Source organism: Poecile atricapillus, chromosome Z, assembly GCF_030490865.1.
Source record: "Poecile atricapillus isolate bPoeAtr1 chromosome Z, bPoeAtr1.hap1, whole genome shotgun sequence".
Lineage (NCBI taxonomy): Eukaryota > Metazoa > Chordata > Aves > Passeriformes > Paridae > Poecile > Poecile atricapillus.
In genome coordinates this window covers 31077096-31204350 of record NC_081289.1, presented here as the reverse complement: position 1 = coordinate 31204350, position 127255 = coordinate 31077096, and the positions used below count along the sequence as shown (strand labels likewise).

General features: G+C 35.7%; 1 protein-coding gene across 1 annotated transcript; it reads left to right on the top strand.

Moving 5' to 3' along the window:
• Positions 1 to 21916: 21916 nt before the first annotated feature.
• LOC131572564 (cilia- and flagella-associated protein 54-like) lies at positions 21917 to 123454 on the top strand. The gene is given in 69 exon segments (XM_058825814.1): positions 21917 to 22113; positions 27380 to 27485; positions 30299 to 30445; positions 32461 to 32632; positions 34644 to 34702; positions 35981 to 36124; positions 36532 to 36645; positions 36747 to 36845; positions 37372 to 37601; positions 38627 to 38691; positions 39563 to 39675; positions 39790 to 39964; positions 40601 to 40686; positions 42624 to 42758; positions 43786 to 43939; positions 45675 to 45727; positions 46724 to 46852; positions 48114 to 48261; positions 49065 to 49142; positions 49224 to 49345; positions 52603 to 52776; positions 55019 to 55111; positions 57480 to 57665; positions 58641 to 58780; positions 60805 to 60952; positions 61936 to 62091; positions 63712 to 63834; positions 65851 to 65991; positions 66420 to 66516; positions 69319 to 69408; positions 70055 to 70181; positions 70963 to 71062; positions 72010 to 72149; positions 73631 to 73849; positions 74238 to 74374; positions 76046 to 76188; positions 76839 to 77066; positions 77269 to 77492; positions 77590 to 77725; positions 79348 to 79462; positions 80032 to 80187; positions 80691 to 80888; positions 81711 to 81798; positions 82239 to 82445; positions 84055 to 84121; positions 85962 to 86144; positions 88628 to 88714; positions 89684 to 89806; positions 90697 to 90750; positions 92087 to 92303; positions 92733 to 92827; positions 94392 to 94561; positions 99770 to 99872; positions 101297 to 101435; positions 102347 to 102504; positions 102700 to 102882; positions 104095 to 104218; positions 104445 to 104597; positions 105004 to 105112; positions 107616 to 107718; positions 108500 to 108589; positions 109076 to 109217; positions 111285 to 111482; positions 112691 to 112884; positions 116827 to 117009; positions 118227 to 118333; positions 119134 to 119320; positions 120690 to 120767; positions 123335 to 123454. Coding segments are annotated over 69 exon segments (9459 nt in total).
• The last annotated feature ends 3801 nt before the right edge of the window (positions 123455 to 127255 follow it).

The following is a 127255-nucleotide window of genomic DNA, read 5'->3' as shown; positions in this document are numbered from 1 at the left end:
AGGGGCGTTTGCTCGCTTCGTTTTTACCGGTTCCTTGGCAGCGTTTCCTCTTGGGTTTGCAGGGCGATTTAGCTCATCTCTGAGGCATCCTCCTGCTCCCCTTTCCTACGGCTGGCACATTAGTAGCCGAAATTAAGGGAAGCCGGGTGTCTCTTTAGATTAATTTCTAATTCATGTTTTCCGTATTTATTCTTGTGGTATTTTCTTTCCTTTGTCTCCTGCATTCACGATTCCCGTACCATCCCCCTTGTCCTTGTGATCGCTCTGACTGCTCCAACCGTGCTGCCTTTCTGCAGCTTAGAATCTTTTTCCCGTCAAAGTGATCTAGTCTGTGTTTCCTCATTTCTCAGCCGTTTCCAGCCCTAAATTTCTTAGGCTTTGTGTGTAACTGAACGAGACCTAGAAGGTGAAAGCTAGTCTTAAGAGCCAGCTGCTCTGTACTATCTTTTATTCACATTTCCATCTCACAAAGAACAAGATCTGTCAGGAAGGCCAAATCTGAACTGGTTTTAGTGACATGCTTTTGAACTTAAAGTACCAGGATACAGGTACACTTGGACCAGAATTTGGAAATTTTATTTTTTTTTTCCTTTTGGATATCTGCTAATTATTGCTGCCTACCTGCTCTCTTGCTTTTGTCACTTCAAATCCAGTTTCATGCAGCCTTTTCTCATCTTCATGCAGACCAGGATTATGAGTCTTAGCTTCTCCAGGCTCCTGTGGATGCTGAGTGAGGCCAAAACTGCTTCATTCTGCAGGCAGGTCTGTACTGTGCTGTGTCTAGGCGGAGACTGGAGTAGATTTTAATTTGCAGCAGCAAGCCCCTGATCTTGAGGAACTCCGTGTGCAGCTTATTTGAGCCAGGCCTTCTCCACAGTAGGGCCAAGTGGGAGCTGCCTTCACAGGAGCAGTGCCAGCTGAAAATTCCCCTGCTTCCAGCTCTGTTGACCCTTCCAGCAACGCAAGCAAACCAGAACACAGACAAGTATGTTTCCCAGTAAACACAGAAGTCAATTGCTCTTGCCTAAAAAAGGAGCACAAGTATGAAACCACATCTGAAATGCACAGAAATTAACTTTGCTCATGCTGATGTAAATTTCTAGTGAAATTGGTTTCCGATAAAGAGAAGTAAATATGACTCAGAAACAAACTTTCTGTTTATACAGACTAAACATGATTACCAAGGTGTTTTTGCATGTTTTCAAGATGTGGGATAGCTACCTTACATTTGCAAAACCTGTGGGATTTTTAATAACACAGAGAAAGCAGACACTCAAGCTTTGAACTTTCTGGTAATGCAAAGATACCCCTTAGAGATCTCCTTTAAAGCTCAGGACTTACCAGTTCTTGCTAGACCTACCAGTTCTCCTGATCTTTGAATGCTAACTAGATGATATATGTTTTGTTTTATCTTGTTCAATTTGAGGGCTATTTTGGGTATGTAGTAACATTAGAAATAATAGTGTACAAGTTTATTATGTGCATGATTTGTGAAACAAGTTTTTGAGACAGCACAGTAACGAGTGCAGCACGTCCATTTATTGCAGCACACCCAAGTAAATGCTGCTCCACCTAAGAAGTACTGAGAGAAGGTGGGTTGGAAGTTTATACAGCTGTGTTTTTATACATTAAAAATACCAGTAAAATATGCTTGTTTTACTTGATACATATTCATGTCTGCTGTTGATACTTCTGTTATTACAGGAAAAGTAATTATGGCAAATAAAGGCAGAAACTAAAAAAAATGAGCGGTTAGGATGAGTCACCCAAGAAATAAGGGGTCAACACTCATTGCAGTGTAATTAGGGGATTTAGGGTTTTCCACTTGTAATGGGGAGAATAATGCATTGTTAAGAGGGAAGATTTTTTGACAGTAGAACAGTTGATATGCATTTGGCCTTTGTATCTGCCACTACCTCATGACCTCGGATGAAGATTTTCACATCTGCAAAAGACAGTGCAGAAGGAAGACAGAGTGACAGTCTTAAGTTTGAAATGTAGGCACTGGTTTTGATTGATTTATCCCATGGGTCTGGTTTTATAACTATAGCTATTGATTTGTTTTATTATTTAGTGGATTATGTAGCAATCAATCATATTTCCATCTAGCTAACCATGATTATTAATATTTTAAACTAGTTTTAAGATGGATTGGCTGGTGAGTGCAATAGGTCTTCTCTCTAACCCAGCAAGAATGGAATACACCCAGGTTACATGGAATGAATTATTGCCACTGGACAATCTGATGAAATCTACATCAGCCATTAGAATATAAATCCAGCAGTAGGAATACAGTGCTGTCAGGGGACTGAGATTTCCTGCTTTGAAAATGAACATTTTGGCTTTACCTCTACGTTTCTTCAACAAAAGTATGTAGTTATTCTGTGACAGTAAAAGTATGGGAGTTAAATTAGTGGAGTTCACCTAACGGTAGATGGAAACCCTACAAACACATATGCATTTTTAACACAATTTATGTGGAAAGCAGTTACTTCCCTGCCAAGAGGCAAGCTCAGGATTCTGTGTCACTGCATCAGGAGTCAGCGGCCTTGCAGTCAGCCAGCAGTGTGGGAAAGCATTGTGCTAAACTACAAGGGATGTGTTCGTTTGCAGGGGAAAGACTGAAAACCTTGGCAGGTTATTAAAAGAGGAAATGGTTTCCAAATACAATATTCTGTTTTGAAATGCAATTGTTTTTTTCTATTGGATGCCAAAAATTTCTGAAGAATGCAATATCCTCTAACTAATTGTATCTGTGCTCTGAGAAAAGAAACAGGGCTATTGTTCTCCTCTCAGCACGAGCTATTTATGTATTAGTCTGTGTAGCACTCCTTTCTGTAATGATTGTCTTCCACCTACGCAAAACTCCAATCCATTTAAAATAATCAAATTAAGATAGTTTCTTGCTTTCTTACACCAAACTGATATTCATAAGACAGTGTTTTCCAGGTTACTTGGATTTAGTGCAAGGCCTCTAAGCTAAATACAGTAGAATTCTATTACCTCACTGGATGACCAAACCCCTTCCTTTCTGATGAATGGAAGCAGGAAGTAGTAACATGAAGGAGGTACCCCTTGAAAGAAACAAAAAGTGGTATACTTCTGCTAAGAAGAGCTGTAGCCATTTATGCCATGATTTCTGTAACTGGTACCTTGTCATTGTTTTAGTTGCACTTTGCTGTAGCTGTGTATATTTCACATAGGTACATTGCGGAAAGTTACTATTTGTTCTTGTAAATCTTGCTTTTGGCAAGCAGGAAAGTGAAAATAGTAGGGTGTTCATTATCTACACATAAGATTTTCATTTGCATAGCTATACATGTGTTTGGAGACTGATTAACTGCTGCAGAAATTACTAGAAGACTAAGCTCATTACCTGTGCTTAGCTTCTATCTCTGTATTCTCATTTTATAGCATATTAATGTTTGTAATATGTGATGCAACATATACATATTGTTTTCTTCCTTTATATTGCTAAACCTTTTAGTTCCTATATGTAATGTTACAATATCCTGTCGCAGTGCTACTTAAATGTTGTTTCTCATTTCCTCACACCTTGCATCTCTAAATTTTGAAGAATATTTATCAGACATGTAGATAATAATTTCAGTATCTTTACAATATCAGAATTGATGCTTTTATTTATATCTGGCATTTATGGTATTTGTACATACAAAGTATCTACCAAGTTGTATATATTTTTTGAATCTGGAACACAGTTTTAGTGGAAAATCTAGTTTCATTGCTTGTTTTTTCTTGACTTTTTTTTTTCATCCAGATGGACATTTCTCCAGCTAATGTAAATGAAATCTTTCCACTGACTTTAGCAAGAGTCAGCTTAGCCCTTGTAGAAGGAAGTTAATAGTATGGAGACAGACTCTTTTTGTACAGTTCTGCCTGGGTTTGCAAACAAACACTAGACACACCTTTATTTCTCTACTACTTCTCTGAAAGACAGGACATCCTGCTTTTCAAAACAAAAGATATTAAGCCTACTTCAGCTAGGGCAATTACCATACTCAGATAGAAAACATTATGGTATTTTCTGTAGATTATCTAAAAATGAGGTTTGTGCCTTGGAAGATAAATCACTATAAAACTCTAGCCTAATGAAAGACAGATTTTTTTATTCCCACCCCCGCCCCTTTTTTTTTGTTTGTTTTGTTTTGTTTTGTTTACATTTTGTGTTGGAGACTAAAGGTGGTGAAAAGATTTTGAGCAAGACAGTGAAGATCTGCTGGTAATGAAAACTGGTCACTTGTATATGCACACCTCTGCTGCTTGTCCCTTTCAGGTACCATTCAGGGATACACTTCTCCCTTCATGAAACAGAAATCTGAAATGGCAGGGGAAGAGGCTTCTATTCTTCTCTGTTTCTTTCATGTAGGTTCAGTGTCTCAGACAGAATAGCAAGCATCTCTTTCTCTTCATGGCAAGTAAATTGCTTCCTAGAAATTTGCAGTCATTATTCACTGAATTGATTAGAAATGCCATCAGTGAGTCTCAGAACATTTGTATCGTTGCCAATTTGAACTACTTAGTGGATTTGAAATTAAAGCACAAAATACACAGAGACTCCTGGAGTTAGAGGACTATAGGTGTCAAACATCTTGGTTATTCCTTATTGTAATGGTTGCTCTCTCCAGAGTGTTTCAGGACTTAAATGAAATTGCTTTCAGTCATGACAGCTGGTTACTTTCCTGTAATCCTGTTACATAAAACTTAAGTTTGTTCTAGCAAAGATGGTATCTGTTCCAGTGAAGATGAAACTAGATCATTCTCAAATTTCTCTTTTTAATGCTGGACATGAAGATATAGAGAGACACGGAAATAGAAGAAGTGGGAGCAGAACTAGAATCTGATGTAGAGAATATGATGAGAAAAGGCACATAAAAATGGAACCAGTGTGCATAGTGAATGCTGGAAGTAAAATGAGACACAGGAAATCTGGGGATAGAATGAAATGAGCTGAGAAAAACATAGGCTATCTCAGTGAGAACTGAGTACTTCACACATTGTTTTCTGCATGCCACAGGTCAAGGGTATATGATACATTTTTCACGTGCAGAGACTTTCTTATATATTCTAGGGATCCCTGTGCATACTCAGATCAACTACATTTTGGAGTTTTTTGTGCACTGGCTGCTGGTTGGCTGACTGCTTTGAAATGTATAATGGCAGCTTTAGAGATGTCAGTAGGAGGTAGCCTTTGCAAAACAAGCACTACAGATAGAGAAGGGGGACAGGAGGAGATCTGGGATGGATGAAAGAGAATGCAAGAAAGAAGATATGGAAAATAAATGCAGGAAATTAGGAAGTAAGTAGATGTAGGGCTTTATCTATCAGTCTTGGCCAAAGGCTTTTACCGTTTTGTAATCTTAACAACACTAACTATGCAGGGGAGATAGGTAGAATTAAGATTTTGCTTTTTAACTGCCCCAGCTAGTTGCCCTACCCTTCTGCAGAAAGTTATTACACCCTGAGGGAGAGGAGATGGAACCATACCTATTTCCCTGTATAGAGTGGCAATTAGCTTTAACCACCAGTGAGGACATAGAGGCAGGTGAGTCAGATGCCTGTAGTTTCTTCTGACACACCTCCTAGGGAGGGTACCCTCTGGCACATGGGAGGGACAAAGTGCTGAGGTCTGTAATAATTTTTTAAGTTGCCACAGCTAGATCAGTCAGTCTTTTCTTAACTAATTTTTGCTGTCCTATGAATCCTGCTTTGGGCAGTCATGTGTATATTTATATGTTGGTGCTAGATTTGGAAGACTCCATCCAAGTGAGGCAGAAAAATGGGTGGCATAAAACCAGAAGAATATAGATGGCAGCTCCTATCTGCTCATTGAAATAAATGCTTCCTCTTAGGTACCAGTGAGAAATTTTACATAGCTACATGTGCGTTTACAGTTGCATAAGACAATTGATTAAACCGATATGTAATCCATAGAATTTTTCTAACACTGAAAATACCAAAGTGCATCTTCAAATCAGATTAACAATTTCTACAGATGTAAAGGTAAAAAAAAGGAGAGGTCACTCATAAATTCCAATTGATTTAAGTGTGGAATTCCTCACCAATTTCTTTTTGTATAGCTGCTTGGTTTGCCAAATCGCTGATTGATCAACTAAACTATTCTCTAACTCAAGCACAGCATTTTTCAAGTTGTGTTTCAGCACAGTATAAAATAATTAGAGCTATAAACAAAAAAGAAGCAGGAATGCCACAGTCCCCCATGTATCTATTAGTTGTCATCTGTAGAGTCTAGCTGTTACTCAGAAGCATGTCAAAATTAAATGGTGAGCTTTATTTAACATATTTGTTCTCTCCTTCTTTACTTTACCATTCTTCATTTCAAAGCTCTTTTCTTGACTTCACAACATGGCATATTCCTGGTCATGTAGATACTTATACTCCACAGTAAATTGCTGCACAATTATACTTATCTTTTAAAAACAAACAAAAATTCAGTTGGAGCTTTTGTAGCCACTATATGCATGGCTTTAGAATTATTGAGGTATTTTGCAGGACAGATAGAAATTATATCAGCTTATAGACCATACAGAATTTAGGATGAATGTCTACTAGAAACTAAAAAAAAAATTTAAAAAGAGGAGGTAACTATGTACTTGAAAATCTGTATTGGTGTGATTTAATCTCATTAGCTTCATTCAGTATTTTATTTTGAAAAACTATTTTACCTCTTTTATAATTCATCAAAACAGTTTATTTTGCCCACCAATAAGCTCTCCATAGAAACAGTTGTATCTTAGTAACATACCAAGACTAGAGTTCAGGGAAGACACTGCATCTGTATATACTGCCCTTAAAGAGCCATTTGTAGTTGTAATAAGGGCAGGTGAGAGTTTCCGTTCTGCAATTGTAGCAAGCACAGCACTGCAATCCATCTTGGTGCTACCTAGGTTGATCTTACACATGAGATACAGGTAATTTCTGCCTCTTATTCCTTGCCCTTCATAGAGCATATCAGCAAAGCTGTCCCTTACAGCTGGGGGGTAATTTTTTGGTTTTGTTTTAATTGGATGCTAGTTGATGAACTACGGGAACACTTCTTGCTTTTGGCCCTTGTCTAAATTCAAAACTGTTTTTACTACTGCCCCTGGTTTTTTGTTTTTTGGGGGTTTTTTTGGTTGTTTTTTGTTTTTTTTTTTCCCATCCCAGGTCTTTCTACATGGAGAAATTGTGAAAATTGTTTTGCTGGTATCACCTTGCATGTATCTGTAGTTGCTCTGTAGGGCACTACTTTTCTACACTCCAGATGACTCTAGCTTTATCAGCTCTCTCGTTGTGTTCCCTCTTTCCTTTCTGCTCTTCCGTGCTTGCTGTAGGGCACCTGTTTGAAATCTGGCACCTTTGTTCTCTATGTCCCTCACAAAGCTGAAGTGATCCAAGGGAACGGTTACAATGACATTTGAGCTTCTCTGTGGCAATGTGTTGATATTTGCACTGAGCTGATTATTAGCAAGTTGAGCATATGACTACATTGTAAAATCTACTTAGTTTAACCAGTGCTTCAGGGGAAAAGAAGCAGGAAGTGGAGTGATGCAGGGGCTGTCTGTCGCTCCTTACACGGGTTGTAGGGGCTGTGCCATTAATTTGTCTGGATAGAAAGGGATGCAGCATGCTTTTCAGCTGATTCTTACACTGCTTTGTAGTTATTTGCTGCGTATTGTCTGGCTTGACTGGTATTCTTCTCTGCTTCAAAATAAACCATCTAACACTAGGGTGGAGTGGAGGGTGTCCTAACCCCAGCCCTCCACAAGAAGCTTTTAAGATGTCAATCAACACAACATCCCCTCGCAGGTTTTGATTAAGGAAAAGAGTAGTTATCAGCTTTGTCTCAGGCACAGACTAACTGGGGGAATGAAGGCAGAGGCAAGATACCTCTTGTCTCAGCACACAGTTAATAAAAGAACATGTCTGGAGGCAAAAAAGAGGCCCAGGAACCCGGAGAAAACAGACAAATTTAACAAGAATTTCTCTTACCCTCTGTGTGGGGAGAATGAGGCAGAGAGAAAGTATCTTGCTGAAACATGGTTTTAGAAATTTTGTATTTGTGTGGTTAATCTAAATTTGCAGCAGTAGCAAGCGAGCTATTTCAGAATAAGAAATGGGGACACTGGGAGGGGTGGTTTTTTTTTTTTTGTTTCAGGGAAATGTTAGGGTACTGTGAACTGCCAGTAATTTTTTAGGAGGCTGAGGTATAAAAAAACAAGCACCAGAGCTTTGGAAGTCATGAGGGCTTTGACACCCCTCTCTACCAACCTGTGTATGCCCACCTAACCCTACAGACACTATTTTCTCACTTCTCTTTGGCTATGGCATCTCCATGCTCATGTCTCAGGCAGCTGTTGGTCCTCATTCTACAGCCTGCATCATTTCTGCAGCCACAGATCACTTCCTGTACCTTCCATGTGGGTGGAAATGAGGCAGGCCAGGGACCTTTTCCAACATGGGAAAGGATGTAGGGAAAAAAATAACACAGAGGGCTGATAGAAGAGCAGGAAGGCCTGCAGTGATATTGAAAGGTGGTCTACGTGGTGGGAAGAGATTCAGCCTAAAGCAGCTGATCTCTCCTAGGGCCTGGCAGAACCTGCAGACTGCTCCCTCATCAGCTGTCAAAGAAGGCTGTGTCCGCAGTAGCAATTAGTTTCAAAGCAACAGTGTGGTTTGGAGGAAAATCGTGTCATTGTCTCCACTTACCATGCAGTGTTTCAGTTCTCAAAGTGGTTTTGGTGTATACAAACCAAATTCCTTCAGGAGGAAATAAAAACAGAAGCTCTGCTTCCAATCTGTTCCACATGCACCCTAATGCTAATGGGGACAAGAGGTTCCAAAATAGCGTGTGAGCTGCATCATCACAAGGTCCTCTAGCACATACCTAACACTTCTTCTCAGAAAGCTTTGAAACACATGTGTAGCGGAGGTGTTTGGCTCCAGTGACCAGGCTATATAATATAGAATAAACTCCCAAAACACATACCATTTAATTCTACCAATTCAGTCCTTATGTGCTGAATTACTTTCTCCTGAAAATACTGCTTAGTTTTTCCTGTACCTTGAGCTGGCTTTGGAAAATGCCAAATTTAACCTAAAAATGTACCTAGAATGTTTTCTTGTATCTGGTAAGGGGGATGACCACACAATTTAATTATATATGTTAGCTCTTTAATCACTAAAGACAGCCCTCTAATCACTATTAAAGAGCTAATGTTGCTCATCTTAACTTGAATGAAAGACATAAAGAAAAACCTGCCAGCAATCACAATAGTAAGTATGCTGATACTGTAGCCAAGGATACAGGGAGAGCTGTGGAATTGTACCCCAGGGTGGGTAAAGGCACATAGGCTGAAAACTGCACTCAGTAAGATGCCTACTCACCAAAACAAACAAAAGGCAGACATAGCTGGGTGAATAATGGTGACAATGTCATGCTCTCCTGAATGGAAGCTACTGTGTGCCTGCTATGAGAGTAGAAGAAACCAGTGTTTAAGCCAGAATGATGAAAGATGTAACAGTCTACATTTACCAATAGAATTACAAAATTATATAAATTCTTAACTGTTGTATTGTCTTTTTTTTTCCCCTCCCCATTTTTCCTATGATTTCCATTTATTCATGAGCTTTTTTATTTGCATAGCTCAGTGGCAGCACTGATGTAAGCGTCTGCAAGTACCCGATGCTCTGTGCTGCTATTGTCACTTACAGTCAAGATTTAGTTACAGCTGCTCCCAGGAGCCATAATGTGCCCTCATCCCTCACATATCCTACTGTGAAGTGAAAACATGTTCTAACAAAATGTTATGAAACGACATGCAAGATTACAAAGACATTTTTTCATATGGAAAATTTTAGTGTTCTTTAAGAATCTGTAATTTGTACAGTTTAATCTTTTCTTCTTGCCATGTCAGATAAACCTAGACATTCTGCTCTCAGATGATAGCACGTTTGGAGATATTAGGGAAACAGGGAGCTGCTGGAACATATTGCAGAAGCCTAAAGCACTTAGCAACAGAGAAAGTGTGGGCTGCAGCGACAGAAGCCGGAATGTGGAAACAAGTGACATTGAGGCGGCTGTTTGGGAAAGAAGAGCTTTTACTTTGTTTATAATTTCAGTAATTCTAAAGAACTTGGCAGTGTGGGAGGTCACTGCAGTCTCTGACTCTGCACATATCCTTTTCTGTGTGACCGTTTTTCAAATGCCTATGATAATTATTACCAAGAGTGCTGGATGTTCTAATTTCCTTTTGTATTTCCTGTTTCTCAAAAACTAGAGAAGTAAAATTAAGATATTTGTTTTGCTCCGGTTTATCCTGTTAAGACATACTGATGTGGCAGGCGCTGTGAATAGTTTTTTTTAATTATAGTGATAATGTCTTCTGGAGTGATACAATCATTTACCATGGTGTTTTTTTAGTGCTTTGCACTAGAACGTCGTGATAGTGTGCACTAATGATGGATGTCAAATAACTGCTAAAGAGAAGATGCCTGAAGTGCTGCACAGGATAAATTGAGTTGAGATAAAATAAAATTTTTTCTGACGTCACAGTGACTTTTACAAGGGCATTCAGAAATCAGTGCCTTTCTAAGTCCTGCAGGTCCTACTGAGGTAGAAATTATCTGGAGCACTTTACTTACCACTTGCTGGGGACTGTTTTCCCTAATGCATATGCACCTGCAAATGCAAAAATCTCCTTTCCTCTCAAAAGTTATTGTGCACATTAAATTCAGGGGCTGCACGGCTCTAGGGTTGAAAAAAAAGGCCTTAGGTGATACAGGACACTTAAGGAGCTTGGAAACCCTACCATAATTGTAACATTTTGTATTTAATGAAGGTTGAACTAACCATTAGCTTGTATTTTCTTTTTCCTCTCTATAAATGTCTCTTGTGGTTTCCATTATTCAGTAATCTAATTGTGTCTACTTTTGAGGTATTACCTCTTGAAAATAACAGTCAAAGTAAATGATAGAGATGTACCAAATTATTATAATAGAGGTGCTACAGAAATTCATAGAACAGAAAAGAACACAAGGATTAAATTTATATATAATAATAATGCTTGAGGAACTATTAGTATTGAAGTCTAACAAATTTATCTACTCACTGAATACTACAGTGTTGAATAGCTTCAGGCTACTGTTGATATTCTTTAACTCCACAGGTGACCTGTCACTGGGTAACTGACCTTTTAAAGGGAATTGAATTCAGCCTAACTGCTGATCAACTGTTTACTTCCAAAATGCTATAGTAATTTCAGTTATTAAAATGCAGTAATCACCTCCCATTAGATGGCAAAATTAAAAAAAAAAAATAGAAAAGTAAAATAAAATTTAAAAAAACAGCACAAAATGCAGTCACCAGGCCAAAGCTGGGTAACAAATGTATTACTGAGAAAGTTAAGAAAGTACAGAGACATTCCTAGGCTGTAAGAGAAGTGTAGTGTGGGCGTTATCAAATCATTCAGGCTCCAATAGGATGAACCTCAAAAGTCATCCCATGGCACTTACAAACAGCAACATCTTCAAGCCTTCCAAAACACACTGAGGGCTTTACTTATGGAGAGAAGATAGTTTTGATCTGAACCTCCCAAGGTCTCTTTGCTTAGGAACAACTCTGAAAATATGTTCCACCACTTGTAGCCTCAGGGCAAAACACTTCTCCTTGAGGAAGTTTCCCACAGCTGCCTGTCTGCAAACTTCTCAGGGACTACACGCCAGACTGTCTCTTTACATTTTAATGTCTCGCTTCCATATTAATAGCTACAGAGTCCCAGGCAGGAAGTATCACCTGTTGAAGGAGTTTAAAGACCTGAAATTCCAGCACCATTCCTAAAATATATGCCTTGACTTACTCCCACTTAATGTTTTTCCTTTCTTCTTGCGTTCTTCTATTGCTCTCAGCTGCTGCCTTTCTCTTATAATAAGCAGGACCATTATCTCTTTATCTCAGATCTCTGTTGTACCCAGCGTACATAATTGCCACCATCAACCCTGAATTCTCTGGTGCAGAAAATGTAAGTCAGAGGCTTGAGTGAGCTCCATCTGCTCTGCAGTGGTCTGCCAGGGCCCCTCACCTTCCCATTCAGCACTCCCACTCTACTTTCAGTTACTGCTCCAAAGAACAGCTCAGATATTGGAAACTGTAGGAGCAGTAGTTAGGCACCACACTTGCCTCTGCTAGAAGTCTTAATTTTTATTTTTTAAACAGTGTAAAAGCTTTTCCAAAGACAAGGAAAAAAAAAAGGCCCCAAATCAACCAAGCAGCCCTTTCCCAGCTCTCACTCCCCGCCAAAACACCAAAAAAACATCTTGAGAATTAAGGCTCTTTTCTCTAGAAAATGAGCCTGGAACTCCCCTTTCAATGTCTGAAGGCAGCCAGCATCACTATCAGGCATGAAGCTGGATCCAGATACTAGTCAGTGTTATCAAAGGTAAGTTTGTCCAACTTTTAGATCTGAGAAATAGAGGCTAGGGACTAAAGTTGCCACAGCTAACTTTATCCTTTTCTTTGCCCAGAGCCTCTGACCACAACAAACATATAGGAAAGTGAAAGTATCTCTTTTAGGAAGGATTCTGAAGAAGATATTATTTTTAATTTTTCATGTATTTTCATCTTCTGTCCAGACTGTCTCTCACTATCCTGAGCAACCTCTGGAGATGTACTTGATTTCAATCAGTGTTAAAGGCATGATATTTTTTCTCTTAAGGGGAAGACTGTCCTCCTGAGGACTCTACTCTTAAACATCACAGGCACTTAGGGTGCTGCAGACCATTTTCCTTTCCTCTCATGTCCCTTCACTTCTTTGTTCTGTCTTTGCCTTCTTGTCCAGTGCTTTCTGTGAGTATCTATATTCTGTCTGGGCTCCCCTCTCTTCTGCCCTGAAAAGAGAATGCCAGTCACATGCTCTTTTCCATCCTGTACAACTACAACAGAAGTTGCACTATCATCTACTATACTTCCTTCTCCCTGCATGCCAAATACCACATCTTACAGCCCTTGAGCTTTCCAAGGCAAATCACAGTTTCTGCATCCCATTAACAATAGTCTCTCCCCGCTTGTCATCTCCATGCCTGTAGATTCGCAGATCCTTCACTCTGTGCACCTGTGATACAGTGAATACTGGCCATTAAATGTGCACCCACACTACACAAAGCAGCACCCCATCAGAAAGACACAGCGTGATCCCGATACACTGAGTCTGGAGACAGACTGTTCTGGTACATCCTTCTGCTGTAATTACATTGTTTTGGTATTTCCACACTGAGCAGTGCTATGCCAAGTGGCTAAGCCTGATTAGAGCTGGCTCAGATGCTGCATCTGGCGTCAGATCAGAACTGGCAAGAGTCATCTGACCTCTCACTGAAATGGGAATTTGGCATTATGGCACTGATAAACTAATTTCCTTTTCTTCTTATGCTTTCCTGAAAACACAACCGCTTTCACTGTCTCTGAATGATCAGGCTCCTACAAACTATAGATCATATAAATGCTGAAAAGGGTTAGGTAGATATTGCTGGGACAACTGAACAAACAGGAGGAGCACTATTACAGTAGGATAAACATTACTCTCAGACATGTGTCATAGTATGTGTTTTAAGGAAATTATTATGGGTTCTCTGGAGGGACCATGCATATCTGCTGCATGGTAAGGACAGGCTCTCTATTCTTTCAGCCCCTGGAAATGGTTGTAATGAAGCAGCATGAAAAGAGCCATCACACTGAATCCTACAGTCAGTGACTGATCTTCTGCCTACCAGTCAAGCTGCACAGACACAGCAGTCCCTGGCTGAGGGGCAGCATATACATGTAGATGGCCTGTGGGGCGTAGCCTGAAAACATGGAGGCTCCTGGGAAAGCACATGATCCATTAAGTTTATCATTTTAAGGAAATAAACCAAAGATCTAAAGAAAAGGATGTTGTTATCCCAGAGCTGGAGAACACTTTGTAACAGAGCTTAATGAAGTGGTCATCTTTTCTTAAACAAATCACGAGACAAACTACAAACCAGGTGCACAGGCCCTATTTGTAAACTTTAACCTGATATGATACCATACACAATGCACTGGCATGTTTTGTTAGGTATTTGCAATCACTGCAGTTTTGTCCTCTATGTTAATGGTACCAAGGGGAGACTAAAGATATTCACCTCTTGAAGACAAACAGAAGATGTAGTTCTGCAACAAGTAAAAAATGTTTAACTTGTGGCTTAAAGTTTGTAAGCATTTCCCTCTCCTCTGTCTGCAAAGTGGAGATAGCAGTGGTGTCTTAGGCTGTGTCTTCAAGTATAGATATTTTAAAAAACAGCTTTCCAGAAATGGCAAATTTGTTTTCATCGTGCTTCAAAGGAATTTTTTTTCCCAATTAGCAAAGTAGTCTATGGCTATATTACCAAGAAAAACAGTGTAAACAGAGCAGATCTATACTGTGAAACAACTAGTCACAGGGACCAGATATTCACACAATGCACATTTTGGAGGTTTTACCTAGTCAGTTCCTGGAGACTGAATATCTGGTATCAGATGGAGGATGTTAGATGTGCTCTTGGAGTGCACCCTTCATCTTAGGCTCATACAGAGGGAGTCCAGCCCATGCACTCAAGATGTAACATACATCTGCAGACTGGGGATACTACAAAAGTGTGGTATTGATCACAACCAAATTGCTAGTGTAGATGCACCTCAGAATTATAATGGAATTTTTTTTATTCATGTTTCAAACCTAGTGATTATGTTTCTGACGAAAAAAATATGTCTAAGTTATTTTTTGTGCTAACCCAGATGGATGTATAATGCTTTACTTCAGAGAAGTTCTGTCTGCCTTCTTTAAGGAACCATCTGTCAGCCTTATAATGGAATTATACAGGTACAACATAACAACATTTTCTTCTTTAAGGATAATTTATGAAGCAAGTCCATTGCTAACAATGTAGAAGAAGGAATACAATCATTTACTTGGATTCTACAAAAGTAAATGCCATGGTTTTGTCTCTAAATGTAATAAATGTAATATGCCAGAGTATATGAAGTGGATCCACTGAGTAAAAAATGGTTATTTTAATATATCCATATCTAACAGATGAAGAGCCATATGTTCACCTGAAAGCATTTTAGTAAAATTTTCAAAACTTGCTAACAAGGTTTCATCTACATTTGAGGCCAAGATCTAACCACTTTTTGTTATTGTTATTAAACATGGTAAAGTGCTAATAGCAATTTCTGTTTTTCCTAAGGTATCATCATGTAGAGAAAAGACATTTGTTCACTTTTGCTGATCTGAAATTCTGAGGGAGAAAAGGGTAGATTACAATTTTGTTTTTCTTTTCACATGTATGTAATATGCAAAACAATTACTTGTTCTTGAACATAAATTTTCTAAAACTCTAAAGTATTAAGATAAACATTCACAATTACATAATTACATATATCATTACTAGAAATAATACGTATAAAAAGATCAGAATGGTTTATATTATTAAAAACGTTAGCTAGAAAATATAATTACATAGAATATTTTTCTTAGTTACTTAAAAATATGAAAAATCCAAATAACTATGTGAAAACAAAGATTTTTTTTTTTTCTACTTCCTTGAATAAGCAATGCTTAATAATAAAAAAATAACTACTCTTCCATGTTGTGTCATTTTCTACTGCTGACCTGCAGGCTGCTAAATGTCTTAGTCCAAGGTCAGGCTATTGTCCAAAACAATTTCTGTCAGCTGCTTGAAAAAACCTCAATCAGCACATACTTTGACCTTGGAGTGAAATATTCTTGCAAGCAAGTGCGAAACTAGTAAGAATGGAAAATGGAAGCAATGTTGTCAAAAAGTTTCCAAATTCATACTGTAATGCAGTAAGAAAAGGCCTGAACAGAAACGCATTTATCTAAAAATACTGGAGGGCATCACCAGGTTATTTTAGGTGTCTTTTTGTTGCCAATAGTTAATTCCTAGAAGAGTCTATTTTGATCCTGTGAGTACTCCCAGACCAAATGCACAACAGAGAAAGAGTCATGATAAGGATGCATTTGGCTACTCAGGAGTTATATATACAAACAATAGTGTAATTTCCCCAGGATCATTTCCATCTACAGCATTTGCAGCAGCTCAGAATTATAAACAGCAAATGTGCGTCAGGAGAATATGAATAAAAATGCATTGTCATACTTGGCTTCAGGAGAATCGGGGAAGATCTTCAGAACTAATTTATTTCTTGGACTAGGCTATACTCTCTCTCATTTAATGTTTGTCTTGAGAATATTTATGAAATGAAGAAAATGTATTTTAAACAAAACATGCCACCACTTTTTTTCCAAAATCAAATCTAACTACTAGATGTCTATCTAGCAATCAGCTTAAGCCGAATGTAGCTGAAATAGAAATAATTTCCACACTCCATCTCTGGTACTTCACAGTTCATGGCAAAAAACGACCTCAGTCATCTCTGCTCAATAAATTGGATATTGTCTTTAACTAAGGACTCTGTCTAGCTTTTTTATGCATACATCTAAGTGTTCCATGTTTTTAGAATGTTTCTAAGATGCAGATTCCATGCACATCACTAAAAATCTTGTGCATACTTTCACTTTTTCATGATAGGAAGGGATTTACAGGGCTTTTCTGCAAGACATCTTTACTGTTGCTCTAAACTAGCCTTAGGTGTAGCTTCTTCATTAGAAGAACCCCTACGTCTTCCTGAGATTTGAGACAAAATCTTTAAGTGCGACATGAACTTTCCTCCATAGTCTCTCTAGTGAACTGAAAATAGTACATTCTCAGATGAAATATCTGCAGGTCCCTAGAAGCCTTCGCAAAATAATCTCGTCATCAGTTGATGTCTACTTGAGTAGAATTTACTTGTAAGCTGGACTAAAGTATATCTTAAAAAAATAGAATAACATGAACTGTAAGCAAACTCTCTCCTTGAAGTAATATTTCCATTTTTGGAAAGTCACTCATGGACTTCCGTATTTCTGCCTGCTACCTTTGGCACTTAAGTCCATTATGAAGATCTCAGAATCTGTCATGTTTCAGTTTAAACCTCTTACAAACTCAAGCAGCTATATAAAACCCCTGCTGTATCTCCCTCCCCAAAGACTGCTTAACCCACTCAATGCATAATGATACAACTTGAGTGGGTGAGTCAAATCTCACAGATTGTTCACACAAATATTACACACTCCTACACTTTCTTTGCAATGGGGGGGGGGAAAATCAGCTGAACAAGATCACTTCTCCCAGATTTCTCCCATTTTCTGCAAGTCAACTGAGATTAATTTATATGCCTAAGAAAATTTTCAAAATTATAAAAAGAAATTGAGAAAACCTTTTTGTGAGCATCCACACTCAGATTTTAAAAGAAAAAAAAAACTTACATATACTATAACCTTGAAAGCTCTTACATAATCTTTAGAGTTTGGCACTGAAGCCTTTCATATAATACAATGAAAACACAGAGACAACTGTCACCCCAAGCTTGAACGCAGCTCTGTAAGAACCTGGCACTGGCATAGTTCTCAGTCATTGCAGTTCTTTCTTGTGTTGATCACTCTTTTTCCTTCCTCTTACAACACTGACGAACTAGATCAGAAAGGAAGCCAAAAACCATTTTCAAGTGAAAATTTAGCATTTTCCTTCTCTTAGCTTTCACTTGCATTTAAACTGTCCCAGATCTGCTTTCATTGTATCTTAAAAAATCATCAGTCGCTTATGAAAAGACACACATGCCTCAGTTATTGTTAGTCTATGTCTCAGAGTTCAGAGACCATGCCATTATCTGACAAATTTTGTATACTGATCACTGACAGGAAGAGTACCAAAATATTTTACAAATATGTGTCACTGTCTCAGTAAAGGACTTGAACTGCTGCTTTGTTTGAAAAACTGTATGGTGTCCTAAGTAAGCCATTCCCACCATCTTTTCACATTTCCCTACCTTTGCAATATGGCATGTAGCTTCCTAGTTCAGCATATGTTTCTTCATGGTACAGCAAAAAACCACAAATGCTATCAAAACAGGACATTGTATCTCCCATCTCCTTGATAACTTTCCTATGGAAAGGTAGTAAGTAGCCCTTAGATAAGGGTAGGAATCCACAAATTTTAGTTGAATGTAAAGGCAGATTTAAGTAAGGCATCTGAGTCTAATGACACTTTCAGTAAGCCTCAAGCAGCTTTACCAAAAACAGCCCAGAAGCAAGGAGGTGGGAAGGAAATGCTGAGTAGATATAATCTCTCAAAGCTGCTCATAAAGGTCCAGGATTTCCGTATGTGTCTCATTAGCTGTAGGTATAGACAAGTGCCACAGGAGGTGACAGCAAGAAGCTTGCAGGTCTGCTGCACCTCTCTGCTTCCTGTACAGTTAGTTATATTGGAAGGTCCATTAATTCCAGCATGTGTTTTGCCTCTTGTAAGCTCAGCACAAGTTCTTATTTTTTCCCACTGCCATCGGACAACTTCTTCATATTTATAAAGTGCCAGTGCTCCTGGGATTCAGCAGCTTCTGAAGTTCTTCCAGCTGTCTGATGGCTTTTCTATGGGGCTTTATCAGCTTTATTGGGTAACTTAGAGCCATTTCTTTGTATTAGACATGATTCCTCTATAGCATGTAAATAGTAAATGCTGTACTGTCATATAAGATGATGTGTTTCCTTGACCTTGTTTTGCTTGACTAATTCACAAACTTAATTTCTCCGTAAGAATCTCTACACACCTGCTATTACTTACTTCTCTAGATTTTCTTCTATTTTTTGAATTCAATGATTCACTCATACTCAAAGGAGAATACCCTACCCAAAGTGGATTCCCACTGGCTCTCAGGACCAGGTAGGCATACTGCAACTAGAGTAAATGCAGATCCCCATTCTGAATATGTAGTATAAGTGTATTAAGCATTACTTTAAATTCTCATGTCTTCATTAGCCTATCAGCCTGAGATACTAAGTGATGGCACAGAATAATTTCAGCTCAGACTATTTTTCCTGAAAGCATCAAGGAAGAGATGACATAAATGTAGCTCTTTCAAATCCCTGGGGACTGTCAAGTTACCTTGCAGAATTCTGGCGATACAGCATCCATGACTGCTTCGTGTCTCTGAAGATCAAACAGCAAAGTCTATTGGCACCATAATTCAGGTGTATATTTGCTACAAGCATCCTAGAAAGAGATCTGAACATGCATCTGAGAATTATCCATAGGAAGCAAACTTTGATTGATGTACTAGATGGGGCTCAGCAGACATTACCTCAGCCCCTGAACCCAGATATCACTGCACACTCTTCCTGCCCAGCTCTGCTGTGATCATGCAGTGTTTCCCCCTTTTGTCTGCTCTTAGGAACCACTGCTGTTCACACAAGTGGAACAGACACAAGAAGTAAGCAGGCAGCTTGATGAGTTAGCAACAAGGTTTTCCTTCTTTACAGTTCAAGCATACTCTTAGCCCCAAAGCAGACACTTCCTTATATGGGTTTTTACTACGTTAACTCTTTGTGGGTGCTTCTATTTATGAGGCAGCTTCCTTCTATCTGATCTGGTGGTATTAAAGCACAGGTTGCTAAATCCTCTCTCTTTGGGTCAAAGGATTTACCTAAGTTCCATTTCTTGGGATCCTGTCCATGCCAATGCTCCATAATCTATCCTACTTTCTCCCTAATGTTACTGTAGTTCAAATTATTATCTAAATGTTCACCTACCAATGAATGAATCATTAGCCTTTCAATCAACAGACTACATATTTTTAGGGTGTAGGGACCCTAATGTAAGGTAATTTAAAAAAATTGCTATAAACTTTCCAAGTCATACAGGTATGCTCTATCTTTTGAGGAAATTTTCCTATCATGGTTAAAACTTCAATAGCCATCACTCTTACTGTTTTGTATACATCAAACTTTTCTCTGTAAAGATCAGGTTATATGAGATGAATGCTTCTGAAGAATCTGCACTCCTTCTGCAGTTAAAAAGTTCTAATCACTTATCTATAAGCCTTTTTGACTTTTGGACCCAATTAAATGTTCAACACACTAAATGTTAGATGGAAACTACATGAAGTTTAAACTCCAGTCTTCCCCAGAACAGTATAATAGGAATCAATATTGTAAGCATTCAAAACTGAAATAATGTACACACCGTAGTGTTTGTGGTGGTAGTTCCTTGCTATGGTCCACCCTTGGTGCTGAGAGGGTCAGAATTGCCCTCCATACATTAAACCTCCACCTAACAGGGAATGCGTGCTTTGATCCTGTTGAACTCTGACCCAGGAGTTTTAGACTATGCACTCCTCATGAGCTGGCTGACCAACTACACCCTGGTTAACCTCCCAGTGGTTAAAGCTTTATCTTTACATAGTTCTGCAATCCTGCCCTCTGGGGAATGGCTATACTCCCTCTCCTTTATTGTTTTCCTTGACTCAGTTTGTTTTCTATGGCTGAAAAGCTAATCCAGATAACAAATGTTATATTCATTCCACCATCTCCTACCCAAATATTAGAGATACATAAAGTTTTACTCAGCAGTCTCGTTTCCAGTCTCTCAAGTTCCCCTTGGAGCTTCTAGGCACTGCTGGTTTGAGAACAGCACTCTCTGCATTCCATGAATGTGAATATCAGCCCTTTGGGATGCAGCACCATCTAGTGAGGCAAACTAGCTCTGAACTTCATAGGGACTTGAAACGGATGCCACCAGCAATATGTACAGTGGCACAGGCCACTTTTCCCAGGAGGCCAGTGTTTTATTAGTCATCTGGTACTCATCACAGGGAGTTCTTTCGTTAGCATGGCAAAGCACAGGCAAAAATCTTTAAATGTTGCAGCAGCTGCTCTCCAACCCAAGTTCTCATATTTCATTTGTATTGTAAAATTTGTCTCTGAACACAGTGATTTCTAAATCTCTGCATCAGAATCTTTTTGCCATGTCTTTTTATTGCAGACTTCATTTTCTACCTCCTTCACACATATCTGAGGAACCCACTCCCTCTTGTGCTTTGTCTAAATTTGCCATCACCTAAATGCATAGCCATTGTCACTGGATCTTCCCATAGTCCCACAATACCTGTTGGACAATGGATTCACACAACTGCCAGCAGGTATTGTATTCACAATACAAAATCAATGTGTAAAGTGAATCAGACATGTTAGTCATAAATTAATCACATTTTTGCATCTTCCCAATTTTCCAAGGATGAATAGTAGCTAGATGATTCCCATGTCATTTCTTTGACCTTGCTAATGCAGTATTTTCTGATTCCAATAATTCAGCATGCTGATGCTGTGTGTCTCCAGCTGTTGGAAGTGTAGTTATTTTGTAGTCATCTATTAATTATCTGAATGCCGTTTTCAAGTGTTTCTTTGCTTTTCCTATTTCTATTGATCCTTTTCCATTCACTGTCAAGAAACTGCCTCCAAAGGCCCTGGTTGTCAGGACACCCTGCCCACTTACCACATTTCTTTCATGTTTTCAGTTCAGCTGTCCCTTACACTCATCGTGATGACGAACATGGCAACAGAGTCAGTTTCCTTCACATCCCTCCCAAACCTCTTTACCATGGTGTCTGTAAAGAACTTCAAAACACATAGATTGCTATAGGCACCTCCTATAACATAAATACGGGCTGGTAATTACCTAGCTTCAAAAGTTCACTTTTTTACTGTTCTTTTTTCCTTTTCTTTTCCCAATAGACAAACATAAGCATTTAGCGGGTAAGCACACTTTTTTCTTTTATGCATAGCCGTGCAGTGGGCACAGCGACACAATCAGTAAGTGCAAAGTGTCATCCTCGGTGAAACAGGCTGTAGAAAAGCCGCGCCGTGCGGCGCCTCCGGGCTCGTCCAGGCTGGTCCCGCGGGGCCGCTGCCCGCGGCAGTTGCCCGGAGACAGCGTCCGCGCCCGGGCCGGCCCGAGCATGGCGGAGCCCGCCGGGCCGCCGCCCCCCGCCGCCGGCCCGCAGGCCCCGCACGCCGCTTTCTTCGGGCCCGTGGCGCGGGGCAACCCGGTGGTGGACAGCTTCGAGGCCGAGCTGCGGCGCGTCCTGAGCTCCCTGCGGCGGCTGCGAGGCGTGAGGGAGGCCAAGCCGTCGCAGCACGACCTGCACCGCCACGGGTAGGGCTGCGCCGCCGCCCCGATTCGCGCGTAGCCGCCCGCCCCGGCAGCCGCTGGCCCTGGTTCCCTCTGCCCCTGCCTCAGCTCTCTTTCTCGGCTGCACCCCTCCTGCTTCGCTCTGTTCCTACAGCCGCCCCGCGGGCTCTTCCCGCCGGGCTGCGCTTTCCGGGCCGCCGGGCAGCGCCACGGCTCCCGGGCTGCGCTTCCCCGCCCGCCGCTGCTCGGCTCCCCCTCACGCTGCAGCCACGGGCTGCCGTGCGAGTACCGCGCCCGCTGCACTGGGAGATAGCCAGGAGTTTGCTCTCTGAACGAACTTCCCCAGCAGTCTGCCAAAGCACCCGCAATCCGGTTTTTTTTGTGTGTGGGTTTTTTTTTTTTAAATAGTACTTTTTCATTGTAACGAAAATTCCTCAGAATCTGAGCACCGCGGTTTTTTTATATTTTATTTTATTTTATTTTATTTTATTTTATTTTATTTTATTTTATTTTATTTTATTTTATTTTATTTTATTTTATTTTATTTTATTTATTTTCTCTCTTCTCAGTACTTCCTAGAAGTCAGCGCTTTAGGTAAAAAGCACGAGGGGCTGTGGAAGTTGGCAGCACCGTTGTTGGTTCTGCCAGAGCTGCCTGAGCTTCCTGGTGGGAAAATCCCTTGACAGTGCTGCAGGGACTGGCAGCCCCCCAGCGTGTGCTGCTGCGTGCGAGGGTGAACACTTGTGGGCACGTACGTGCCTTCAAAAGTAGGGCTACACGAGGATAACACCACACAGCTCTTTCTGTGCATATGTCTCTGTCTACGTTGGTGTATTTTTATACACATAGATGCAGGCAGAGCATATGGCAGGTATAATAGTGCATATTTGTTTGCTCGCGTACATGCATATCTGTGGGTATGCATAAGTCGAGATTTTGTAATGCCGTTAAGATAGAGCAACTGGAATCGGTCTGTGATTCATAGTGCATACATATGTCTTTTACAGACTGTGCATTTCTCATGTAGCTCTCCCTGCTGCATTAGGCATTGTGATACGAGAGCTCAACTCTTTTAAGGTGAATAGTTGATTTTCTGTTGTTACCTGAATACTACTCTGTTCAAAATGTACAGGCCTTTAACATAAACCCCACAAGTTTCCCAGGGTATCAAAAGTTCCTTCAAAAACAGCATAGGAGTTAGGTTACCGTATTGCTTAGGTGCAGCCTTTACCCTTGCATATTTCACTCAGTAGTTTCCTAGAAATAGTCCACAAATTACCCTGCTCTGAAGTAGGTGTATACATTTTCAGAAGGTGTTCAGATTCTGCAGCCTGGCCTTTGAGCTGGAGATCTTTCCTGTTCTAAGCTATCTGGCTTCCTAATTTGTTTATGGGGCATGTTCATCATCAGGTCTAGGCCTCGATATATCATGTAGGTAGGTATCAGTCTCCAGGTTTTTGCCTCTAGTGCTTTGAATCTCACCATGTTGGTTTTTTTATATTGTTTATATTGTTTCAGCAGCTGATTTTGAAGCCTTTTTATAGTTATAAACCTTTTCAGCTTTAGCTGATAGGTGTTATTATATTAAAAATTATTCTCTCCAGGCCAACTTAGAAGAAGTAACACTACTTAGCTGCTTCAGACACTACCAAAATTGCCAACAGTGATTCTTCTATGTGTTCTTTGTATCTTCTAGTTGGGAGGTGGCCGTGCTGAATCTAATCTGTTCGCAATATTGTGCTAAGTTACCAGTTTTTGTGAAGTGTCTCCAAGCTTTTTTTTGCTTTACCTCTCAAACCTAAGTAAGTTCTGCCTTATTCAAACTGGTATTTTGTGGATGTGACACATGACCATGCATACCTTGGCTGGCATGAGAGCATTTTCACATCTGAAGAAATGTGCAGTGTTCGTCATGGAGATGAGAACTCACTCTATCAAGGCCTTGATCCCAGAAGTCTCTGGTGGTAATGATCCCTACCAAAATTCCAGGGCATTAGGAATACTGAGTAACATGAAGCTCCAAGCAGCTCTGCATCCTCAGGCATTCTTCATTTCTATATGGACAGTAAAAAGGTAGAAGACTGGAATTCTGATTATAAGCATATGTTCAGGCAGTTAGCAAAGTCAAGACTATTTATTTGTGACTGTGAAATTTTAGGGATTTCTCTCCCTACTGCTTCATTGTTTGATAACTCAAAATTGGTGCATATGCTGCTTGCAGAACCAGCTGTAGTCTGGTCCTAAGAATTTCTGAAGGTAATGGCTATTACAGATGCCTTCCTAAATGCTCTAAAGACTTCTTGCTATGTCATTTTTCAAGCTGTCTTTTGTGGCATGGATTGAGATCAAAGTGTTCTTGTTTGCAGCAAGAAAACCAGCTTCCACGTGGCACGTATGTTTCATTTAGAAAAATAAAATTATCAGCTATATTCCTCCAACTCTTTCAACCTTTGGATTTTATAGGTCAACAGAAAGGCCATAATTCAGGCACTTAAATGTTCTAAGGTAGGAAACAAAAATTACTGAGGGCTTGCCCTGGTATCACAAATCCTTTCAGTCGGAAATAGTAACAAAAGTAATTTTTCCTCAACTAAACAAGAAATTGTTTTGCCCCATTTCTCTTGGCAGCAGAACCATCAAAAACTTTACCTTGAGCTATTGGTTTTATCTCATGTTGTGTGGCTTAGCTACCCTTATTTAATAAGATGGCTTTTGATAAGTATCAGAGAATTCTTTATACTTGTCATAAAGATTTTAACCACGTGGGCCTTATCCTGTGCACACTATTATGGGTTGACCTTAGGGAAATTTCTTCTATTATGGGTGGAAATAAACAAATTTCACCTCTGAGCTCCAACAGTCCCCTAATTTTTTTTAAGAATTCACTTGTTTAACTCGTTACTCTTGTGTCCTACAGGCTGCTTATAGGAAAGGCTGAGGAGCTGTTTGAGAACTGTCTCACGCTCCTCTTGTCTGTGTCAAAGAAACATTCTTGTGTCATGAACTCACTTGAAGTTAGTCATGGCATTATAGCAGAATCATTTTACCTTAATCTTCCCACTGAAGCTGAAAGTCTGGTCAGTTCCGTCAGTACTTTGCTAAACTAGTTTTTAACAGATTTGTTACTTGTTTATTAGAGCTGAGAATCTCACGTGTTAACATGAACATTCAAAGCAAAAAATGAAGATGACCATTTCTGGGGACTTAGAGCTGATCAGTCTTAAAGAAATGTACTAGTCTTACCTTACCAGAGCTTTATCTAGGGTCATTCTTTCTATCTCTTTTCCCTCTTCTTCCCCTCTTCCCCTTTCCCCCTAATATCCATCAAATCTCCTGGTCTCTGAAGGTGTTTTCCTAAATTCTTCCTTTAATAGTCCAAGGGAACTTTGCTCAGCTGCCTGACAGATTCCTTTACTCTGGAGCCTCTTTGCAGATACTAAGTAGTGTGGAATATTTTTCTCAGTATAAGAACTCAGTACCCACCCAGACTGTTAATTGTTAAGGATGGATCAGGAGGGACTCATTCCCGTCCATTTGGAGAGTGACCTTCATTTCACTGAGCTATGGTTTCCTTAAAAAAATTCTCCTTAAAAATGCCTTAGAACATTTTATTCTGATTGTTGCTTTTGGCCTAGTTTGTGCTGTTACTGCATTTTTCCTTTAGGATACACCTCTAGGATGTCCTACTTATTTCCTTACTGCTTTCTTTCAAGAAATGAGAATTGTGATTAGATGATACTTTTAGAAAAATAAAAGGATTATGATTGCATTTCTTTGTTGTAAAGATAATTTTGACAGATTTCTCATAAAGCCATCTGTTTCACCTTGAAATGTGAAGGTGGCTCACAGCTTTCTGTGTGGAAAAAATGTTATTTATTGTGCTTTTTTTAAAATTGGGAGTGTTCTTATAAGCTGAAACGAAGAGTTATATGAGAGACTGAGAATGCATTCCAAGTGCTTGAATGTCAAGAGAAGAGTTTAAGAAAGTGTCTTGAGTTCTGATCTACTCAGTCTTGAGAGAAGTTGAAAAGTTCCAGCTACCTCACACCAGTACACATATGGTTTATGCATGACAATTCGGCTGGAACGATATTTTTTTCAGATGGTAATGTCTTTAAATGTTAATTTATGTTTCTTCAGTTGTTTTCTTTCCTCATAAATTGCTACCTATAAATAATTTGGCTGTAGCAGTATCACAACTCTGCTGATGTTTCTGGACAAGTGATTTCTTATGAGAATAAATGTAAAAGATGCCTGGGATGGTGAACACTGTCAATACTGGTAATGATTTGTTAACGGGAATCTTTCATGAAAAAGTCCCAGCGCTAATTTGCAGTCTGTCTGATCAGTTATTGTATTCCAGCTAGAATGTAGCTTTCTTAAAGAAGCATAGTGTGGGGAAGTTGTACACATGGGGGCATGAGGCCATCAAGCCATGGTTGGTAGGGACTGTAGTACTGGCACGATGTAGTCAGTGTCTCTGTAGCAGAGGGAAACTGCTTAGAATCTGTTACCATTTGTGGGAGGCTTGCTGGTTCAGCAAAATAGGCAATTTGTTAAACAAAGAATCCTTGATGACAACTGTGGCTAGAATCAGACAGAGGCAGCAGAAGAGCATCACAACTATTGCCATAAAATCCTCTCTGTTTTAGCAAGTGTGTAATTTGGTTCTCTTTGAATCCTACTTACAATTTAAATCTTGTTTCCTGACTCATGGTGTAGCTCTGTATACCATGAGCTCTGTATTCTATAGCTCTGTATACTCTGTATCTTTATGGTTTATTCCATGGCTACCAGTTCCCAAGGTTGCAACTACCTGACCATACACTGTTATTTTGAGATTTTTTTCCTGCTCTTAACATTTGTAGTTTCTGGTCCAATAATTGCTGTGAACTGTAATTCATTGAGTCTAAGATACCAATTTTTTTCTCAAACAGAGCTTCTCAAATACTAGCTGAAAGGTGGGACAGATTTTGTGCTTGTGATTGTGCTTGAACAACACAAGGGAATTATTACTAGGACATTTTAATGAGAATTTACATGGGAGAAAATTCATCCTATTTAAAATGTATGGTAAAAACTGGTGACAGAAATGAAACCCAGAAATATCCTTGTCTGCCTGTTAAATCTGATTTTAATGATCACTTGTTTTGAAATATGTAGAAGTTCAAATAGATTTGGAAGAAAAGAGTTTTCACAATTTGAAGTCTTCTTGATTTGTTTACTTGTTATGACAGGTCTACTGCCAGTTTAATCTGAAACTTTTTTCCTTATACCTTTTTTTTTTTAGAGCAAATACTTTGTTTGACATATGGATCAAATATAAGCCACGGCTACCAGAGTGGTATTACAATGAAAGACTTGTGAAAGTTGGTGATACCCTTGCTCAGATCAAAGTAAGTCATTTCAATGAGAAAAGGTTCAATCATAGCCTTTGTTTCATTATGTTTCTATGCTACTTTAATTTTTAATCATATTTTACTGAAAGCTATTTAGAAAGTAGCAAAAACTTCTACAAAATAATTCCAGTGACAGTTGATTGTGAGTATTTCTTGTTTTTTTATTGTAAAATTGTCCTGATTTTTGAATATATTTTCTATATCTGTATTTTCTATGCACCCATTGCCTTTTCAAACACCCCAAAATCTTTCTTTAATATTTGTTTGATGTTTCAGCGTGGTAGAGTACAATATCTGACTGTGACTTTAATGCTGTTAAAGTACAAACTGACGATGATAGAGAAGTTCCACTGACTCAACTCCATGCTCAGTTAACCAACCATGGGTAAAAAGAATTGTCAGGAGAGGATCAGAGAACAAAAACCAGACTGCAATTGCACATTATACAACTATATGTATCAGTGGTGCTTCTGCATCTTGAATTATGTGTGCATTTCTGGTCTCCTCAAACAGGGTAGATCACAACTAAAAGGGATTCAGGCGCTAAATTGTTGAAATCAGAGTATTATTTGACGGATGTTTCATTATATGATAACTCTATTTTTATGCTTTTACTTAGTTGTGTGTTACTGACTACAGTTGGAGATGGGACGCCAGGCTAGTAACTGTTGATCTGACTCAATAAGGCAAATATATTTTTATATACTATTTGTCCTTTTTCCCATAAAAAATATTCCTGAAGTTTTCATAGCTTCTGGGCCCTAGGAATTGCTTGAAACATTACATGAAGCCTTTAGTGCTTGCTAACTGCTGCTCTCACAGGTTATTTCAAAAGTATCAAATGCTGCTCCCTGTACTCTGCATTGGCTTCCCAAAGCAGCGCTCCAATATAGTTTGGTCTTTATGTTCGAGGTGCTTAATGACCTGACCCTAGATTGCCTGAAGATAATCCATGTTTCTGCTTAAAGACTTCTGCTTGCAGCTTCAGTTTTCTAGTGTCATATATTTTTCTACAGTAATTGGTGTTGCTGAAGAAGTTGTTTTGCTGGCCAGCCCAATACTTTCAACTTCTTTTTCGAAATTCTTCTTTTTTAAATTGCACTTTTTAAACTTAATTTTAGAATGAAAACCTAGTTTTCATTCAATTTTTTTCCTTGAAAAGAAATATATAGAAACAACAAGGGGTGGATGTTGCAAATTTCAAATGCATTACAGGAAGGATGGATATGATATAAAACCAAGGTCTGTGATAGGTGGGGTAAAGTCTATTCCATAAGTACCCCTTTTGACTCCTAGTTGAAAACTAGTGTTGAATCTTTTATATTTTAACCTTCACATTATATAATAATGATGTGTAGTCCTGAAAAAATAATCAGTGGGTAGGCACCTGCTTAGCTTTCTGTCCTCCTGCTGTATTTTTTTAATGCCTTTAGATTCCTTCCTATAATACATCTGCTATGTTTTTTTTAGGACACACCTAAATTCATTAAGTCATATATCTGGAAATTACTTAGTCCATTAGTCATCATATGATCAGCACTGACCCGTTTTCTCCCTGCCTCCACTCTGCCTGTATCTGCCTGTTATCCTGGGTCATGTGTTTTTATCCTGGGTCACACGTGTTTTAAACAGTTTAGGAGAGAATTTACTTTTTTGTTATGTGTCAGTAGCTATCCTAATGGTGTTCTGATTGATGGCTTTGGATTCTAAGTGTTAGCACAGCCTGAATGTACATATTAGATTACACAAGTGACTGACTGCCCATAGCTGTCCATGGAAAGTCAAAGTTTCTAGGTATGGCTGCTGCTTTCACACAGCAAATAGGATAATAGGGCCATGTGAGTTGGACTCCTCAGATGATTAAAAATTTAAGGTGTCACTGTGCTGGAAGGAATTTGTATTGAGAAAAAGAAGGAAGTGCAAGGAAATAAGAATTTTGTGTGATTAAATGTTAAAGGATCATTTTTAGTGGCAGAAATTAGTTACTGTTTCCTACAAAATTTATTTGGTGTGTGTGCTAGAATTAGTGAAATTGGTAGAGAAACCTAAATGTAATCCTTGCTGAAGGAAGTGGTGGTGATGATTCAGTAAATGTCACTTCCAGATCTGAGTCAGAGCTGAACCATAGAGTCAGCATGATTCTGGAGTGGTTCGACAAGCTGCTGGGGAGCTCTATTTGGAATGAGACATAAAGCTCAACATCTTCCTTGCCAACAGTTCTTAAAGACCCAGTGGCAATTTCTGGTCTATTAATGCTGATTTCTTGGCCATATGTAAATTCCAGTTTTCACTTGTTTCAATCTTTCTTTAAGGCATCTTACTCTCTCTCTCTGTTTTATATTACACAAAAGAAAGAAAAAAAAAAAAGCTTTGACAACATGGAAACAAGGAAGAGAGAAGTTATTACATCTATATATTGCTTATAAAGTTCTACATTATGAAGTACTTTTTTCTGAAGTTTAATGTCATTGTCATTACTGTTATGAAGTTGTAGAGTATTCCAGCAACTCTTAATTACATTAGCCCAGCACCCTGCTTTATAATTGTTATCTGATATGTCGTATTTATGATTAGAATAAAAAAACTCACTAAAACTTGCAAAGCACAAGCCATTCTTTTAAGTATTTCAACCTTTCATATGTTGAGTGTTCACACTACATTGCTAGATATTTGTATGAACCTGTAGTGCTTTACTTCCTGTTGCTCTTTCATGTTGTTACTTTTTTCATAGAGATAATAAAAAACTATGTTTTATAGAAATAGAAATTAAATATACAAACCATAAAAAGAACTTAACATTTTTTTTTCAGGAATATAAGTTGGCACTTGTACAGTGTTATGAAAGATACCTTCAGCAGTTTGTTTCTGTAAACCTTGATGATGTCATGAGTGATGTGCACTGCTTTAAATCCACTTTTTTTCCAAATGGTGTCAAAGACAAAAAAGCAGCACTTATGGTAGGTTGTGGGTTTTTAAAATTTTTTCTGGTCAAAGACATTCACAGATTCAAAGTAAGCAGTCCATTTTATCCTCCACGAACGTACTTCATATTAATTATATATTAACATTAACTAATATTTAATAGTTTGTTGATATCAATTGCATTGAGATTTAATGATCATATGTATGATATGAACATGTGGAATTGGTGTATATTTTTAAGAGGATGTTAAGTGCCTTATGCTTTTATGGCAGAAGCCAACCACCATCAACTTAGTGTTAAAACAGCAGTTTTCTCTGAATGTGGTGTTCTGTAACTGCTTACAGCAGTTTTTGCTCTAAAATAGTTGCTATTATCCACTGTCAGAATCAGGATGTAGGCAAAATTTGATAAATGTCCTGCAATTTTGGAAATTTCTGTATTGCATTATCTAAGAACCAGGCAGAATGCAAGACAATTAAAACATTCTTCTGTATTTTGTACCGTAAGTGTACAAAATACCACTTGTTATAAAAGGTCACGACAGTTAGAAAAGCAGTGTTTTTTTTTTTTTTAGCTTATTTTCTCACTGTGAAAAAAAAGGGAAGAATGCTGAATAATTTTCTAAGTGCTTTAAGCTCTAGGAAGCCAAGTGATCTTACGAATGTTTTGGAACACTTTTGTGTTAACTGCATATCAGAGTTGGGACTTGCAGTATACCTTTAGTTATTCGTGGAAGAAAGTGTTTCAGTTGATATAGGTAGAATGCTAAAAACATGTTATATTTTACTTTAAGCAGTTCTTTGCTGAGAAGCTCTACTTTTGTAAATGATGGGTATTTCGAATTAACTAATGCAAGTTACTCTGTGATCAAGAACAATGAACAGAAATGGTAGGCAGCTCCTGTGTATTGAGCTAATCAAATTCATATCCTCAAGTCAGAGTGTAAATAGGTGTTTAGTGAAGAGAAGAAAGCAGATGGTTTGCTTAAAAGCTAGAAGCAGAATCATAATAGAAAAGATACTTGGTTTGTGTTATTTTTTTTGTTTTTAAAATGTGGTTCAGCTTCCTAGAAAGAATATGATCAAAGACTGTTAATACATTTTTTAAAAATGTTTTGTAAATATATTTTAAGTTCAAGAGATGCTTTCCTCTGTTTTCTGTATGTTTGAACCAGTCCTACTGGCAAATGTTATTGCAGCCCATACTAAAATGCTTGTTCTGTAACTTAGCCTTTACAGACTAAGATATCCCTAAATTTTCAGACATGGAATCTAGTTTGGCAATGATCCCTACAATTTGAAATGGAAAATGATAATGTGTCAAATGATCACATCTAAAGGCTCTAGGTGTAACTTTTTTTGCCATGTTCCCACTGCGCTTTTTTTTTTAATTAAGAAATGGCATTTCAGGGCTAGAAACTTCCAGCTTTGGTGAATTAACTGCAACAAAATAATATAATTTCAAAAGTAACCAGTTTAGGAAGCTTTGAGAGATTGATAGGTACTGACTGGTCATGTCCCATTTAGCCCAATTTTTAATGTTGTTTGTTCAGTTGATGCTGTAGTTCAGGCATGACTGAGGTCACATTGTGTTAGGTATTACAAGGAAGAGAAGAATAAATCCATCTGTGTAAGAGAAAAGTAACAGATGAAAGCGAGAAATAAGATATTGGTGATATAGATGGAGAAGTATAGGTAAGTTAAAATTTGCCTTAGTTTGTGGAAGACTTCTACAGAGAAGCCAAGTGTCAAAGCTAGATTATTTGAATAGCATTTCACAATGCCACATTCTCCCTACACCACTTCCAGCACTCCTAGTGCACTAGGTGTTTTTTCATCCTGTGACACAGTGGAAATTGACTCAGGTTAGTGGTACAGCAACCCTGAAGCTTTAGCATTTTCTCAGTATTCCAATGCTCAGTTCAATGTTATACTGATTTTTTTTGCTGTTATACCTAATCTTTCCTTACCATTTTTTTGTACTTTGCTGATGTGAACTGAAATATGCTTGTATTTTAATTAACTTTATATATATTTCTATGTGTTTTAGTTCCATGCTTTGCAAGCGAGAAATGTTTGTATTTATGAGATGGTTTGCAGCAGAGACAGAAATCTTCAGAATCAAGAGTCCCTGCAGACTTGTCTCAGTGTCTTGACCTCATTACGACTCACTATGCAAGTGGCTCTACCTCAGGAGAATTTGTGTTGGCTTATCTACAATGGTACCTCAGGCTTTCCATTTACATTTCTTTGCTAAGCAAAGCTGTGAAGGGAAACTTTTATACTCTTTATGCTCTTCAAGGTCAACCCAAGGGTCATGAATAAATCTCTAGTTAGTCTTCAATCATAGTAGGGTTTTCTTTGTAATTTTTGTTTTTCTAATAGAAGGGATTTTAAAATTAGGATTTCCACAGTGTCCATTTTCAGGTGGACTGTTGTAAAAACATCAACTTTTTCATCATCATGTGCTTAAGAATACTAATAAAATCATAAGTAAGGACATTTTTGGAGTAAATCCTGATTAACAAAAAAAGCTCAAGATTTTTCTATCAATAAAATGTTTGTTTTGATGAGTTAATTTTGTCTTGGTTTTTTGGTTGGTGGGGTTTTTCTGGTTTTGGTTTTGTTTTTTTTCTGCTTGTTTGCTGTTGGGTTTTGGGGTTTTTTTGAAAAGAGGATTTCAGATCTAAGAGCAAAAAATTGTCTGCCATTACATCTTTGTGTACATTTTTGAAAGTACTTTGAAGGGAAGAGCTGGTAATAAATCTATTCTAAAAAATACCATATGGTACTTAAGAATTTTGATCTGTGTATAAGATTTCAGGGTGCTGATTGTAAATGCTTGTATTAGGGAAAAATTGAGAAAAGAATGGAACTTCTGCAAACTAGATACAAAGAGAATGATTTCTCTATTTTAATTAAAGATTTTAATTTCAGGAACAACAACAGCATACTTTTGCTTTGAAAGGCAATGTTATTTATTTTATGGATTGGAAGGGCCGTACAAGGATCATCAATTCCAACCCTTGAGTGAATGGATGGGTTGAGCCCACAACCTTGGCATTGTTAGCACCATGCTTTGACCAACTGAACTACTATTCAATTGTTGCAATATAATCTGCAGAAATAATATGTTTGTAATTTCATTTTGAAAAATGCACTTTCTCTGAGCTATGATTGGTCAAAATTCTTATCCTTTTGTTTTGCTGGGACTGCTGTTGCCATCAGTCCCTACTTTTGAGGTGTGTTTTTTGCTTGTATATTTCTGTGGGAGAAGAATTAAAACTAAAATATACTCACCTGCCATTGTGACATCCCACTGCCTGTGAGTGGGACAGGTCTCTCTACCAATCCTAGCCAATAATCTACTCTAATTAGAAGGAGACAGTAACTCAGTTTTTCCCTAGTTCCTGAGCATTTTTCTGCAATTTCAGACAATAGATTTTGTGCCTCATTACACATTTGACTGATAAAAAGAAATCTTCCTAATACTTGCTCCATTTAAGCTTATTGGCATAATAACACCCTTCTAGCTGTGACAGGTGACATTGTGATGCCTCCTGCTGCCACAGGTGTCCCCTTCTGAAGGTTCATACAGAAAGAAGAATAGGCTTTTTTTTGTCTCCCAGAACTGCACTGTCTTTTATACTTCTAAGACTGATTTTTGAAAATTTTATGACATTTCTTAAATCAAGTACATTTTTGACAGGTTTTTATTTCTAAGTCATTTTGATGCTTTTGGAAACTCTACTCGCTTTCAAATTTCTTCATGTCACTTATCATACTTAATATCATGTAATTGTGGTAGTGTCTGCCAGGTCAGTGCTGTGATGGGCTAAAAGAATCATGTAAGGTAAGGTCTGTGAGGAGAGGTAGTGTTTTGCTTTAAAGAGCCTGGCATTTGGGGATGAAAGTAAGATTTGTCTCTCTAGCAGTTACTGAGTGAAAATTTGATTTGGTAAATTTTTAATATTTCATTCTCATGAAATCTCATGATTATACAGCTTCACTAGTAAAACTAATATGGAAGAAGAATTTAATGGTTTCATCTTCTCTAAATTAGAAGTTGCTTCGGAAAAATCATTAGTTTTTAATTTGTTTAATGAAAAGTCATTAGATTGTTCTTCTCTGGAAGTAATAACCCAGATAATAAGAAAAATATTGAGTTGCTTAGCATAACAAATTTCATGTAGGATTATAGAACTTACCTGTTTGTTTAATTTATTTTTGCAGGTACTATCCATATTTACACCATATGCAGACAATTGATGGTGATGGGTCAGTCTGCTAAGGTACGGCAAAATAAATAGAGCTGTAAAATTGGCAGGAGTTTAGAAAATGCACCTGTGTTTTGAATAACACCGTACCCTGACTTTTCCATTTCACTGGTATTGCCAATAGTAGTATTTTGTCACAAGGAAATAAAATGTCTGTGTTTCAAAGTGGTTGATTTCTAAGCCCTCATGCCTTCCTGAGTCTGCTCCTTCCTCAGCTGTGGAATGGAGCCCAGTGTAATGTCTTGCTGGACATTGAAATGCCATATGTTAGGCTGTTTCAGAGGATTCCAGGTCCTTTGTTTTTGACAGCTATATATGTTCAAGAATTGGTCTTTTGTTTCTTAAAATGTGGAAATGTGCTGACACCTGGTGGCTAGGGTTTTAGTTGTGAATACTTGATAAAAATAACCTGGCCTTTCCCCCCGCCTTGTTTTTTTTCTGAATGTAGTTTTTATTTGTCTTAGCTTTACTATTTTCTCCTAAATCTTGAACAGAATTTGAATCAGCCTTAATACAATATATTTTCTCATTTGTTGTTTTATTAATCTTTCACTGAGCAGGAAAGATTTTTTATCTTTGAACATCTATTAAAAACAGAAATGGCTTAGAACCTCCTTTAGCATACTCAGGTTTGTGCTATACAGGAAACAGAGGAATTGGTCATGGGTATTTTCGATTCTTGAAATTTAGACTAAAAGAAAATCTGTATATTGGCTTAATTTAGGACAAAGGTGGTGAACATTTTATGTACCTCAGGGAAAAGCTGACTCAAAGAAAATAGTAAGAGGAAGATAAAGATACTGTTCATTCAGTCAAGGGCAAATTATTAAAATTAAACTGCTGCAATGACTATGTTGCCCTGCAAATTAGGAGCCAAGAGTTCCATGGGTATAAATTAATCTAAGTGCAGGTTTTCACCACAAAAGACAGACTTCAACTCTAGATCACTAGAGCTGCCAGAAAAGGGAGGGAAAGCTCTCAAGAGCAGATGAGAGAGAAGGGCAGGATCTTTGGTGGCAAGACTATGGTGAACTGGAGTGGTTAAGGTAGCTTGGAGGCTAAAATAGTGCTTGACTGCTATTTAAGATGGAAAAAAACAATAACATGCAGGTGGAAGGCTTTTCAGTCAATAAAACAGGTTAAAAACTATTACAATTTCTGTGATTTTTTCCCCCCTCTTTCAGTTTGTCCCACCAGGTGAAGATAAGTCTTTTTATCTGTCCTTTAGTAATAGGAAGCATATTTATGTATGTTAAAATGCATTCATTTTGAAATTAGATTTCTTCAATACAGGTCCTGGAATACTTACTGTGGGCCAGTATATGTATGGAATCATCCATTCCACTCTTATCTGTGCATTATTTGACGTGGAGAGCCACCCTATATACGGCAGTTTCTCAGTGTTATTTTGATTGTCAAGCTGGCATTCATGGAGAGGTATCCTGATTTACCTTATGTAGCATTTCAGATGCAATCAAATAGGAAATATTTATTTAAATATTCCTGCTTATTAGCAGATCATATGTATTTAGAGTTCTGTCCATATTCCAAAATTTTACTCCAAAGGGGAGATGTGTTTCCACGTGTAAATGTATAATCAACTGAAATGCAGTAGCACTTTGTAATATACTCACAGTCACAGACTTCTAGCATTAAACACTGGCCAGGTCCCATGCATATATACAAAAGGTATTTTACAAAGGTTTTATTTTCCTTTTCAGTTGTTCAGGACCTGGCTTTCATTGTGGCTCTTTGCAGTTGTATAAATTCAGGAACTATATTATTCTAAAATTAGATATCAACACAGAGTATATATATATATGTATTTTTAATTCTTTGGACAGATATTTGCTCGCCGTGGTTTGATTAAAATTGATGAACTGAAGCAATTAGAAGATACCAGTTCTTCTCTGGAACATACAGAGACAGAAAAGATTTTTAGAGAGGCCACTCTAAAGGTATCATCATGCAAGTCATTATAAAAAGGTAGAGGAGTTATGATCTTTATGAACAGAACACATAAGATATATATTGACTTAATTTTTAATTTGTGCCCCAGATGTCAGTAATGATTTTCAAGAGAGCAGTATATGAATCCAGAAGAAAGTCGAACAGCTCTCGACGTGAGTCAAAAGTTAACCCAAGAAAAGCAGTAAATGTAAGTCTGATATTTCATATAATCCTTCTCTTCCTTTACTATTGTCATGTGATGAAACTGTGATATAATTTTTCCAAATACGGATGGTGCCATACACAAGCAGTAAGTTTTATATTTGCAGTTTCATAATTAACAGAATTTATTAAGAAAACTCAGAACAAGCTTCAAAGTAGGGAAGATGTACTAATTATTAGTTTAGAAGATTATCAGGAGACATCTGCATGGTTTTAAACTACATGGCCTTAATAGTCTTCTTCATAATTTCTATTGTACTATTTTTGAAGAAAAATAACATGCCAGAGTGTGTCTGGTATTGAATTGATTAGTCTAAGTACTGTACCTGCTTAGCATGAGGCTTTGCTATGCCTTTGAAGCATGACATTAATAACAGTGATATATATTTTACAGTATGTTATTTTCTGTTTTGAACATGTACTTACTTTCTGATGGAGAAATGTTTTGAAAAAAATCTTGCTTTATTGCAAGTTTAGATGTCACAAGGCTTAAATTACCTCTTCTTACTTAGCTGTCATGGCCTCGCACAACTACTGAGCGGCTGCTGGTGGAAATGTTTGATGGTGCTGCAGCTCAGTTCCTTGCCATCCTGGAAGCACTGTCTGATAGCAGCAGGAATCTATTGCCCCCTCATCCTCCTGTTCCTGATGAAATTCAAATCCATGTTGTCACTTCTGAGCTTTTTTCCGCAGGCCTAGAAATCCTCTCAGGTAACAGCTTAAAGAAGCAAAGCCAGTGTAGGTGGGGAGTCTGGAACTCCATTTTATTTTATTTTTTCTATTAAAAAAAAGAGAATGAGCCTGAAGGTATATATTTAATTGATAACAACAGCACCTATGAAAACAGGTAGTCTTTCTTATCTTCACGTAATAGAAGGTAAAAATCTGGTTTGATCTCCATGGTCTATTATATTCAGTAAAAATCTGCAGCAGTTTATGCATCTATTTTCTAAGTAAACTGGAGTTCATTATCTTTGTAGTGGTCTTTACAGGCTTTACTGTGCCATATATTTGTCTAAAATTGTTGTTAACACATAGTGTTTTCACTACTGCTGAGCAGTTATTGCACAGCCTCAAGGCTGTCTCTCCAACCCTCCCGTCCCCAAAGGCCGCTATACTGGGGGTGGGCAGGAGGCTGGGAGAGAACATAGCTCAACTCACCAAACAGCTGATCCACACCAAAAGCTATCCAGTTCAGCAGCAGCATCTGTGACTAAGGGAAAGGATGGGGGGATTTCCCAAGCAACTGCTGCACATCCTGAAGCCTTGCTTACCAGAAGGTGGCTGGGTGTCTGCCCACGTATGGGAAATAGTGAATAAATTACCTTTTCTTCTTCATTTGCAGTCACAGCTTTATTTTCTTTATTTATTTGGGAGTGTCTAAACCATGAGCTTTCCATCATATTTTTTCCCACTGTCCTGTTGTGAAGCATGAGTGAGAGAGCAGCAGGATGGGGGTTGAGAAGCCAGGCAAGGTCAGAGTACCATGGTATTTGATGTATTCTATTTTCTTAAAAAATCTATTTGAAGTTAGATGTGAAAACTTGAGAAAAACACTGGACCTGATGGTTCCTTCCACACTTTTTTTTTTGCTGGTCTGAATATAGTCCTGGGTATAGAGGTATTTTGTCAGTAAAAGGATATATAGAGACTAAGTACACTTCAAAAGGATATTTTTCTTGGCATGATTACTGGCTAATTAAAATTTAACAAGTCAAATAAATTATAAATTGATTTAATAATTTTATATGTTGAAGGTGGAGAGAGCAATGACACCAGTAATTTTGGTATAATTAATCCATCATCTACCCTTCTGCAGTTGATGCTAACAGGTAAGCTAGCTTTGAATTTCAAAGGATTTCTTTAACCCAGTGATGTAAATGCTTAGTGGACAGAATTAATTTTCATGTTAGTTCTATACATAAAGAGTGTGCAAAATGGTGTCCTCTTGGAGTGGTTGTGTACAGGGCTGGGAGCTGGACTTTGTTGATCAAGCTTGTGGGTACCTTCCAACTCATGACAGTGAGTGTGGCATATTATTAGGACTACAGAAGACTGCTGAATATATTAGCTAAAAAATTGCTGAGAGTTCCAAGGACCAGGAGGTCTATTTTCTGCCTTACTGTGGTCTGGGTAAACTTGAAAAGTGAGAAAATAGGCTCCTTATGTGTATACGAGCATTTTCTGACACAGTAAGGAGAAATGTTTACCTGTCTTGAAATAAATTGTATGTGTTTACATGCAATTTTTAACCCAAATTTTGGATAGCAAGGGTCTTTACAGGGTGATAAGCTCTTCCTGCAACAGCAAGGACTAAATCCTTGGTGTTCTTTACACAGGTATGTTAATATCAATAATTGTAGAGCCTTTTTTGAATGTTACACGACAATGTAATATAGTCAAGTGGGCATGCTGGTATTTGTTCAAATTTTGGATTTGATTATCTTGGAGGTCTTTTCCTATATGATTCTATGGTTGCAGATTCATCATTAAAGCAGTCTGTAAGCCTAGACATTACAGTGAAAAGATAAAACTATTGTTTCTTGTAAAGTTATTAAAACATCCTTCAAGATTATGCTGACTGCTGAAAAATGTTTTGTATTTATCAATGCCCAAATCATGAAAATAAATTAAATTAAACTTTCAATAAACTTCTGAATACATATATGTAAAACAAAGAAAATATTTTTGTCATCACTGCAGGACAAAAAGGGGTGTCTGGAGATGCTGCTGTGAAATTTGTAAAATTAGCTTTCAGCTATGAAGAGTGGGACGTGTTTTATTCTGCGCTTGAATTTGTTAATAATTTTCTTCAGGTAATCTGGATATGATTGAGATATTCTTTAGTTGGTCTTTTCCTATGAGGGTAAGGAGTATGCAAAATACATATTTTAATGACCAGTTTCTATGTTTTTTTCCCTCTCAATTAGACTCAAGATGACCCAACATGGAAGAAAGCTGAAATAGAACTCAAACTCCTTGCACTGATGCAACCTTTAGTATTCCCAGGAAAATTTGAACGTAGTTTTTCTGTTACTGATGATAATAGCGAAGAAGACAGCACACTTCAAGGTTCTGAAAAGACACAGACAATTAGAAGTGAGTGTTGTTCAGTTATAATTGCGTTTGAATTTCAAATATTTTTACAGCAAGAGGTTTTGTTTATTATTTATAACAATGTAATATGTTTCATGCAGTAGTCTATGACAAAAAGTAGCAATGGAGAAAATGCTACCTATTTTTTCCAGTTTTCATTTGTCAAAATATGACTTTATATGATTTCCCTTAAAAATGCATGATATATGTTAAACATGTGTCTGGTTATAACCAAAGATGCAAAATGATTGAATGTTTTCAGGCAAGTTTTCAGGGAAAAAGTGAAACACATCTTTGAGGGGCTTTTTTTTGTCTGTTCTTACGCTTAATTTATGCAAAATTTCTTTACACAGAAGCAAGAAAAACTTGTTAGACCAACTGCAATTTCATTCTATGACAATCAAAAACCTGAATATATCTTGAAAACTTTCTGTTTCCTAAAAATAGAAATGCTCATTTTCACAGAAGTGAATAAACTTGGAATTATCTGTCCCCCTCTGAATTTACTGTTTCTTAGACCATGTTATCTGCTGGTTTATATTAGTAAATTAGTTGACTCATATATTTTCAAACTTAGTTTTTAAATTAGATATGATGTCTTGCCTTTCCTTTTTCTCCATTTTTTATTATACATGTTGAGTGTAGAGAAATCCTTAAAGCCTGAAGATCCTTTTCATGATATTACAATTCTGGCAACAACAGCGTTTTCCTGTATCTCCACATCTGAGCAGGTAATAACAGAATTTGAGACATTTCTTCTCAATGTATCACTTAGTCTGTAATGAATGCATATAATTGAAGATCAAAGGAATCAATTGCATGACTAACAAACTGCAAGAATACAAAAAGTGAAAAATGTATTCATGAATATTTTTAGTTTGTGATTTAAAAAAATGGTATATTTGTTCTAAAATTCTCTGTAATCAGTTACTTTAAAAATATTTATTAGGTATTAAATTTATTTGGAAGACCAAAGGGCTGATTGCATGTTTCAGCTAATAAAGGAGAGATCAAATTTCTTTACATACGTTAGATTTAGGTGGGCAAATATGCTCAGCTGTGGAAAACCGTTCTGCAATATTTATAGAAATGGGGGCAGTTACCCTACGGAATGATAATACCTTTTTAACAGCACTATGTCTGCAATTTAAGGTCAATTCTCACTGCAAAGAACTGAAACAAGCAGCAGCAACAAGAAAACCAGTGAGAGTGGGACTCTGTGCTGAAGTCTCCACTGTGGAATTAAGCCCATTATGTATCTGATGATTTATTCCCAGAGTAACCACTTTTACTTGCTCAAACTGAGATTTCCCTTATTGTGCTACTGGGAGGGGAAGAAATTACAGTGCAATGTCTCCACTACTAGCACTTATATTAAAATAGTTTGTGATCCAAACAACTAATGAATTTTTTTCCTTAGAAAAAACCTATTCTGATAACATGGCATATATCTTAACTGCAAAAATTTTTTTAGATGTAATTTGAATACTGCCACAATTTGGGTGTAACTGGAGCACACACTTTTTTAGCTTTGGTGTATTTTATATTTAGTCAAAGTACCTTGCCTGTGAGGTACCCCACAGATACCTTTAGATACCATGATTTGTCAGTTTTAAATGTGACCTCTGTATGGAGGCAGTTATCTGGATTTAAACTCTACTTGTTCCTCTACACTTTCCTGCAAATCTTCTTGATCTTTTGTCCAGAGAGGAAAGACAAATTCGCCCCTGATTAACAGAGCATTCACTGGTGGTGAAGTTACATGATATGTAGCTGAGGCAATCTAGCAGCTTGCTGCCACCAAAACAGTGCAAAAATAATTTTGATTTACATTTTTCCCCTTTTCTTCTCCCCTCAGTTTCATTATCAATATCCCATAAATCTTGTGCTCAAACATAGATGAGAGTATAAATAGTGTGGATATATCAGGTTTCACTGCATCTGAGATGCTGATTCAGCTCTGCTGTAACTAGTGATAAAGATGTGTACTGATCCTTACTCACTGTTGAGAATGTCTTTAACACATAGATGGATTCTATTGCCTTTTAAAAAGTGTTAATTAGGAGGTTAACTGACTAGAGTTTTGAATTTGTTAATTATTCTCTTTGCAAGATGCAGGTAGGGTTTAACATTTCTTTCACTTGTTAGATATTTCAGTCCAAATTTTTTTCTAGTTGTTTGTTTTTCACTGCTTCATAGTCTCAGATGCACCAACAGCCTATGGAAGTACTCTGTCAAGCAAAATGAAACTATTAATTTAGATTTTCTTCTGAAAATATTTAAATACTTCAACAAAAATAAAGTTTTTTCCAGACTCTACTGATTTCAGCGTTATAGTTAATTTGCTCTCTCATGTAATTTTCACCTCACTGATTTTCTTGTCTGTGTTACTTTTAAGAGCTTGCCAATGGAAAAAAACAAAAAAAAACTCCAACTCCCCAGACCTCTAAACCCACTTATTTTGTTGAGAGAAGAAAAGCTAGGGTGGTCTACCAGAACTTATTTTTAAAACAAATTTCTAAAGCTTTCAAAATGTTGTCATCCCTTATAGGAAAGTGACATATTTTATTTACTTGTGTTGGAAAATGTTGGGACTGTTCATGTACTGGGCTATTTGTGTGTTTATATGCCTACCTGTTTCCACAATTATATTGTTTTTTCTTTCCAGAGTGTCCATCCTGACAAAGAAATACTTGTTGATGTAGTAATGTGTTTGTGGCAGAAGTGTAAAACAGACCTTCAGCAAATCCAAATGAGTGGAAGTGACTGCTTAGAATATATCCACAAACACCAAGCTTACCAAGTACTCCTTCATTATAATGTATTTCTCTTAATGTGAATGCAGTCTGTAATAGTAAAGGCAGTGAAATACTGGTATCCAGTCTAAGTACCTTTTCTTATGGTAAAATGCAGATAAATCTTCTTAAAAAATATCAATTTATACACACTTTGAACACACTGTGCTCACATAAGCCAGTACCAAAATATTCTCCAAGTATAAAGTAAAGTAAAGTAACCCACTGTCTGCCAGTGGGCCATGGTGGTAAGAAGCTAAGTTAGTGAAAACATTTGGGCAGGATGTAAGAAGAAGAATTTAAGATGTTGCGGCAGAAAATACCAATGTATTTCAGGAAACTTCCCTAGGTCAGTTGAAGAAAGTGCCAAAAACCATACAACTTAAGGGAGATGGGAGTCAATAGTAGAATAGTATTCAGCCCACTGGATGGAGGCACAGCCTTACCTTGAATTTGTTCTGTGGGTGAGAGGCTCTTGGTGAAACGGGCTCGCTGGGCTGCCAGTTGGTGCTAACCAGCCAGTTTCTGGAGGAGTTATTTTTGTGACTCTATACAGCAAAATTGTTTGGAACTTCCCCAGAAGGTAGTGTATGGTTATTTTCCTCTGTATGTACAACCGTAGCGTTTGGGTCTCTTTTATTCTGATTTTAAGTGGGAAGATATGGAGATAAATGAGAAACATGTAATCAAATCTACTGGAAGGCTTACTGCACTAGAGGAAGGTATTAAATTTATGGCTGTAGAACATTCATAAAACTTTCCAAAAAGATTGGCAGGAATAATAATGTTCTAAAATAAAAAAAGTCTGCTGTCTGAAGGAACAGGGTCTATGGAGCAGCATAATTCAGCATCTTAGTCTGGTGACATTTAAAAAAAGAAGGCAGATCCAGGAAACAAGTTGTGTGCATGCTTGTGAATATTTTTAAACAATTTTGAGTGCAAAACCCTGTCTACCTCTGTAATACATAAATGTCTTCCAAAATTTTGATTTATCTCCATCTTGATTCTTTTTCTACCCCTTTCCATCATTTTTAGTGGGTTCACATACTCTGGATAGTGAATGAAATAATTAAGAAGAGCAACATAGCAGACACTAATGTAATGTTTGCAGAGATAACCTTATGTCTAGCTGCAATACTGGAAAATGTAGCTGATTCTACAATTGTATCTAAGGAAAAAGAAGGTAAGAAAAATTGAGTTTTCTTTCAAAAATGGCTTTTAAGATTGGAACTTTTCTGAGCTGAAAACTGACTAACATGCAAATTAAAAAAATACTGTAAAGACATTGTTGAGAGTGGAAGGACAGTATTTTTCACACAAAATTTCACCCATTATTTGAGCTAATGAAACCTATTTTCCCAAGGATTTATGATTCCTTTCCTTACGTTTCCAGTTCTACTGAAATAACCCCATTTTGAATTACATCTCTTATTACTGACTCTCCTCACAGGTCTTCTACATGTCTCTTAGCCCCTTCAGAGTAGCCTCAGATCACTGCTGTTTTCTCTGAATATGGGCTACGCAAAAGGCAGTACGTGCTGTTGCTAATTTGGAGCCTTCAAATGCTGGTTGACTAGTTGCAGGCTAAAGGGGAAAATATTGAGGTCATACTGAAGCTTTTGCATTTATTGAGTAATCAGTTTGGTTTTCTTCTCTATGTATTCTTGATTTTTGTATAGTAATTCAATTGTTTTTGAAGTTGAACTTGGCTGACATTACTGGGATATGTTAATCAATCACAGTAAACAAATTTCCTTTCAAAACCTGACTAATGTTGTAAAACATGAATATTTAGACATAATTTGAAAGCCCTCTGTTGTGTATTTTGGAATATGAATCATAATTCTTATAAATGTCTTACAGTAACTAGAGAGTAAATGTTAAGGATCTTATTAGACCATATCTAGAAACAGAAAAAAATTATAATAGTTTTGCACTTTTGGAAATAAAAAAATCTTGGGAAACTACTACTTATTAAGGTCGAGTAGGTATTGGTTTTGGTGGTGTTACTTAGATCATAAGGTTCTCAGGCAGGCTAAATGAGTCTTCATTGTAGCACTCTTACTTTTTCATTCAGTTTAAATATGTCTTTTTGGAGGAAAAAAAAGCTGAATAGGTAGGAGCCATTGGTCAAAATAGGCTGACAGTCAAGCATGTGCCGGTGCTGAAAAGAACCTATTTACTGAGTGAATGCTGAGTGAATACAAATTTTCTTTTTTATGAGGAAGAGACAGTGAACAAACAAAAACAAGCATGCAAAAGTGGCACAAGGAGTGACTAGAAGGTTGTTCCTCTGAAAGGCGAAAAAAATAATTTATTTCATCAAAAAAATGAAATTAGATGGTTTAACCAAGAACTAAATAAATGGTTTTTCTTGTTTTGAAGAGGGAAACATAAGTTTGGATGCTTTCTTCATAAATTAATGTAATTTAAACAATCAAAGCAAACTTTAAAAGAATGATAATACTGTTTCAAGAAATATTAAAATGAAATAATATCTGTCATAATAATATGACCTCCTATTCCTAAAAATCCTTCTATAAGTGAAATTAACTATGAATTAGATAATAGGTTTGAGTTGATTTCAAAATGGAGAATTGCTATATGAATGCTACAAAAATATGAGGAACTACAAAATGAGTCCTAGTTTCAGTAGCTTGGTTATGACATGGCTATGGTGCCTTTAAAATACAACAGTATTAGCTAATAATATCCTGTATTACTATAACTGTACATATACATCGCTGTGTGTCTAAGCCCTTGAAAGCTCTTCAAGAAACAATATTGTTACCTCTCATAGTCAAACACTGAAGAACAGAATTATTGCCAGACTCTGAAATTATTAATAGAGCTGATCAAATGGTACTAAAATTTTCTGGATTTATTTGATTTTTCACTTCTGTTTTTCTCCCTATAAGAAGGAGGAAGTGCTTCTCTTTCTCAAGATGAAACCTGTGATATGCCTGAAATACTGATGGTAACGTCCAATTTATCTTAATTGATACATTGATTTTGAATAGAATAAGAATACTTCTGCTTGAAGCTTTTCATAGAATTTTGTATTTAGTTTTACAAAGATGAAATGTTTAATGAAATCCTTCTAGTGCAGAGGAAAAAAGCAAAGATACTTTTTTAGCTGAAATAAAATTTGAAAATTTTCTCTGAGTCTTTTTTATCAATCCTTTTTCTGGAAGAGATTATATTTGAAAGCTTTGTTACAGCATGAGCATAGTAATTTCCACTGTATACCTTTTTATTATGCCAGTCTGTAGTACCAGCCTTGAATGGTTTAATAGCACATTTTATTAGGATGGTAGGAATTTTAGTTCTTGCTTAATTTAGGAAAATACTTTGGGTTGTGTTTTTGTTTCCTTCTTTTTGGAAGGATTATGGGGAATACATGAAATTCAGAATTTCCTTGCTTTGTTCAGCACTTTTTAGAATTGTCCAATCAAATGGCTTACTAAAGCATGTTAAGGACAAATGATACGTGTTAGTCTGAGGATTTGGGGGGTTTGTCAGTCACGTGTCTTAATACTTACACACATGGACAAGGTTTAGTTCAGTGACAGTCTACTTAAAGGTGGTGTTTCCTGAAAACACTGTGTTTTCTTAGTAGTGTTTAATGGGTTATTGAAAAATTGCAAGTACTATGGTTTCGATTTAATTCTTTAAGTTTGGTTTCATTCTGCTATAGGCTAACTCTAATGGGTTTTTGTTTGCTTTTGATTTGTGGTTTTGTTTTGTTGGGGTTTTTTTTCTGGTTTTTTTTTTTGAGCTGATTTTATTTCAGTCCTACTTGAAATTTAAAACATTGATATTAGTATATCGAAGTATGAGGAGCTGTACCTATGTAAAGATAATCTGACAGTTTTAAACTTCAACAGCTAAGAAGAAAAGCACATTACTTTTGATAGTCTATATTATAGGTTTTTATGTTATCTAAGGAAATGTGTTTACATTTTCATTTCAGAAAACACCTACAGAACAATTAAAAATTGCTTATGAAATTCTTGAAAAAGCAATTAATGACATGAACACATCTCGGTTAATGACCCTTTTACCAGATGGAAAGTCGATATTTGACAACTGCTGTACAAAGGTAAAATTTACAAAAAGCTACGCTGCAACAAAATCTATCAGTAATATATTTTGATGACACAAATTTAATTTATTTAGAAATTAATTTTATTTAGAAATGTTAGCACAATCAAATGTACCTCATCTTCCTTGCCCACGTAAGAAGAGAATAGAAAAAAAAATATATCTCTGTGTATTAGTGTTGTGGTTTAACCCCAGCTGGCAACTGAGCCCTACAGAGCTGCTCAGCCAGTCCCTCAGTGTCCTGGAGAAAAGGTAAAAGCCAGAAAACTCATGGGTTGAGATAAGGATGGTTTCATGGGGAAAGCAAAAGCAAAACAAGGAATTAATTCACCACTTCCCACATCAGGCAGGTGTTCAGCCAACTCCAGGAGCCCCCATCACATGTAGCGTGGGTGGCTTGGGAAGACAAATGCTGTCACTCGAACATCTGTCCCTTCCTCCTTCCCTGAGGTTATGTACTGGCTGTGATGTTGTATGGGCTGGAATATCCCTTTGGTCAGTGGGATCACCTGCCTCGGTTGTGCCTCCTCCCAACTTCTTGTGCTTCCTCTCTGGTGAGGTGGTGTGAGAAGCAGTGCTGTCACAGCCTTGAGGCTGTGTGAGCACTGCTCATTAGTAATGAAGACATCTCTGACATTATTAACACTGTTTCCAGCACAAATCCAAACCACTGCTCCATACCAGCTACTACGAAGAAAACTAACTCTGCCTAAGCCAAAGCCAGCATGAGTTGAAAGAGCATTTTTCTCTTTCAGTAATAGACTGTGAATTCCTTTAGGCTTTCTTTAACATTTTATTTTGAAATAATTATAATATATATAATATATTATATATCATATATTGTATAAAATAAGAGCAGAAATCCTGTTCATATTTATTGCTTGCAACTGTTTATTATTAAAATAAATGTTTGTTCTTGATGTGAGTTCAAATTTTCTAAATATTTTCATTCTATATCAATATGATACTTGTTTTGTGGATTGGTAACACAGTAAAAGATAGTTTTTGCGGTTTTGTCTTTATTATTGATCCAGTTTTCTATTGAATCTCAGATTCTGTCTAGTTCTCTTTGTCAATTATCTGTGCTCTCTCTGGCTGGTCACTCTCCTTTCCATGCTTTCTTGGTTGACTGCCTATTACACGAATATGACAAATTTCAGTTTTGTCAGTTTACTGAAATAATATCAATATCCAGAAAAATGCAGTAAGCTAAATAATGGAATTTTGTATTTACTTAATTGTCACTTCCTATTCATTAGGTGGACTCAAATGATCAGAATTTGAATTCTGTTCTGGGATGTGGTGATGGTAAAACAGGAACAGATAATGGTTTTGTAGCAGATTTACACTTGGAGCTCATTCAGGCCCAACATCGAGTAGCTGTGAAACTTCTTAAAATTACACAAGGTAGATTTCAGTAGTTAAAAAATCTTCATGACTTGATTAGAGCCTTTTTGCTAAGATATTCTGTAGTACTAAGAAGTAAAGGAGTATCTGCTTTCTGGAGAGGAGCTGATGTTTTGGCAGTTTATATATAATTTATGTACCAGAAATATTGTACTGAATTTGCAGAATTTAGATTTACATGATACTGGTCTCCAACCTTTACTCAGCCAATGGCAGTTAAACTTCACTGCAATTAATGGATTTCATTCCTAGACAGTTGTTGTATTTTAGTTATAATATTAAGTTTTATAATGCCAGTAAAGAAAAATCGGGGGATGTTCTGCAGATTTTTTTTTCTGTAATGCTAATTTTCTCTCTAGAGAATGACTTAAATATTTTATTCAGTGCTCTTGGTAATTTGAACTTCTACTCCTGTGAAGTTGTCTCTTTATCTTTCCAGTCAACGGATACTCCACTTTTGCTAAATGGCTTCTGAAAAAAACTCAGCTTTTTCTCTCATTATTAGTGTTGTTTTGGTTTTTTAAAATTAAAACCTAGTATTAATTTGACACTGCAGAGCTACATTGTGCCCTGCTCCCTATGATCAAACCTCTCTTTTTCTGTGGTGTTAATATAACTACTAAAAATGTAGACAGGAGGATGGAGTATTTTTAGTGGCATGATCTGTACAAGAAGTTCTACTTGAACCAAAGAAAAGAATGTGAAACAGAGCAGAGCTTTACTATAAAACTACGTATTAACCTATCACTCAATTTTTTTGCAATAGCACTATCAAAATAACTCAATATTCCCATCCTACACAGGTACTCAAGTTGTTGACAGACGTCTTAAGTCTAGTAAGTCTCGTGAAAAGAATATTGAAGATTTCCAGTATTTATCAGGTAAGACATTACTTAAGATTTTAGAAGTATAATAAATTATTGCCACTGTTTCATAAATATCTTAAAATATCTGTTTTTTAGAGGAACTTATAATGAAAAAAATTAAAAGGAATAAGCTATCCAGAGCAATCTTTTTGATGCAAAAGGCTGCACAGAAGTTCCCTGAAGAGTTAACTACTGCTTCCCAAAGGCAGCTACTGGAGGTAATAAGAACTTTATGATAGAAATACTTTACCATTAGCACAGTTTTTCATGTTCTATGTAATTAAGACACGTAATACTACTTTTTATAAAAACAAAAATGGAAGGAACTTGAGGGTCATTGTGTGTTTTTAACTTGTATTGTCAATTTTTTCTGGAGAAGTTTCAAAGAGTAAAGTGACCTTAAAACAAAGAAAGGGCACATCCCCAAATTTTGTGCATACATGCAAATTTCAGGAAACCTGAGAGAAGATTAGATCTTTCCTTCCTTCCTATTTTATCTCCTGCGCTTTGCAGTTATGAACCTATACGTTGCCAAAATGTCATTCAGGTTTCCTTACTGTAATCTTCGACACTGCTCTTTTTCCAAGATCTTCAAGTCTTAGAATGCTTTAGCTGGTGATGATGACATGGACTTTATTTTATTCATTCTAAAAAAACAGTTTATATATTGGGATTTTGGAATCTATTGGAGCTAAAAGCAGAGTCTTCCTGGATTTGTTTCAGTCTTTTGAAGTCAATGACAGTATTTCCATTGACCTTTGTGCCAGCATCTGCCCATGAAAATTGCCATGAAAAAGCTCATCAACAGGGCTTGAAGTTTCTTTATAGCCTTTATAACAGATAACAGTATCTGCAATTTTCAATATGTCATATATAAAAGAGTATTTTAAACAAGAAGTTACTAGAAATTGTTTTTCTTTTAAGTGCCACAAATTTGGAAGCATGATAAGTAATACATATATTTGTTACATCAGAAGAATGCAAAAACTGGATCAGAAAATGCATACATTAAAAATATCTCATATATTTGTAAAATATGTGTTATTTATGAATATCATATCAGATGCTGTGATACAGTATGAAAGTTGTAACTGTATTCACCAGTAAAGACTTACAAGCAATTCCCAAGAAATATGTGGTTATCCCAAGCAAACATTTACCTGTCAAAAATGTTCTTCACTACATTTTGCTTCTGTGCACTTTTCACCAAGAAAGATGTAGATAAAAAAATATATCTGCAGGTAGTTTCCAGAAAATACTGGAATTAATTTTGTCTGGACAAACTTAGCATGATCTCTTTGACATTTATTTTATGATGAAATATTTAATTATAAGCTCAATTAATTTTACTGCTTGAGGTGGATGGTACTCACTTAATAAACAGCAAATCCGTACTTTTATTTTCTTGCTTTTTTTTTTTTTTTTTTTTTTTTTGGTAGAGTTTTATATTGAATTACTTGCATCTTCTGGTCTTTTCTCCTGTAATCAGCACAATATCCTACAAATCTGTTTTTATTATTTAGCAAAATAGGAAGCAGTTTATTTTATTTTGAGAAGCATACAAATAACCATTTCTCATGCAGTAAACAACTGAGTAGAATATGGAAGCTTCTGAGTCATATGTGTTTACTCAATTACATCAAACTGCTTAACTGCTGTGCATTTTTATTATTTCTTTCACAGTTGTTTAATTCGTTCTTCCTGTCCTATATGTCTGGTTGGTTATCCAAGTTTTTACAGAATTGGATACACTGGTAGTTGTCATGGGCCAGTTGTAAAATTGAAATAATGTGATTAAGTTAATACCATGGTGCAAGTCCGTGACAGAGGCAAGGATAAAATGTGTTTTATCACAGTTCAAGCATTTGGGGTTTTCATGATGACATTTGGCTTCCTCAGCTGCAAGATTAGTCTTGCTCATCTTGCAACACTGCCACGTTTATTATCTTCCAAGTTCTACAATTACTGAAGTACAGGTCATGCAGTGACACCACTCTCAGTCACAACGCCATCTTTATTCAACCTGGGAGCATTGCCACCCTTGTGGTTACCAGATATATGTCCTCAGACAAGTATGAGTCCATGATACTTTCAGTTAAAAATTGTATCATAGGACTGCTTGCCATGGAGAAGTGTAGTTTTGAAGGAAGCAGTGAAGCTTCAAACTACTGCTTGCAAAAGTTGAATGGCTGAATGATGGAGTCACTCCATATCTTGTTCTTTATCTTGTATCCTTCCTGTAATATGTCCCATTACGGTGGATGCTAAATGGTGCTAAAGGGGGAGGGGATGGGGTGGAGTGGTAGGGCTGTGAAAGTGATTAGCTATGCAAGTGGTTCTATTAAATCTTAGCTCCCTGTTTCACTCATTTCACCATAAACCTGTAATCCTTTCATAATTTTTGGATATGAGATTCCAGGCTTACTCAGTCTGTGATCTGACACACTATTGTGTAGTCTTCTAAACACATGAGGACAAAGACCTGTTAAGGTATAAGATTAAAGGATTGTCACTGAATTACCAATAACTTGGAATTTTTTTTTCATTTTATCTTTCAGACTCAGCTCAGCCTAAATCCTTGGTCTAGTACTAAATCCTTCATCTAGGGTACTAAAATTCTTCAAATAATAAAGTTTCTAGTTGTAGGAATGCATAATTTCTTGTCTCTACACAAAATGTAATCCTTGTTCATCTCTGTGAGTTGGCCTTTTTAGCTTTATTATGGGCTGAACAGCTGCCGCAAGTAAAGATATAGAAGTACTAAGTTCTTAATATTAGATTTCCATGTTAAGTTTCTCTTGAACTGGCAGTGAAATCAAGGTGAAGAAACCTACCAAGTTGCTATTCAGTCAAGTACGAAAAAAGTATAGCCTCCAACCAAATGGCCACATAATCATTGTATGCAAGGTTCCCCCACATCTTTGACAGCTGTCAGCTTTCAGCTGTCTACAGATAACCAGGGGGAAAATGGCTTAGCCCTACCTTTTCTGGACCCAAATTCTCCTCCTTTTTCTTTATTTGTAGACTTAATTTTTTTTCCCCTCTGTTTCTGAAGTACAAAAAAATTCAGTCTAACTGCTTCTACAGCTCCTCTAGAAATTCCACAGGTTAGGTTTCTAGCTCCTAATTAGGAGTTGATATCTTTTTTGTTTCTTGGAGATAATCCCTGGGTGGCACTAATTGCTTATCAGCATTATATGTGATCACTCTATTTTTTCCTATGGGTTCTTCCAAAATTGGATATGCTTCTTTCATAGGTAACCCTGCATTCTCCAATTCTGAAAGTAATCTGCATATATGAGTTTACACAAAGTACCATTCATCCTCATTTAGGATGTAGGGTAATATGAAAAGCTACTGAAAGTTTTGTATGTAGCAGTGAAATTTTCTATGAGAATTTGAAAATAATGTATAAAATTTAAATCTGATTGTTATATTTTAATAGTTTTCTCTTTTGTTTTAATTTCAATCATAGGAAGCACTAAGTTTAATTGAGCAGGTTGAAGCTGAACAAAGTGCATTGTATCGCAGTCTCAAAGAAGCTATGAGAAGCAAGAAAAACATCAGGACTCCTCCTCCTCCTCTGTTGCTTTCCAGATCACATTGCTCCATGACATTTAAACCAGCCCCATTTGATTCAGATATTCAGGTAATGTTTTTCATGATGACTGCATAAGAAATAACTAAACCATACACAAGAGAAAAAGTTGCTATACAGTGCTATACCAAAACATTTTTCTTTGTTCCTGAGAGGATTATGTTATTCTGACTTAATTAAGTATCCCTTTTTTTGTCCTCTGTGAGTCAATTTTCCTCTGTGACTCACTGTTTTGATCTTCACATTTGCATGAGACTTTCTTAATCTCATGCATCATGTCCCTTGGTGCTTCTGTTGTCTAATACTTATTTATTCTAAAAGCTAATTTTCTTGTTGGGGGTTGCAACTATCTTCCTAGTTACCCTCTGCAGAGAGGCAAGACTGTTGCATCATGCGATGCAAAAAAAGTTCCACACTGAAGTCTCTGTTAATGAAATGTTGAAGTGGCATAGTTCAGGTGGAAATAATCCACTTTCTGTTGAGCATGTAGAGTCACAGGACGTAGGGGGCATTAGAAGTCTCTTGTCCAACCTGCTCCAAGTGGAGTTGCCTGTGAGGCTAAGCGAGTTTGCTCAGAGCTTTATGCATTCAGTTCTGAAAACTTCCAAGAATGGAGAGAGCTTCTCTGGAAAGTGTGTTCCAACAGGGCAACATGAAAGAAAACTTTTTTCCATGTACAGTTGAAGTCTCCCTTGCTTCAATTTAGATCTTCTTTTTCCTTCTCCTACCATGCACTACCGTGAAAAGTAAATGGCATCTCCTCCTTCTCCTTCTTCTGCCAATCAAGTAATTTTGTCACAGAGGCCAGTCATGGGGGTCAGCCCTAATTTGCCCTTGGTAAATACCTTCTGACTTTTCTAAATCACCTTATTCTCCTTCCCTTGTCCAGAAAGGATTCAAACAGGCTGAAGTATGAAAAACACACTATGCAGGTTATTTTTGAGAGAAATCATAGTGGTTTTGCTAGCTTCTTCCAAATAACCATGTGTATAGACCCAGTAGAAACTCAAATCTTATTAATAGTGGCAAGAATGTTTCTGTGAACAGTTGTTTCATAACCTGCAGTTTTATTGCAGTTTTATTAGTAAATTTAAAATATTTTAGTTAGGGAAAAGTTTATAATTTTTATCCTTACTGATTCTAAAATGGGAAAAAAACCCCAACCCTTTAAAATTTAGTTGTTAATTTATTTTCGTATGTGTTCAAACTTTTGTTTGACAGGAGAGTGAATGCAGCATCTTGGGCCACTAGATGGCGAAGTGTGATTATTGTTCTTAAAATTTGAACCCAGTCTAAAAGAAATTTTTTTTCTGAAGTTAGCACATAGCTGTTGAGCAGACAGGAAAGCTAGTTTTTTAATGTAGACGTTATTAACTGAGCACTTAGGATTTTAGTATTTATTCTTAGGATAAATGTGTGCCTAGGATTTAATTAGACAAATATAGTGTTTGTACTAGGAGTCAAAATACCTGTGAAATTTTCAGATCTTAAGGCTCATTTGCTGAAAATAATCTTCTCAATTTCAATAACATCTTGTGAAAAACAGTCAACAGGGGAACACCAACAAATGTCACATTTAGACTTCTGTAAGGCCTTTGATATGGTCTCACATGACATGCTGATCTCCAGATTGAAAAGACACAGATTTGATGGATGAACAGCCATTCGATAGATAAGGAATTGGCTGGATGGACACAGCCAGAGAGGGCTCTATGTCCAGGTAGTGGATGGTGATGAGTGGGGTCCCTTAGAGCTCACTTTTGGGACTGATGCTCTTCAGTACCTTCAGTGATGACAGTGAGATGGAGTGCAGCCTCAGTAGCTTTGATGACGGGAAGCTGAGCTCTGCAGTTGGCACATCAGAAGGAAAGGATGTCATACCTGCACTTCTTTTGCCTGATTTTAAGGATCTGTCTTCAAGTAGTTTTCTAGATTGGAACTCAGTCCCAGCTTTAGAAGAGTACCATTGAACGGATCAAATAATGGATCTAGGTGATTTTAAATCTATGACCTGTAGAGTTTGTGCTTTGAGATAGCTTTGAGGAATAGGGTAACTCAAGATGGGGTTAGCATAATGGAGAATCATCTGCTTTTATTGCCACTAGTAGTATATCTAGTTTTATAGCAGCTCAATAAAATAATTGATGTTTTAATGCAGTGAGACTATACTTTTTTATAACTAAGCTGAGGTTTTTTGTAGAGATTGTTTTCACAAAATTTGTGCATTCTACATGAGGCAAAAAATGGAAATAATACTGTGCATCAACTAATTTTGTTCTCATTTTCTATAAAGGTTTCATGGTACTGTATTTTTGGCTGTGTAGCAGGAGGAAGTCATACAAAAGTAAGGTTAAATAGCAATAAACTTCAAAATTCAGGAGAACAGGTAAGACAGAGGTAAAACTTGCTTAGGTAATTCTCTCTTCCTCTAAAAATACCCCAACTCTGAATCTTTCTATCTGACACGTTTTTTAAAATGTAACTGGCTAAGCCTTTGACAAACTCTTGTATCTTTATACCAAAAAAAACTTCCAGGAATCTTTTTTGAATAAGAAATTAAATTACTCAAAAGCTTGTAGTTAAACAAATCTCTACCTTGTTATAACTATGGGTTTTTGAGTGATATCTAAGAAATGCAAAAGTAAAATAAAGTATATGACATATTTCTAGAGTGTATTACAGACACTACTCTTTCCAGGAATTAAAAAAAGAGAAAAGTTCTAAACAGATAAAAATTCATTATTCTTCTTAATTGTGTAACACCTATCAGCTATTTCTTCTAAACAAGACATTGCCTTACTTAATTCTGGCAGCATGATAATACAACTTTTTCAATAACCTTCACATTCAGACACAGTTTATTTCTAGGTTCATGCTCTTTCCCTTTCATTCTGTGAATATGTGGTATGGTGAATCATCCCTTACATCTTTAATTACTTATGACTGATCATGTTGACTGTGTTAGTACTCCTACGTTACTTGTTCATTACAATTTAAACATCTTGGATTTTTTTTTTCTGCTTTGTTGGTTTGGTTTTGCATTTTTAGGTAGGTTTTTTTGTTCCCTTTGGATCATATTCTGGTGTTTCTGCACAGACTGAGAAAGTTCTGGTTTTCATTCACTCATGCCTGCTATTGCATTGTCCTCCAGTATGACAACAATGAACCATCCAAATACTATGCATTTTATGATTTAGGAAAGGAGGAAGAAAGCTTCAGGATATCCTCTTCAGCAGATTTTTCTGTAGTCTAACACCTCATTGATCACCTCAGTGATAATTTCTATGTCTGCAAATCTTTATGAAGAGTTCTGTTCTTTGCAGGGCAGGTCTCTTGTGCTTTCTGACAGAAGAATGATTTCAACTTCTTTTGCCTGATGTTTCAGGCTTTCCTGGCTCTGCAAGCAATAACTCTGTATGTGCATTGATAGACACTGATGTGAACACTGACAGTGTTTGGTGATGGAGAGGGAATCTTCCCCTTTGCACCTATTCCCATGGTGCCTCTCCTTAAAAGAAAGTGTATGGAAAGAGGTGTGTGTAGGTACTGGCAATAGAGGCTATGATGTAATTCCTAATACTCTGATCATCAAATCCACAAAACCAAGCTTCATGTGGTGTTTCGCAAGTTAGTTTCAATATTCCATTCTGTAGCAGGTGAATTAACTGCTTGACAAGTGACTTTCAGCCCACTGCCAGCTGTTTTTTCTGTGAATTTGCTGTAGTCCATCTAAGCCACTGACCTTCTTAGCTCTGACAGGCGCTGGATGCACACAGACCTGAGGTTAACCATACGCCTCTGCATTGGAACTTCTGTTTGCTTTAGGATATGCTTTGCAAAATGCTGATCTGCAGACAAAATCTCTATCTGCTGACTCCAAGAAAAATGTTTAGAATTCTTGGGATCAAATGATCTATCAGCTAAGCATAAGGGGATGTTTCAGACTGTTGTACAGATATTTCTGGTCTGCTGGTTCAGGATTCAGCCCCAGCATCTGAAGGGATTTCAGTTGTTCAGAGGCCTTCTTATGAAGGACAGACTGTTTGAGTAAGACCATTCTGTTGATGCTGATTCTCATGTTATCCTTCCATCTCTGGCACTTGTTTCTGGTTTCAAGACCCTTGAAGTCCTCAGATCTTCCTTGTGTAAGTCACCTTGGTCACAGAGAGGAAGGTGGAAAATCTTGTTAGGAGTGAGCCATGATATTGAGGTGCAGGTATACAATTACTTGAAAGAAAAATGAAGATGTTGTTTGCTTTGCAATCTTCAAAGTACTTTTACTGGTGCTGAAAGGAGCAGATATATCTCTGCCTATATCTGATGCAAGAAGGTCGCATGTATGAAGGAGAGCAGTATGGTCTTTGTCTGGAAGCGCAGTTCAGGGACAGAATGTTTCAGCTCAGTGACTGCAAGCATGGACAATCACTGTGTGAATGTTCAAATGGACAGAAGTATCATAGAAAAACATCAGGTCCTTTTACTTAACTGTTCCCTTAAGTTATGTGGTCTGCATATGTGTTGGCATTCTAGAGAAAACTGATGCTTCACCTATCATTTCACTGTTTTCTCATAGTTTCTCATTGTTTTCAAGAATTTAATACAAGAATCTAGTATACGACATGCTATTAATCTGGATTGTACTTTGATTGTATCCAAGACCATTAAATAGTTTGTTTAATAATAAAAGTTTAGAATTTGTGACTTGTTTTTGATACGTACAGTGAGTGTAACTAGAAAAATATTTTTATTGTTAGATACCAGCGAATGGGAAAATTCTCTTTGAAGTACAAGGGTTAGATGCCAATGAGAAATACATATTTGCTGTCGCAGCATATTCTTCAGATGGAAAACTTATTGGGGATGCCATTGGCCAAATGACTAAGCCAATCCTTGCCTATCCACCCCTTTCTGCTACTACTGTTCGAGCATATTTAACTCAGGTAGGGTTAGAATATGATAATGGACCCCTACTTCCATTTGGTTGTAGTTACTTGTTTTCAGTCGTTCTAAAACTGCATCTGGTAACAACTTGAGACCTTCTTGCCTTGATAAGCACAAATCACAATTTTAACATAAAAATAGTATATCTAAGTAAGTTGATTCTTAATTCAAAATTACCAGAAATGTCAGGTTAAGTGGAGAGGACTTGGTTTTCTTACCCATCTCTGTTTTAAAGTCTGCATTTTACTTCTTGCTTCTCTCTTTTTTTTTTTTTTTTTTTTTTTTTCATTTTTGTGGTTGAGACCAAGTGCTAGAAATAATTTTGTTAGTCATTATGGAACAAAAAATGTTATTGAACTTAGCAGGTGTCAAGCCATTTTCATATTGAAATTAGTTTTGTAGTATCTTGTGAGAGACCACAATGGTTGTCAGATTACTATAATTTTCTGTGTTCTTACTGAAGGATATTTAAAACAGATTGTGACACAGAGGAAAGTGAAATTGTCTAGCCCTACAGAGAGATCATTTGGAACAGTTAGAAGCTTTCCTAAAATAGTCCAGTGTAAGATATATCCACGTGAATTTATGCCTACTTATTTGGCTTAGTTTACATGCTGTTATTCAGAACTGAAGGGCATTCTGCCTTCAGTATTAGCAAAAGAAAAATGAACCTAGATTAATTTATATGCCTTCAAAAACTTCAGCACAATGCCTGTAAGGTTTTCCACACAGGGCTGTTAGAGCATTGGTCAGCAATCAAGGAACTCCTTTGCTTTCTCTGATACTGAATCTGAGCTGCTCTAATATTAGTAGGATCCAATTGTTGCTACATGTATTTTCTTCAACTATGGCAGAATATTCTTAGAGAAATTGTAAATTTACATGTGGGGAGTTTGAAACATTATTTATCCTATAATTTTATTTGGCTTGGTTATTTCATGAGCATGTCAACTCATTGTTTGTTTGTTTTGTAGGTAGCCTATCAGACGGGCAACTTTAGATTAGCCAGAGCAGCATTTTCACCAATGTGGGATTACTTTGTTTTGGATTCTTCGCTGCCTCCCAATGCAGCTGTTATTTCTGCAAGGAGTAATTTGACTATATCTGAAAAAAGGTAACTGGTGAAACAAAATTATAGTTAATTCGTTATTTATAATTATTTTCTCATTATAGATGTGCAAATTTTATTTAGAAGAATTTCAAGTTGTGGAATTTTGTTCAGGCTTGTGATATGAAAAACGTTCTGAAAAAAAATTATAATTAGCTGAGGATTTTTATTATTTATGGAACTGCTAACATTTGCACACCTAATTCTTTAGAATGGCTGCTGTTTTCTTAAGATAATTGTGAAATATTTCTAAAGTGGGTACTAATTTTGTGTGATGGATTTTCATGAGCAAAGTGTATCATATGCACTGGGTTCCTGACTTTCCAATTAAGGGAGCAATAGATCTCAGAAACTCTGAACATTTTGCCAAGAACACCAACCAAAATAGGTAAATGTTTGCTAATTTTATTTTGGGGTGGCTATATAATGTGCCAATAATCTTTGCACATGCTAAAGGGCTTTAGAGATATTTAAAATTAATTCTTTTATGAAAAAATATCAAATGCTCAGCCATAATTATGTAAGTTTTTCATAGCCCAGCTAAAAATTTTGTGGTTGCATTTACTGAAATTCAGTAGATTCAGGTTTGGAAATACATCAAAACTCAATTTAATCCCAGATAAAAGAATTTTTAGGAGATAATAGACATGAAATATTTTTTAAAATAGTTTTATATGTAAGTCAGCTATTTATGATTTGATAATGAATTAATATCCAATATAACTGAATACAAATGATCAACTTCACCATCTGCCTTTTAAGTGCCACCACGTGTCTGATAGCTGACAAAGAGATGCACCAAGGGGCTTGATGTTACATGCCATAGCAGCACTTGGGATTTGCACCCAGCCTGTGGACTCCATAGATGCTGGCAGATAATTACTACACATCCTATTTAATGATTGTGTGGGGTTTTTTAATCTATCCCTGGCCTGGGAAACAAAAGCAGCAATAGTCACTGTGCTGTTTTCTGCATTTGTTTTGTCATTATATTTTTTTCATAGGCATTTTTTTTTAACATATCCACCCCTAGAGATAACATTGTAATGAGTCTATTTTCAGATAAATCAGATAAAGACAGAAAATTTTAAGCAGCTGTGCAAACCAATTTCAGGGATTTTGCTTTTCTAACAGTTATGGCCAAGCCTCTTTTTTATTTTTTATTTTTATTTTTTTTCCAATTAACATGGAAGATTCTCACGGCTGCGGTATCGGGCAGTTTCACTTTTACTGAGCAGTAGGTAAGAAATTGGACTTGCTAAAGGGACAGCAGAGGGAGCCTAAAGGAAAGAAACCTGTGTTTCCAGCCAGAAGCCCTGGTGGTGGTATCTTGGTAATGTCAAGTATGTGAATGCATCTGTTTGATCTTCCTTCTCGAGTTTCAGTCTTTTTCAGGAAACACAATCGAGGAGAGGAAGGAATTCTTATACTTCAAAACCATAGGATTTTTCCTGTAACAAAAATATTAAAAAAATACAGCAAGTACAAATGCCTCTCTGTGCCCAGTGAAGGAAAAAAACAACCAAAATTATCTTGACAGAAAAGCAAGCAAAGGAAAAGAGATTCTTTTGAGACTTGTAATACAAGACAAAAGTGTTGAAAAGGAGTCTGTTAGTAATACTTAGTAATGGACTTCAGAACTGCTTGTATCATTATCAGAATACAGAAGAACAATGTGTAAAAGGAGACTGAAAATAAATGAGCTGTAGCATCTGAAGTTTTCAAAGACAGTTCAAAATTGCTTTCACTGTATTAGATGATGTGAATAAGGAAAAGTCATAGATTCGTAGAAAGTGGATAGCAATTTCAAAAGAAGTCATATTTTTATTTATTTCATTTATAATTTAGAAATTTCAAGCAATTTTTCAGTTTTATATGTAACTCTTATTTCCAGAAAAAGTTATACTAATCCTTTTTGTCCATAATTTTAAAACTGAAGACTTCATTTTATTATAATGCAGTGTCAGGCATGCAAGATTTCAATCATAATTAACATGCTTTTACCGTTCTTTTGCTTTTGTATTTTGTAGGTTATGTTTTAAAGCTGTATCTCAGGCTTCTCCTATTACCTTGCACCTCTTTTTGAGGAATATATTTGCTGTTTCTGACATCAGTGTCATGGAAGGAGCACTCTTCTGTGATTCCATCTGTTCCAATGAGATATTTTATAAGGAGCAAGTATGTGTGGTTTAAAACAATATACTGGATTTGATTTTACTTTTTCATCATTGCAAGATATTGCAAGATAGATGTGGCAATCAACTAATCCTGTTTACAGAATACTCCATTTTCTGTGGGTTACATGGCCTTTATTTCCTTCTTTCTGAAGTATTTCAGAAGCTGTTGGCTATTCAGATCCTGCTGGAATGATGGTTTCTGAATCACTTATTGCCTAATCCGAAGCCAATCCGAAATCCTACTGAAGGATTTTTCTTTACTTCAGTGGTGGTAGACTATAATATAAGAAAGAAGTATAATAATAGTTATTTTTGTCCTGTTAAGATCTACCTTTAATTTTTAACCTTAAACATTTATGCTATTTAATACATATATCTTAATCAAGATGTGACTTCTAACAGGGTTTCATGGTTTTAATATACTAATATTTTATTTCAGAGTTTTTTATAGTATAATGGCATGTTAATGACAAAAAACACCCTTTCTTTTTTATTTGGATAGTCAAGCTTTGCCTCCTGTTTTATTGCATTCCTATTCTGTTCCTTTCTTTGCTGAAGTACTTGTAAAGTATGTGGGCAGTTCATTATGCAGTGACTTTACAAGATCAACTCTCACTTGCAAGGACTGCAACAGATAACTTGATGGCAAAGAAGAATTATCCTTCCCCTACCTACTCTGAGAGACTAGCATGTGAAATTTCTGCTCCGCATAGTGTGAGGTTATTAATCAGCCTCAATTTATAAACTATATGGGCAAACTCAGAGGGCACAATTAGATCAAGAGCAATCGTTTCCTTTAGTATCAGGAATAATTTGTTTTTAATATACTTCTAACAGGTGTCAATGTAAATTCGCTTTTAAACTTTCATCTTATTTGCTGCTTATCCTGCTTTTTAAATGGCAATAACATCTGTCTTCTTCCACTCTCAAATGATTTAAACTACAGAATGCATACTTAAATCAAAATGTGTTTTTCTTTTACAGGTTGCTAGATTAGCTGAATGTGAAAGAATGACTGTGGCAATTGAACTTAGCAACTGGTTGAACAATGCAAGTTACACCCTGCAGTCTGTTGTACAATGTTATGGCCTCCTTGCCCCACTTATTTATCACAAGATTTTTTTAGTGCCAGTAGTTCAGGTGAGAGCATTTTAAGACATAGCAGCTGTCAGGTTCTGCAGTGATTCAAATTAACCTTTTAATAGGCAGTACAGTTGGAGAGATAAATATCTATGTTTGCCTTCTTAATAGCTGATGAAAGAAAAGCCTTTTAGAGTTTTATATGTCCCCAATGCATGTAAGTTAGGTATAAGCTGCACACATTCTGCTCTCAGATATGGTGAAGTAACTGCAGAGTATTGATTGTTTCTTCAGCGTGATTGTTGGTATTTTAAACTGTAGCAGAATCTACAATGTAATTTCTACTTGAATGTTATTTGCAGATGGCAATTTTGAGGAAACAAAAGCAGCATTTGCCTGTGGTTCTTTTTTTATTTTTTAATTTTTAAATTTGGAATGTTTGCTTCATATACAGTTTTGTTTTCTTCTTAAAGAAAAGAAAGCTATTCAGTGATTTGATAATGCAGTCTTTCCGGAAGCAAACACCTTTTCTTCAAAAATAGAGTACCTATCCTCCCATGCCATTTATGAAGCAGCAGATGTGGTTTTTAGATTGAGCAAGCACACAGTGGAAATACACAAATCTTTTTCCTGTAATTAGGTAGCTTTTTTAGGTAGCAGCAATAATAGTATATTGGCTCTGTGAGAAAGGATGAGGTGACTGCACTGCAGGTGAGGCACAGACCAGTAGCATCTGAGTATGGCAGACAGAGCAGGGTGGTGGTAAGAGGATCCACTGACAGTCCAGAGAACGTGAGGTTAGGGGGCTGGCCCAGTGTCCATCCAGGACAAAAAGTCAGGAGATGCAGGAATTGAAGCCAGAGGCTGGAGACAAAGCTACAACACAGCTCCAAGGTCCATCCAGGACAAAGAACTGAAGACCAGCACAGCAGTTCTGGAGGCTTGTGCCTGAGCTTGATTGGCACTCTTGGGCCCTGGGCAGAGGGTGTGAGGGGAGATCTCAAGTTAAGTAGTCCCCAGTGGGGGACTACTGGGGCACTTAGGGCCCTGGGAAGTTTTCAGGAGTCCTTAGAAAAAAAAAATAAAATCAGCAGTTTGAATACAGGGATAGCTTCTTGCTTAAGACATTGTTGGCTGTGGTCTCCAGCTAAAGGTACTGGTACAGCCACTGGAAATGGCTCCTGTTTCAGATTTCATAACTAAAGTGAAAAAGAATTTATCCACATGTTCTTTTCATTTCTTATGGACAAAATTGGGGAAAGAAGCATTTTATATTTACAGCATACTGGAAATATTTCTTTTTTTTCATTTGAAATTCTTACCATCTCAATATATTTTTAAACAGTCCTCCAACAGGATTATGTAATCTCACTGAATTAAACGTTCTTGGAGTCCGTGTTGGTTAAATCAGCTAAAATATCCATCATGTATTTATATACTAATATCTGGGATTTTATGTGAACATGTCATTTATTCCAAAGGGCTGTGGTTGAAATCCTGACACTGCTCAGTTAAATGGAAATTATATTATTGGCACTTGTACAGCTAATGTTTTGTCCTATTCATTAGGTTTCAAAGTATTTTCAAGGTTCACCATGAAATACAAATGGCTGTACAGAGATACAAGCTTCTAGGTATGCTTCAGACTCCAAACTTTCTTTTTAACCCTTGTATTTTCAGATCCTGATTAAATGCTTGGCTGTTCTCCAAGAAATTCCAAGTGCTACTTTGCAGAGGAGACAGGAAGGATGTTATGAGAGTATTCAGCATATGATAGCTTGTACTTCATATCATACAGCAAAGGTATGGTTCATATTTTTGTGCTTAGAGATGAATTTGAGATATAGCTCTTGTCATTTAGAGAAAAAAAAAAAGAAATTTAGTAAGCTGGCCTTCAGAATGATATCTTAGAGATCCAGCTATCTTTAATAATAAAAGCATACAAATATTTATTAGTATCTTTGAATCAGTGCATTTTTATAACAATGCATTTTGACTTTTTTCTATTTATTCTGGAAAGAATCTATAACTATTAGTCCATGTCATCAGATCTACATTTTTATATGTATATTTTTACATGCAAGGTAGTACTAATTTCAATAAGGTACATGTAAAATGTAAGTTTAAATGTTTATTTATTGCAAATAAACCATATTTGTAGTTTTAATCAGATTAACATATCTGTTTTAGTTGCTAGTTAGATGCAAGAGACTTTATACTGTTTAGTCTTGCATGCTGGCAGAAATAACAACACCTTGACTTTCAACCATAATACATATTTGTAGATGACATTTATGATTTAGGTACTCAGTCTATTCAGTGAGATAAGGAGAATGACGGTACTGGATTTTTTCCCTCGTGTTTAGAAACATGCTGCAGTTCATTACTCGCTATCAGAAATGTGTGATACTGAAAAAGCCAGATTTCCTCTAGCTTTGGGTACGCTTCAGCTAAGAGCTCATACTGAAGCTGAGCTGTGGCTAATGATCTGAGGTATTCCCCTGTGCTGGTGATTCCTCAGCTTGGTCTTCATAGGAGCTGAATCTCTGTGCTTACCTCATGAGACCAGATCAGTATCAAATAACCCTAAAAAGGCCAGCATGGCTGTGAGGCCAGGAGCCAAAGGCAATGCCATGGCTGGCAGAGCAGCGCCTGGTATTGAGGTTCAGCCAGGCATCCAGATTATCAAGTAAATTTGTGGTGATGAGGCAGGTCAGATTTGAAGCTGGGAAGTCAGTCCACAGATCATGATAAGGCCTGGTGAGGTGGCCAGGTCAGACAGAGCCCAGCAGGCTGGTCTGTCATGATGGGAACAGTCTGATGTCAAGCTCAGAAGCTGGTCCATGGGCCAGGTGCCCAGTCTAGTGGATCCATTGCCACACCCAGGCATAACTTGGACCAATCTGGAGGACAACATTCCTGCCATATAGGAGCTAGCAGGGACTGTAGGCTTAGACTTGAGCTGAGAGGGAGCTCCTGGCCCCACAGGCGTGAGCCCCAGGTGACTGCTATCAGGGCCAATAAAGCATATTAGATGACTTGAAACCTTGATTAAGTGTTTGTTTGTTGTTGGATTCCTCAGCTTAATGTCTACCTACTTATATTGCTGATTTTTTTTTCCTTAGAGATAGAATTTCAACAGGATAGCATACAGAATAGCAAAGAGAATGAGTGAATTGCAAAGGTTTCTCATTAAAGCATGGTATATGTTTTTCTTTTGACTTACAGTCAGGTCATGTACTGTGTTTATCCTAAGGTAATCTATACACGTAGGATCAAAAAAAAGAAGATCTTAATGTGAAGTTAGCTTGCACGTAGTAGAAGCACTTGGGTCTTTAGAACTCTATCTGAAGAAGATAAAGCCATCTAAAAACATTTGCTACACTGTTAATTTATAAATTTCGTAATTTAAAAATAAATTTCACCAGTCCTTTCACTAATACAGTTGGGATTTTAAAATGTGCACTTGATACCAGAGAGGTAAATGAGGATCATTTAGTTACCCTTTATGTTCTTTGATAGCAGTACTGCCTGAGAACAGGGAGAGTGTCAATCACAGCAATAGATACTTCTGGGTAAATCTTTCTATTCTCTGAGGGTTAAGCTAAGCAGAAGTAGAATGCATAGATAACAGATCTGCAATTCCAATTATCTTACATATCTACAGTCCTGTGTTTTTTTTTATTAAAAGAAACTTGCATATTGAGTAATTAATTTCTATTTATAGTACTCCTGCATTTTGACAGTTATAAGTAGACAGTAATGAAATATTGCATATTATGTAAACCAAAAAATGTATAACAGATGATTCTTTTATAGGTACTACATTCATGGAAAGAATATGAACTTGCAGTAATTATCATTAACTATGGGAAAAAATTGTTGATCTCACCAGCAGTTTCACCTGGCCTATCAGGAAATGTGGAAACTAAAAGAGCACACAGTGGCAAAGAGGTAAAAGTAGTTTCTCTGGTTTTTACTTTCTCTTTTCTCTAAATTCTGTATTCTATTATTTTGAAGACTAGATTTATTAGTATTTTTGTTCTAGAATCATAGAATTGTTTGGGTTGGAAGGGATCTTAAAGATCATCTAGCTCCAACCCCCAGCCTTGGACAGGGACACCTTCCACTAGACCGGGTTGCTCAGTGCCCCATTCAGCCTGGTCTTGAACACCTCCTGAGGTGGGGAGTCCCCATGCTTGACAAAATCTGCTGTGCTAAAAAAATCATGAACATAATTTTTATTTCACCACAAAAAAAAAATAAGACAATTTGATGAAATTATAAAATATAGATTTAGAAGACTTGGGATTTAAGCTAATTTCTACTATTGACAAGCTGATTTTAGCTAAAGCTAAGCTTTCATAACAAAGTATTCAATATTTCAGAACCATTCCTCATGGGCATCCCATTTAGCAGCAATGAAGAAAGCAGCAGAAAATCTGAGTAGTCTTGAATCAAGTCTCCTCAAACTGACAGAACCAGGTGGGTGTACTGTTGAAATACTTCTTACCTTTGTCTGTGGAGTTTCCTATAGTTTGTAAAAAAAACATTTACTGAAGAAGTACTTTTATATCTTTCATGATGAATCAACCAAAGCAATAATGATCTTGGTAATTATCACCTGGTAGTGAGTGATGTGTGTATTTGTATTTTTTGTAATTTACACTGGAACACTCATTTCTTCTTTGAAAGGAATATTCATTTATGAACAGTTCTGCAAATACCTATGTTCTTCCAATATGCTTGAATTGGATTCCATGTTATTTAGCCTTGCTTTATCTCCTTATATCCGAAAATGCTATGTTCAAAGCCTATTTGTAACTTGTCTTAATACTCTTCCAATGCTCGTAGTAATGACCACTGCAGGAAATTTTAGTGGAGAAAACTCTCCCTGAAGGAAGTTAACATAAATTGTCCTTCTTGTGTGGGAATTGCATGCATACTAGTATTTAACTACCTTTTAACTCAGGAATGAATATACGAATTTTAACATATCTTAGAGTCTGGATCAAGCACAAGAATTTTCTGGCTTATAATCCTGCCTAAGTTAGATGAATTAACAAGTAAGAATTATAAAGAAAATTTGGTTAGAACTTAAACTCAGAGACACTACTGATGTTTTCCCATTATATTTACATGGTATCTTGTACTCTTTGGAGTACAAGATAGATTCAGTATAGAACTGTAAAATAATGTAGGTTGGAAGGCATTTCTGGAAGGTATTTATTCCAACCCCCTTCTCAAAACAGGTTCAATTAGTTCAGGTTGCTCTGAGGCTTGTCCAGTTAAGCTTTGAATCTTTCTGGAGAAAGAGATTTCACAACCCTTATGGGCAACCTGTTCCAATAGTTAACCACTCTTATGGTTAGAGAGGTTTTCTTTATATGTGTTTGGAATTTTCTGATTTCTGGCTTCTTTCAATTGCCTGTTGTGCTATCAGTGAGGACAGTCTCCACATTCTGTATTCCCCCTATTAGGAAGGTGTGGATTCCTCTTAGCTTTCTTATCCTAGAACTGAATAAACCCAGTTCCCTCAGGTTCTTGTTTTGTCATGCACTATAGCTCCTTATCATCTTGGCTGTCCTTCACTGGACTTACTCCACTGTGTCGGTGTCTTTACTGCAGTGCCTAAACCCAGGCACAGTAACCCAGATGTGGTCTCACAAGTGCTGAATAGAGGGGAATAGTCATGTCCCCTGACCTGCTGGCCTTGCTGTTTCTAGTATAGCCCAGTATGCAACTGCCCTTTGCTGCACACCCCTCATGTTCTAGTTGTCATCCATCATATCTGTATATACATTTGTTCGAAGAGGAAGCATTCTTGTGAAAAATAGGACAAGGGCTGATGGTCAAATTCCATTAATCTGTGCAATAATTTTTACTTCATTTTTGCTCATGTTGATGCCTACATTCCTGTAGAACAAGTCACATAAGGAAAGAATTCTGTAAGTTAATTGAAAATCTTGTTGGTTACTTAATAGAAATTAAATTAATGGATTGATCAGTTAGGAAAAAACCCCACATTTTCAGTAGCTAGCAAATAATTGATGACTGAAGTCTGTTCTGTTGTTGAAATAGCCTATTTGTCAATAGTTTCAGGATACAAATTGAGAAGAAGCCTTTTGGTGTAGGTATGCATAACTGACAACTGTCCGAACAATTATGTATGAATGGTTTAGGGCAATGTGCACACCTGTAGGGCTTGCTGCTAAAAATATTTTGGAAAAAGCCTTGTCATAGGAAATCTTTATAATTGGAGCAGCACTTAGCGTTCCATTGATGATAGTCTACAAGAAAAATGGAAAAGAGCTGAACCTGCTTCTTTCAAAAGAAGAGAAAACCAAAATATTTCACACACAGTACAATTCAAATTCTGAAATTTCAAATTTTCCCGATTAAAAAATTTTGGGACATATTTTTCTTTGTGAAAATGCGTATTTGGAGCATATTGGAACATATTTTGAACTTGTCACATGGGAGAGAGTACTTTAAAAGGATTTCCTAAAAAGTCTGCTTTTCCTGTTCTGACTTAATTGGACATTATTTACATTCAACAGACCTAAACTGACGGCTCTTACTGGAGGTTGTAGCTATTGATCCACAATTACAACTGGTTCCAGAGCGCATTTTTAATCTTACTTTTTTCAGGGATTTGCTGCATTGATGCTTTTCAACAACAGGACTTCTCTATACACCAAATTTGTAGGTTGTATTTCTTTATTAAGGAAAAATAACAAGTAGTACATGTAACATTGTTTTGGTGCTCATTAGTGGGTAATGCAGTTGTGTTTAACTGCTATTTTATGTAAATATTTTATGTAAATATTTTATATAAATATTTAATATTTATAATAATAAATAAGAAAAAAGAATCTTCTACCTATTTACATTACCCATATACAGATCATGAATGCAAGCATTAGTCAATAGCAGTATCATGTGATCAGTTCTTGCTGTATAGCCTTAAATACATATTTTGACATGTCCTTTCTGCACATTATTCTTCACGTATGATTTTCATGTCTCTTTGTTAGAACTCTGATGAACTCCAGACATCCTCTGTATTAGTCTAGTAACTGTAAGTTCATCACTCACATCAGCTCTTACTTGAGTTGTACATCTACTTACATTAGAAGAAAAGAGCAAGCATTTGAATTTCTCTGTGGATGACAGTGAGATTTAAAAGCAAATTCTGTGCTAGGGAAGGATTTTTTAAATTTTCAGTTATAGGTGGAGTTTCTATTGTATGTTCTCACTGCTTTTCATAATGGATTTCATTTGCAGGTCCTGGAACACAGCTTACAGGAAAGGAATATTCTTTGTTCCTCTACCCTGTAATTTCATGTTGGACATCAGAGCGTGCTTATCGAGAAGGTAGGGATAGCTGGTGTTTATATTAATTTTAAAGGCCCCTTTACTTCAGAAAGTTGTCAGTAAAGCAATCTCATTCTTGCTTGGAATAAGCTCTTGGGAATGTTATCTTCATTTGGTTCTCAAATACACAAAAGCAAGTGAAACATAGCTTATAAAAAGTTCTGAGTATACACACACTGAGAAGTGAATGCAACCCCAATTATTTGGGGTGTTGATGCTACGTATATAAAATACTAATATTTTAAATTAAATCATGTTTGTTTTGTAATAACCTTAGAAACAATTAAATTTTAAAAAAAAATGTGCCAAGCTTTCAAAGATTCTCTTTGTATGGGATGTTCTTTTAAAATTGAGATACCCCATTTCCACATTAAATTATTTTACTGGACGAAGAATTCACAGAAATCTCTGCTTCTATAATGTTTGTAATTCTAGGAGTGTATTAAATAGAGTGAGCTTGTGATTCTGGATGCCCAGTCACAAGAAACATTTAACAACTGCCATTGTGTATCCCTGACATTAATGTCACTATGAGTATACAACATGACATAAGTAAGTGCTTTGAGACATACATAGCTGTAATTCTAGCTGAACTCAGACTCCTGTTACACCATAAACACCTGTGTTATTTGTTACTTTATTTCAGTGCTTAAATTCAAAGGGCAAAAACGTTTCCTTGAGTTCTTTGTTCAACTTTTGCACAAAGTCCTGAATGAAGAGAAGTTTCAATGTGTTCTGGAGTGGGCAGACAGTATGGAAGATTTCTTGAAAAGGTAGATCTCTGTTACAGTAGTAGTGAAAAACTACTACTTAGGCTCATGAGAGTCACAGTTACAAAAGAAACTGTAAATCTTACCTGTCAGAAGACCCATCAGGAATAATTTCCCTGACTCCTAGTCTGCAGAAATTCCATGAACACAGAGGATTGTACAGCTACAGTAAATACTGTATTGTGACTTGACCGTACATGGAGATGTAATATTTTGGTGATTTGCCATATTATTATGGGGTGGTGGCATAGCTTGGGAAGGTGCAATGGGTTAGATCAAAAGCAAACTGATCAGGGCCTATGATAGTGTCAAAAAAAATTCTATGGGGAAAAGATAAATGGAGCCAAATTGTAGACACTTACCTGAAAAGATCTTCTTTTTAAAAAAGCAAATCAGTATTTCTAAAATATAGGAAAGGAAAACAGTGAAAATGAGATGTATATTTTAGGGAACAGGAATTGTGATTACAAGAGACCAAAACAATAGAAATTCTGTGCATAATTCTGTTGCATAATTTGAGTAATAAGGAAAACTTTTGTTTTGCTAGGCATTAGGAAGGCGATTTAGCTGTTACTCAAAAATTCAGATTTCTATAATAAACCTTGAAAATTAACACTTCCTGTTTTCTGAAGGGGATGAAGAAAAGAAAACCTTCTGAATTTAAAACTGCAAATGAAATAGAAATTGCATATTGTGCTCTATATGTTCCCAAAGATAGTCTTTTATTATGAAAGGAGTTTAACATGATGAATATGATGATGATTTTAAAAATATTTTTTTTCAGGAGGAATGAGAACTTCTTTGGTACTGATGGAATTTCAGCACAAGCAAAATCTCTCAAAATTTCTCTGGGAGAAAGCACACGTGCTTCAGGAGTTCAGAAGGTAAGTTTTTTTTTGAAGGAGTTGTGTGTTTTTACTGGGTAGCAATACCATAAGAACAAAATAAATTTTTAAAAGTTGTCTCATAAAAACCTCATCTGGAGACATCCATAGTTGCTAAAATTTAGGATGGAAACTCTAGTCCTCTGACTGAGCACAGCTGACCTCTGGACTCCTAAGACCAGGAAGAAAGGTTGGCATGGGATTCATCTGAAAGACCAACAGTTTTGAGAATTTGAGATGAATCAGAATAAGGCATTCCAAAATCAGAAGAAACTTGCCTTTCCTTACTGCCTTTATAATAACATGGTGGTAATAGGAAATGTCTTGGATCCCATCACATTCAGAAAAGGAAATCAGCTCAGGCCTTTTTGTACAATATGTACTTGCACTTTTTTTGTGAATAATTGTTCTTGGTTAACTCCTTGTGCAGATATTCTAATTGCACAATAAAGGCTTTTTGTTCAGAATTAATTTAAAATAAATTTTTGCTTTTACTGGAAGATACAAATAATGTTAATGGATTTATATTATTTTGGAGGAAGTGTTTTCTCCCACATTATCCTCTAGTAATGTTGTAATACTGGTAGAATCTGAGCTAGATTAGTAAAAGAGTTTTCCTATCTCAGCTTTTGCATTTCAAAGTTTTACTTTGAATATTAGGAAAAGAACTGTCATTGTTTCTGTGATGAAAACACTAGTAGATGAAAGATGTTTATGGAAATGTTTAGGGACCTGGCTGGGTTCTTTGTGTCAGGCATTTGATGTAATTTCCAGAAAAATGATGAAATATTTCTTGTGCCACCTTAGTTTGACAACCATTTGCAGGATATTTTTATGTTCTGTTCCTACATAAGCCAAACTGCTCTATACCTCAAGTAATTGATAATGTAGGTATAAATAATTATTTGAAGTATATTTAATATTTTGATGCAAGATTTTTTTTAAAGGGAAAGGACACCTCACCTTCAAGGAAACAAAAGGCATCACCTTCGAAGAAACCAACAAAAAAAAACATGCCTAAGAAAGGACCTCTTAGAGAGTATTTAATGAAAAATCCAGATGCAATGAGTTCTCCAGAAGCACAAAAGTAAATGAACACATTTGTCAGACTTATATACAGAAAAAAAGATTTTGACTGAAATTTAGTTTACAATTAAGTGTGTATTTTAATTTTTGTTTTATATTGAAGAGACTAATTTCTGCACAGGCCTATCAATTTTCTGATTTAGTTTAGTATAAAATTGTTTTCCATTCAAGGAAACAAAATCTGTTGCATTTCTGTTTAAGAAAATAGCTGTTAAAGATTTCAAGTATTTGTATTAATAATAATTAATATTAATACTAATATTAATAATTAATAACAATAATTGTGTTTCAGTTGTGTTAGCTTAAGCATTTTGATTCATCAAGGTGGAAAGCTCTGTTAATCTGTGTATTATAATGCTTTTCAAACTGTGTTGGGGAATTTACCTGTTACAAAGCTAATAAAAAGTATTTATTGTTTCCTGTTTTTCAAGTAGTTTCAGAATACTTTTTGTGGTCCTTGTACTAGTCTTTTTGGACTATCTGTTCTGTAGCTTCCAGAAAACCTGTTTTTTGATTAAAAAAAAAATTAAAAAAGAAAGATATTCATTCACCTCTTCTTCTGGCAGATATTTGTATTAAACAACCTAAAAAATTTCCATATAATCTTCTAAATATTCACCTAAGCCATCTAAAAATGTTACTATTCCTCCTTGACAGAAGAAACCCTGTCTTATATAAAATTATTTCCATGGCTTTCAGCACAAGAGGGGATGCTAAGCCTATCTTGGGTTTTTATCAGCTACTCTTTTGTGTCATGCATAATGGTAATGCTGCATAATATAATCAAAATCGTATGTGGTATACTTTTCTGCCCATAATTTAAAGGTGGAAAACAGGCACAAAAATAATTTAGATTTTAATTTTAAGGGATCAGTTTACAGTTAATTACTAAAAAAAGAAAAAATGAGATTTGGTTTGCATATAACATGGTATGTTTGTGAAGTAATACAGAATTTTTTAATCTGTCAGGGAAACTAAAAAACCTTGGCTGGAAATTAAAGGCAGGCATCCAGATTTGAAATACTGTGTTCTCTTCATAACGGAGGTTGTTAACTACCAAAGAAAAGCAATAAAAAAAATTATCCAGATTTACAGTATAATAGAAGACCCTCCTAAATTGACTTTGAAGCACGTTGTATTTGCTATAATAATCTGTTTGTACAATTCAGGTACAAATAACTTTAAACTGAGCTAAGCTTTTTAAAGTACTATGACAAATATCGTATAGAAGTTGATAAAATATAAAATAGGATTTATTGTGTGTTAAAGATTAAGTGCACTTAAAGAGGGAAAGCACCGTTGCTTTTCTCAACTAAAGCAAAAGTCTTTTAGTTAGAAATATGTCATATGCTTATGTGCTTATGAATATAAATCTGGGGATATGCAACAGGATACTTCTGTGTGTCTTTACCAGGACTTTCTTTTCTAGAGCTTCAAGAAAACAGAGTTTCACTTTTTGCTGCTTCATATGTTTTGGTTTAGGAAAGGCAAGGATAAATTGAAGAAATTAGCTCATCAAACCTTAGTGATGCTGCTGAGTAAATACATAACCCGAAGTCAGTTTTGTCAAATGTGTCTTGAAGAGATGCCCTGGAAGTCTCAGATGAATATCTATCTGGCAGTTGCACACTACCACTTATTTAAAAAGAACCTCGAAGAGCAATATAATATTGGAATTAGTGGTTCACAGCATTTGGAGAGGTACGTCTTACTGCACTATCAGTGATTGCTATTAATATAGATAACTGTGCAGAGAGACCTGAATTACAATATATTCATATGAACAGTTCAGCTTTCAAATACAAATGAGTTGTTACTATTTAAATTGTTTTTCTTTACATCCTGTGGACATCAGGGACAGTTTTGATTGCCAACTTCATTGGTGAGATGAAAGCTTTGAAATATACTATACTAAGTTACTTTTTGGTTGCTTCTAACATTTGGCTATCATTCATTATTTCTTATTCCTAAAGCTGCTGGAAAGTAATCACTTCTGAGAACCTGAATTTTGTGTATGTATTTTAAAATACTTTTTGATATTGTATGTGGGGTTTTTTTGGTGTTTTCTTCTCTTTCTCCCATTCTGCAGTTACAATATTTTGGATCCTGAGATATTCTCATTAAACAATTCTGGTACTGTACTGGCGAAAGATGCTGTAGAGGATAACATAGGAAAATCAACTACTTCTCTCCTTGAAAAGTCAGAAGTGACTGAAACCCAAATCTGTAAGAATTTTTATTGGTGCACAACTGAAATCAGTTTCAACTTTTTGTTTCTCTTGATTTCTGTCTGTCTTGACCTCCATCATTAGTTGTCCACACCACCTTTGGAAAAACAGTCAGTCATGCCAAGTTAATAGAAGGCATTTCTAGGTTTAAATTGTCCTCTATATTTTTGTGTGGCATACCTTGTATAACAGAAGTCATAGCAAGTGATGTGGCATATCTAATAATTCTGAGCATTGTTTAATCTATTAATAAATATGTTACAGTTTATAAATTAGTTATTCTTTATCCTATACTTTATTAACAAGTTTGTAAGTTTAAAAAACATTAATGATACTAGCTTTAGGTTTGCAGATACCACACCACCTACATATATTAAATTGATAATATTCTTAATTATTCTGAATGCATTGATAATTTCTTTTAGTTTCTGAGGTTTGTAATTGGTTGGTAGTTTCCTTTACATTTCCTAGCAGGTCAGAATTTTCCTGAGTCATTCTGTAAGTAATTTTTTAAAGTTATAGGATAAGTTTATTACTATCTTTCAAATTTTCAGTAGAATTTAATTTTCCTTCTCTGCTTTCTCCCCAGTGTTTTTCTGTGTCAGAAGCTATCTTCTTATTTTCTAGAAATTTTATTTCATTTCTCTATCGCATTTGAAATGTATTATTATTATTATTATTATTATAGCTATTTTTAGTCCTATGAGGAGGTTCCAACAGGAGCCAAAAGCTCCTTCTCTGGGTAATTGTGAAATGCAGGACTTTGATTTCCTCAGATATTAGTGATAGTGTACAAGTCAATGTACCTGTATCTTTTCAATAGCTCTTCAGGGACACATTCTTGCCACAGCAGTAAAGGTCAAAATTCTCCTGTCTTTTCACACAAGAGTTCCTTAGATAAAATCAACTGTCCCCTTTGCCTTCTCCAAGGAGGTGTGACAAAAACTAGCACTTGAATTCACTTTGCAACAGCCTGCTTTTACAAAAACACCTTTGCCTTCATGCTTACCAGTCACTGAGAACCACTGAAATTGGCTGAAACCTGATAAAAGTCCTGCTTACTATCTCTTAGCCTTTGCAACAATTCTGATTGAAAGGATTACATAAAATGTGTAATTTGCCATCGATTTCAAATGCTGTATAGCTTGGAATTAGCTTCTGCCTGAAATCTATAGTTCAGATATTGCCAAACCCCACTACCATGAACCTTTGCTTTTCCCCATGGGGGATATTTGATGGCGAATAAAATAATGAAGGAATCCTACACATACCACAGAAGTTTTCTGAAATCTTCATTTCTTCCTAACTTCTCCTTTAAGAGGTTTCTGTTTAAGAAAGATTCTTGCAAGCTTGCCAAGAGATTTCTTGCCATGGTGATTCCTTCGTAGAACTTAAATGAGGATTGTGCTTTGGCTTTGACGCTGAAGACTGTTTGGTACCCATTATGATTTTGCTCAAACTTTTTTCATCCCTGCTTCTCCCAATTCCTAAGTAAAACCATCTTATATTTTAAATATCATAACCTTACAAACGTGATAACCTTAACATTGGCATTTCCTAACATTTAAGTGTTTAGCTGCCTTAGCAGCTAGGAAAATCCTAGCTGACTGTTTTTTTCTTTTTTTGAGAACTTCAACTCAATTTTAACAAGTGAACTTTTTGTTTTCAGTTACAGATAAATCTTCTAAGAACAGAAATAAACGGGGTCGAAGTCGAGCAACAAAGACCCCCAAAGAACAGGGCCAGTTTCCATCGGATACCCTTTTACTGAAGCATTTTACAAGCATCTTCTTGCATTTGAAAAGAGCAGTGGTAAGACGTGGTTGGTTTCTTATTAAACTATATATTACTAAGCATTGTGTTACAATACTTACTACTTCTTACATGAGGAGACCTCACACTTCAGAAAATGAAAAAAATTTTTACTGGTTAAAAGTAATGTTTTCTTACCTTCTGAAAAATATCCAAATACAATGTGTGAAATGTCAGACATCACTTGTCATAATATATATTTCTATCAAACTTACAATAATTTATAAAATTGTTCTATTTTTCATTCTACCTTTATAACTTTCCTTCTCATGTTTTTTAATTTTTTCTGAAAATACTTGCAGGCTTACCTTTCCCTTTACAGGTCTTGGTGAATGTCACACTAGAAACAGGAGAACCAGGGATTGAAGGGAAATGCAAGCTAACTACTCTCCTCATAAAAACTTCTAAACTCAAGTAAAAACACACATATATGTGGTGTGAATTAAATTTTAATTTCTTATTCTCACACCAAAACCTATGAATAATATAAATTATAAATTAGTGCTTCCATGAAAAGGTAAAAATTAAGGTTCTATAATGCCTAGACTGTAATTCTGAAAGACTACTTATGCTAAATTTTTCAACAAAAGAATGAAGCTTTTAATTTTTGCACTTTGAAGGTATAATTATATTTTGAATGGTATACACAGGTTCTTGCTCACCGTGGTGGCCACTGGACATTGCTTCAAAATGCTTGTCGAGAACTTTGGAACTACACTCAAGAATTTCAGTTGATTGCTAACCAGTCACATTCCCATACAGATGCATTTCCCATCACCTGGGATATTCTTCAGAACACCATTTGGTTGCCATTTTATTTTGCTTCTGACATGATCATTGATATGATAGTTGACCTACAGGCAAGCAGTTCTCTTAAGGTAAAAATTACTTTTATTAAGACAATTCTTTATTATCACATTTTCACTAGAGTTTTCTCTTTCTTGCAGTATATTCTGGTATCTCCATGTTGTTCTCTGTAGCAAGTTTTTAGATGATTACAGTACTTTCTAATCTCTGTAATAGATTTCTCCTTAAAACACATTTGAAAATAACAGGTATAATAATGTTTCTTCACTGTAGATTGTGGATCCCGAAGGAGACTTTTGCATTCCCAGTTGTTTAGGAGGTATTGTGGATGAGAATGGTGGTTCTAATCTTCATCCCCAGCCTCCCCTGGATGATGTGAATGTGGTTGATCTGAGATGGATATGTAATCTGATTCTTAAAACAATAGAATTGTTATATCAAATGAAGAAGTGGGAAGCACTGGTACACATAGCTGTACAATTTAACATATTTACACAGTAAGTTATACGAACTCTTAATAAAAACTAAAAAGCTAACATATCATTTAGTATACCATTATATTGCTTAATTACAACACTTTATTTTTTCTTCCAGTGAGAGGTTCACAGAACAAGTGAGTCCACTGCTGGTGTATGCTCAGAGGCAGCTGATGGAAAGGATACAGCAGTTCAGTGGCCCAGACAGCCATGAATCTCATGTCACAAAATATCTGTCTGATGACGCATGGAAGGTGAAACACAGATTTATTTTTGGGGCACTGACTCTTTATGTGAACTAAATGTGGAGTAGCAATTTCACTGATTAGATTAATATGCTTTCTCACAGTGTTCCCAACTAGTCAGTTATAACAAACTAATGAACATAATTGATCTAAGTGCATGAAAAGGCTTGTATGATGTGATTCCAAGAGCAGCAGGTGACCCAGAAGGCATTTCTTCCATGCACAACAAACCCATTCCATATTATAAGCCTAAATATAATTTCATGTTGTTTCTTGATGACTCTTTTAATCTTAAAACATTTATTTGGATATTGCTTTGTTTCTATATTGGAACACCGCTCCAAAAATTAATAAAATGGAGTTAAATGAAACACTGACAATGCTGATAAGAAACTCTAAAAAACTTGATCACCACCAAAAAATCCCTAAGCAGCACAGCAAGTTCCTCTCGTTAAAAGCCATGGCTCTTTTTCCAAGCGCCACTTGGAAAATTTTCATTGAATTAGCTATTAGAAATTGGAATTTTCCTTTTTCATTTTTATTTTTTTTAATGTAAGGTTTCTTGCTAAGAAGTTTTGCTGAAGTCAGTCTCACTGTAGGTATTTTTAGGCTGTTTCTATTACTAATGTAAAGAGAGGACTTGAGGGAGAGGAGAGAGAAGTGGGGTTTGGAGTACGAAACAGGTTTGTTCTGAACATGAACATGAACATGAACATGAACATGAACATGAACATGAACATGAACATGGGGTTGAGGAGCCACTGCCTTGCCTAGAGACAGCACACTGGTGCTCAGGGTTTGCAGGGACTCTGAAGGCACTGGTGGCTCGCAAGGGCAGCTGGGGTGCTCTGTATTCTCTGTTTCCTGCTGACTCTCTCTGGCCCAGCTGTTCAGAACATGGTACTTTATCTACAAAAGGGCACCATAGCAAACCACTTCATAATGCTGGTAACTGAGCTGTCAAAGAGTAATCATAGTTTTGAAAGATAGTTTACAGATTAAAGACTAGTGCTAGCTGCCAGTAGTAAGGATTTCAGGTAAGAAATTTGGAGCTTATGGCTACATTTCATCAATCAGTGCCATTCAGAGAGTCTAGAACTACTTCTGTTGGTCCTTGTGCTTCTGAAGTGGTGTAACTACATTAGCAAAATAAAAAGTCTGTCGTGGATTGGTCCTTTATTGGAGTCTGGAAGTTTGCTTCTCTGCCGGAGAAAGCTCTGTTTTTACTTGCTTAGAGCTATTTTGTATCTCCTGATGTAGCTTTACATTGTGTTTCCGAGGCAACGTCCTTTAGGCATGCTTATGGTGACAGGTTCTGTGCAAGCATGCATTCATCTGGAGAAAATAAGGTGCAATATTTGCAGAATTTCAAGGTGTTTCTCATGATCATGGCAAATATCAAATAAGAGATAAGTTTAGTGCAGTCACTTTGAAGCACTTACATCCAATATTTAGGTGTGAATGTTTCACCTCTTACTGACAAGAGTAGTTATGGGCCATTGGTGTCTTTCTTAATTTGTCCTCTTTTTATTTTGTCATATGACAGAGTATATAGATATTTAGCTGTAAGAGCCAAACATTGAATTTTCTTAACATTGTTCAGTTATCATGAAACAATTCCTGCTTTTTAGATGAGTTGCAGAAACTACATAGGGTACAAATTACAGCTGCCAGTTGCTCGTTCTGCCAGTGAAGGGGTTTTTCCTGGACGTTTTTTCAGTCCTGAGACAAATAACAATTCTACAGGTAAGAGCAAAATGCAGTATCTTGTGTTCTATTTTCTTACAAAGTTTTTTCTTTGTTTCATGCTGGATTTTTTAATTTTAATTCTGTTTCTCCTCCTTATCATAGTTCTTCCACTTCTCCTACAATGTGTCTTTTATTTCAAACTGAGCTTTTTCTTCAAATTACTGTTCTTGATATTTTGGATGGATTGCAATGTTGTCAAGATATTCAATTCAATATTCAATATATATCAGACTATGTCTGAAAGAAAAAAGAAAAGCAGGTGCCAGATGACCTACAACCTGTGAGGCAGTGTGGTGGTCTTGGGCCAGTTTTCTGTTGCAATTTTTGCATATCCCACAATATACCCAGAAATTAGTGTGAATCAGCACTGTTATTGACAGAATTAATGTTCCTAGTGGTTAATAATTTGCTTTAAGTCACAAAACAACAGGAAAAAAAGGGAAAAATTTTATTATACTATAGTTTGAAGTTGTGAAAATGTTCAAATATGTTTTACAGGGTGATTTACTAAAAATATTTATTTATATATTACAAAATTTTTCTCCATAATTATTAATTCCTTTTAGATCACAATCAAGCAAAAGACCTTTTAGTTTGTGTGCCTCTTGATGTGAATGATACACTGAAATGCTTTAGAGAAACTCTAGAAAAATCTAAATATCAAAGCAGAGCACTGAGACACAGCAGAAAACTACTTTCTTTGTTTCTTGCACACACACAAGGTGAGTGATTCATTGAAGTGTTTCTCCCTTAATAAAGTCATATGCCTTTGAAATAGTAAAGAGTGAAAGGAACAGATTTTTCTAAATTTAAGTTTTAGTTCATTTAGGAAAAAAATATAGAATATGAAGTTAAATTTGAAGTTCTATGAGCACAAGCTCTAAACCTTATTTCCTATCGTTTGTCTAATAGTTGGATGATAAACTTTTGTTCATCCAGATGTGTCACCTGTCTGTCTGCAGCCATATCCATGTCCTGACTGGCAGATCTTCCCAAGTTTATTTTCACTAACAGAGCACATATCCTTTGGTTACACTGACCAGTGAATTATGTCCAATAAGTTTTATTAGAAGACACATAGAATTATAGCACAGGAAACCAAATAGAGATAGGGCACACAGGAATTTTAAATTTGTTCAACTAATATGGTGTGGAAATGTTTGGGGTGCTAGAAATAGTATAATACTTTGCTAAACTGATCATATAAATCACTTTTCTAATCTAGAAAATGCTGGAAGAGCAATCAGCAGTCATATCTCCTCAAGTAGAAAGCTGAAATTTAACATGGCAGATGAAGTGATATTTCTACCAACACCATGTGACCTTTCTCAAGAAAAATACAGTTTCTCCAGTACGGTTGAGAGTAGACCAATACCAAGGTCACAGCTTTCAGTAATTATCTCTTCCTATGAACAAACAATAGGTAATTTTTTTCATAAATTTCTGCTTACAGCTAAGAAGTAACATTCTGCCTGTGTTTATATATATTTATTCCATTGTTATTTTCCTCTGTTAGACAGCTGAATCTGTCTGAAGGCTGGTTTCCAGGAATATACAACCTTCTTCCTCATGACTGAGGAAATCTGCTTTAGGTCCTAAAAAAGCCAGTAGTTGGTTCATAATTTTTACAGTTACCTCATTTTATGAAAAAACATTACTTCAGTGATGTTATGCTGATTAATCCCCAGTTGAGAATCTGATGTAATGCTTAGCAGATTCTGTGCATTTGAATATATGACTTGGCTTCCATCTTACATTCTGGTATAGTTTTACTCAATACAGTCAGAGCTCCTTGTGACTACCTGTATTTGCTGTGTGGCTAAACAGGTCAAATGCACTAGGTCAACAGATGCTCTAGGTGGTTTTATTTGCAGCATGGATTCCAAAGATGAGTCTGTGAGAGTACTGCTGTGGTGTATGCAGGCAGAGTTGTTTAGCAGGGCCAGTGATCTGCTTTCCAGTTTATCTTGTGAAAAGGAAGAAATTTTAGAGGTCTGGAAAAACAAAATTATAAAAGATTAGGTAAACAGACCCATATATCTTATTTTTGCTCTCAAAGTGAGTTGAAATAAGAAATGATACATTTGAAGGTAAAATATACAAGATAAATAAATTAAAAAAAAAAAATTGTGCATTGAATTACATGTGAATTCATGTCCACTCATGCCAAATTTGTTCAAGGTTCAGTAACCGATTTAATGATATGACAATGGCTTTTTTTTAATTGATTGAAAATAAATTACAGGAATCCTTGAAACGAGTAACCAGAGAGACCTCAAGGTGCAGGCTCTCCATGAACTTGGAAATCTTCACTTTTATGCTGGAAATAAAAGGTACATAGTTACTGGATTTAAAAAGATAAAAGTTTCAATTTTTTTAATTGTCAGCCCTATACACCTCTACTATCATGTAAGTTCTTGTGCTGTCTGCTAATCCATAGATTTTTTTTCATCTACTTACTATTAGCTATATTTTGAGAGGGCTTTTTCCTAGACATTGTTTATTTTTCTTAGCTATCTAGTTGCCATTAAGGAAATTAATAGTGCATTTTTGTGTTTTTAAGAACTAATGTTGATGGCTTGGTGATTTAATTTGAGTCCAAATAAGTCTCTTGACCAGAAATGGTATATTTTTTTGGTGTTGTAGAAACTATATTTCAATTTTTAACCCAATCAGAATTAGTTAAATCTCAGTCAGTAAAGGAAAAATGAGACAGGTCTTATCTTCCACTTCAGAAAATGTCAGCAATGTGATGGTATTTTCTATGTTACAGAGCTGCTTTTAAATATTGGTGTCAAGCCCTTGATGAAACACTCAATATTGCTGATGCTCTTAACACCTGGCAAGAGTTAAGTTTTCAGAAAGATGCTACAGACTGCTTTGCAGTTGGAAGATCAACTGATATGAGTCAGAAATTTCTTTCTCAGGCTGGACCTTGGGGATGTTTACATGCAGCAGTCCTAGTGGCTAAGATAGCTCAGTAAGTATCTTATCCCTATATGTATTTCTATCGTATTTTAAGAAAATTGCTCATCCCAGATATGAGGCAACTTCAATTTAATTAAAAACCAATAATGAGATGTTACAAAAAGGATTCATCAAAAGCAGGGGATTTTTTCCTTTCAGGGAGAAATTTGCTTCTTTGGAGAATATTGTTTTTTCCCTTTTATTGAGTTTTATCAAAGATTTATCATCTGATCATAAATGCAGCTGTATGTTATATGGAGAGATCATTACAAGAAAACAAAATGATACAAAGTCATAAGTGCAAGGATTTTACAGTCATACTGATTTTCAATCAAAATATCACATTTCCCAAGTTATTGCACATATTAAATATTAATGTATCTTGAGGTCAGATTTACTGCCTAAAGTACTAGTTTTCTGGTGAATTAGAACTAAATAAAATTTAAATTGCTGCATAAAAATCTGCCATCAATAAATATTTCCATGTAGTACTCTCTGACTGCTGGAAAAACTCTGTGAATGTAATTCTGAGTTGTTCCTCAATGTATTGTGCAAAATATAAATCTAGAAGTACCCAAGACAACATTAAATGACCTTAGAAACACAATGAAAGGGCAGAGCTTCATCCAAGTAAATTACCTTACCTGTGAAGCAGGCCATATTGATAGCACTGTAAAATAGCTATAAGCCAAGGCAGTTTTGTAAGTGCTAGCATGGGTATTTCAGAATGAAGTGACATTTCCATACTTAGAATTAGCACCCAGAAGGATGCTAAATCTTGACTCAAGGAGTCAGCTCCCAGGGACTGAGTTTAACTTGATTATAAATGGCAGCCCTGTTAATTCTGAACTGTGGTTCAGTGTCAGGTCCCATTAGGCATGACCAAACCCCTAGCTGCTTTTACAGGTGATTGTGGCACCTATTTGCTACATTGGACACTATCCCTTTACTGCTAATACTTCCATGCCAAATCATGGCAGGATTTGGAGGGAACTGTCCTCCTGGTTTCTCCCTCAGGTGTTTTTTTTGTATTTAGACCTCACTTGGACTGTTAAACATCTTTCTCTTGAGTTACTCTTTCTACAGCAACTTAGTCACAGGCTGTAAAATGCAGATTAAAGGATTCTAATATTCTAAGATTGAAGTAAAAATTTCTAGGATTGTTGATCACTGGACTACCCTTCTGCCAGGATGGTTTAAGGCTCTGATGAGGTACTGTGTGGGAATCATTAAATTTAGCTAGACACCTGCCACGTTAAGCTACTTGTGCTAGTTATTTTAGGCTTCCTTTATGGAAAGAAATACACTTTAAAGTGTGAGTTTCTTAATCTGCTTTATCTTTTTAGTTTTGTATGAGATGGAGTTTGCCCTTAGATTGCCTGTGTCTCTCCGTTAAGTTTGAAGATAATCTAGACAACTCACTTTGTCTAGTTACATCTTCGGTCAAAGGCTTCTTTGCATGGTGTGGCTGAGCATCCATTTAAAAACAGGCAGTTGTTTTCCAGTAGGAAAAACATCTAGATTGTATTAGTATTATTATCACATTAGGCTAAAAAGCCAAGGATTTCAATAATTTATGTTGATGGGTACATTTGTATTTTTTATTATTTGTTGCGCTTTAGGTATATAACAACATCACAGATGAGATTAAGAACAAAATACTGCTATTTTTCTGCGATACTTTTTAAGGTAAGAATGCAATTGCAATTCAAATTCATGAAGTTAACAAATTGCTTCTGAAATGACCCTCTGTTAAAATAATTCTCTTTTTGTTTTGCTTGTAAAGGAAAAATGGAGATCAGAGGTAGTATACAATTTATGCATATTAGATACAATGTTTTTATTCTTTGTTTTTTAACATTATTTCTGTATTATAGCCTAAAAATTATCATTTCAATAGGAGGCTAGAGTGTCTCAGAGAAAAAATACTGAAAAGGGAAGATGACTAAAACATTTGATAGTCAAATATATTTTTCTTCACTTGAAGTATTCTGCTCAGGAAGAGCTGGATGGCATCAACAAGAACAGAGTGCTCTCTTTTGGATCTGTAGAGTTTTCACAGATTGTCTTCAGTTTTCAACCAAGAGCACAGATTCTTTGGAAAAAAAGAAATTTTTGAATCTTTTTTAGCATGGAAAAATATTAGTTTGTAACACTAAAATCTCAGCTCTATAATAAGTTTGCTCTAAAACCAGAGGATATTAAAAATGATTCAATTTCACTCACAAAGAAAATGATATCATTAAAATTAAGTTTGCAGACTTTCAGAAAAAAGACCTATAAAGAAAAAAACCCACAACATTTCAGTTTACTTTTAAATGGAAGTTAAAATGCCAGTAGCAAAAGCAGTACAGGAAAAAGGACTGCAAGTATTCTGCCAGTTATACTCTACTGGGATCAATGATTACTCATCTCAGTGCAGTTTCAGGAAGTTTTCTGGCTTCTTCCAAAACCAAGCAATGACATGGTCTGATACCTTGTGTCATGATTGTGACTGTGAGACCTGCCCTAGGCCACACTGGAAAACTTGTTAAGCTCACCAAAGGGAGAACAAGTTGAAGAAACAAAGGTAAAGGAGAATTTTGACTTGCTTCTAGCACTGTAATTGCTGAACAATTACAAAGCTGAACAATGGTGATTCCTCCTTTCAACAGAAGTGGTAGCAAACATTTGTTCCAGTTGTGTAACAGTAGAAATAATTGTGACTTGACTGAAGTGGGTCTGATGTTAATTGGGATAGAAGCAGCTTGCAGGGTGATTGTCTTGAAAAATATAATCAATTACTGTCACTGTACTGCAAGAAGTTCAAGCCATAATTTGTTCCTTGAATTGGAAAGCTTTTATAACCTTGTTTAAATTCCACCTCTGGTGTAGGCTTTAGGCTTGTTAATATTTCAGATCTGAGTGTAAATGCAAATTTCTCTAGCATATCATTGCTAATTACACCAAGATAAACACAATTGGGAAGGAATATCCAACATCAGATACAATGTTAGCATTCTTCCCTTTTAAAGAGAGAACATTTAAATGGTTTCCTTGAATTTCATATTAATTTTTAGTTATATGATTTAAGCTGTGCTAGCTGACCTAGTTAAAGGTGGAACTAGAGTGAAACAAGCTTTTAAACTGGCTTTAAAGTCAGCAACATTCCCAGAAATTATTAAATTTCATGTTAGTTTTTTTGTTACATGATTTAAGCTGCACTAGCTGATAAGCTGCACTACCTGACCTAGTTAAAGGTGGAACTAGGGTGGAAATAGCTTTTAACTGGCCTTAAAGTCAGCAACTCTTCCAGAAACCATGGGAGACATACTGTCCTTAGACTGTTTACATCTTGTTTATTTCTCCATCAGCCTCACACATAAAACATTTTCTCTAAAAATATTTTTCAATATTGTGGCTGGAAACAGCTGAATAATTAAGGCATTGATGGAATTGTGTTTATGAAGTCATTTATGAGTTGGAGTTTATAGTGTCTCACTAATACCTGTACACTTTTTCACAAATAATTCATTGTTATTACTTTTAGACCCTGTTTAGAGCTTCTCTTCAACATCCAACATTTGACTGTGACTTTGTACAATATGAAACAAGTATTCTTATTCCTGGTATTGACCTGTTCTCTGATCGCTACAGAGCTGATATCTCTACTGTAGTTGCAAGTCTGAATTTCATTATGTTTGAACTACACTGTGCAAAACAAAATTTAATAGTAAGTATTATTTTTATCATCTGGAAATGATTTTTAAGACACCTAGTCTAAATTTTTTGTGTGGGTGTATTTATGAGATACCTCAGAACCTCTAGCAAAATACCCCTATGGCTAGGTTCTGTGGCACTTGAAACAAGGTACAGCTTGCTGCATACAAGTTTTAGAAAACACAGGAAAAATTTTTATTCTGGAAGATGACAACACATGGTTCATTTAGCTCAGACATTTTAGAGGAAATTTTCTATTATATACTACTTAAAATACATAGTACAGAAAAATACTTTAAATGCAATATGTCCTGAATGCTTTCAATACTTTAACTTCCAGTAGATAAAAGTCCCTTCTGCCTTTCTCTTTTTCATGTTCTTTTATTCTTCTGTATGAAGTGTTTTTATAACTTTCCTCCTATGCTGCTCATGTGCCTATTTCCTCCATTTAATGTCTGACCATTTCCACTTCAATCCAGCTTCCTTCAAAGGTAAGCAGGTACAGCAGGTACCATCAAGGGTACAGCAGTGCTATACATTAGAATTCAGTAGTAGTACTGCAAAAGGTACAATACTCTCTCTTTTCTAGTTTGGTCCTGTATGCACAGAATTTCCTGTCAGGTGATTATTTCACTGTAAATCAAGCATGACAGAAAACTCTCCATCTGAAAAAGCAGATAGATTTTTTCCTGCTTTGATGAGTTAAATCCAGTTATGGCAAGGTCCTGCAAGTGGCGGAGCCAGTACCAGGGATGGGGAAAGATCGGAGGGTTGGCAGCAGGGAATAACAAAGGTTAGGAGGTAGAGATGGAAGAGGAGTTAGGCAGGAGGAGGCAGAAAGATGTTACACCTTTTTTGCCTGTAAGCCATTTGTTGAATTGATTTCTTTTGGAACTTCAGGCTAACTCCTGTTGTTGCTTCTTCCGCTCCTGTGTTACTGGAGTTCACTTTGTTATTTAGCTTTGTGTTACTTCCTCACTATGGGAGATCCAGGGAAATCAAGGAGCAGACAATTACCTAGAGGCAGAGGCACTTAATTTGTCTGTTTGCTTCACATGGCCATGCACATTTTTGATTCTTTCTGCACTTTTGCCAGCAGAATATAGATCCGGGTCTTGGATCATGGTCAAAGAAATTGCAGTTTTAGCCGAATGAGAGCTTCATTTCCCCTGAATGCTTATTGTGTGGGAATGTTTTGGATGGTGGGTGCTAAGTTGATTTGACACTTAAATCAAAATACATCAAGATTCAAGTTTTATTAAAAATAAAACTTCAAAGACTAATTTTGTTGAACTACTTCAAATATCAGTAGGAAACTGTATGGGTACATTTAAAACATTTGCCTCAAGCATTTGTAATCCAAATTCAGAAATATTAAGCTACATTATGAAAACTTAAAGTAAATTTGACAAAAATCTAACAATGCTGTTAGCATTTTCTAAGCTTGGGGACATTTTAAAGTGAAGAAAAATGTAAAAGCTGAAAAGTAATTAAATTTCGGAAGTTCTTTCATTTTCAATAAACACATAAATCTGTTAAGAAAGAATCTACTTTTTCTGAAATATTGTTTAACAATAGATCATAGAATCACAGAGTGTTTAGGGTTGGAAGGGACATCCAGATCATGTAGTCCCAACCTCCCATGCCAAGGGGAGGGATGCCTCCCACTAGACCAGGTTGCTCAACATCCCATCCAGCCTGGCCTTGAACACTTGCATGGCTGGGGCATCCACAAGTTCACTATGTAGCCTGCTCCAGTGTCTCAGCACCCTCACAGGAAAGAACTTCCTCCTAATATCTAACCTAAATTTCCCCTCTTTCACTTTGTACCCATTATTCCTTGCCTTTTCACTACAGTTCCTGATGAAGAGTCTCTCTCCAGCTTCCCTGTAGGGCCCCTTAAGATACTGGAAGAATATACAGTGTATCTATACTTAAAAGAGCTCAGTTTTAAAATGGTTTTTTGTTAGTTGTCCCTACAAAAAAATTTCAATTTAAAATGTAAATTAATTTGTCACTAAGTCTCATCACCATCTACTTTATGTTACAACTGGTATAATTTCACTGAGACAGTTGCAGGACTTCATTGTGTTTATTTTGAAAAGCTTACAGAATTCTATTCTTCTGTTAGCTATACTGAAAAAAAAATAAGGCATCAAAATGCAGACAGTTTTAGAAATCCAACCTGTTTCCAGTAGGTTTACTCAGTAATGCTGTAGTAAAAGACCCCACCTTAAATACAGAGAATAATTTGGACAAACTTAATTTCCTACATTGTGTAGCACATTTAAGGTAGTATCAGAGCTTAGCTTTAGTGAGTTGATTAACTTTTTAACACATTAATCTTTCAGAAAGTGTAAGAGAAGTAGTGATGGTGTGTGAAGGTCAAAGCAGTAATCTTATCTATATACTTTTGATACGTAATTGCAATGTGTTATTTCCATAATTGTACCCTGTGTGATGTTTATAGCTGCATGATCTACTATTTTGCTACAGCTTTTACCTCTGTTCACATTATACCAATATATTGTGTCTGAGATTTGTAAGGATCCAGCTAAATGTATTGAAGGAAGAATCCTCAAGGTAATCAAATAAACTTTCTCAAAACACATTGTGCTTCAAGTAAGCTTTTCAATTCTTTGTTAAGTGTAATCAATTCAGTATTTGTATATTTCTACTATGAAAAGTAATGCTTTAAAGTTCAGCTGCTGCTTAGTGTTTCTTAGCACAGCAGATGGTAGGGCTACTTTCTAAATGCAATTATTATTTATATTCTCAATTTTAGGAGCATGCAGAGTTATTTACACAATTTTACTGTTAATTTCCTACATAGGCTGTTGAGTGCTTCCATAAATTCTTTTTACTCTCTATTTAATGAAGAGGAGGTTTTCCTTCTTTGGTCCAGACTTCTCACTTGGTGTTTTTTTATCTTGTTCCACTTCTCTTATAAATGTTTTCTTAAGTGTGAAACATGAATGACTATTTTTTCCCCAAATGTTCATTTCTGGATTTGTTCTTACTATCATGGTAGAACAAGATTCCATGAAATCTAGGAATAGATATTTGTCTTTTCACTAATGTTCACTTTGTGTTGTTGTTTAAATAATTTGTGAGTTTTGGGTTTGTTTTTTTTAAGGCATCTAACTATCAAGAGATATTAAGAGTATTAAAGAGTCAAAGTGATACTGACTTCAGATATTTTCAGGAAATGCTGATATGGATTAGGTAGAGTAGCTGAGTACTATGAGACTATGAGTAAAATCTGTGAAATAAGTTTTGATCTTGGGCAGTCAAAACTCTTACCAGATGAAGCAAGTTTTTTCCCTTTCTCAGGAGCAAGTTTTTAAAGAATTTGTTTTTCAAAGAGAAAGACCCATCTTTGCAATTATTCACTGTAATATGTAAAAGATTTCTTTCCATTGAAGATCATTCTCCATCAATGTACTATTCTAGTTGTCAAATCTATTGAAAATTACCTTTGAATACATTTTATTTTGAGCAAAAAGAATAATGAATAACATTCAAATCAAAGGCTTTGTTATTTTTTCATAGATTAAAGTACTTACAGATATAAGATTTTTTACGGAGGCCTTTCATGAACTGTCTTTGCTTATTTCGGGAGAGAGAATTCCATGTAAAATACCAGCAGGATACAGATATACCGAACAAATCCAGGTAAACACCAGAAAAGTATGACATTGAACTTTAACAGTCTATTTTCTTCATGAAACTGCACATACTCTATATCTGCAAGTTGTTACACGTTCCTAAGAAATTCCTAAATTTCTTTCAATAGATGAATTAAATAAGCTTTGAATGACATTAAAATCTCTCACTAAGTAGCAGGGACAAAAATCAGTTTTGAAACAAGTTTTTTATACACTGAATACTGCAGATACTACTGTAGAAAAAACGTGTGATTTCATATGCAGGCATGAAAAGTATAGATAAAGCTGACATGGGGTCTTGGGTCCTGGGGAGGGCAGGGACAGCCTCAGGAGATGCTGGGCCATAAGCGCCATTGCTGCTCACAGGGCTTTGACACTCACATCACCCCAGGTCAGTTTGATTTTCCCTCTATCTGGTCACTAATGTGCTACAGGGGTTGGAAGCTGTTAACAATTGACCGGGGCTTTTGTCTTACCTGTGAGCATACCTGTGTAGGCAGATCAGGTTATTGGGTAAGCCTCCCCCATAACCATCCTTCCCTTGCTTCCCAAGCACATACCGAAATGGACTAATGATTTAATCCTGCATGAATGCAATCAAGGTATCCCTTATCTGAGTGATGCTTTTGGGTAGGTGACATGACAAAAGACTTCTGGACAGAGCACTAGCATTCAGCATGAACAGTAGGAAAAATTTCATCACCAAAAGCGTTGTCAAGCATTGGACAAACTTCATGTTTGCTTCCTTTACCCTGTGTTGCAGACAGTGAAGCAGAGCGAATTGAGTTTAATGAGCAGATTTGAAGGGAAATATCCCTCCTCCCACCTCTGTTAACTCATTTGTTTTATACTCACATTGTAACATAATAATTTCTTTTGGTTTTGTCCATTTTCCAGGCCTTAAAAAAATTCGATTCCTCAAAATCTCTCATGAGTACTACAAATTTGCAGGTAAAAAAAGCCTGAAAGAGGTAAATATTTTATGCTATAAAAAATATTTATTTCACTGTCTTAAGGTATGAATTTTCCAGTTCAGAAAAAAATTCATGTTATTATTAAAAAAATCCAGTAAATTGAAGACATATTCTTCTCAATGGATTACTGTTTCCTAAATTTTAAATTTTATGGCTGACCTCTCAAGGGAAGGGCAACTACCATTTTCACCATTTTTCAGATGGGAGATCTAATATGTACAAATCTGTGGCTTTTCTGTGCAAAACACACTAATGGAGTTATTCAGTCTTTGTTGTGATATGGAAGCTTAGGTGTTTATCCTGTTAAAATATTGAGTGTCAGTTTTAATGTTATAATTTCTGTCAATCAGAATTGTCTTCATAGATTTGTCCTAATTCAGATGGGGGTTGAAGTCTGTTTCTGGAGGTAAAAAAAAATTAAAATGGTGACTCTATAAACCAGTGTCTAAACAGTAATTTTCTCATTTTATTTAAAATCACCTGTTTATCAATAACTTCTTTTGTGTTTTTCAGTTTCAATAATTTCCTTTTATTAACCTTCTGTCAGATCCATTGAGCTGGTAGGGGTAAATGTTAGCAGAATGTGAAAAAATTGTACCATTAAAACAAATTGGTAAAATAAAACCTCTACTTTTTTCCCTCCACTTGTCTCTGTTGTTTACAGTAAACTTATGTGTCCCATACAACAATTGGTATTACAGGATGGAAATGAGAAGTGTATCTTGACAACTTTTGATCTCACTAGTTTCTGATTTCTTTTCAAGTGGTGCATTTTCTTGAGCTTTTGATTTGAACGCTTCACAGTATATGTGGCGCTGTTACTGGTCTCATAATCTTGCAAGTCTGTGTAGACTTTCACCTTCTAAATGTATTAATCTAAAATGAGACTATTAAACTCATGATAAAACAAGGATGCTATAATGAATAACAAAAAGAGTCTATGAAATGTGCTAGAATGATGTGATTCAAGAATTTTTTTTACCTTAACAGCAGACTTTTCTTTGAGTTGAACTTTTTGAACTACAGATTCACGTACAATGCAGAAAAGTAGTACTTGCAGTGATAATAGCTATAACTTCATAGATACACCTTCTACTGTAAAACCAATCTCTTGAGGCTGTAGCAAGTGCTATTAAGGGGTGAAGTTTGGAAAAACAAAAAAACAACTCATTCATAATAAAGGAGAATATTACTAATGTTATTCATGTTAATTGTTGATTTGTGTTATAATTAATAGAAGCAGAATATGTCTTGAACAAGAGAAAGGTAAAATGTGTCATTTCAAATAATCCCAATTATTAACCTTCTTGTAGGTACTGGAAGATACATTTAATTCGATTCTGTCTTTAACAGTGGTGCCACTGTGCAACCAACAAACTATGAATAAATTAACCTTAGCCAAAATGCATCTCATCATTTGTCTTTCTGCTACAATAAATAATATACCTGAAAAAGTTGAAAAAAAAATATATTGTGTTGACAACAGCGGCTTGCCAGAGCCAAACAAAACTACAGCATCAAATGTAAGAGGTAATTATAAGGATGGTGGAAAAGTTTATTTATATTGTTTCAAGCATGTTTTTTTTTTCACTTTTAACTGCATATGAATTAATATGCCATGTTATGAAAATACTCATTTTAAATGTTGATGAAAAAAATTAGTCATTATTGAAATAAGCATTAAGACTTGTTGAAGTTCTTCTAGTATTCTTCAATTATTCTTCTATTATTCTTCTATTATTATTATTAATAATGATAATAATGATAATAATGATAATGACAATAATATCAAAAAGAACAATAATAATAACGACAATAATAATAAGTTCCATTATTACTTACTTTGATGTTGAAAGTCCCAGTTGTTTGTAGAGACAAAAGGTCTATGTTCTTCAGTTACTGAGAATGCTTTGGTTCTGCATCTGTAATCTGAAATTTTATCAGCAATGTATTTTACAGTTGATGCTGATCAGAATTCAAGACAACAGGAACAAAGAGACAGAGTGGTGCATCTTGTTGACCGTAAAGATGAATTAAGTATAGCCATGCTGAAGGTAATTTTGACTTTTAGGAGAAAGGATTAAGAAAATGCAGATTGATCCAAAAACATTGCTAATGCCTTCAATGTAACAGAAATTATGATGAGAGGATGGTATGAAAAAGGAGACTAAAAATTTATGTTCCTAATTTGACTGTAGTCTTACTAGCTGTGCATGAAGTGTTGACCATTTGGTGCAATCATTTGTCATTTTTTGTACATAATTTTTCAAATATTTCCACAATCAGATCTCAGTATGACTATTTCAGCATAAAGGGTAAAGACTGAATGGGATTTCAAGATAGAATCATCTCCTTTCAGAGGGTACCATCTGTAGAACATGCCAGAGACTCTTTGATGGGGCAATATGCTATGCAAATAAAAAACATTCTCTACCATTCTCATATGTGAAATATTTCAAATTTTTCATGTTGCTTTTTCTGGTACTTTATTTTGAAGAAAACATACTTTTTATTAGAAAAGTATTGCTATTAAAAAACATACTATTTATTAAAGAAGCTTAGAACTTCCTTGTTTGAAGGGGGTTTGTTTAGTTGGATTTTGCTTAATTGTAAACTTTATCCTTGGCAGTTTCACATCACAAAAATACGAAAATTAAGGGCTGACATATTCTTCATTCAGAGGGGTCTTGCACTTTGGAAGTATCTACTTTTGGCCATTGTTACAAGCAAAGTAATGCACAAAGTACATCTGGAGAAGGGAGGATGAATTTGTATAGCAACTGGTGTAGGTTATATGCTAGAAAGTTAAAAGTTTCAGAATAAATTGAAAATAGCAACTTGAAAATAACTAAAATAGAAATGTTCATTTGAACTGATAGGGCTCATTTAAGAGGCATAATATATTTCTTACTCTTGATTTTTGTTTAACTATTCTATTCTTTTGGAGGGGTTTTTATAGTTTGGGGTTTTTTTGTGATTTTTTTAAAGCAGAGCTCTGAATTTTGATCAAAGTAGTGTATTGATCATACAAACATTTAAATTAATTTTTAGTTCTGCTGAAAGCTTCACAATTGAGATTTAATTTAAAATTAATTTCTTCTTAGATGTGTTTTTCACAGCTTCCTACAGATTTGTTGATCAGAAAGACTGTAAATGATAGTTGAACTTTCAGGATATATACTGCACACAAGGATGTCAAAATATAGCTAATAAAGAGTGTAATACTTCTTTTGACACCTTTAATATTGTTTCTAATATTGTATTTATTGTTTAAAACTCCTAAACATAGTGAGAAGTATAGTATAAAATTATCAAGTATAGCTATTAGATAAAGAATGGGAAATTAGTGAGTAACATTTCTAAGCCTTAAAATATGTAGTTAAGCATGCATGGCAATAGAACTGGTACAGTTAAGATGTAGCTGATTTAAACACAATAATTCTGAAAACATAAGAAAAGCAGAATTGCCCACCCCACCCCCATTTATAGAAAAGGCATATTTCACTTAAATTGATTTATTTTAAGATGCAGTGATAGCAGGCTGTGCAGAAAAAATATATCTAAAGAAAATGTTTATTTCTTTACTTTTTGAAATCATATAACTCTGTTTTTCTCTAGGGGATTTTATTGACAGAAGCTGAAGAAAGTCTTAGCTATTTTGTACAGGACATACACGACAAATATGATGGAGACATATCTCGATGTTCTGTGGAAGATTTAGAGGCTCTTATTGAGGCCAAACTTGAACTGGCTTCTATTTCTCACCAAAGGCATCAAGCAGCTCTCAGGTGATTAATACTATGAACAACCCAATCTTGCACAGCCTTGACCACCAGTGATTAAAAAATAATTTCATTATTACTACATCAATATTGTAAATCTGAGCATTTATCTGTAACAACTCCTTTAGTATATTTACAAATGTAAGATACAGAAGCATTTAATATTTTTTATTATTGTTTTATTTTACTTTTAAAAAGATGATCAGTTATAGGGTCAGAGATTCAATTGGCACAGAGAATCAGTTACAATTTCCCCATGAGATGTTTTTGTGATAAAGTGTTGTATAAGAACAAAGAAAAAGTTGCAATGTTCATGATTTTGGTTAAAGTCTGGATATGTTAGATCATGTGTGTTCTTACAATATTAAAGTGTACAACAGAACACTAATGTTATCTCTGAACTACTGAATTCTACTTTGTTCTAGAGTGTCCTGTGTTTCTGTCCTAAAGGAACATTTCTTCTTGATGTACTTATTGGTTTCAAATTAAAATGTCAAGATTTTATTTTTTAAATTACAGTGGTTAAAAAGCATTGAAGTACACATTAACATATTAGAATAGATTTTAGCAGCATTAATTATACTGTTAGTGATGGTATCTAAAATACTGTTGTATTATCTCTACAGCTGAATTATCTCTATGTATCTGTATATATCTCCCTGATATTTTCTCCAGATTAACATTCCCAAATTCAGTTGTTTGTTTTGGTTTTTTTTTTTGAGATTCTGATTTCTTTTGCAGAATTTAATGTTCTTGGAATATACTGGACATACAGAAATACATTAACACTTTGTAGATGTTAATTTCCATTGTTTTGGTCTTTTACCTAGGAGGATTCATCTGTTTCACATACCTGTAATTTTACATTAATTTGTGTAAGAAGGATGTTAGTTTAATGCATCATTTTATCAGTGAGAAGCTCTTTTTGTCTAATACTTTATTAGAGGGAAAAATCTTTCAATTGCTAACTACAGATGGAGCGCACTCAGGTGTAGCACCATCACCTGCCAGACTAGATTGAGACTTGGTACAATGTAATCAGTATTTATGATGTTTGTTAGGTCTAATCTAACTAAACACACCAGAATTGCTGCAGTAAATCTTATATCACAGTAAGCATCAAAAAAAGGGGAAAAAATTAACCCTTTCTTTATTGTTGAAATAGTGGTGAATATTGCTGATGAAATGGTAGGTGGCTCATCAGGCCAATAGATAAATCACTCTCAGTGGAATTTCTTACTATGGTTTATTCTATGACAAAACAAGCCACCTTCCTTCTCTCAGCTCTCTTTGCTGAATAAAAACTCTCCAAATCAGTACTTTTAAATAGCACAATTTCTTTTGCATTGTTATGGTACAGCAGTAACAATAATTAACAAGGACAGGTGCTTCACTGTGCTGTATAGACTGCTGAACTGAAAACAGTAACAGTCTGCAGTGTGGTCTTTACCCCAGCTTTTGTGTATGTTATTTTAAAATTATTATGTTATTTTCCCTAAGATTCAGATATTAGGACTGTAATCATTTAGCAATAATGTCATTAGTGAAGATGCAAAGCAAGAATTTGTAGGTTAATTGTGGACATTTCTCATCATGAAATATAAATCCATTTCAATGGGTTTTAAAGCAGATTAATTTACTTTAAATTGTCAAGGAGAAATCCACTAGTCACTGACAGTCACCTCATCATACTTTTGAGTGTCCTGAATTTTTTAAAGGCACTATACTAGTAACCAAGTATGCACACTTATGAAATATTGTGTGTGTAATCTTAGCTTGATACTAGGCTTGGTAAAACCTATATTAGTGGAGTCCTGTCTCAGACATTCTTACCCTGCTGAATTTGATTATATCCAGTATATGCAAGAGATTTCAATGAAGAAGCCTTCATTTTGTCATGCAGTTTATATCCTAGAGACTAGTTTCTCTGTTGGTTTATAACTTGTCTCAGATTGAAGAAACTTTTTTAGAATATTGAGGATTTCAATGGATGTCAAGGATTTTATAGATCACTTTCTGTGACTCTCAAATTTTTGATGGGTGTTTGTTTAGTGGGTCTTATATCTTGATAGTGGTCAGTAGCAGGGGAAAAAAAAATCAAAAACAAAGTAAGAGTTTGGGTTTTTTTAACCTATTTTGCAGTTTTATTGCACTGCCATGGAAACTGCTGATATGTCTGCCTCAGATAGAAATGAAGCATTTCTTCAGACAGCTGAATGTTTCTGCCTGCCAGCCTAGAAATCAAACTTTGCATCATATTACAGAAATTCATCTTTTTTTTTTTTTTTTCCTTTAGCGAAATGACCTAGTGGTGAAATTGTTACAGTCAGCTGTACTTTCCTATTTTGATCATCTTGTCACTTTCTGATCCAGCTGATAAAAGGATGTGTATTTTGTCAAGGGAAATATATAGACACATCACTCTTGTTGACAGCAGAAGAGGGTCACAAAAATTTCATCAAGGGAAGCTTCTGCATTACAAGCTTCTGTCTTGCAAAAAAATGTATGTTTCAGAATTAAGTTTATATATAGGACTAATCCCATTGATCTCAAGGAGACTAGTGTCTGTCCTATAAATGTGAGTTTTTTAATTACCCAAATGTGTGCTTGTCTGCTTACATTAATAAATCTTGACTTAAAACAAGGCATATATGAATCTTTGGGCTTGTGGTCTATATTTTACTTAGGAATCAATGTGTAAGCATATAGGTAAAAATAGCCTCATTTTCAATATTGCTAAATGTTGACAAGAGCAGTTAACTTGAGGCAGTGGTGCTGAGGAATTTAGGTTAATATTTGTTAATAGCCTGTATATACTCTTAGGTGCTGTACCTTCTCCAAGGTATTTGAGATGTGAACCATAGCATCTCAAGCAATATTACAAGAAAAAACAGATTTTGCAGTAATTTAACTTTGATGTCTGGTTTCAGGGAAGAACTCTTAAAAAAAGAAAAGTAGTTGGGGTACATCATTGCATTATCGTTATTTTCTGTTTTCTTTTATAAGCAAATTCTGTTTCACCTTTTCTGTTGTTAGAGAGAAACTTATCAAATTCAACATTGATTTATTCTGTTTTCATTTTGTTGAATAAAACTGAGGTAAAGGGATGATGAAAGAGATTCATGAGGATTGAATTCTGAAAGGTAAAAGCCAAGATATTAATGGCTTTGGCTCTCATTGTTACTTTGGGGTCTATTTGTGCTGAATTGGTGTAATCCATCCAGGTCTGCATCATAAAAACAGCAAGGAGGGTAGAATCAGAAATGACAGGAAGACTTAAACTGCTCTCTTATCTTAACAGGAGGTTATCCATTCTGTGGTTATACATAAGTTGACAGAATAATGTGTGTAATTCAGAAGTAGTTCAGCTCTTGTTCAGCATTCTTTGTGCAAGATCTTTGCCTTTGGAACCATTAGTCTAGAACATCTCAAAAGCAGTACATTCACACAGACCATGAATCTCTCTTGCATTAAGAACTCTTTGCATTGTTCTGGCAGCATAAAAAGGACTTAAAAGTGTTAATAATTCTTTTCTATTTTTTTTTCATATGCTTCATAACAGCCAGTCTCAAAGTAAAGAGAGTCTATATAAAAAACCAGCATAGATAAGAACTTTGGTTATACATTTTTAACAATTAACCTGCTGAAAAAAATCTTTTAAGTAGTGAGCTAGGCATACTCTCTGGTAGCTTAGAATTATTAGAAAAATGTTGCTCTGGGCAGAGAACATGTAGAATGGTAAAAAAAACCAACAAACCCAGACAGACAGTCCCCAAAACCAAACTCAAAAATGTTTTAGAGAAGATGTAAGAATGTAAAGATTTACAGACATAGAGGAAAATGTGCAATTGGGAGAAACCAATACAAAGAGACATTGGTTTTTGCAGTTCTCAGAATATTTTGAGTAGTGTGTCCTCTGGACAACAATTCCAAATTTTCATAACAACTGTTATGAAAAAGGTGTTCTGTCTATGATGGCTTTGCAGATGTCTTCATCTAATAAAACAATTGTATTTACGAAGTCTGCTGCTGTAGACACACATTTTGTACATGTAATGAAAGTGGAACATTATCTGAGTGTATCTGAGTGCTTATAAAGACAGCAAAAAAAGAAAAAGCCAGTAGTTAATATTTTAAGAAACCTGACAATATTTTGAGATCTAAGCCCCTCATTTTTTGACACATAGGGTTGAATGTTGCAGCAGTCCTAATGGTGTCTGTATCTTTCAAAGGTGCTGTTCAGAGTGAACTCCAGAAAAGAATTTAGGGTATGGGGGAGGGAGTACAGTAGATGCAATGTCATGTGATTTCTTACTGATGGGGTACCTCATTATCTTGATGGTGTTTACTAAGATCCTGTGAGTATTTGACCATGTGGATTTAACGGGATTAATGCATAGCCTAGAAAAGTTTTAAAAAGAAAGGTATTAATCTTAGTTGTGGATGACATAGAACTCTCTTAATGTATCTTGTAATTTTCAGTATTTTTGCATCTTCTAATTTCTAAGAACTTATCCCTGAAGACAGAAATCCCATGGTTGGTGTTGATCTAGTGATTTGACTAGATCTAAAAGCTGGGCTTGACAATTTTAGAGGTCTTTACCAGTAAAAATGAATCTATAATTCTGTGTGTAACTGGAAATTATAATGGAGTTCTGTTTTGATTGCTCCAACAGAATATGATATATTTTAGCTTATGTGCTATTGATAGAATAATACAACCTCATGGTTGGAAGAGACCTTGAGCTCATCAAGTCTAACCATCAACCCAGCATCACCACTGTGACCCCTAAACCACTAAATTGTATCACCCAGATCCAGATGCCTGTTAAGCTCCTCCAGGCAAGGTCACCCCACCACCTCCCTGGGCAACCTATTCCAATGCCTGACCACCCTAAAAGTGAAATACTATCAGGGTGTCTTATGGCACAGCTTTTTCCTCTTACTGCTGTTTTGTCACTTTTATGATGCAGTGCCTACGAATTCAGAAAATAGTCTGAGTGCAACCTTGTTTTACTGATGCAAAATTGGTAACTGTTGATTTACATCTCTGGCATAGTAAAAAATAAAGTATCTATTTTAATGAAATCATAAAGTGGCAAATATAATTAGTATTTTTAAATAATATTTCTCTTTTGCAATAATAATATAATAATATAACAGAACAGAACATAACATAATATATAATAATATTTCTCTATTGAAATACCACAGTGTTGCTTTGGCTTTCTCTGCAATTCGACTTCTCCAAGATGCAAAAGTTTTTAGCATTGATGGGGAACATTTTCAAGAAGAAAAGGATGAAAGGGAGTGTTTGGTATGTCTGGATATTTGTTTTAGACTTATCTTTCTTTGTATATGAATCTTTCTTGAATTAATTGTTGAGTGATTTCCATAATATTAGAACATAGCAGTCATTTGTATTATGTGGTTACCATTAACCTGGGAAAAAAATGATCTTTGTCACACTTTGGATACCTGCTTGCTTAAAGTGTGCTCAATGTGTCTGTAGTCATCATTATAATTTGTATGAGGTTAGGAATTACAGTTTTTATTTCTATTACTCTCAAATGGCAGCACTGAAAATCTTCTTTTGTTTAAAACCCCCCAAACAAAAAAGAAGTGAAAAAAAAAAAAGCTATCAGTTGAAAATCTTGTATTATTCAGTTAAGGTACTTTAGATTTTCTGATTGAAAATGGAATTCTCTTTGAAAGAGCCATATGGACCCTTTTACATCATAGCTGTGTTCCACATGGAGCAAGATTTCAGCTGGCTTCTGTTGTCCAACACATAGGGATTCTGACCTCTGCTTTGGAAAGCCTGTTGGTCACACACCACAGTCACTTTTGAGTGCACAGTGAGTCAAACTGACTCACATGGTCAGAGCAATTGAGCAGTTAGGTTTTGTAACATCTATTGAGACTGGACTTTATTGCACGCAATGTAATTATTTTCTGTCTGTGTTGCGTAGCAGGGGCTTCTGTCTCTCTGCACTTGCTCCTCTCTTTTCTTAGGATGGTCCTGTATTCAGTAACTGAGCTCTAGGTATTTTTTTTCTCATTTGCATTAATGCAAGTCAGTCATGATGTTTTTTTGTATAAGTAAAATGCATGTGGTGGACTGCCCGGTGATGGCTTGTTGAAACAAATAGTAGAACATGGACTATGGAATTTCAGTAATAGAAAGACTTTTAGAATATATAAAGATAGCACAAGGAGTTGAGCTGAGAATTCTCACAAACATCTGTAGTACTACATTACACTAATATTTGTTTCTAAACACTAGAAACATAAAACTCTGGAAATCAAAAACTAAAATTTTCTTTCTAGTCATTACTGAGGTACCAGAAATTGATACTGATCCTGCTCTACAATTAGATTTCTGTGTGCCTTAGAATTTTTTGTAATATTCCTTTTGGAGTGGAATAAAATCCAAACTCTTAGAATTATTCTTCATAACAAATATAGTATATAGATATATTTATGGAGTCTCACTCAAAAAGTGGTTTAATATTCAATGCTTAAAATTATTTTTATGTGTATTAAAATTTAAATAATAAATGGCCTCCTGTTATTAAAAATACTTATCTACCCTTCAAATAAACTTCTGTTTAGAATGTTACTATCATTTGTAATATATTTGTATTAATTTAATTAAGACAGATGCTGCCCAGTTGCCTTGTTTGTAGTTAAGTATGTTACTCAGAAAGTAACATTTTTCTTGCTTTTGGGACTTATTAGGATTCCACCACTGAAGATGTTCAACTCCCTTCCCATGTAACAGCACAGGGGCACGTGAATGTACGCTTGTGGCTGAGGTGTCGAGCGATGCTAGTGACTGCACTCGTGACACAGATACATGGTGTTGTTGATCTGAAAGGTACTATATTTTCTTGCTTTGTATTTTGGGATGATACTGGGAAAATGAGCCTATACAGACACAATTCTTCTCCTAGTTAAAAAAAATACTAACATTAATTCTGAGGCTGTATTACCACTGAATAAATTATTTGTACTAAATTCATCCAATCCAATAAAGAAAATAAATCTATGAGCACATTATCACCTAGAACATGGAAACAGAAAGTATTATATTAATTTTCATTTAATGTTCATTATCTTTTGATAATTGTGTCTAAAATTTTCAAATGTTCTAGTGTAATTAAGAAAGTATGGTTGTTTTAAAAAGTGCTGATGCTGAGTACTTCTGGTTTTCAAAGTCTCAAAATATTTTTCACTTTCTATATCTCCAATAAATGAAATATCCCTATGTAAAATTTCGTAAAAATTTTCCTGATTATTTTTTAAAAATTTAAGAGAGATATTGCAAAACACATTTTTTGAAGTTTGGTTATGAATAAAATATTTTTCGTTCCCTGGTTCTGTGAACAACTCTGATGCTCACTTAAGTATCAAAATCAGTCTAAGTCTGTTGCCAAACTCTTACTTAATCAGCGTTGGATAATTTCTCCGAAGGCTGTTACTATTTTAACTAAAATCAGATTTTTGAACAAGTGGAACAGATCTAAAATACTGTAATGTTTATGTTGGTGGCTTGCATAACAAGCATTTGGATGAACTTTCACCTAGTGCAGTTTAGAAACAAAGTGATTTTTCTTTCTTTTAAAAGTGAATTTGACACAAAATTGATGAAATTGTACAAGTGCAGTGTGGAATTTATAATGTCATCTTTTCTGTAACTTTTTAGTGTAGTAATACTTAAGAATGGTGGAACACACAGTAAAGTATTTTCTATTCTATTTTTACTATTCATATATTCTCTTCTTTTAGGAAATGATGTGGCTGAGCGCCGAAGTGTGATTAAAGAAGTAATAGTAGAGGCAGAAGCCTTTGGTGATATTGAGACTCAGGCTGAAGTAATGGTGCAAGCTGCTATTCTTGACCTGCAAGAAAAACGTCCTGTGGCAGAAGTTAAACTTCTTTTGCAGGTTTTAACACAAAGGAAAAATTTCACTTTTCTTTGATGCATTTTTTTGTGTAGTCAGAACAGCTGATGGCAGCATTAAATAAGTTTGAAATAGTGCCTCTAAAATAGATTTTTTTTTTCACTTTGTGTGATTTGTCCTCATAAATAGACAGGAAGATAGTAACTACTTTGGTTTATGTTCTCTATGTCCAAACAGAATATCATCAGTTTACTCCAAGAGGATACATTTATTTCCCTGCCAGCTTCTTTGACTCTTGTGAAAAGTATGCTTCTGCTGGCAGAAATACTGTCACTGCAAACAGAGGATTCAGAACATTGCTCTTCTGCAGTGGAACCATTAAACTTGCTTGTTTTGGCACATGAGCTTACCATTAAAGCAGTGAGTACATGTCGGTGCATTTCCAAATCCTTTCAAGAGCCTTAATTATTTATCCTGGAAACTATTTATCAGTTATTAAAAAGGGCTATTCCTAGTAACTGATCACTTCAGTTTTAACTACATTAGAATAGTGTCAAGAAGTAGTTAATCTTACCAAACTTTTTATCCATACTCATCATGCATGCTCACATGTGTAATCTGGTATTTTCACAGAATTTAAAAATACTGAATAGTTGCAAAATACACATCCAGATGTAGAAAAAGATACAGGTAATTTGACTTTTGAAGAGATGAAGAACACTCTCTTTTTCCATTTTCAATGAGGGACATGTTCATACTGAACACCTCAGGGAGAATGTAAATCATTAAATTCCTAACTCTGAAGCATCCAAGAATTTAGCTTTGCGTCTTAGAATAATTTGAATCAGGCCAATCTGTTTTAAGTAGCATGATACTTTAGGTGGATGGATTGTTACAATTGGTATGAAGAAATAATTTCCATGTAAAAATTTAAATATGTAAATAAAAAAATAAATCTAAAGACATGCACTTCATGAGAGTACTAAACCTTTACCTGTTTGGGATCCAAAAATATGTAGGCATTTTTATCTGAATTTGGTACAGGTTATAGAGAAATATTTCTAGATCAAACTCTCTCCTCATATTTTCTAAAACAGAAGTTTAATCCATTGAAATATTTATTTCCTTTAGTAATAAAGAATCATATAGATCACTTCAGTCTCAAACTTCCAACTGTGAGATTTGCTAGCCTTCAAGTGACTTGACACTTTACAGTGTCACCCCATTGTCTTATCTCCATGAATGAAAGGTTTGACTGGCCCCTGCATGCTAATTTCTTTTTCTTTTCCAGCCTTTGCTGGGTGTCAGATTTCTTTGTAGAAATGACAGTTTCTTTCCAAGGCTTTGGTTACTCTTGAGATCTATTTCTTAGATACTAATTTTAGGGAGTTTTAAGAGCCAAAGCCTAAAGTTACTAAATTTAATCAAGAGTTCATTAAAATTGTTTGTTTGCATCACAAGACTCTTCTGCAAGACAAGTACACACTAAAGAAAAGGAATTCAAGAATATTGAATTCTTTTCTAGTGCTCTTTTCAAGACACATCAGTTTTGCAATACCTAACTTACTTCTTCAATCTGCTATTTAATTTGCTGTCTGCAGCTTGATTTTAATGAGCATACTCTTTTCATAGATTTTTGATTATGGTGAACCCATTGAATGGCAAAAAGACAGTACATTGACTTGTCTGGTCTTACCCACGAAGAATATCTACCTGCCATATATTAACTTGCTAGCCCAAGTCAAAATGAAAATTGGTAAGACAAACACAACTCATAATTATTTTTAAGTTTTAGTTAACTTTCACTCATACAAACAATATTATAATTTTGTATTTATATCCATCGACCACTTGAATTTTTGGAAATTGAATTTTAACAGTAAATGTGTAGCAGCATCTCTTCTAAAGAATTAGCTTATTTTCACATTAATTGGTTGTCTACTAAATAATGTACAAAGAACTGTTTTGTTTTTTTGCTTTAGGACACACATTAGCTGAAAAAGTAACTTCTACAGCTGCAACAGATCGCTTGCAATGGCTCTATGCTCTCAGGCATTTAAAATCAGCATTGAATCTTTGCAGATCATCTGCAACAAAAAAATTTAATATGAAAGCTCAACTTCTTTTTCAGATAGGTAAATAAACCCCTGTTTGTACATCCTGAGTGCCTTCCTAGGCAATGTTAAGCATGATAGTTCTAAAAATGCAGACATTTTGTGGCCTGAGGGCCACACTGTGTGTGCACAACAGCACAGAACAGGCCTCTGTCTGCTCATCAAGTCCGTATATACAGTGCTCTGCTGGTTGGGATCAGGAAGTGCTGGGAATCGTTATGATTCCCAAGTTTGGTTATTTTATCTACTCAGTGAAGAGAGTTGTTACACAAGTATTGTGCATTACCTTTTAAACAGATCTTGCTTATCAGGAGAATAGATAATGTACTGTGTTCAACTTTTCTGGAGGGAAAAACAGATTGGGTGGGTCTTACAGAAGAAAAATTGTTAACATCTTGAAAATTTACTTTCTGTATTTCTTTCTAAGGTAAGATGGAACGCCAGCTAACTGAAGCAGGCAATAACAAATCATCTAAAACTATTGAAACACTGTTGGAAGCTATTAAGATCAGCCAACAACATGATCAAAAATATGAGTAAGAATATAGCTATATAACTTTGAAAAGAATTTAAGTAAAACATGAATATAATTTTTAAACAGTTTTTTGAGACTTGGTCTGGGAATTCTATTATGGAGTATCTTTTATGTTTTAGAGAGTTTTATTTCAATCGAGAAGAGCTAGTGGATGTTTATTCTCTTATTTAAAACAAATAAGAACATTTAAAAGCATTTTTTTAGCGCTACACTAAAGTTGCAGCTTTCTGTTCTATTTCCAAATTTGTACCCTATCTGTCAACACTGGGAACAGAGCTATCAATTAAACAGGAGGTTTATTCGTATTTCAGAAGATGAGCTGTGGTCTGCCCCCTTCCAGATAACAGAAATCCAGCTTGAAAAGGTTACCAGCCAGAAATAGTCAGAAGAGCAGAAGCAGAAGGAGCGTAGGAAATGTGTTTGTAACAGATATCAGGACAGTGACTTTGGCATTAGTTATCAGCCTAGAAGATGCCTGAAGAGCTGAGCCAAGACAGCCAATAAATTCTGTCAAGCAGCTCTGATACATTGGACTTCAGTTTTTTTGTTTCTTGACCAGTCTAAATGAATAATGTGCCATGTCTAGTTAAGAGACAGTGTAAAGGCAGCAATTTACCTTGCTTGTTTGGGTATTCTGTTACTTAAGTTAATGAACCAGAACTCTGAATGTAGAAGTAGTAGCATAGTAATAAACCTCAACAAGCAGCCAGCATGATGAAAGATGGTGCAGAAATGGACTGTGAAGTTTTGCAAGTTTAATTTGCTACACTCTTGTTTAATTTGCTACGATCTTTTTAAAAGAATGTACAGAGACATCAGTGGACCATGGCTTTCTTGTTTTAGAGAGCTTAACATCCTGCTCACATTTATACAAGGCCTGTGATATCTGTGGGATTGTTTAATTAAAGTTGTTTCTTGATGTCTCACATCCTTTTTTGTTAGCAAGACTAGAAATTTAACTGAATTGTTGCCAACCAAGTGTAGAATTTGCCATCTTCTCAGTTAATTTGCTAGGTCTTTAACTGTACAATACTCTGACTTTTGTATTTTGCTTTACACAAATTGTACTAAAGCTGCAATTTATTGTACTATATAAACAACCAACTCTGTGCAATATTAATCTGTCCAGAATAGTAACTGTATGAGCAGGAGTTTGTTGCTATGCTTGCGGAAGTCAGAAATGAGATCTGAAGAAATCTGCAGAGCCAGCAAGAATCTGCATAAAAAGACTGTTATAAACCTATAGGGAATAGAAACATTGGAGAAATTCTCCAGGTATAGTGATTTTCAGCAGGTCAAGGGGAGTAATTCTGCCCCTCTGCTCTGATATGGTGAAATCCCTCCTGGAGTGCTGCACCTAGCTCTGGAGTTCTCAGTACAGGAAAGATGTGAACCTATTGGAGCAGGTCCAGAGGAGTGCCACAAAAATTACGAGAGGCTGGAACACCTTTCCTGTGAGATAAGGTTGAGAGAATTGGATTTTCAGGCTGGAAAAGAGAAGGCTCCAGGGAGACGTTTTGGCAGCCTTTCAATACTTTAAGGGGGCTTAGAGGATGGAGTTAAGAGCTTTTAATAATGCTTGTAGTGATAGCACAATAGGTGATGGTTTCAAACCAAAAGAGGGTAGATTCAGACTAGATATAATAAGGAAGAAATTTTTTACAATGGTGCTTCATTGGAATAGGTTGCCCAGAGAGTTAGTAAACGCCCTGTACCTCAAAACATTCAAGGTAAGGTTGAATGGGGCTCTGAGCAACCTGATGTGATTGAAGATGTCCCTGCTCCTTGCAGGGGAGTGGGACTAGATGACCTTTAAAGGCTCCTTCCAACCCAAATCATTCTATGATTCCATGATTTTTGTTTAGTTTACAGTACTACTGTAAAAATCACTGAAAAGAGAAGGAAACATAGAAGGAGAGTGGGAATAGGTGATCACTGTCTGAAGGTGTGAAACGTTCTGCTACAGAACTCAAAACTAAGAAGGTTCCTCATCTGAGCCCAGTTAGGAAACAAAAGTCTGTTTGGTCACTGTGGGTATTTTAGCTGATTCTTGGGAGTTTGACTGAGGATCCAATTCGATTGATATCCAAATTTAGCTAGCTATGTTTCAGGGAAACCAGGGCCATGTATAAATACCTTAAATTGTGCAAGGAAGACAAACACTACAGAAAGATCACTTCCCTTGCAAAAGTAGGGTTTTCTTACTAAATATTTGCAATTTATTTATGGAATATTTGTTTCAAATAATGCAAATTATATTTGATGTACTGTTAAATCAAGCTGTTACTTGTTAAGCACACCATAGGGATGTTTTAGACTCACATGACTTTAAAACAGGATCCCATGGATTTCTGAAAGAAGCTACACTTAAAGTAGATGACAGGCACTGGATGAATGGTTTATTTGGATAGGTATCTAGCTAGTCTTATGCAGGAGTCAGATTGTATCACTGTAATGCTTACTTTGATAGTAAAGCTGATTATTCTATATGTTGTTTCTTACAGGTTAATAAGACGGTCATACCTTGAAATAGCACTATCATATTTGAATTTTGCTGAAATTAATGAGGATGAATCACAGACAGATTTGGTGCGTTCCAAATCAAGTGTGTGTTTTCTATCTCTTGGGCAGTGGCCTCTTCCAAACAGGAAATATATATTGTGCACCTTGCCATACTATTAATTGCAGAGACTTTTACATCATACTGATACTGAAAGTCCTCCTAGAAAAATCACACAAAGAAATAAAATAATTTTTGATCTCTCAGAATTTGATCTTGTTTGATGTTATCTCTTCCTTTTATTGCATTGAATGATAGTATTTAAAATATTTTTCTGTACGAAATAGGAAGACACAGACCCAAGTGTTTTCATTTTTGATTATATATGAATTAATTTTTACCTTGCAAAATATAGTTAACATTCAAACATATTCAAACATTCAAACATATTTTTAAATGCTAACTTTATCAGATTTCAATTTTTCTATACAAATATGAATGACAGCATGAGAAATACAAGTTTCTACAAGCCACGGATAGAAAGCAAAATGTGTAACATTGGAGAAAAGAGGTAAAGAAGATTCAAAAAAATGGAATATGATAGCAGCACTGTATACAGTAGTGACCATAGTATAAGCTGTTCTGAGGAAACTTTTTCCAGGAGCAGCCAATTAGTATGCTCTGGAATTTTTTTTTCATTTTTAGCAGTTAATCCATGGATTTACAGTCAGTGCTAATTTTTACAACTTTCAAATAAAACAATTACTTTGTAATTTTTTGTAATAATGTTTGCAATATTGTAAGTAGGAGGACTTTTTTTCTATGTTTGGAATATAATTTACCTTAATATATTTAGAATCCTGATTATGAACTGGTATATAATTTTAGACCCCTTCTGAAGATCGGTCTTCTGAGGAGGCTATGCAAACAGAAGTCTACAGAGTACAAGCCTGGATTGCAGTAAGAGCAGCTGCACAGGTTGGTGCAATATCCTGAAGAGATTCTTCTATTCTTACATTTCATCTTATTCTACTTACACAAGCAAATAAGGCAATACAAACAAGAGTGAAGGTTTCTTGAAATTTCTGTCATGGGTCTTATTTAATAAAATTAAAATGGACGCTGAATAATGCATTTAATCTCTCTTGGACAGATCTGACTCTGTTTACCTTAACTTGGATTCAGTGCAAGTAAAATGGCACATGGCCTGATATGTGTGCGTGTGTATTTGACATGTGGGCAAACATCAGTAGCATCCAGATGAGGATGTCTGGTTTGAAATCACTGTGTAGTAATTAAGCTGTCAGCAGTAACGATTTATTTAGATAGAATGTGTACCTTATGTGAGCAAGAAATAGAATATTTTCCTAACTTTTAAAAATATAGTATGTTTAATAATTAATTTTTTGTCCTCATCTTGCTACTCTGAGAACGAGTCCCAAATAAAATAAATGTTATTTTTAGGTCAGTGAAGCTGTGCTTGCTTCTCAGCAGTTAATTGGAATGAAGAGAATTAAAGAAAAGCACATGAAGGATGAAGTGAAAAAAAAAATCCCAGAATTTGCTTCTATGGATCTTTTTTCTTCGTACAGAGATTTCATATCTGGTATTCCTTTATATCTAGTAATATAAAAAAAAATTAATATCTAACTTTAATTTATGAAAAATTATATATCAGTTTTGGAAAGTAAAAGCAAAAGTCTCATCGTGCATAGCAATACAAAATATTAAGTAGAGACTTCATGGGCCTTTAAATATCAGCCTGTGCAGTTGTTCAATATGTTAAGAAAAATTAATTGTTTGCATACTGTGTTTCAGAAAGACAGAGTGCACATACTGCCGTAATTTTGGAAAAGCAGATGGTCCTTTGTTACAGGACATCCGCAGTCACATAAAGCAGATATTGGCCTCCCTATCAATCATCACTGCTTTCTTTGCTTTTTTTTCTTTTTCTTTTTTTCCCCAAACCTTGACTTATAACTGATTTTTTTCCCTAGGTATATTAGCTTTCTCTTGGAGAGTTTGTTTTCCTCTTGGTTTTGCAAAGAGATGTTAGTGTTGAATAGCTTCTCTCCCTGCATCATCCCCCAAAAATCCAACCAACACAATAAAAACAAAACCACAAAAAACCCACCAAAACTAACAAGCTCAAACTCTTACGAAGTCTTTCTCATCCAATGGATTATTATTTAGATATGCTTCCATTAGCTTGGTAGAACTTTGCCTGGTTTGTAACTAAATTCTGCATTTATTTTTTAGCTAAAAGAATTGATGAAATGGAAGTTTTTGATCTGAAAAAAAATCGCCAGTGAAATCCATACTGAAATCCAACAGTGAAACTAGGAATTCTGAGATAATGACTGCTAGATGTTATATAAACACTAAGGCAAAATCATAATGTTTATTTTTAAACTAGGAACCATTAATTTAGTGATACAATTTTGGTTCAGTGACTTAATTTCAATTATCACAAGTGACTGAGAAAGATTGAATTGCTCTTTTTGATAGGTGCTGGCAAAGCTGAGCCATGTCTGCCTACTGTACAGTGTTTAAACATATGTGTTTTGATTGGTTTATGAAAACAAGTGTTGTATGCTAAGACATTCCATCTGATTGTTTTGTACTGGCTCCATTTGCTTATAATTACAGATCATTGTTTCTTTTAGCAAATGCAGCAGGTGTTTCTCCTGATAGTTCTGTTAGCCAATACTAAGAAGAATAGAAAATGCAGAAAAGCAATAGTAGGCCAAAACACAAAACTGGAAATTCTCAGCATAGCGCACTAAATATTTTCTATAAAACTTTTAATGAAACACATGTTTAAGTTTTCATCTATAAGACAATATGGCCATTGAAACTCTTGGCATTAACAGTGAAATGTCAGGAATAATAGAGACATTCAGATTTTGTAGAAGCACTTATAATTATTTTCTGAAAGCTTACTGTTAGGAATCACTATAACATAATGTTTGTTCAATTTGGAGTGAAAAACAGAGCTCAAGAACTGTGCTTTTGAAAGAGCTGTGTACTAATACAGTAAAAACCAGTACTGAATACAAGCAGTGATGTAGTGATATCTGTACTGATAAATTTTTCCTCTTTCTGCATAAGTACAACTTTTAGGCAACACAAAGGAAAATATTATCTTTTGTTTTATTTCACAGTTTAGAGTATATTTCATTGAAAATGTGCTTAATATCTAAAGGGGACGAAGGATTAAAACTAACAATGAATAGTTCAGAGTACCTAACTCTTCTGAGTTTGGGTCAACATAACTGGGAGGTTCAGCTGACACAGTTATGATTGACGATTTCCTTGTATTGTTTCCATTTAGTAAATATCTCCTATTGAACAACGGGCAGAATTAATGGTTTTATATTCAAATTCAGAGAGAGAGAATGCACCTTGCTCTCTACTCTTTTTGAATTTCTTGCAAGGATTAGTAAGGTTCCTACCCATGATCTGTGAAACAATTTTCAACTACTTTTAAGGCTATTTACTATTCCAACTCCTATTAATGCAGAATAGAAATAATTTTTCTTGTATCAAAAACAGAAGCAGTTTCACAAGTTATACTTCTAGTTACAGATTAGTCAATTCCAATACAACACAGAAATAGCCTTTAAATTCCAACCACTTAATGTGTGTTCTTGAACTCTGATTGGAGTTGCAGATGGATACAATGTTGTCTCTGAAACTCCTCAAGTATCTTCTACTGAAAACAAACAAATCACAGAAGACTGTCGGAGTGAAAGTGAAGGAACAGAAAGTCTTGTCACCAAGGCCAGCCAGAAGAAAGATAAAATAACATGGGTTCACCTAATTCGCTACTACAATCATTTAAAAAGAATTTATAACACAAACCTTTCTGGTATGTATTTTTATTTCCTTCTAGAACACTGCTAAAGATCAGATACTGTTCTTGAGTCAGGTGTAAAGTCTGTCAACTGAAATAGCCTAATTTTGAGTTCCTTTAAATTGTATAAATGGAAAAAAAACTTCATGGAAATCCAGATTTATGTCAGTTTACAAATGATGCAAGTGAAGATATTATTACCTTTCTTCATAATTATTCATAAGCCTCCACAATAACAGGAAGGACTCCCTCAAATTTTAATTGTTATTACTACATTGGAAGTTCTAGAAAAATCAAGCTTAAGTCACATCATAAATAAATCTGTTCAGTTTGAGGTTCCATTTTGGAGACCTGAATGTAGGGTAAATGGGAAGGCTGAGCATTATTGATTGTGTTTTGACTGAAACCCCAGATGTGATTTGCATGCATAGATTCATTCACTGTAAACAGAACATGGTAATAGATAGGGCCTTTCAAACAGAGTAAGAATCCATTAATTGCAAGGCCTTAAGACTCTGCACCTACATGTGATGGCCAGCTTTTAGATATACAAGTGATGACCCAGTAGATGAGAAGAATACTTCATTGTACATACAGATGTTATTTAGAGAGAAACCTAGCAACTCTGAAAATAACAGTTCCAGAGAGGGCTGGGTTTTCTCCTTGCAGCACTAAATGAAAATATTCTGGCTCACCACAGAACTGTAAGGACAGGAAGGTATCATCAAGTAGGTATTGGAACATGCATGTAAATCTCACCTTTAGTTACCTATTGGGGAGCCTAGGGGGAAAATCAGCTGATCAGCCCCTAGCTGTCTAAACTGGGGTCTTAAGAGCTCTTAAAGCTTATTTTGACTATATTGAATATGTGTTTATTCTAGTGGGTGCTTAGGCATCTAGTGAACATACTGGTGCTTAGACTCTGAATTTAAGTACCTACACCTCAAAATTACACCTCCCATTTGATACTACTTTATAATGTCTAGAGGGAGTTTGTTTCATTGTCTGATCACTGGTGGAAAATTACAAATAACGTAAGCTAGTAATATTTAAGGACAATCAGTATAATTGTTGGATATGCATTTATTTGATATTGAATCTATTTACATATTTTATTATGTTTCAAAATTTATGAACATAGAGTAGCTGTAGTAACGTGACAATTTAATGGAAAACAATGATGTAATTTTAAAAATGTCTTTTAAAAACTTCCCCCAACCTAGGACCCGGGTCAGTTTCTCCAAGAGATGGACTCCTTGGTTTGATTTCTGACACAGGAATTGTTCTGCGCATAGCAGAAATGCATTCCTTCCTTGAAAAGAATTTGTTTGAATATTCAATGTGTTGTCTTGAGAATTTTCCAGAAGAACTACGTGAGGTAGAAATGTCACTCAGTAGTCACAGTGATTCTTCAGAGGTACTTATGTTCTTTCTAATGTTTCAAAAATATTATACTGGTATTTCATTCAGATTCTCAATAATTCCAATGGTGATATTTCTGTGAGCACTATAGAAGTATGAAATTATTTATGCAGAGGATCAGTACAAAACCAAAATCCTGTGCAAGCAGTGAATTACGTAGTTAACAAATGCAAATATCCATGTGTTATTCATTCCAGCAAAAATAATCTTCATCCCATAGCCAGTGTATTTAGACTCTAGAAGATTAAAAAGAATTATATTTAAAAAGGTGCTTTTATTGGTTAATAAAGTTGGTTGTTATTCAGTAAGGGCTGAGGTTTTAAATCTTGCAGATCTTCATCTTTCATACCAAAAATGTGAGGTCTGCCGGGACAGAACTTGGTGAGCCTCTGAAATTCCCTGTAGACTTCTCTACAAAGTGCATGAGGATCAGGTGGACTCTTGTCACTTCATGGAAGTAGCCATATAATCTGAGAATGTTAGGGTGCCTAACACTTTGTGGTTGATGTTCTGCACCAGCTTCCTCAAACTGTGTTTTAAAGAGCACTTTCAGTGCAAGAATAAATTTGTTTTGTTTTTCAAGTGCCAGGTACACTTACCCAAATTTTCCTTTCCCTGGAGGATGACCACTTTAAAAATCATCAAGAGATCATTGCCTTTTTTTAGTCTCTTTTCTTTTTGGTCTCTTTGGTTTTCTGTTTAGAGGTGCTTTCTGTTTCAGGGTTTTCTGCAGGTCCTGCAGCCTGGTGAGATTTTTCACTGCTCTTGCTTGCAGCCTGAGGTCTCACAGTTGCCTGCTGGGGCAGTCTGGGTTGGTTGTTGGACAGTTTTTGGGTTGACAGTACAGATGTTTTTGGATTGCACAAGAACTTACTGGGCAAAGTTTGCAGGACAGAGAGTGCTCTAGTGCCTCTGGTCAGTAACCGGCTGTGGGCTGAGTGCCGGGATACAGGGACATGTTTGGGGGCATTTCCAATGGGATTTGCAACCTTGGTAGCGTGGCCGGGGTGCACGGTGTGGTTCTCCATGTTCCTGCCCCCAGCGCCAGAGCGGGAGCGGCACATATGGCTCTGACCCAGACCCGCCGCCTCAGGGCCGCTGGAGCTCCGAGAGGTGGAATCATCAATATGGTGACCCACAGGGGGCTGTGGGACACCAGGTTGACTGGCAAGGGGTGAACCAGGCCAGGTGCTGGAGATGGAGTAGTTTGACTGTATTAAATATAATATAATAATTATATAATTATTAAATTATTAAATACATGTATTTAAACATTTGCATAACTCTTAGTCTCAAGTGGAACATGTGCATGTGTCTGTTTAAATGTGTCTTTGTAATTAAAAGAAAAGGGGAATTGTAGCAGAAGGGATTACAGGCAACCTTACCCCTGATGAATCACAGCTATATCCAATAAGGATGAGTGTGATAAAAGGGTAGGTTGGCTGGTCAGGGGAGGAACTGAAGGACAGACCAGATGAGGTATGATCCAGAGGAAGGACCGACCAAACGGGAGAGACAATTGCTGCTGTGAGGTCAGACAGAGTCTGCAAGGGAAGCCTACAGTGGGGGCTTGCTGTGGGCCGAGTCTGCTGGAGTTGGTGTCAGGATGGCTGAGTCGTGAGGAAGAATAAACAGGGATCTTTTCATGTTGCATGAGTAAGAGTGTGTCTCTTCTCTCATTTCTATCTCTAACATGCGGTCTGCTGTGACAAAAGATCACTGTGGCTTATTTTTTAGTTATTTTATTCAGTATTAAATGGAGACAGGGGAGCCTTGAGGAGGGAGAACTTGGTATGTTATAACAATGAATAAAAATACTTCTGTGAAAGTAGCTTGTCTAGAGTTGGTGAACTTTCTACAGTGTTGGACAGCATATCATTACTCATTTCCCAACAAAGAGCTGACTGTGCCACTGAATAAATTGTAAATATATAGTGTGTGACATTTATAACAGCCATCATATATCAAAAATTATTTTACTGTCTGCTCTTTTTTTGACATAATTAGTATTACAGTATCCTAGAATAATAAGCTTCAGAGCTCACTGTCATGTTCATGACGGGTACAAGCTGCATAATCATGTGTTAACTTCACTGTTGTAGACAGCTAACAAGCATAAAACTCTTACTTTTTTTAATTCTAAGATTCATTGATTTTTATCACAACATTTCTAGAAGCTTTAACTATCCAGAAGGTTACAGATGTTATTTTAAAAATGTAACTGTAATTTATTACTGTGAGTTTTAACAGTACAAATAGACAAACCTTTTGAAAGAATTATTTTTATGTATGAAGTTGTTTCACTTACATCTATCTCTGTGTTCTATTTTTGACTCTTGAAGGTTTTTTCAGGTCTGCTGACCAAAGAATCCAAATTACATTAGGTCTATAATTAAAATTCTGAGCCCTGTTACATTTTTCGTGCTTGTTTTTTGTTCTGCTCCATGATAGTAAGTAGGACTGGAAATACTTAACTAAAACAGATTGTTTTCAGATTTTTGAGAAAGTTGAATAGACAAATGTTTTATGTATGATATTCAGCAACCCACCAGTTGGACAACAGCCATTGTAATGTCCTTCTTCAAAAAGATTCAATATGAATAGAAATCCAAAGGGTGCAGTTCAGTAAAAAAAAACAAACATAACACACATTTAAGAAAGAAATATATAGCATAAAATGGGATTTTAAGAGCTCTAGTTCAGGGGCACATCATAAATTAGGTTCTTCCCATGTCCATATATGTGTTTTCTCCTAGTTTTGTTCGCAGTCCATGCTTGCAGGATAGTTGGGTGATTCATTACTGAATTGGAAGAGGGCTGTAGAAGGTGGATCTTCCATGCACACCCCATGGCTTACCATGGGTTATGGCCACTGAAGCACATCCACGCGTTCCAATTTATGACTTCCACATGCCTGGATTCATCATTACTTTCACTTCTACTAAAGTTTCATGGCTTAATGGCATAAAATTAGGTTATTGTGAAAAGTCCATCTTCTGTTCACTTGGATTTACTGCCCTGTAGTTGTCATACGCTGACTTTTCTGTAGAGAATGTAGGTAAAAATTCTCCATTTTTTCTGCCGTGGACATTCAAAATTTGAAAAGAACTAACTCCCCAGAGAGCTGTTTTTAGTGTCCACATTTTTGAATCAATGATGGAGACATTAGGACCTTTCCAAATAGTTTCCACATTACCTGAAAATGTGACTGGCCAGTCTTCTTTGCAGATAGATCTATGTTATAATTTAAAAAACAGAGATGGTGTGTTACTGTTCAGCCTTTAAATCAAATATTTCACAATTTTAAGAAAAGATTTGGTTCATGAATGAATGTTGACTGACAGTATTCCTGCATTAATTCCTGGTGAATGACAGCCAGCAGTAGCTGTTTGATGAATGCCCTGCTAATGTTCCATATGTATTTTATAAAAATACAACAAATCCTCACAAATTAAGTGATTTAATTTTCAGCAGGTGTCACCCTTTGTTAGTTGCACAGCTGAGAAAACAGATAGGTAAACATAAATAAAGCATTAGTCTAACATTCAGAATCCTATTTTAATTATCAATATGTATGCTTCACAAATTACTTTTTCATCACTAAATTTTGTATCGTCAGTGTGCCAAATACTAGCTTTGAGCCAAACCCACAATGCCATAATGATTTGAAGTCAAAGGCAACAATCATTGTGACTGTGGGTGTCTCTAAGTCAGACTACAGACCCTTTGTATTACCTTTAGAAAAGTGTCATCACATGAGCTTTGAAAAGTCTTAACTTGGTAAAAAGGACAGTTTTAAAAACTACCCATTTACCTAAATAAACATCTATTTATGCTGGAATGAAAGTCATACCAATTCCAGTAGACACTTGATTATAACAGATTTTTCCTGTCTCACCACAGAAAATATAATTTAAACCTTTATTTTGTGTTTCAGATGTCTCTTGATATTACTGAAATTGCATCATTAGTGTCACATGTGAGAGTAGCTTCTCCAGTTTCTGTCGCCACAGAAGATAAGCGGACAGAGAGTAGAGCAACAAATGCTTTGGATAAGGAAATTTACATTCAGTGGTATATTCCTTCTGTGGCAAAGCCATCAAACCATACAGAAACTAAGGTATAACTAGAGCAAAGCAGTTCCTTAGGTAGTGGAGCAAATTAAGTCTCATTTCCAATGGATATTTGTGTTGTGAGTTACCAGCTTTTTAATCAAATTAACTGGTAGGAAGAATTTATTTACTCTGCTACAAACCTGCTCTTTAGAAAAACAGAATGCCCTGTCAGTTTTTTGTTGGCAGGCCAAAACTCCACCTTTTTTTTGCCCATATAGAGCTTCCAAGCCATACTGTATTCATCCCTGTTGTAAATCCCTGAAGTCTTTAAGATCTCCACTCTAAGTTTGGGTAGACCTGACCGATACATTTGAATAATAGTTTGGTGGGAGACTCTTGGAAAAGCAAAGATACACATGTACAGGGAAAATGAGATTTTATAAGCCTCACTTTCCTAAAAGATCAGACTGAACATGAAAAATGAAAGAGATGGGAGGGTTGCAGGAATGCCAGAGACTATGACAAGGAATTTGTTTTATTTTCACACAAGGGAACAACATATAGGTAAAATTTCTGCTACAGCAATAAAAATCCATGATCTCAAACTTTTTGGCATAGCAGATCTGTTTCTAAATTTCTGTTGGAACCATTTATCTTTATTAGGAAACTGATAGAAGCTCTGTGAAATTAATGTAAATAATGTACCTTTTAATATGGTTTTACAGGTTATTTTAGCATTAGCATACAGATCAGTAGAGGACATGGGACAAGTCTTAAAATCAAATAATGTATGAATGCCATATTCTTGACATTTTCTATATAGTCAAAATACTCAGCTACCCTTAGGAATCATATTTTCAACTGCACTAGTAAATTATTGCAGTGAAAGATGAGAATATTCTATTTAATTTTCTTATAATGATATGGCTTTATTAGATTGGTGAGTTATGCACACTTCATGGATTTAAACATAGCATGATGACAGCCATGCATATGATTGATGGGGATCAGGACAATGCTGGGATTTTCAAAGTGGCACCATAGGGTATACCTAATTTTCAAACCCATAGTAATTATATTCAATTTAATTAATTAAATTGATTTAAAGCCTATAAAAACTGAGTGGAGAACAAATTCATATGAAGCCACACTCCTCTCTTTTTCGAAGGCCAGTTATCTAAGGCTTCATCAGTACATTATATTTGATATTTATTGTATCTTGTATCACTGAAATAGCTCAGGTCTACTGCATTACAGTTTACTCATTCTGTCTCTTTTATAGGTTTTGTTGCTTTATGCTTATAACATAAACCCTATCAAGATCAGCGAAATGACGGTTTTTACTCCAACGTCTGTGTTTTCAGGCCACTTGTGGATTCCATTGGCTAGGTAAATAATCACTGACTCTGTCCTGTTATTTCATGCTGTATTAAAGATCAATCAGCCATTTAGGATGAGAGAAAGTAAAGTGCAAAATATCAAAGAGCTGTAAATCTTTAAAAGCATTCATTTTTTCTTTTCAAAGATTTTTGACTGTAAAACCTGTAAAATGTTGTACACAGTGTTAAACCCATCCAAACAGTTGCTTTTTCAATTCATTCATTAGCATTTTAGTTTTGATTCTTAAAGAACCAAGTAACACATGCTAATCATATTACACTGGCATAGCAATGTAGCAGCTATAAGAAGCACTCCCAGCAGTTATTCCCATTCTCTCAGTGGATCACCTGCTTTCTCCATCCCATATTACAACCCTGAGAATGCAAGAATTTTTCTCAGTTGTAGCACCATACTGACCTGAATTTTACATCCTATGGCATTTTTCATTATTTCTTCCTTGTCATTCATCTTGTCTTAACATTTTTGGAACTGCGTAGTGGGTTGATGAGAAGAAATAATGGGCAGCCTCTGCCACCCTTGTGCTGGTTGGATGAAAAAAACTTTACTTAGAGAGACATTCCTAAAATAATTCTTCCAGTTTTTCATGTAAAAAGCTAATGCATTCTATATCTCCACTTTATTAAATGGAAAGCTTGTTTTTGTAAAATTAGGAGATCAATCTTGACATTAAAGAAAATGTAGAACCTAATCAATATGTAATAAAAGCTAGATCAGCCTAATTATAACCTGGAAACAACAAATATTGTTGTTTTATACCAATAATAATGAAAAACACTGTCTTCTTTTAGAATTATTTCTTTAAGGGAGAAATTGACTGATCTGAAGGAGCAAGTTGAAATAATGATGCAAGGTTCTAAGAGCTTTTCAACTTCAGTACCAACAAGTTTTCTTACGCAAAGTGAAACTTGGAAAATAAGTCTTTCAGATAAACACAGAGTGAGTGATGTGCAAGTGCATCTTGATGAAAAAACAGAAGTAAGTGAGAATAGTTTGGCTTTTATATATGTTAGACTTGATTTAAGATGTCTTTTTTGGGGAAGTAAATGACAGGCAACTTGGAAGGCAGACATTAAGCTTCCCTCACCTCTTTAAAGAAAAGTTGAAATACTTTCACTCTCTATTTAATATTTAACTTTTCCTAATATATTGCTTGTCACTTTAGGGAAAAAACCCAGGCATTTTCAACCTTCTACTTGAAAATACAGGCTACCTCTTCAGGTACATAGACTAGGAAACTGATACCTAATTTATAGTAATCTACATCTGAAAATCCTTGGCAGTGTGTTAAATCAGCTTGGTGATCAACCCAAAAGTGTTTTTTAAACATCAGTTGCACATCTTCAATGTAAAATGGGCAGTGGTGGTTTCTCAAATAAGAACCTTCTAATAACGTTATTGAGAGATGACTAAAATTGGAACTGAATTTATTTTCATTTTCTCTGTGCCATCTTCCTCTTTTTTTTTTTTATTAGCAAGGCTGAATATGGTCCACAAGCCAAGTAACTCTCCCCACATACACACACACACACACACACAAAAGGTAATTTCAGAATTTTCCATGTGCTCTGTTTGAGATAATGTCATTGGAATAGAATGTTGCCGCAGCATAAGTGCGGCTTGATAAATGCCAAGGCAAAATAGACGTTTATTTTCAAAGTGGGAGACATTTATCATGTGACAGGATTCTCTTTATATCTATTATGTGAAATGATTAATGATGTAGAGGCTGTCATTTTGTCTGATGGATGCTGTGAAACAGTGACAATTGTGCACTGTGCCATTATTACGAGGCTGTATTTTGACCAGCTTGGAGAACAAATGATATTTTGGCCAATCACTGTTTTCACAAGGGTAGATAGAGCTGTCCTTTAGTGGGTGTTTCTGATTACCTGAAGGTGTTTGCTCAAACTTTCATTAATATATGTCAGTAATTGGTAAAACAATGTTTAGAATACTAATAAGATTAACGTGCCATGCATTATACATGTATAAATATCATCTTGTCAGGGTGTTTGTTTATCATATCTTCAGTAAACACATAGCAAAAGTATGCTCAGTCACTGGATTTAAAACCTGAACCAGGAGCAATTTTGCCTCAGTAGAAATTGCAAGATTTGGCCATTATGTTTGTACAGGAAATACAACTATTTGTGTTGCAGAAAAATTATATTCATCAGCTAAGATTCATTTTGCTGTAAATTCAATTGGAATAACCTAAAACTTGAAAATTCTGAAAAATTTTGTAAGGCTGAGCCATCTGTTAGTTTATCAGAGGAGACTGATAGTACAGCATATGTTTGTACTACACAGATAGTACAAGTTTTTTCTTGTTTTATACCATTAGGAAATAGTTAAAAGGTGTTTATCTGAAGTCAAAGCACTGCTGTCTGTTATTCCAGCCCAGTCCTCTCCATTAACTGAGGTATGTTGTTCTTATTAAGAGTAAAAATCTGCTTTCTAAAATAAAACAATTTAAATCAATTAAACTGAAACATGGATTATACCACTAAGCATCTTCCCATTTTTTTTCTCATTGTTGGACTTTCTGTTTTGGTTTTATTTTATTATCTTTAAAAATAAAATCCAAATGTGCATGATTACAAACTGTGAATATCTTCACTGTTCATTAGAATCAACTTTTCATACCCGTAAAAATGTATTAAAAGGGGATTTTTGCTCACAATGGTTAATACAGATTATCCACTACTCTCTGGTCATTATTTACACAGGCTCCAGTGAATTTCCATGATGCAATTGCCAAATGCAATTTCTTTCCATTATTGCTTTTTTACAGTTATTCAGGCTTGATTATTCCATTTTCTTTAGCTTTCTCTGCCTTGCTCATGACATGTTTTGAGAGATAGCATACCATTTTTTGTCCATACTGTTGGACAAAACATCTTATTCATCCTGTTACCCAGTGCAGTCAGTATCCCAGAGAAGACTGTGAGAACTGGCCCATGGTGGGTGCTGTTCAATGTTCTCAGCCACTTGGGGACATCAGGAAAGGACCACAGCTGCCAGACTCAAGAGACTCCACGGAAATTCTGGAATCCACTGTAACATATCACTCCCTCAACTAATCCTCAAATATCTTGCCATTATTATTCACAATGCAATGATAATGGAAAAGGCATCCACTGTACTCTCCCTGTCAGTCAGAGAGCTCTTCCTATCAGAACAGAATCTGAGTTTTATCTGAGAACAGTTGGGCTAGTGCCGGCAGAAGAGAGAATCTGTCGTGCTGTTCTGTGCATCCTGCAGTCCAGTATGCACTTCCCTTTGATACACATTGCTCCATTCTTGCCACTCCTCGTTACCCATCCTGAAGTTCTCTCTCAAATGATGCCCAGGCCTTCATGTCACTTAATGTGGCTTTAGCAATGCATCAGAATACACCCACATCCCTTCTTTTCAGAGTCCCACTGAAGTGTCTTCCGTGGTAGCAAGATTTGATAGATTCCTAGGGAAAAATACAGACAAACTTTTTCAAAGAATCATAGAAACTTCCTGGACTGCTTAAATTCTCGTGGATTCCTTTCACCTTGTCTGCTTCTATTTGTGGATCTATGATGGAAATGAGGGAGCAGATTTAGTGGTGTTCTTCTATTAGAACATCATAGAACATCTCATAATACGAATGTGATGTTTACTGCATTGTTTTATTCTCTCTAAATTCCACAGCAAACTAAAATGTTTCAATGGGTGGAACATCACAAAGCTTTTTATCAGGAAGTTTCAAATACAAACTTCAAACTAAGATGCTTTGAGATATGGTAGTTTTGGTTGAGCAGCTGAAGCCTAATCCTTTAAGATGCTAAGTATCTTCGTTCTCCTCTGAAGCCAATAGAACTTGTAGGGTGCTTAGCACTTCATTATGTATAACATATGTCAAAGTAGCATTTCCAAACTTTCATATAAGTTGTATGTGTGTGCATTACCCTGTCTCAGGCAGAGATAGAAAGCTCAGGGAGGGACTATGTACACCACAGAACAACAGTACATTAATTTGTTGTCAAGCATGCTGGAGAAGGCAGCAGATACATTTCTTATATGTAGTTTTTCACCATTTCCCCCCCACAAAACACTTCTCTGTTGCTCATCTTCTGGTGAATTAATTGGACAAAGTCAGTTCTAATTTGTGGTCTTTGTTTTCTCATTGTATGAGCTGTCACACGTCTATCGTGTTTCCACTTTCTCTTCTTTGATACTGTTTTTTCTGTCTGTGTGTCTTACAGTGGTTTTGATTCAGCCCTGAACTATATTTATAAATGGAAAATGTGCATTTTCATTGAATTATTCATTTAAAATTATTTGACTCTTCTTGTTTTAAGAATAAAAAAGGATTAGCCTGCATGTTTTTAATGCTATTTAATGAATAGCTATGTCCTTGAGGGAGATAAAGTGTAGTTTGGAAGCTGCAATCTTAAATCTGAGAAGTAAATTTATAAATAAAATAATTGCATTAAAAATTAACTTCCCTAGGTAGCTTGTTCCAAGCGTCTCTTCTTTCAGTTTTTTTTGTGGATACCTAAATCAGTTAAATAGTTTTCCGTGTTCAGTGGACGCTCAAACCAGTTTACATTGCCCTTTATTTGACCTTTTACTGTTACCTCAATTCCTTCAATTTCTCATCTTCGGAAGAGCCTTTCTTGCTTGCTCTTCATTTTACCTACAGATGATCACGATAAACTTTGTGAGCAAGACTGTTCGTAAAGGTTTCCTCCCTTGAATCGTGTTTTACTAGTTTCCTGCCAGAGATGTCATTAACCACAAATTTATACCAAGGCAATAAATATTTCTAACTTACCTATTGATTGCAGTTCAGTAATCTGGCTTTATATGGAACTACTGGTATATATGTGTATATATATCGGTATATATGTGTGTATATATATATATATATATATATCAGTATGTTGGTATATATCTACTTTTAGGTACCTCTAAGCTTAATAAAGTTACTCATTTGTTTGTTTTTTTTTTCAGATCCCATTTGATGTTACTTTGCAATCAATAACAAATTTGGAAGATATGTTTGATCTTGCCAATGGATGTATAGTAACTGAAGCAAATCTTTTGGATTGGCTCATTTCTCTGCTTCACTAAATGCGATTTTGCAATAACTTAATCAGTTATTAGCTGAATGCTACAGACCTAGACTTAAGTTCTGCTGTTAATGAAACAACTTCATTAATCACACCAGGATTTGGTTCCTGTTATGTTTCATAATTTTCACTTTTAGCTTATTTCTAATTATTTGAGCATTAATAGTTTTTAAAATTAAAATAATTTTTAGGAATTTAATATTTTATAAGTATTTTTTATAAGATTTTCTAGATTTTCAATAATTTCTTATTTAGAAAAGCTGAAAAGGTTTGTAGCCTTCTAGCTCCTGCTACTAGATATTCCTTTTTCTCCTGAAGTTGTATTCTCATCAGCAATTTTTAAATTTCTTTTGCAGTTCTCAAAAGTTGGTATTGTTTCTGAAGTTGAGAATTTTTGAGGGTCTAAAATCATCCCTGAGTTTTTTCTTTTGTTCATCTGTTTGGAAACTAGCATTTCAGGCTGTTGAGGGTGCAAGTGATCATTCAGATGTCTTCATAATTTCAAAAGCACTTTTTAAAAAAACAAAACCCCCAGAACAAATAAACAACTCCTCCCCACCAACAAGGCAGTACAAAGAATAAAACAGTACAATACAGAATATTTTATTAATCATTCTAAAAAGCTAAGGGAACCTTTCTGAATGTTGCTGTAAATATTAAAGTGCTCAAGAAACACAAATGAGTCCTAACAACAGCCACCTGAGTCAATATGCTTGAACATACCAGAGCATCTCAATGCTCCAGCGATTGAGATGGAGAATTTGACATGAACAAGTGAGTTAGCAGACCAGAGAGGGGCCATAGCCCTTTGGTTTTGCTCACATCCCAAAGCCAGGCACTCCTTTGATACTTATATTGATTTGTTTGCAATAAACAACAAAAAAGCCCAGGACATTTTGGCAGGAATCCTGTGAGACTAGTCCTATAACTAGTTATGGTTTTGTATTTCCAGGAAAATTCAGCATAAATGGTTACTATTCCTGGGTTCATTTCCTGTGAAAAATGCCAGTCCCTTTCACTTCAGTCAGGCATTCCCTGTAGTGTAGCCCAGTGATTAAAAAAATAAACTTTTTTGAGCTATTTGGGAATTGCACTTTTATCCTGGTGTGTGCTTTTCAGAAAAATGTTACCTGGTTGAGTTTCTTTTAGGAAGGAAGAGGGAGAGAGAGGTAAGATTCTGAATAATGAGTATCTTAAATGTGATCAGTACAAGAAGAAAGGGAATAAAGTTTTCTGCTATTTTTTTTCATTCCTATAAAAGAAAGAAGTTTGGATGTATTTCTATTATGAGTAGCTGTTTAAAAGTTGCACTGTTTTTTATTTTGTGTACACTTTTCTGGAAGATGGTAGGTAGTAGGAAAATTAGAAGGATAGTGATACTATGATGAAAAGGAATGAAAAACTGAGTAATTGATAAAGCAGTTATTTTTACAAGACAGTTTTAAAACTGAGTTAGTATGATTATTTAACTCAACTGCCTAACAGCCAGTGTGGAGGAGACACTCCTTAGCATTATTCTTTCATTAAAAGAATTTATTGTTCTACAGTTGTTCACAAAGCAGGAAAGGTAAAAATTGACATTACTCATTTTTCTTTTACAAGGAACAAGTAAGAAATTGCAGCTTTTTTTTTTTTTTTAATTTAAAAAAAAACCAGTCCAACCAAACAAGGTATTCTTTCTTTTGTTGTGCTTTATGAAAACTAAAAACCTATCTTTTTCTGTTTGGGGTCACCTTGAGGATTATCATAGGACTTTTATGCACCTTAATTAATATTTGTAAAACATGCTATAGCATCAGGTGAAAATGGAAGTAAAGTTCTATTACAGACAAGGTGTTTTGTCAGTGCTGCCTGTCTGGACCTTGTTATATTTCCTATACTTGAAAAAGAAATATTAAATAAAAGACTTTACATACTCGTTTAAAATACATTACTATACTTACTGTCCTGTAATACATACTTTCTGAGATTTTTTTTTTTGAAAGAACAATATTATCCTTTAACACAGCACAGTGAAATAATAGCATTAAAACTTTGACCTCACTGTATCCATAGCAGCAGAATTTATTCTCATAAACACAAGATAAAGTATTCAATACAGGTTTCAGAAGAAACATTGGAGAAAACATTTTTCTTTTAGCATATAATTAAACTCTTTAGTTAAAATCTGCTTGTATGGAGGGAAGCACATATCTAAACGTCTCCAGTAATCACACAAAAAAAAAAGAAGTATAAAATGAACCAGTAAATGAAGCCTTACCAGTAAATGAAGCCTTCAATAAACCAGAATGTATTTATGTCAGCACCATGCTGAATTAGATTTGCATAAAATACTTGTCTGTGTCACTGTCTCCAAAATTAAAAAGGAAGAGGAGGAAGGGGGATTTCACTATGTAAGGGAAGACCTTCCTGCTATACGAAGTTCTTCTCTATGATCTCCCCCAACAATGCCAAAGAGTTACTTACCATATTGGCAGCTTTGAACCCCTGGCATGTTTACCAGTTCTTTTCAAATTTTAACTGAAATATTTCTTCATTCTACGTCTGTGGAAGGAATGGATAGCGGTTCCGTATCTGATAAATCGTGGGATGGGGAAAGGAGAGAGACAGAAGGGAGAGTGCACTGTGGGGAGAAATTGAAAGATTCTGAAAAGAATGACATTTTATCTTCAGTGCATCCCCTTGGGTGAGGGACAAGAAAGACCTATGCAACACTAAAGAACAGTAGAAAGTGGTGTTTGGGTTTTTAAATTATTTCGGTATTTTCCACTATGTGAACTGAATGAAGCAAAAATGCTGAGAACAAAACCAGCTTCAGGTCCTGTAATTAAAAATTGTATCATCAACAACATGCTAGAGATCAAATTGAATTTGAACAGGAAGCTTAACAGTGAAGGTCTGAATGGATTTTAGAATATTTCAGTTTTCAAATACTGCTTCAATATTGTTTTAAGTTATATTGGTGCCTTGGAAGATGTTTATATTCAAGGCATTCACAGGATTTCTCATGCCTACAAATGTATAAAAACTTGAAATTATTTCTGGTTAAATTAATTTTATGATGTGGAAATCAGTAATTTCACACAGATTTATCCAACTGTATGTGACTGGCTTTTAAATTCCACTACAGCTCCAATTCACAGTAATTTTTTGTTGCCCAAAGTATATATCCATTTTCTGGATGACATCAATCTAACAAAATAATCCTAGTAATTAGCCTCACTATGCCTCAGTTTCTTTATCTGAAGATAACAGTAATCCCCCCATCAGTGAGGGATTTTATGTTTTCTGCATCAACATTTGGAAAATATTTTCAGATCCAGGAATGAAAGAGGAAGGCTATTTATATTATTATTCGATTGAGACACACTGAAAAGGGAACAGTCATTTTTTTCCAGTCCATTTTCAGTAAAATCCAAGAAGGAAGATTCTTTAAAAGAATAATGATGGAGTTAGAATTAATTGTTGGCTAATATCCTGAACTAATTAAGCCAGCAGAGAGATCCATTTATGCTTGCCAAAGGTTTTCTTTGAGTTAAAGATACTGAGAACATCATTAAATGAGAGAAGTGAAAATATGAAGCATAGGTTAATCTTTAAAACAGAGTGGGTGAAAGGGTCCAGAGGCAAGTGCTGAAGTCAAATATTTACCACTGCAATTTAATTTTCCACTTTGAAACCCCAGAGATAATTAGAATTATTCTCATTTGTCTACAATCTCAGCATGATTTAGGATTCTACTTAATGTGCAAAGGAAAAAAGGAGGACTGTGCTGAAGCAAATGGCACCAAAACTCTCAGTG